The sequence below is a fragment of the Momordica charantia genome (genome assembly GCF_013281855.1).
Source record: "Momordica charantia cultivar OHB3-1 chromosome 6 unlocalized genomic scaffold, Mcharantia_2.0 BLBB01000006.1, whole genome shotgun sequence".
Lineage (NCBI taxonomy): Eukaryota > Viridiplantae > Streptophyta > Magnoliopsida > Cucurbitales > Cucurbitaceae > Momordica > Momordica charantia.
In genome coordinates this window covers 7,652,699-7,790,310 of record NW_028275164.1, presented here as the reverse complement: position 1 = coordinate 7,790,310, position 137,612 = coordinate 7,652,699, and the positions used below count along the sequence as shown (strand labels likewise).

Sequence of the window (137,612 nt, the reverse complement as noted above, 5' to 3'; positions counted from 1 at the left end):
TTCCATATGCCCCAACAGGTAACAGCCGCCAAATTTAATTCATTTCGTTCTAGATGATCCGAGAGAAACCTCCAATACTCCAAAAAACTATGGTTGACTTGTGTAGGGAAGTAAGGCAGAGAAGGGAAAAGGATCCTCCAAATCTGGCATGCACGTTTGCAATGGAAAAGAGCATGAGTAGAGGTCTCCCGCCTTGCGCCACAATGAGTACAGCAGGTAACACATCGATTCCTCTTGAATGTAGATTTTGGGCTGTAAGAATGTGTTCATGTGCTGCTCTCCGAATCAAGATCTTTATTTTTGTAGGAACATTAAGCTTCCAAATAGAGTTTCATTACGCCCCCTGCAATCCGTGCTAGTAGAAGTTTTGTTACATTTTAGATGCAGCTTTGTACCCATTACGAATACTATAGTTTCCTCTCTTATCATAGTGTCAAAGCCACGAATCTTGTAGGTTGTCACAAAAGAAATGTGAAATCAATGTAGCATCCCAATTTTCGTCTGGAGCAATCAAATTTGCCACTGTGATATCCAAAGCTCCATTGTTGACCGATAAATGTTTGAAAGTAGGGGATCTTGTAAGCCATGGATCAGATAACACCTTAATTAATTGAAGATCCATTTCCCACACGTAATCTTAAACCTTTCACTAGAAGATCTCGTCCCCACAGAAAGCCTCTCCAAAAATAGGAGGAATTGGTAGATTTTGTGGCTTGAAGAAGAGTAGTGTCCTTAAATACTTAGATTTCAAAACCTTAGAAGCTAAAAGGTTTGGGTATCGGAGGATATTAATCAAAACTTAATTATATATTTTTATTGATAATTGATCAATTTGGACGGAGAATTCGAACTCATGATCTTTTAATAGGTATCAATCAAAATAGGTATCTCAATCAGTTGAGTTATATTCAGGTAAGCAACAATTAACAATGACTCTAAATAAGTAATTACCAAAATTATTTCTCGGTTACAATTAACCATTTAGGGTTGCTTTTCTAAAGTTTGATTAAATTATAGTTATAATGTTTTTTTTTTCAATATGATCGGTAGGAGTGGGAATTCGAATTTAAAAGCTTTTGTCGGACATAAAGTATCTTAACCCACTCAGATCAACTTGATCAATGTTATTTAATTTGTTTTATTTTAGCTATTACATTTTTGTAAATATCTTCTTTTTAGTACAACGCGTAGGAATGAGAAATCGAACTCACAACCTCTTGGTTGTAAATATCTTAAATCTGAATCTATCTTAAAATTTAATTAACTAATTAAATAGTGCTATATAAAAATCTGTGCGGTACTATTTTGACTTTCAATTTTAATTTATGCTAGTGTGTAATATCAATTTTATATTTTCCAAAGCAAGTATAGCTCAACGGTAATTGACATATATATCAAACTAAACTAAGAGGTTGCGAGTTCGATCCATCATCTCCACATATACTACAAAAATATCAATTTTATAATTTCATTTAATTAGATAATTAACATTGAAGACTAAATAAATAGTTAAATGAATGTTATATTCACTAAAAAAGAAAAGGAAAAAAAAACATAGTATAGATACTAGAATTGTAAAGGTCCCTTTTTTTTTTGATAATAGAATTGTAAAGTTAGAAGTTATTTATAACGGTTTCATTCTTGTTTCCAATTTGAAAAAAAAAAAAGAATAAAAATAAGAATTTTGTAACTATTTCTAACTATTTCTATTTTTTATTATTCATTTTTAAGAAATGTTCTTTTTTTTTTTTGAAATCATTTTTAAGAAATGTTCTAAAGCATATACAAATTTTGGAAACGATAAGATCTGGTTTATGGTTTTTTCTTCCAAAATTTTAAAAATATAAATAAAAGTATTAATTATTCTATATTTTTTACTCCTAAGATGAATAATAAATATAAAAAATTAAAGTATACAGAAAATAATTTTGAATATTACATTTTTAAGAAATTAGTTTAGTATGCAATTTTTTTTTAATTTAAGATTTTAGAAAATATGATAGAACTATAAATTTTGGTCAATCATAAACGATGTCAAAATTATATTTTATTAAATTTGGGGACGATTATAAATAATCTGTAAATTAAAATAATGACAAGTATCTTTCATGGGCTCTTTACTGCTTTAGGTTGGATAATCCATTGAATGATATTTTGGTTTGAAATCCAAATTACCATAACACTATTATGATGAATAATAAATATAAAAAATTAAAATATATAGACAATAATTTTGAATATTACATTTTTAAGAAATTAGTGTAGTATGCATTTTTTTGGTAGACACCGTATTTGGTCCGGCTCGCTTTCGTTTAAAAAAAATTATTACCTTTTTCTTTTTTACCGTTATTTAAGTGTATTTAAAGAGGGCTGCAATGGAGAGGAGGGGAAGATGCCAGAGAGGAGAAAAAAATCAAATCATTCACTTCTTTTTTTTTTACCATCATCTTCTTTTCTTCTTCACCTACACGGTGACCTCTGACCACGATCAACTCCGATCAACTCTGGCAGTGACGCAAATTAATTCCGACGAACCCGTTCGGATATACACCTCATCGACCCGCAACATTCCGGAACCTCTGTTTAAAACTACCTAGGTGAGAAGGTGAGTTCGGGATAGAAAAAAAGGAAACTTTTTAGCTTTAAACAGAATATTTCTTTAAGAGAAGAAGATAACGTTTTTTCAAAACTATATTATGGAGAATGCAAGTGTTTTTTATTAAATAATAATAATAAGAAAACGTTGTTTTCAGAAGAGAATTATTTTTTATAAAGGTTTTTATTAAAAACGACAAAGATTTTTTAAAAAGAAAGAAAATAAAAGATTTTGAAAATTTAAATTTTTATTTAAAATAGTAAGATTTGTTTCTTTCCTTCATTTTTTTTAAGATTTTGTTTTACATCTTAAATAATAATTTTTAAAAAGTAAGTAGAGATTTGTTATTTAGTTGGTAAAAAGTGAATAAGATTTTTTTAAAAAAAAATATATTTGATTTTAAATAGAAGATTCTTTTTTTAAAACGAATTTCAAATCCCTAAAATAATTTTTTTTAATTTTCATTAATATTTTTGTCTTTTTTTAAAATACAAATTTTGAAGATAAACTTTGTTGTTTAAAAAGACATTTGTACGGTATAGTGGCAAAAGCATTGGGTATTGAAATAACAAGCCGAAGTCTTCATGTGTACCTCAAAATGATTTTTTTTACTTTATTTCATTTTTTTCATTGTTTTTACCAAATAATCATTTTAAATAAAAGTTTTTTTTATTCTTTCTAAATAAAGGATTTTCATTTAATTTTTTTAAACAAAATTTAAAAATAAAAAGTTTGAATTATAAAAGAATTTAAAGTTCATAGGTGATGACGCATTGGCAAGGCACTTGGTTATTAATACTCATAGCTCAAGTTTGAATCGGGCCTCAAATTAAATTTTATTTCATTTTTTTAATCATTTTTTAAATAATTATTTTGGAAGCTCGAAATTGGGACTTTCCAATATTCTCGGGGATAATTTGTTTTTTAATGGTCTTTGCGCCACTCATGCTTGGTTCATATTTTGCGAAATATGAACCAATAAATTTGGGACATTTAAAATCAAACACAAAACTATTTTTTCTTTTTTGACCAAATATAATAGGATAATTTTCGACAAAATATGGTACCGTTTTCGAACGGGTGTCGTAGGGTGCTAACACCCCCTATGCTCAACCAACTCTAGAACCAAAATTCTGTTTTCGTATACTAAGTTTTTTTAAATAGGTGATCAATCACACCTTGTAGATGATTGGTGGCGATTCCAAACCCTAATCTCATCAGGGGATGACGTCAGCCGCTCCACGTCGCAATGACGTTGCGACATTTTTAATTTAAAATTTTAGAGGATATTGTAAACAACCACTGCCAAAATTATATTTTGGGGCCGATTATAAATTATTCCTAAATTAAAATAGTGACAAGTGTTTTTCATAGGTTCTTTGGATTTGATTTAATTAGTCGAAATGGACCATAAAAAATTAGGTTCATAATCAATTTAATTCACAAATCTATGGATGATATTTTGGTCTGAAATCCAAATTACCATATAACTATTATGGTGAATTGATATTCAAATTTGCACAAGTCTAAATCAACTCAAAGAACTGGGTTGAGTCCAAAATCACCCAAGTCCAATACCCACTACTTTGATCTAGCATAACTCTTAGATACTTACCCTAGAGGAACTCAAATGAGAATTGCTTGATTTCTCAAATGAACACAACAACAACTATTTATAATTGTTCAAAACAAGTAGCATCTCACAATGTAATGTTTTTACATATGTAACTTAACACATCCAAAGTTACAAATATGTAACTTTGTAAGCTTAACAAAATGAAGAAAAAAAAATTTCATTTAAATAGATAACTAAATTTAATAAAAAAATTCATTTAAATAGATAACTAAGTTTAATAAGTAAAGAAATAGAAGAGACGATCATATCTTGATTTCTTAAAAAATTCAGGATCGTCTTTGAAGAGAAAACCAACCGCTGAAACTCGAACCGACAAAGAAAAAGAAGAAAACTGGGTCAACAACCACTATCCAATACAGTATTCTACTATTTAATTTGTAATATATTATAGTATTTGTTTTTTCCTTAAATGATCAAAGGCGGCGAACCACAAAGACAACCATGCCTTGATTTTTTAAAAAATCAGGGTTGTCTCTAAGAGAAAACCAACTGCCATTTTTCCTTTAATTTTATTTAATGCAGTATTATTTTAAAAATAATCTTAAATAAAAACGTTATAAAAAAAATCCAGCAAAATCATGTTACTTTATTGTTATTTTTTTAATAATAAGTCCAAAATAAAGTTTGGGGTTTTTGGTTGAAAATTTCAATATATTTTTTTCTATTAAAAAAAAGTGGTACGGAAATTTTATTGACCATACAATTACATTAACCATCAAAGAAAATTAGAAAAATAATACACAAAACAAAAAGAACACGGTTTTTTTCTTCTAAAAAATATCTTTCATTTTTTCCTCTATTTTTATAATTTCTCATCTATTATGATGTACATGCATTTCCATGTTGTCAAAAATCGACTTTTTTTAATAATGTTTTTATATAAACTTATTTTAAAAATAATGCTGCATTAAATAAAATTAAAGGAAAAAAAAAAGCTTCTTTTTTGAAACTTATTCCAAAAATATTACTTTGGAAAATTTCCACCACTTGATCGTCTTGAGACGCCATGCTATTTTCAGCAATTGGTCATCTCTAAGAGACGACCATAATGACATGACACTTTATTAGCGCTATGTCGGATTTTTTTTTTTAAATCAAGACATGATCCCATATGTTGGAACGTATTTGTGGCTATTTCTTCAAAACACAGATACAACAACGTTGATTTTTAGAAAAAAAATAAAATATTAGTATATATTATATATTAAATAACTATCACTTAATTAAAGTCTAGTTCTGGCGCAACGATTATGTCTACAAGATATCTAGAGTTTGAGCGATGCATTCCTCAAAATTTTACTAATTTTTTTTAATGTTGATCAATTTATTATTATTGAAACTATAATAATTATATATATAATATGTGTATATATATAATATAAATACTATAATATAATTTTACTATATGTATATATATATATATATATATATATATATATTACATATACATACCTACATAGTTTATTAAAAATAATATATATAAAATATAAAATAAATAATAATATATAAAATGTAATATTTATCAGCCTTGAGGACGCATTCTTCAAAATTTTACTACCAACTATAATAATATATATATATATATATATATATATATATATATTTATAATGTATTGTCTTAAATAATAATAATGTATTGGTTATGAAATGTAATTAAAAAAATAATAATAATAAGTAAAAAGGAAAAAAAAAAGATATTTTTTAGGCTCCAACCTGCAAAGAAAAGGGTGAAAACTGGGTCAAAATTTTACTACTTTTTTTTAATGTTAATCCATTTATTATTATTATTGAAAACTATAATAATTATATAATATATATATATAATATAAAAATAAAAATAATATAATTTTAGTACATACATACATAGTTTGTTAAAAAATAATATAATAATATAATATATAAAATGTAATATTTATCATCAATAATAATAATAATAATATATTGGTTATCAAATGTAATTAAAAATAATAATAACAAGTAAAAAGAAAGAAAAATGATCTTTTTAAGGCTCAACCTGCAAAGGAAAGGAAGAAAAGTGGGTCAACAAACACTACCGTTAACTCAATACATCGTTCTACTATTTAATATATAATATATTATAGTATTTATTTTTTCTTAAAAAGTCGACGTTGTTATGGTCGATCTCTTGAGGAAACGACGGTGGACCACAAATGGAGACGATCATGTCTTGATTTTCTTAAAAAATCAGGATCGTCTTTTAAGAGAAGACCAACCGGTGAAAATGGTTCGGTAGACAACAAAAGAGACGATCATGTTTGGATTTTTTTAACAAAATAAAAGAACACGTTTTTTTTAATCTTATTTTTCCCTCCCTTTTTTAATTTCTCATCTATTATGATGTAGATGCATTTCCGTGCTGTCAAAATCATGATACTTTATTATTATTTTTTTAATAATATGTCCAAAATCAAGTTTTGGGTTTCCTGTTGAAAATTTCGATATGACAATTCTTTAACAAAAGTATTTTTTTTTTCTATTAAAGAAAAGTGGTACGGAAATTATATTGACCATACAATTATATTCCTTTCTCGTGAACACATTTCCAAAAATACCCTTCTCGCATGTTTCTATCCTTTGGAAACTTTCACGTCCCACTCTTTCATTAAAAAAGATATCAATAAAATTGGGAATAGATCCGATGCAAGTTTTAAAATTTTAAGTATTGATGTCGATGGAAATGTCGAGGTCTTAATTTCATTATATATATCGATAGAAATATCGATAATATGCCGATGTCTATAGATATTTCTGAAAAACCTATAAAAATTAAAAAAAATCGTGAAAACTATTAAAATTCATAAATGAGTATTTCACCATTTTTCAATAAGTTTAAAATAACTGATATTAATATTACATCTATATTAGTAAGATTTTGTTGACACATTTTATATTTTATCGATTTTTCTTTTTGTATTATTATGAAAATGTCGATGTTGAAACAGAAATTTCGGCCAATTACTAAATGCCACGTCACAATTTAAGATTATATTTCGGACCGATAGTAAAATTACACGTATCCTAAATTAATTTTAAATCAGTAAATCAAATTGTGTCACGTGTCTCTTTTATAGTTGTCCGATGAAATCAATTAATTGGATCAAAACTCATGATGAGACTGGGCCCAAGCCCATGACCCATATAAGACCCACAAATACTCTATAAGTAGGGAGGGTCACATCTCATTTGGAAAAAAAAAAGCCAAGAGGAAGAAGAATTGGAAGAGATATAGATGAATTGGAGATTCAGAGCACTCAGAAGCGTCTACAATCCTTCGAAGTCAAGTGAAGCATCTAAAGCCAACAAGATTTGAAAAATTCGAGATTTGAAGAGTACGAGACTTCAAGAACATTGAATATTCTTTCCCAGCAACAATACCTGAAGACTCCATCAAACTGCAAAATCTTCATCAAACTGACTGAAGAACTTCAACAAGCAACGCAAAGTCGAAACACTTCACAATCTGTAAAGCCGGAGAACTTCACAAGTTACAAAGTCGAAGAACTTCAACAAACTGCAAAGTCAAAGCACTTCACAAGCTGCAAAGTCGAAACACTTCACAAGCTACAAAACCAAAGAACTTCAACAAGCTGCAAAGTCGAAGTACTTCACAAGCTGCAAAGTCGAAACACTTCACAAGCTGCAAAGTCAAAGAACTTCACCAGCGCAAAGCCGAAGACTTCACAAAGTCTTCATCAAGCTACAAGCTAAAGAACTTCATCAACAAGTCAAAGTCTTCAAACAAACTCAAAGCCGAAGACTTCAAAGATCCTTCGTCAAGCGAGAAGCGGAAGACATCAACCATTCAATAACAAGCTCACGAGCCATTGAATTAAAATTTACATTTGAGAGAATTAATCAGAGGATTATACATTAGAGATTGTAACACCCACATAAATACAAATACAAGTTCATTAATTCGAGTTTTCTCTTATTGAATTTCTCGTCGAACAGTCGATTTATCCCTCATGCTAATATCGAATCCATGAATATTTAATACCATGATGTAGACAAGATGAAATATATGAGGTATTATATATTATAGATAATTGAATATTTGAATATAAAATATCTCGTTTGAAGCTAACTTAAACATAATCCAATGGTTAAGTCATCAAATATTAACCTAATCTAAGATTCAAATTCTCATGCCCTATAATTTTTAATGTTGTATTGTAAAAGAAATATCTAGATCAAATATGAATTCCACTATAAAAATTCGATAGAAGTAAGTTTTGGTCCAATTTATGATAATAAAAAAATAAAGATTTACAAGATCGAGATCATCATTATGGACTCATTTGGTAACGTTCCTGTTTCTTGTTTCTGTTGCTTTATTTTTAACGAAGAAAAATGAATTGCATGGCTCAAACATCCATGAATTCAAGTATGATAAAACAATATTTTTTTATTTATGTTTTGGAACAAATTGGAAATAGGAACCAGGAAAAAGAAACTTGTTTTGGTTGTTCCCAAAATTTCTATATTATTGTGAGAATGTTAAAAAATAAGGAAAAACAAAAAACAAAGTTAGTTGCAAAATGTTTAGATTTAAATTGAAAACAAGAAACAAGAAATGAGAACATTACCAAACAGACCTTATATATACATAAATATTATGAGTGGTCCAAAGAGAATGCCCATAACATTACATATGTGCATATATAGCCTAACATATAGCATGTGATCCATAGTTAAAAATAATAAAACAAATTAAAATTCATAGTTTTTTTTTATTTTGTTTTAAAATATGATTTTTTTTAAACTAGTATATTGAATATCAACCAAATTTCAATCAAGTCAATTAAAATTTTATAGTTAGGCTTGTCGTTTCTATTATTTTATGCCTAATATGATTATCGTGTTTGCAACCCATCCTAAAAATAAATTATTAATTTAGTCCTACGACTAACTTTTGATTTAGTCCTAATGGTTTAGTTCAATTTTAATCTAACACATATAGTTCTAAAATTTTAAATTTTGTTCTTATGGTCTCGTTCTTTATCGCTACACGTTATTACCATATTAAATACATGACAATGAACTAATTTGTTCTACTTGGCTGACTATGTTGGAAAATTGTACTAAAGTTCAGGATTACATTAAAAATATAGGAAAAATGATAATTAGTTTCGAGACCAAAGTAGCAAACTGAACAGAAACCCTGAACTAACTGTGATTAACTATAAAATGAGATGAGCAATTATAAACCAAGAATAATAATACATACCAATAGCTCGCTCATGTATAATTAACATGTACTACTCCTTCATTCGAAATCGAAGATTCAATCCCTATAACCCCAAATTATCGTATAAAAAAAGAATAAATCATACATAAAAAAATTCATTAATCACCAAACATATCATCCATAATTACATCTTAATTAGGGTGGATTTGAGCCCTAATTTTGGCTAAGGATGTGACGTTTAATTTAACACGTAATGTGTAATAATGTAACATATTTGACCATCCTTTGACTAAAAAAGTTTTTTTGTGAGCCGCCAACCACTGGATTCCCGCCCCTTGGTTTAATCCATACATATTTTCCCACGTGCGAAACGAATGTAAAATAAATCTTCAATAAAAAAAAAAAAAATAGCTACCTAGCCGCCTACTTTGATAGCCTAAACAACCAAAAAGAAAAAAAAAAACGCGTTTTACTTTTATTATCAATCTATTTAAAAAAATGATATTTACTTTTATAATGATTAATTATAAGTTTCCTTGATTTAGTTTCAGTACTTAAAAAAAAATTTCATGTTAATTTTAACATTATGTGTCGGATTTATTTGGACATGTTTAAGTGTTTGATGATGCAATTTCAGATAAATAAAGCCAATGAAAAATATTCATTTAAATATAAAAATTGAAGATGAGAAATCTATTAAAAACTTTTATTTTAAAGTACGGAAAGTAAATAGATATTCATATTCTCGTGACCATTATATAATTCTTATGGAACCATTTCTTCTAACGTATTTGTAATATATTATACTAAACAAGCAAATTTTGATCCAATTTCCTTAAAAGTGTAAGCATAGCATGTTGTAGAGCCAGATTTCTCAGCATAAAAAGCAGGTAAAAAGACAGACTTGTTTTCTTGTAATAGAAGAGCTTTTGTGTCAATTTGATACCTAAAATTACATCTTTGTGAGGTGAAGATTCGAACTTTCAACTTTTTGGCTAAAAGGAGGGATCGAAACAGTTACTAATATATGCAACCTGAACACTATTTAGTTGGTCAAATATTCAAGGCTCCTTTGATAACGTTTATATTTCTAGTTTTTCGTACAAAATCAAGTTTATTGTTTTTTTACTCCCGTTTCAAATTTGTTCCAAAACATAAATAAAATTACTGTTTTATCATTTTTTAATCTATGGGTTGGGGTATGCAATTGATTCTATCTTTCGAGAAAAAACAGAATCAAGAAACGTGAATGTTATCAAGTGAGTCCTGATTAGTATCTCGTAACACATGAGATCGTAAGTTTGAATCTCTTTTACCTGCGGTCGAAATTGACCGTTAAAAGGAAAAAAGAAAAAGTAAAATTCACCCCACCTAACACAGAGGACTGCCTCTAGAATCTAAATTTTCCATTATAAAAAGGAGCCCAACACTAGAGCCAATGTGCCATCCCTCGCCCATCAACTTTTTTCTCTGTTCTTCCTTTTTACTCATTGTTTACAATTCTTTCTCCCATTTCCCTCTTTTTTTTTTAGATGGGAATATTTGCAGAGCCATTTCTTGGACCCTTTCTGGTCATCTTCTTTGTTTTGATCTCTGCGTTTGGAGCTTTGTCTGAGGGCTCCAAAATCAGACACCATCGATGGGAGGTTGAGTACATGTTTTGGTCCCCGGACTGCGTTGAAAACGTCGTTATGGGAATCAACCACCAGTTCCCCGGCCCGACGATCAGAGCCAATGCAGGCGACACCGTCGTTGTCGAGCTTACCAACAAGCTCCACACCGAGGGCGTCGTCATTCACTGGCATGGGATACTTCAGCACGGAACTCCGTGGGCTGATGGCACTGCTTCCATCTCGCAATGCGCCATCAACCCCGGCGAAACCTTCGTCTACCGATTCGTAGTTGACAAGGTGAGATTGGGGCCGTACTTTCTTTTTTCTTGTTTCTTTTTCTGTCGTCAGAAGGATAAGTTTCGACTCTCGTGCAGGCGGGAACGTTCTTCTATCATGGCCATTTAGGAATGCAAAGATCTGCAGGACTATATGGATCTCTAATAGTAGATCCAGCAGAAGGAGAGAAAGAGCCATTCCATTATGATGAAGAGATTAACTTATTGCTTAGTGACTGGTGGCATCAGAGCGTTCATAGACAAGAGGTCGGCCTCAGTTCCATCCCGTTTCGTTGGATCGGCGAACCCCAGGTAAAAGATAAAATATCAACCGACATGTCGAAATCGAACAAATCCGATGCATTTTTATCTGCAACATGGGTGCATATTCTATATTGATATTTCTATATTTCATACAAATATATTTTTGTTCCTTTCATAATTTTTTATCCGCAACATGCTTGCATATCGTATATTGATATTTCAGTAAAGGTGAGATCTCGATATTTTTTTCTATTAATATCAATTATTTTAAATCATTAATCTGCACTGCTGAACTCATCACTGTTTGAAATGATATTTCTTTTTCCTTCTTTCCACATGAAAGAAAAGTTAGATTTTTCAATGTTCAAAAGTGTATTGCTTTACACAAGTGTACACAAATATTCTCTCTTCTCTCTCTCTCTGGGTTTCTTCCTTGAATTATGGTGCCTTTTTTTAACTTTTGCTTGACATTTCAATGTGACAATATCATTTGCTTCTAATTATTATTATTATTATTTAAACATGAGTATCTAAGGATGGTTAAAATTTTAGAATTTAACCGTTTGGAAGACAATATCTTAGGAGAAATTTATAACATTTAAACATAATTTAGTGAAAGATATTAATTAATTTTTTTTAAGTCGAACACCTAATCACATCCAATCAATCTACATATATTCTGTCAATTTTTTTTAGTTCAATATCTCTGTGGAATAGAGATTTGAACCTTAGATTTTTTTAATCAAGGATAATGTTTTAATTATTTAGATTTACAGTATCTTGTCATATATTTATATTAAGAGAAAGTATATGTTTTATTTGATCACGGCGGACAGAATAAAACATATTGAAAAATACCTACCAGCCTCTCTAAATTTCTTCCTTGCTTGAAATATGGTTTTTCTTATTTATTATTGTGTAAGTTTTTTATTTTTTTTTTATTTTTGTGATGTAAAAGTTCAAGGTGAGAATGTGGTGGGTAGGACCATATGCAAAAGATGCTCTCTTTTCAAAATTATATATATATATATATATATATTTTTTTTTTTTGAGAAAAATATATTTTTTATTATTATAAAGTACATGTCCAAACAAAGCTGTCATGATGTGTTTGGACAAAATATTATAGTATTCAATAAATCATATATATCTATCTTCAACCCCACGTTTCTTTATCCATTGTATTTCACGATGAAATTTAGCTGTACTCTACTTTATTATTATATTATTATTATTTTAATTTTGAGTTAAAACTTTTTGTTAAAAAATATACGGTTCAAATTGCTTTATTAATTATTATTACTTTTTACTTAAACTAATCTTTAACCAAGTGGGAACTAGTCAAGTTTTGTTCCTTTTTAATTTATTTGAAAAGTTCAAAATGTTTCGATAACTTTATCATTATTTTGATGCCAAAGCGAATATAGTTCAGTGATATATATCTTCAACAAAGGGGTGTGAGTTCGATCCCCCACACCCGCATGTTAAACTAAAAAAATCATTATTTTGATAAATCTATAAGTTAAATACATATAATTATGAGTTGAATAAACTTAAACTTTGATTTCTTCTCACATATACGACTTTAGCATTTACTTTAAAAGGCCTATTATAGATGGCTTAAATTTACCATTAATGTCTAGTTCATCAACCTAAAGTGTGTAACAGCACATACGAGAGTAGATTTGGACCCACGACCTTATGGTCGGGATACATGTCTTAATCAGTTGTGAGCAGGTTGAAAATAACGGAGTCGATTTTGGAAGTTTAATTATTTATTTATTATATTTTGTTTTACAGAGCTTGCTGATAAATGGGAGAGGTCAATTCAATTGTTCAATTGCAGCCAAATATAACAACACATTGCAGCAATGTGCGTTGAAAGGGAGTGAACAATGTGCACCATTTATCCTCCGTGTCCTTCCCAATAAGATCTACCGTATTAGAATTGCCAGCACCACAGCATTGGCTTCTCTCAACTTCGCCATTGGGGTACTTTTTTTCTTTCTTTCTTTTTTTTTACCACTTTATTGCTCTTTAAATCATGACAAAAAAAAAAAAAGGAAAAAGAAATTCAACCTAAGAAATTATTAATTAGTAATGATGTCTTGAAGACTATTTTAATAACTTTTCCGTCGGACTCTGAAAGCTCAAAAAAGTGGGATAGTTAAAGATTTGAAGTGAAAGATGGGATGATGTCGTTTAGATAAGTTATGGTGAATATAATATCCCACCATCTTTTAAAGTGGGAAAGGTACAATCCATTTGATATATACTCGTGCCATTAAAGGAAAAAACACCAAAAATAAAGGGGATGGGGCAAAAATCTATCAAAGAAAAAACCTTGTCTTGCACTATTTTTTAGTAAATTGACAACTTTATACCACTCCATATTTTGTACTTGAACATATATATTTATAGTGGTAAAATGACGACATTTATCTAGCTCTAAAATTAATTGTTAATCTTTATTTAATAAAATTAAACTACATCTAAAAGTAGAAATTGTTCCTTAATTATAAATTAAACTGCATTTTCTTTTACGGAATTAAACTGCATTTAAAAGTAGAAGTTTCCTCTCTGACATTTAATTCACCGCATGATATTTAATTTGAAACCACTCCATTCAATTTGAAATAAATAATTATAATTTTTTAAAATTATATGGACTAAACTAAAATTTTAAAATCATAACTTTGTAATTTAATTTTTTTTTACTAAAGGAGTATAGTTAAGCAGTACTTTGACGTTCCAAAACTTTCTTATTTTTTTTCTTTCCGATTATTATTTAAATATACATCAATTTTCTCACGTGCTTAATTTTTTTCCTTCAGAATCACAAACTGTTGGTGGTGGAAGCCGACGGAAACTACGTTCAACCATTTCTGACCAACGACATAGACATTTACTCCGGCGAGGCCTACTCCGTCCTCATAAACACCGACCAAAACCCATCGGAAAATTACTGGGTCTCCGTCGGCGTCCGCGGCCGCCAGCCAAACACGCCGCCGGGCCTCACCCTCCTCAACTACGGCCCTAACTCCATCTCCAAATTACCCTCCTCTGCGCCGCCGCCCACCCCCCGGTGGGACGATTTCGCCCGGAGCAAGAATTTCACCACCCGAATCACCGCCGCCATGGGATCCCCGAGGCCGCCGGCGACGTTCCACCGCCGCATCGTCCTCCTCAACACCCAGAACCGAATCAACGGCGCAGTCAAGTGGGCCATCAACAACGTCTCCCTGACTCTCCCGCCGACGCCGTACCTCGGCTCCATAAAATTCCGGCTAAACGCCGCCTTCGACCAGAAACCCCCGCCGGAAACATTCCCACAGGACTACGACATCCACCGCCCGCCGCCGAACCCGAACACCACCACCAGCAGCGGCGTTTACCGGCTAGATCTGGGGTCGACGGTGGACGTGATCCTCCAAAACTCGAACGCGCTGAACGAAAAGGTGAGCGAGATCCACCCGTGGCATCTGCACGGCCACGATTTCTGGGTGTTGGGGTACGGAGAGGGGAAATTCTCCGGCGGCGCCGATGAGAAGAAATTGAATCTGAAGAACCCGCCGCTGCGGAACACGGCGGTGATTTTCCCGTACGGGTGGACGGCGCTGAGATTCGTGGCGGACAATCCCGGAGTTTGGGCGTTCCATTGCCACATCGAGCCGCATCTCCATATGGGGATGGGGGTGGTGTTCGCCGAAGGGGTTCATAAGGTCGGCAACGTTCCGAAGCAGGTTCTGACTTGTGGCCTCACTGGAAAGACGCTGATGAAGGACGAACCCTAAACGAACCCCTGAAAAACCCTAAACAAACCCCTGAAAAACCCTTATGAACCCCTAAAAAACCAGGGACTTGGTTAGCTAGCAGTGCGATGCAGATCGGTGGGAATTAAAATATTTTTTTATATAAAATGTGAGTAGAGATTGACCTTTTAGGTCATACATTAGTGTCTTGACTAGTTAATTGAGTTATGTTCTAAGGCCTAAGGGGCCGTTATAATTGTATCGTTTATGTGTAATTTTCTTCTCATATGTTTGAGTTAAATGTTAAAATGATGAAATTTGTAATGGATAGTTAAGGATCCATTTGATAATCATTTTTTTTATTTTTAGTTTTTAGTTTTTTAAAAATTGATAACCAATTCAATTTTCTATTTTTTTTTACTTTTTAAAAATCATTTTTAAATTTTATGTAAATTAAAAAAAGAGAGTAGTTTTAAAAACAGGTTTTTATTTTTCAAAATCTATTTTTTTTTCTAATACTCAACTCTTTTTTTCTTTCTCATATTTATCTCTAAAAAATTTATTTCTCACTCTAATTTTTTTCTTTCTAAATTTCTCTCAACAAAATTTATTTTTCTCTTTCTAAAATTTTCATACTCTGCTCTCCAAATTTTCTTGTAGTTTTATTTTTTATTTTTCTCGACCAATTTCATTTCTGTCTCTAAAAATTTAATTTTTTTTAAACTTTTTTCTCTCTAAAAATTTCGCCTTTTATAACTTTTCTTTATATTTATAATCTATTTTTCCTCTAAAAATTATATCTTATTTTTTCGTTCAATTTTCTTTCACGGTAACTTTTATTTACCTTATGTATTTATTTATTTTCTTTAAAAATTATATTTTGAATCTTGTTTTTATCTCTGAATTTGTTTTCACTATAATTTTTCTTTCTTTATATTTTCTTTTCTTCTTTATATATCTTTTCCTCTCGATTTTACTTTTTGTTTTTCCTAAAATTTTTCTCTTTTTGACATTGACTTTTCTTTCACTATTTTTTTCTAAATCTTTTTATTTTTCTCTCTAAAATTTATCTTCCAAAAATTTATTTACATCACTCTAAATTTGTATTTTCATGTCTGACAAAGATTTTCGCATGGTCGGGCCCCAAAAATAGCAAATGCATGTCTCGACCCTGTCCCCGATTTCATTTTTTAAATAATTGATATATATTTATTACACTTTTTTTATACTTACATTCTAAAAATAATTAAAAACAATTATTAAACAGATAATTTTTCTCGAGAACATCTCTTGGACCGAAGAATGAGGTGGAGACGGGGACTAAAAATTTTCACGAGCACGAGAACGTACAGGGGAGAGCATCCTCACTTGCACCCACACCATTGTCATCTCCACCATAAGTAGAATTTTCTCTCTAATATGGTTACTAAATATATTTGGTTTTCTGTTTTTTAAAAACAAAAAACAAAAAACGGTTATCAAACATATATTGGGCCCGTTTGCTAATCATTTTAGTCTTTGGTTTTTGATTTTTCTTGTTTTTAGTTTTTGATTTTTGGCCATATATGTTTGATAACCATTTTTTGTTTTTTTTTTAAAAACAGAAACCAAAACATATTTGGTAATCATTGTTTTGAATTATTTTAGAATTGAAGTATAAAAAAAGTGTAATAAATATATTAATTATTTAAAAAATGGAATCGGGGACAGGGTCGGGACATGCATTTCCTATTTTTGAGACCCGACCATGCGGAAATCTTTGTTATCCCCTAATGCAGAGACATGAAATTACAAGTTTAGAAAGATGTAAAGATAAATTTTAGAGAGATAAATAAAAAGATTAAGAAAAAAATAGTGAAAGAAAAGTTAAAGACAAAAAGAGAAAATTATAGATAAAAAGATAAAGTCGAGAGAAAAAGATATGTTAAAGAAAAAAAAAAAATTATAAAGAAAGAGAAAAATTACATGGAAACAATTTAAAGATAATAACAAGATTCCAAATATAATTTTTAGAGAAAATAAATAAATACAAAAATAAATAAAAGTTACAGTGAAAGAAAATTGAATGAGAAAATAAAATATAATTTTCAGAGGAAAAAAATAGATTACGAATACAAAGAAAAGCTATAAAAGATGAAATTTTAGAGAGAAAAAGTTAGGAAAAATATTAAATTTTAGAAAGAGAAATGAAACTAGTCTGTTAGAAAAAAAAAATACAGAAAAATTTGTAGGGAGACAAACAATAATAAATATTCAAAATATGAAAATTTTAGAGAGAAAAAATAAAGTTTGTAGAGAGAAATTTAGAAATAAAAATTTTAGAGTTGAGAAATAAATTCTTTAGAGATAAATATGAGAAAGAAAAAAAAAATTGAGTATGAGACCAAAAATCATATTTTGAAAAACCAAAACCTGTTTTTGAAAACTACTTTTTTTTTTTGTTTTTGAAATCTACACAGAATTTCAAAATAGTTTTTGAAAAACAGAAAACAGAAAATTAAATTGATTATCAAACAACTTGTTTTTTAAAAACTAAAAACCAAAAACCAAAAACAAAAAACGAAATGGTTATCAAACGTCCCTATGGTTTTTGTTTTTTAAAAACAGAAAATCAAAAAGCAAAAATAGAAATAGTTATCAAACGGCCCTAAATATTTGCTATATTTACAAATACAACATCAATTTTTTGGTTTTGTAAATATGACCAAATATTTGAAATATGTTTTCAATGCTTATCAAATCAAGTATATCAACATTTATATAAAGTATATCGTTGGTATATTAGCATTCATATAAGTTATATCGTTGGTATATCAATAAAGTATATCAGTGTTACGGATTCCTTCGATAATATAACAAAATCAATTATATTGATGGTATATCGACATTAAAAATAGTTATAGAAAACATGAATTTAGGTTATAAAAATAGACATTTCATCTAAAATCAGTAAATAACACAATACGATTAAGAAAATCGGACACAATAAAGAGAAGTAATATATCAATTATATAATTGGTATATCAATATTCCTATAAGGTATATCAACGCTTATAATCAAGTATATCAATATTATATTAAATCACGTACATCGATTTTGCTATTTTTTGCAAAATAAAAAATAGTTTGCTACTTTTACAAATTACTATTATATTATTATTACCTTATTATTATTATATTATTATTATTATTATTATTTATATTATTTATTATTTATTTATTTATTTATTTTTCAACTTCTGCAAGTGCCCCTCAATGCCTAATGTCCATCCTCAAAATATTTTCTGAAAATTTGACTAACTACAATAATTTGTGGTGCACGACCAAATTGTTATCCTTAATTTTTTTCACAATTCGAAGTTTAATTTTTACTCAATTTTTTTTTTAAAATTTTTATTGAATTTTATTGTTTAGGATCAAATCTTTCAACAAATATTTTTAAACACGTCTAGAGAGCAATCATTATTTACAAAAAAAAAAAAAAAAAAATTTAGGAAGAGAAACTCGAAATAAATGAATTTGTATTTGTTTTAGTGTATGAATGTTATAATATAATCCATGACGTTTTTCTCTCCAAGAGAAGTTTAGTCCGGCATAAAAATGTTTAATTTTTTAGCTTCTAGCTTGTGAAGAGACGATCTGGTTCTAAATGATTATGATTACCTCTCTATGGGCCTTATATAGGTTTTTTTCTCGGGTGTATTTGGGCTCACATGGGTTAGTTGGAGCCCAATCACCACATGATTATAGACATCTTTTAAAATTGGGATTATTACATTGATAGGCTATTTAGACACTATAATTAAATGATATAAAATTTACATTTTTGTCATCAAACAATTCCATTTAAGATGATACCCATCACTCAATTTACTAATATATCATTTTGTATCTCACCTCAATATTAATTAATTTTTAAAATCCAATATTGGTTACTTGGAGGTTACATTTTAAATCTCTTAAATTTTGCCTAATTAGATTTTCCAAAAGTAAAAAATACCAAATCCCCAAAATCCTAGATTATTGAAAAAAATTCGAAAACCTCTTCTGTCCGACTTTTCTTCTTCCTCTATTGTTCTGTTTCCATCCATTCCTTCATCCCCGGTCGCCGTCTGCGTTCCTTCATTTCCGACCGCCGCCTCCATTCTTCTTCGTTGCCGGAATAGTCCGTCTAGCTTTTCCTTCGTCTCCGGTCGCTCGTCCATTGTTTCCATCCATTTATCCCGAGGTTTCTTTTTTGTCACCGACCGCCCCGCGACCATTCAAGCCTTCCGTTATCCCCGACCATTGTCTAGTCGCCGACCGAAGGTTTGTAGGTTATTTGCTTTGTTGGTTAATTGTAGAGGGATATAGTCGTATATACTTTATAGCTAAATATAGGTTATATCTCCATACAAGTGTATGTTTATAATGGCTATAGTTTATATCATCATTGTTAAGTGTATATTGCTTAAGTTTATAATCGGATATAGTTTATATTTTCATATAAATGAAAAGGTAGCTGGATATAGTTTATGCATATAAGTGTATGTTATAATGGCTATATTATTGAAATTTGGGCAAAAATTGTAATGAAATGAAAAAATATTTTAATAAAATTTCATTATTTAGTAGAATATATTAAGGAGTAAATTTTGGGAATTATGAGAATAATTGAATGTTTTGTAATAAATTTCATTCTTTAATAGAAAATATGTAGAGTAAATTGGGGAATTATGAGAATGATTGATTTAGGCTCCACAATAATTTAATGTTTACAAAATCAAATTTGGAATATTAATCTTTTATATTTAAATAAAGATTAATTATAATAAATATAAATGTGATAAATAAGGACAAATTTGGTATTTGGAAAAAGTTTTAAATCAAAAAATCTAAAACTGTAAATTTGTAAACATTAGATATTTGTGAAAATAAATTTCTAAAATAGCTCATCGAAGACATTAACATTTTAAAATTTCATTAACTAAGATAAAGGCAAGACTTTAGTGTCAAAGTAAGCCTTGTAATTGACATATATCCCCAATTGGTAGAGGTTGGGCGATCTCCCACACCCACATATTGTAAAAAAAAAGAAAAAAAATAAACTTTATTTTATAGATTTATTTTATTTTATTTTAAATTTATTTTTTTTAAAGCAAACGTTCATTTATAGTTAGCTAATATGGCTAACTATTTCGAACAAGAAGATAAAATCAATCCTATTGAGATCAAATCAGTTTTAAAATCCTTTGGTTTTTCAGTTTTTCTCAACACTCCCAAACAATCATTTATTTCCTCATTAGTAACTTCAATTAGTCAGAATATTGTAAGAAAATAGTCTTAATAACTTTCATAATAATTTCATTTTTTCATTTTCTTTTTTTTAGAATTAAACTTAGAAACAATTCATTTTTTTTTTTGTTATATAGTTTTTGTAAATATTTTTCAAAATCTAGACCAAATCTTTTTATATAAAAAAAATGTAGTTTTTTAAAAACTGTGTTTTATTTTTGAAATTTGATGATTTAAAAAACGGTGAAAACGAAATGAAACTGACACATAAGGAAATAACCAAATCGAGGAGATTTAAAAATAAAAAGAAAACAAGAGACATTTTCAAATAATTTAAAATTAATTTCAAAGGTAATTTTGTAAAAGCATATAAAAAAAACTAAACAAAATTCATACTAAGTTTCAACTTTCACGTGACCAACCAAACGACACATCACATGCAAATATTATACCAAACTAATTACTAAAAAAACACACACAATGAAATTTGAAAAAAAAAAAGAAAGTAGAGTGGCCTATTTGCAAATTCAAATTGTTGGGGTCCCCCATGACAATAATTAATTAATTCAAAACGATCACGGATTAGCCAAAAATCATTGGATCCAAGAAGAGTTACCTAATTAATCACGGGTTCTTAAGAAACATTATGGATTTAGTTCATAATCAAACACATTAAAAAAAAAAGAAAAACATTGAATGTAGTTTTGGATTTCAGCAGAAAATAATACAAACGTGATTAAAAAAAAAGTGTTGATTTTACACCATTAATTAAATGTTTTAAGTTTTTGTGTTAGAGTAACTATCAAATTGAGCTTCATATCTCTCCATATTAATATGATATTATCTAAATTTAAGCTTTGCACTAAATTTGATGTTTCTCCCTGCAAACATTTGTAAATAATCAATAATCGAGTTCCGAGGACAACTTCTCTTTACGTTTGTTGCTTTCAGTTATCATCACTATAGTTTCGAGAATATTGGGGCTTTAATCTCAAAAACATTCCCACTAATTCACAAATAAGAAACTATCTCATTTCCTTGTTTATTATATAGCTATAATGGTAAAAATGAGCTTAACTCAATTGGTTAAGACAGCTTTAATAACCAAGTTACCCGCCTCGTCAGCTCGAGTAAACAGTGAAATTTTGTTTGTTTGTTTTTTTTCCCCTACTTTTAACTTGCCATGTACCTAGCAGAAGCCAACACGTGGGCAGATTTCTCAATTCAAAGCTACAAACCATTCCTATGCTTGTCCAACAAAACACTGTCACAAGTCACCAACATTTTCTCCTTTTTCCTTTTTCCTTTTTCTTTTCTTGTTTCTTTGAAGCTGTTTATAAGATCAATAATACTTTCCTTTTTTTACAAAAGAAAACCATCTTCACATGACCAAAATCATCTCTTTGGTAAGTGCAAAGAATCTCTCTCTCTCTTCTCTCTTCCCCTGCAAGTTCAGTAAAAGTGACAGAACAGCCCACTTCACACCAAACCAACAATACCCATCTTCTCTTTTTCCCTGTCTCTCTCTCTATCTCCATGGAATGAATTCAAGTTACAGCTCTCTCTCTCTTTTCTGCAATTTGCTTCTCCTTCAAGCTTTTTCTGCAACTTCAACCATAGACCAAGACAGGGCAGATTGCTCCGACCAACTCATCGGCCTCGCCCCTTGCCTGCCTTATGTCAGCGGCGATGCAGAAACGCCTACCATCGACTGCTGCAATGGACTGAAGCAGGTGGTGCAGAAGAGCAAGAAGTGCCTCTGTGTCCTCATCAAGGACAAGGATGACCCAAATCTTGGCCTCAAAATCAATGGCACCCTCGCTTTGGGCCTCCCCGCTGCCTGTCATGCCCCTGCCAACATCACTGAGTGCATCTGTAAGCAAACAAACCCATGCTTTTTACTGTATGTTTCGGTTGGGCATTTTGTCAAACACCTTGAGGGCTCCTGTATGTGCACAAATCCCATGGCTTTGCTTTGTACATTTCAATTGGGAATTTGTAAAAACTTCTCGAGTGCATCTGTATGCACACCAATTCCATGGTTTTTGGCTCCATTTTTCAGTTGGGCATTTTCTGAAACATATCGACTGCATCTATATGTAAACAAACCCCATGCTTTTTTCGCTATATTATCCAGTTGGGCATTTTGTCAAACACCTTGAGTTCTTGTGTATGTGCACAAATCCCATGGTCGTGCTCTGTACATTTCAATTGGGCATTTTGTTAACACATCTCGAGTGCATCTATATGTAAACCAATCCCCCGGTTTCTTCTTCGTTCGTTCTCAGTTGGGCATTTTGTCAACACATTGTGGGCTTCGTATCTAATCTTGTGTTTGCTTTTGATCTGGGTTTCAGCTCTGTTGCACTTGCCTCCAACTCTACAGAAGCAAAGATTTTCAAAGAGTCTAATCATACCAGCGGACCAAGCAGTGCCCCAGGTGCAAAAGGTACGGCCTAATTCATATTTCCACGTAACAGCAACACAAAAATTCATACGCTTTTTGGGTTCTGATTTGAATGATGGGGATTCGATTCTTTGTTTGTTGGGTGATTTTGATTTTCAGTTCCTGGGAATTCGTCCAGTGCCAATGACAAAAGTGACGGTGGAATTGGGAGGAAATCGATCGGAGGAATAGGGATGGTTTTGGAGATTCTGCTTGGGTTCTTCATTTTATTGCATCTAAATCTGATGTTTATCCACCCAAATCCCTAATTTCTTCTCTCTCTTTCTAAATTCCTATTTATGTTCTGCCATTTTTCCAGCATTATTCGAACAGTTTAAGCCGAATTTGAAGCTATTTATTTTCTTACCAGTTGAGCAGAGCTTCAACAATAGTGAAAATTTGATATCAATCATGTCACAAATATCTATCATTACATATAATAATGACAAGAGAATATAATTGGCAAAAGAATAAGAACACAAATACAGGAAAAAAAATCTATGAACCCAGTAGAGATTTTTTTAATTTGGTTTTAATGATGGGGATTCTTTACTTGTTGGATGATTTTGATTTTCAGTTAGGGAATTCGTCCAGTGCCAATGAGAAAAGTGAATATAATTGGCAAAAGAATAAGAACACAAATACAGGAAAAAAATCTATGATTATATATAATATTCAACAACCATGTAACAAATTCAATTCAAGAATGTATATATTTGAAGAGAGGATGAGTAGATGAAGTGTCATCATTTCACCCATCACCAAATATTATGAAGTTTTACAATAGCAAAAATTACATGGATAATCATTTGCATCTTTTGGTTCCATTCATTCCTCAGCAAAATATATGTCTGTCTCCTTGACTTGCGAAGATAGGATTCAACATCAAAGTCGAAATAGTCTTCATTGCTTTCCTCCAATTGTGGTACCCATCCTTCCACATTTTCATAATTATTTGCAATCTCAACCTTAGCTATGGGGTCTTCTTCAGCAGTCTGAACATTAGCTATGAGGCCTTCTTCAACAATCTGAACATTTGTCATGAGATCTTCTTCAACAATTTGAACATTAGCTATAGGGTCTTTTTCAACAATCTGATGATTATTTGGTTCCAATAAACGTACCTGAGGTGAAGGCTCTGATGCAAGTAATTGTTGCTCCGATTGAACAGCAAATGGAGATTGAGATTCTGATATTAGTATTTGTTGTTCTGGTTGGGCAAGGCATGAAGATGAAGGTTCTGATGCTGATAAAGTTTTCTCTCTATTGAGCAACAAATGGAGATGAAGACTCTAATGCGAGTAACTGTTGTTTCGACTGAGTAACAAATGGAGATTGAAACTCTGATATTAGTATTTGTTGTTCTGGTTGGACAAGACATGAAGATGAAGCTCTAATTCTGATAAAGTCTGCTCTAACTGAACAACAAATGGAGATGAAGGCTCTGATGCAAATAACTGTTGCTCCGACTGAACAACAAATGGAGATTGAGATTCTGATATTAGTATTGGTTGTTCTGGCTGGGCAAGGCATGAAGATGAAGGCTCTGGTGCTGATAATGGTTGCTCCGACTGAACACAACAAATGATATGAGATTCTGGTATTAGTATTTGTTGCTCTGACTGAACAAAAAATGGATAATAATGAGGCCTGATGCTAGGAGTTGTTGCTCCAACGTCTGAGCATCGCTTGAAGATGACGGCTCCGATGGTGATAATAGCGATTGCAATTGAGCAATGAAAGAAGTTGGAAGCTCTGATAGTGGTAGTTGCTCCTCCTTTGACCATCAAATGAAGATGAAGATTCTGGTACTGATAATAGTTGTTCCAACTGAGCAAATAAAGAACGTTGAGACTCTGATGCTGGTAATTGTTGCCCCCATGGTACAACTGACGAAGATGGGGGTTGTGGTGCTAGTGATTCTTGCTCAAGCTCATTGAATTCCTCTTGGTCCCTTTCTTTTTCGGTCTATCATTCTTTTTAATCCGGCAAAGAAATGTCACTACTGCCTTCGTTAGGCACATACGCTTCGTCCAAACTAACTCTTTCATAATCCACTCACCATGGTGTTCTAATCCACCATTCTCATACGGAAGCGTTTTGGAGAAACCAATAAGACCACCCGTGACGGAAGATAAAACAGGGAGTCTCAGAATTCTCACCGCTCCAAGTACCGCCATTGGTACCAACTCGACGGCTGATGCGAGAGGAGTCTTGTTTGGTAGGCCACTTCCTCTTGAGCTGGGTGAAGAAGTAGAGATCTTGGCCATCGACTCCTCCAAATAGGTCGAAAACTTGCCATGGCTCATGGTTGCCATAGAGGTCGAAATCTTTGACAGCTTCTAAACAATAGGGGTGGCCATGTACTTTGTTGTAAAGATAATCAACCAACAGAGCTTCGTGACTCGGATTGAATTCAACACCTCTTATGCCAAAAGGACACTTCTTATCCATTTCCATATCCATAAAAATTGAATGCAAATCTTCTTCTCTGTCGCTGCCAATGGAATTTTTATAATTAGTCATTAACTTTTTTCTAATTAAATTATAGATATAGTCCTTTTAATCCATTTTTTTTATCTCTACAATTACATTTAATGTTTTATTTTCGTTACAATGCTTCATCTAGATTTTCTTTTAGAACTCTTAATTTACCATCAATCTCTATTATTGGTTTAAAAAATGAAATTTCCATTATATGCCTAAGCTAGGTTTATTGTTAACGTTTCAAAAGTTACCGTTAATCCTCGAATCTTTTTGATTGGTTAAAAAATCGAAGCTGCTCAATTTAGGTTTAATCTTAATTTTTAAAACTTTCAATTTTATCACAATTTTTTTAAAGTATTGAAAAATTGAAATTCCTATTGACATGCATAATTTATGTCTATGGCAAACATTTTAAATAAATAAATACAAAAGATAAGTTTGAAAGTCTATTATTTACCTTTCGGATAATGAGTAGGAACTAGTCATGTTGCAATAGAAATAATCGCAAGGTAATTTGTTAATGCCAATCAATCCTGAAACGAAAATCTGTAATTAGTAAAATAATTAAAAAATCTATTACTGAAAAGAAAAAGCAAAAAAAAAAAAAAAGATTCTACAAGAAATGCATCTACAGTACGTGTGAAGACTGAAGAGTGCAAAGGTAAGAGACTTTCAAACTTACCTTTGAGCAAAGCCTATAGAAATAAACATCAAATCTCAGTCTAATATCTAATAAATAAATATTCGAGATCCCATACAAAATTTACATAAATTATTATAACAAAATAATTAATAAATAACTTTACTAAATTATTTTACCGACTAATACCATGAAGATAGATATTCTTAACATTAAATTCTTTTACTCACTAATTTGTTTCGAATTCTCTTTCTTATTTAAATGCGTAAAGTTCAAAACTTTAATTATAATTTTGAAGTTACATATATTTCGTATTTTGATTCAAATATTTAAAAGATCAATTTCAGATCATTAATTTAGGTTAATTAGGGAAGCTTTTGTTAAAATGCTTAATTTAGATTTAATTAATTTTTAAAAATTTCAATTTTATCACAATTTTTTTAGGTGGAAAATTGAAATTTCCATTAACATGCTTGATTTATGTCTATACCGAACCTTTTAAATAAATAAATACAAGGGATAAGTTTGAAGGTCTATTATTATTTACCTCTCAGATAATAAGCGAAAACTATTTATGTTGCAATAGAAGTAATTGCAAGGTAAATTTGTTAAGGCCAATCAATCCTAAAACAGAAGTGTGTAATAATAAAATAATTAAAAATCTACTACAGAAAAAAAAAAATGAGGCATTTCGGATCATTAATTAAAAAAAACTTTCAAAAACTGTTTTCGAAACCTAGTGCATCATTATTAACTTTTTTATATATATTTATTTGAAAACATACATAAAAATATAAATGAATCCCAAACCAAACCACGTCTGGTCATCATGGGTTTAAACTCATTTATTCTAAATTCTTTTTGAATTTTTTTGACGTCTTTAAACCAATTAGCCAACCATGATGATTAAATTGAAATCAAAGTTGAAAGGAAAGAATGAAGAAATCGAAAATGTGAGAATATTGTTTTCTCTTAAAATTTGCAGAGAACGTACCAATAAACTACGAGTCAACCAAGTGCTTCAACTTCTTTAAATTTCGTTTTATCTTATTATGCAACTCGATTCAATTTATAGCTTAAATAGTTTGAATTTATTATTGATCTTTCAAAATTTTCATTCTATCTTTTAAATTCAAATTTTAAATTACATTATCATTTTAATTATCTTTTCAAAATATAATTGATGTCATTTTGAATGACTCGACTTTTTATAACTAGACTATCTAGGGACGTTACTGGAATGCTTTTGATATTTAAAAATTTTTGAGTAAAGGTTATAAAAAATAACATCAAGAATCCGTACTATAATGTTAGAGAATAATTATTAAAAAAAAAAAATTATTCAAGATTCCCATACAAAAATTACATAAATTATTATGACAAAATAAATAACTTTTACCGACTAATACCATGAAGATAGATATTCTCATTTTTTAAATTCTTTTATAAACTAATTGTTTTGAATTTTCTTTCCTTATTTAAAGGCGTAATTTTAAAAATTTCAATTATAATTTTGAAGTTATTATATTTCTTATTTTAATTCTAAAATTTTAAAATATCAATTTAGGGTTTAAAGGACTACGGCTTATATATATTGTTTATAAAAAAACCCTAACCCTAAATTTTTTTACAGTGGATTTACGAGACATGATATAGTTGTAAAAATATTTTTAGAAAATTTAATAATTTTTTCTTTTGAATAAAAATTTCTCGTAGGAATTTAACGTCCATCTAAATAAAGATTCTATGTGAAAAAATAACATCTAATGTAAAATTTTCTACAAATAATAAATAGATGGAGAATAATTCCTCAGAATCTCCGCCGATTAATTTTGTAGAAAATTATTGGATTGATTTTGAAGATGAGCCATTTTGGATCATTAAATTTAAAATTGTTTTCTAAACCAGTGCATTATGCCCTTTTTTTTAATAAATTTATTTTCAAAACATATATAAAAATATAAATGAATCACGCACCAAATACAAAGGTCTAAAATTTTCATATAGTCTAACTTCAACCTTACAGACATATTTAAGTAAATGGACAAATATGGGGTTTGAATCTATTTCCTCTAAATCTTTTTTTTTTTTTGGTCCTTTCAGACCAATAGGTCAATCCATAGTGGTTAAGTTGGAATGTAAAATGAAAAGAAACGATCAAGAAATTGAAACGTGAGAGTATGTGTTATTTGGCAGTTTTAAAGAACGTACCAGTGAACAGCGAATCAACCAAGCACTTCAACTCCTCAAACTTTCTTTATTTTTCTTATGCAACTCAATCCAATTTATAGCTTAAATAATTTTGGTTTATTATAATCTTTTCAGGATTTTATTATATCTTTTAAATTCAAATTTCAAGTAACATTATTATCATTTTATCTTTTAAGAATATTATGATGTTATTTTTTATAATAACTCGACTTTTTACCCTTAGACTATTTAGAGACGTTACGGGATGTGTATGATATTTAAAATTTTTTGAGTAAAGGCTATAAATAAAAAACAACAATATCTCGAAGTATAATGTAGAAATTAGTTAGAAAACAAAATTTATTTGAGATCCCATACAAAATTTTACATAAATTATTATAATAAAATAAGTAAATTTCCATTATTCTTTTACCGTCTATCTTTATTTGTCAAATTCTTGTACTAACTAATTTGTTTTGAATTTTCTATTATTAATTAAACGCGTAATTTTCAAAACTTTAATTATAAATTTTAAAATATCAATTTTGAAAATCTTAAAGACTGCTGCTTATGTTTTTAAAAACCCCTAAATCTTCAGTCGAACAAAAAAAATACCCTCAAAACCTAAATTTTTTATGTGAATTTACGAGACAGGGTTGTGATTTTAATTTGAAATTAAAAACTAAAAATTAAAAAATTTATTATTTCATAAATTATAAATATTTGTAGAAAATTTTATTTTTTCCTAGAAATTTTCTGTAGGGTTTAACATCCATCTACTAGGTATATTACTCTCTTCAATTCAATTCACTGCTTACCAATATCATCAACATTATATTAAAAATGTAAGGTCCACTCCTATCATTTATCGTGTAAACAAAATGGAGTCACTACAAAATTTAAGACTTTTCGTTGCTGAAGCCTAAATTTCGTCGCTAATGTGTTTCGGTGACGAAACACGATGCATCGTAGTTTCGTCGTCGATTCTGTGTCGCTGAAGTGTTTTAGCGACAAAAACGAAGAAAATGTCGCCCTAGCAACGCTTTTATTTCGTTGCTATCAAGGCGACGAAATGGATTTTCGTCACTCTTGCGACTAAATACATTTCATCGTTTTTTATGGTAGGCGACGAAATGCTGAAATTCGTCACTTTTTTATTATTAATTTGTATTAATAATATATTATTTCATTCTTTATTTGTTTCCTAATTTACAATCCTAAATTTCCAAGATTTCCGTACAATTACATTTTAATGTTCTTGATTTTCCATCCGAAATTTCATGAATATACATCATTTTTCCATATAACTAAATTATAATAACATAATTTGACCTTAAACTTGTTGCTAAAAATTTAAAAATATAGCAAATATCATTGAATAACAAATATCATTCGTAACATGGCAAGTGCTAAAAATAAAACTCATTTTAAAATCAGGGTACAAAAGAAAAATAACGTCCAAGCGTCTAACTAAATTCACACAAATAACCTCTCCAACGTCCAAGCTTCCACCATTCTTGCAGTATCAATCATGCACAAAGAATTGTATCAATTATTTTTGTAGTATAAATATGAAAGTAGATTCTACACGAATAAATAAAATCAAACCAATAAACTAACTAACATCCATGTCACAAACCCACCCCTTTTGTCACAATACCAAACACATGAAATCATAACTCAATGTCACAAACACATCCAATGTCACAATACCAAACATATAAACTCATAACACCACTAACTCATATCTTCCTCCCCTAAAAATCACACCATATTAACAATTGAATTTAGAACACTTATTAAATCTTATCCCCCTCCCCAACAAACACCAATGTCACAACTCATTCTCATACCCCCAACCACCAACCATACCCCCCCAAACCAATGTCACTAATGTCACAAACTCATGACATACTCCAAAGGTAAAATATATTCAAACAAAATCAGTACTCAATACATACGTATCATATCATACTCCAGACAAATATAATCCAGAAGACATACTCTCAAAACATACGTAAAGTTTTAACACTTGAGCACATAGCCAGAATACCAAGAAACTAATTTCACGACATACCAAACTATTCGATGAATTCCTCCCCTCGAAAGAAGCATTTGTTGCATTTCGAGAAGTTTCCTATTAAACTCATGTCTTTGGGCCTCCAATGCTTTCTATATTTGTTCTGGGTGGCCCTTTGTTGGTCTTCGTCGCCTTTCGTTGAGCTGTCAATTCTTCTCATGCTTCTGAAGACGAGACTCTAATGACTCCACATATTCATCAGAGTATTTTGATGATGATCCTGATTTCTGGTGGGCTTCGGTCCATATCTCATTCCTATTATATAGTTCGATCTTTTCCCAATGATAGTCTTCATTATTTCTTCGTATGTTTTATTGTCTCCTTGAGAAGCATGATACGCTTTTAAGGTAATCATTTCTTCCTGAAAAAAAAAATAAAGGTGTCGTTAAGAACGTTGAGCTATATATATCTTACATCAATACTTTACGTATTACAATATTAAATGAATACTTACATATGCATTCCTCGCTTCCTCGTTAATCCAACCTCTTTCCTCCCAGTAATGCCTATTGAAGAATATATGAATGAGACTTAAATATGTCTCATCTTTTTTCGCTATTTAAAGAGATTGTTAAGTTGTAGTAAGAATAATAAGAACCTAAAATCTAAAGTCGCAATACAATTCAAATAAATTATTGGGTTCATACCGAATCTTCTCGATGACATTGAAATGGTTTTGTCCACCTTGATGTATGAACCTCAATTTACTACGTGCCACCTTATTTTTTGCAGATTTTTCCTACAAAATTACATGTTTAGTTAAGAAACGATACTTATAAAATGATAACAAAGAATTAAGATCATATATTAGTTACCTTCCATGTCGGAGATTCTCATCTATCACATAATATGTTCCAGTCTTCTTGTTTAATGTCTTTATATGGCTTTTGGCGAGCACGTGTTGGATCACGTACTTTTTGTAATGTCGATGTAGTTTCGCTCGATAATCCTTGAATCGAGTTCCAATCTCGTATAAAATATATCTATGCACACGTGACTGAGATATATCGACAACAAACATCTCCTACAAAACGTAGTCAGTAAAACCAGTTAACAACATATTCGATTATTAGTAGCCAACAAATACAACATAAGAAAATGTTCACCAGCAATATCTGAATGATTTTATTAGTCCTAGGACCGTTATCTATTTTTCTTTGCACACTTCACATCAATATGGTTGCGTGCCAGATAACCTATTTCAGTAGTAAATGAAGCTGACCCAGGTCCAACCGGTCTCCCCTATTGCTCGTCCATTCGAGGTTGATTTTCCCAACACGATTTACGACTCGTAACAAGAATTCGCCACGAGTTTCCCCCGAGCTCGTATGATTCCAACAATGGTATCCTCACTTTCGCTATCTGATGACATTATGTTATAAAATAAGAAAAGAGAACACAAGTTGTTAGGATTAGTCCGAAATAAAAATTATAAACTGACAAAACATATAATATACCATATTGAATTACTCATCAATATCATAGTCATCGATTTCATCCGACGATGTTGTTTCATCATATTCATCATCGTCCTCGTCCTCTATTTCGTCTTGTACTTCATCAAAATTTAATACTATCTCAATTGTACCAGTATTGTCGGATACTATACTTGGATTTATGTCTGATATATGAAATGTTTGTGTCTCGAGATCCACTTCATCCACTACACATTGATGATATTGGCTTCGACTAAATCAATCTCTTTAATCTACTTCAGGCACATCGCATAAATGTTTGTGTTGAATTCTTTGAGCTACTTTCCATCCATTACTTAATTGGAGATCATCAAACATAAATACTTGTTGTGCTTGAGAAACAAGTATAAATGGATTATCCTTTTACCATAAGTGACGTGTGTTATGCTTGTAAAGTTATTATTTTGGCGAACGTGATTCTCTTAGGATTTGCCAATCGCACCTATATAGAATAACTCATTTGTCTTTAATGTAGTTCAATTCAATCACTTCCTTAATAATACCATAGAAGTCAGATCTCTTATTATCATCTCCACCAAATACACACACTCCACTATTTTGAGTGGTGCAACGACCATCCCTCTCGTTTGTGTTGAACCGAACCCATTAGTAACACACCCTTGATATGAATTTACTCGACGGTCCAGGCCAAAGACAAGTGCATACAACTCATTCACAACTTCGTTTGATCCCGGAAATAAGATCTCTTGAAGCCTTGTGAGATTACCACTACGTCCATGTTGAAGCTCCATTTCGTGCTCTCTACCCAATGATTGAACAATGAATAGATGTTTGAAGTATGAATAATTTTCTAAATATTAAACAAAAAAAAAACATACTATTTCCATTCATCGATGCTTCGCAATTGGTTAAGACATACCAGTGGGCTTTTGTAACTCATGATGCGATAGTTGTGTCATTTTTGAACTATCGGTTGGACGTGCATATTGTGAAAACACAGACAAATATCCTTTGGTTGTTTCGTTCAAGTTTCGCAGATCATCATTCTGAACTGGTTTATTGAAATTTGTTTCAATTGCACTTAAGGTACATCAAGCAGAACGTTAATGATTCATTTGCAATGAATGCTTGTGCTATAGATCTTTCAGGGCGCACTTATTCCTTACGTATTGTTTTAATGTCATCAATCTTCTATGAGCATGTGTTATTATGACTACTATTTATTGAAAACTAGACATGAAGTCACTAAACATATCATACCTCTTTATTGGATACATCCAACTATAACCAACAGGTCCAAAAGTTTCACCCATTTATTCCCGACTTGTTGAAATTTTAGCTCTTTACGAATGTTTAACCTCATTAAATCTCTATGTGATTTATCAGTGTCCTTTGTTTTCCTTTTGACGTTTAATAATGTGTCCATGACATTATCACATATATTTTTCTCAATATGCATAACATCCAGTATGTGTCGAATCTTAAGATTCAACCAATATGGTAACTCAAAAAATATGATTTTCTTCACCCAATTTACTTTATCGTGCAATCACTCGAAAGTTCCGACCACTGCAGACATCATACATCTCAAAGTCGGTACTCTACAACTCAGTCAACTCATCTATCAATGGTTATAAGTAAATATCTATCTCCTTCCTAAAGCCTACAAAAGTGATATTGGGTAGGTAACTGCCCACTAAGCATCTCTCTCGTATAACATACAGTCCTAATGACTTCATTCAAACAATCCTTGAAAGGCCAGAGATAGGTGCCTTAACCACTGAACTATGCTCGATTTGGCTCAATTAATTTCTTTTGAGAATAATGTTGGTTGAAGATATTGATTTTACATTAGTGGGCTTAGTGGGAGAATGTAAGCCACATTTTCAACTTTTTTTTTTATTGTTTATATTAATTATTTATTATAAAACTCTTTTTGAAATTTGAATGAGTTTAGTGGGGGTTATAGGTATCTTTCTTTTTAAACTCCATAATAAGGCTATCTATTTCTTCTTAACAGGAAAAAGAACATACAATACTTTTTATTGGCACAGAAAGAGTATTATGGTCGTCTCTAGTCTATTAGGCACGGATTAAAGTATTGGATATATTTGTACGAATTGCGTCTAATCTACAAATTCGTAAAGTTCCTTAGAATCAAATTTACTGCCCTCAATCAACCACTACAACCCGCACATGAATTTATTAATTGATGGATCGATCCTTCTAGTATTAAATCTAAAGATAAATCTTCCATCATTAATACATTTAAAAAAAAAAAAAAAACCAAGACCCACGAGAAAACGGATGAAAAAGGTGTACCAATCCAACATTATTTTCTTTGTCAAATAGGATTTTGTATTGGTGGTTCCATGTATGTTTAAGTAGTAATTCTACTTTTGGGGATTAGTATATTGATAGACTATTTAAATACTATAATTACATAAAAGGATTTGAAGCTATAAAATTTATACTTTTGTCATGAAAGAACCCATTTGAGAGAGTACCCATCACCCAATTTACTAGTATATCTTTTTGTATCTACACCTCAATATTAATTAATTTTAAAATCCAAAATTGGATACCTGATAGGTTACATTTTAAATCCGTTAAATTTTGCCTAATTAGACTTTCCAAAAGTAAAAAATACCAAATCCCAAAATACTAACCAAATCTCCAAAATAGTTATGTTTCCGTTCATTCCTTCGTCTCCGACCACCGTCTACATTCCTTCATCTCCAGCTGCTGTCTCTGTTCTTCTTCGTCATCGGAACAGTCTGTCTAGCTGTCTCCGGCTGCCCATCCATTGTTTACGTTCGTTTATCACAAGATTTTTTTTTGTCCCCGGTTGCCCGTTGACCATTCGGGCCCTCCATTATCCCGACCATTGTCTAGTCGCCAACCGAAAGGTTTGTAGGTTATTTCTTTATTTGTTAATTGTAGAGAGATATAACCGTATATACTTTATAACCAAATATAAATTATATTAATATATAAGTGTATATTATAATGACTATAGTTTATATCACCATTATTAAGTGTATGTTGCTTAAGTTTATAGCCGAATATAGTTTATATTTCATATAAATGAAAAGGTAGCCAGATATATAGTTTATATCTCCATATAAATAAATATATATGTATATGTATATTATCCATATAAGTGTATGTTATAATGACTATAGTACTGAAATTGGCAAAAAAAAAATTGGAACGAAATGAAAAAATATTTTGTAATAAATTTCATTATCTACTAGAATATATTAAAAAGTAAATTTGGGGCTATGAGAATAATTGAATATTTGTAATAAATTTCATTCTTGAGTAAAATATGTTAAAGAGTAAATGAGAAGATTATGAAAATGATTCATTTAGGTCCCACAATAATTTAATGTTTACAAAATCAAATTTGAAACATTAATCTTTTGTATTTAAATAAATTAATGATATAAATATAAATACCATAAGGACAAATTTGATATTTGAAAAAAGTTTTAAATCCAAAAATCTAATACCGTAAAATTTATAAACATGGGACAAAGACATTATCTCTTCTTATTATTATGACAAATAACACTATCCTTGCAAACTTTTATAAATCATACTTTTCATGGAATGGGTACTTGTGACGTGCTATACGTGTCTAAAACTAATTGGTAAAAAATTTGCAAATCTATTATCGATAGGAGAATCTAAAATTGTCTTAAAATATCGGTAAAGTGATATTTTGAAAACTTTACAAACTCAACAAAATTTTTAATCAATTATACATTCACATATTTCGATTATTATTATTAAGTAGAATCATTACTAAAATAAACAGAAAAGCAGAAGGAAAAAAAAGGCTCATTTTTCATCATTTGAGGAAGAGGGCAATTGGCAAAGGTCGGAGGAAAGAGAGAAATAAAAATTTGAGTTTGTTTTTTCCCCTCAACCGAAAATATACATGATTTTACCACATAACTTTAAAACTAATATACAATTATTAAAAAAAAAAAAAGAGAAATTAAAAACGCTTACTATAGGAAAGGAAAATTATCAGCCGTCACCAAATTAAAGCATTTCAAAAGGGGTTAAATAAATAAAAATGCTTATATTTTTAAACGACAAAACGAACTTTAAAAAAATAATAATAATAAATCAAACGCGCCCAACAAAAGGAGAAAAAAAAAAAAAAATCAGCTCCAACCAAGCAAGATCAAATCTAAGGACTAATTACAAAAAAAAAATTAATGATAATAATAATAACAAGAAGATGAAGAGACGAGTAAAGCAGTTGGTAGAATTACATTAGCACAAATTCATGTCGTGGCAGCAGAAAAGTAGAGTTTTGAGTTACAAATACCAAAGCATTTGGTATTTTACAATTTACAAACACTAATTTTGTCATTTTAGATTTTAGTATTTCCCAATTCACTATAGAGTGAAAACAACACTTTTACTTTACCTTCCCGAATACCATACCATTACCTGCTGTAATTTTGTAGCATCACCTTGGCTTCTATGTGCAATTTGTGTCATAGCTAGCAAGTCCCAACAATTCTGGTCCTTCCATTCTAGGGTTGTTCTCAAAGCTGCACCAATAAACAAGAATAACAACATATAATGAATGGCCTGAAGCAATTTGGACTTGGAGGAAATTACTAAGGTGGCCTTGTCAAAACCACGAGAATCGAAATTCTTGTCCATCACAGACCTCAAAGAAAAGAGTAAACAAGAATATTAACAAAGCTACAACGGAATGTGCGCATGGACTCGATCAAAGGTTTAGTCTTAATTATTCAGCCTTCCATCACAGATTCAAAAGTCTCCAACTCTTATTACTTCCAATCATATGAGTGGTAGGCCTAATAGTGAGATTTATGCCAATCCAACCAACCCATTAGAAGCTCGAGAGTGGAGAGCTGAACGGTTAGAGGAGTGGGTTGTGTGAGAGAAGGGTAGTAGAACAGTAATAAGAGCAGTGGGTCATGGTTATCTGTTGTGTGGTTAGGCATAGGGTAGTTCGGAGGAACAGTGATTAGTTAGAGGATGTCTCAGAAAGATGGTGCTGGTGGGGTAAGCTTTTTCTACTTTGGGTTCAGGCATCAAATTTCTTTGTAAGAACCAAGAGAGGCCTCTTGAAGTGTCCCTTACTACATCCATTTTCATTTTCTTAGCTTCATTGGGTGAGGAAGGATCTATCTCTAATGGCGCCATTAATTTCAGACAATAAGTTTTATCCAAGCACAGAAATACAAGGAGCGAAATAAGGTCACGTATTATGTTGAAAACACAAAGTAAAAGTTTTATTCTCCCTTCCCTTAAGTTGGTGTAGGCAAGAGCTATTTGCGCTTAAATGCAGTTAAAAATATGGGATAGAAAGGGAATAGAAATGGGGGGAGGGAGAAGCAACTCGAAGAATAAGAAAGAAATTAAGAAGCCTACTTGCTTAAAGGTATGTGCTCAAATGGTCCATTGGTTGGTATTGTTCCACACAAGTCATTATTTGAGACGTCCCTGAAACAAAGGAGACACAAGCCATCATAAATCAACCATATGACAAGGCACAAATTTGAACCATGGAAGTATATCATTTAAATGGCTACTACTACAAAACGGTTGTAAATATACAAATACTTACACAACTTTAAGGCTTGTAATTCCAGTAAGTTCTCTTGGGACTGGTCCATTTAATCGGTTGTCATTGAGCCGTCTGCAAAACAAAATAGAAATTCAGAAAAAAGGTTTTACAAAAAGAAGGGATCACTGGGGAAAGCATTCATTCAGATTACTTCCTCTTCAGAAACAGAAAATTAATAGCCAGTGGTTTCATATTGCAATCATCAACTACCAAGCTGAAGCAGAAAAAGTTTGTTCTCTAAATCATGGATAGAAGGAAACTTTTTATTTATAATATTGTAGAGTTAATTATAAGAACAAGACTTTCCTTTAAATCATGAACTTGCCATCAACTATCAAAACTGTTCGTACATACAAGTTGGAGTTAGAAAGAAAATTAGAACTTCTAAACCAACACAACCAAGCGAAACAAGAATGAGTAATGTAAAATGGAACTCACAAGAACACAAGAGATTTCAATTCCCCAATGAAAGTGGAATTCTTCCAGTGATGTTGTTGTTATACAAGTCCAAACTGATGAGGCTCTTCAAGTTTCCAAGCTCATCTGGAATGGTTCCATGGATGCTGTTTTTATAAAGCTCCCTACATAGTTAGTGGCAGCAGAGTACAAAAAACCACAATGAGTACAAAATCAGAATAAGTATAGAAACCCACGCACATAAAGTCATAAACATTTAACACATCAACTAGATTTTCATACCAACGCTTTTTTTAACACAAGGACTATTGAAGGAAGTGGAGAGTTTCAAAATACAAGTTGTGCATTCGTGATAGGCCTCCCCTCAGATACACTTACTCGAGAAGATATAAGAAAGGGTGTGTAGTAACAGAATTGGGGGCGAAAAATTTTATGTGGTAGTGCGTGTGGGGGGTTGTTGAAAATAGTTGTGTATGGTTGTAAATACCACGTATAAGAGTTAGGAGAACTCGGAAGCAGTTTGGGAGAGATAGAGGAGCTGTTTGGTTCCCCTAGGTCGTATTGTACTTAATTTCAGCTAGTTGAATAATCTACTAGTTCGAATCCTACTAGTTTTACCATGGATTTGAATTTTTTTTTCAAGAAACTTTTTCCAGGAAGAATTTAAACAACTCCTATACGACTGTTAACAAATTATTTAATTCGAAGAACATAGGTAGTAATCACATTATACAACCAAAAATCTGCATCCAATCAGTGACCAAGGAAAAGATAAATATTGTGATTAAAGAACATACAAATATTGCAGATGCTCGAGCCTTCCAAGTTCAGGAACCAGATGTCCGGACAAGTTTGAATTGCCTAAGTCCCTGCAAAATAAATCAATCGTTTGATCAGCTGCCAACATCAAACCAAAACAACACAGGCTTGTAGACTAGTAAGGAGAGATGTCCTAAATAAGACTCCAAGACCACACTGGATGGCACCTAATCCTTTACAATCAAGCGTCCATCAAACAAATAGCCAGACGAGTGGATTCGCACTTCCGTCTACAAATTATCGTTCGTCTTTAAGCAGCAGAGTTAAATTGACGTTGTCCTCATAGACTAATAATAAAATACAACGATCAACCAAATTCACAACATAATCGATGATACTAGTTCAGAAGAGAAGATAATAAGAACGAAATAATCCTCACAAATCGCGTCACAAAAGAGACGGTACCGACCAAAAGCATAACAAAATTTCTGGTATTCTAAATAAAGAAGATAAAGAAAACCATTACAAAAACTAATCAAATAGTGAACACAAAGGAACAGAGAGCGTACACTCGGGTAACGCGGTTGTCCTGGTTACATGTGATGTGGAACCAAGTACAGGGATTAACAAGAGTAGGATCCCAACTCTGGAGCACGTTATCAGGATCGGACAAGCTCCGGCGGAGAGTGTAGAGCGCGTCCCCTTCGGAGTTGGCGTGCGCTACCTGAAGAACAGAACTTAGGGCTACCAAAAGCAGAAAGAAGAAGCTCGAAATCCAGAACCAAGTCGCCACCATGGCTAAGCCTGACACTGGATCGGCTCGGAAAATCCTCTTCCCGGCGGCGAAAAACCCTTCAATTTCGTAAATTGGTTGAAAAATTTGTGTGGTTTTTGAGAATTTGGATCGAAAGGAAAGCAGAGAGAGAGAGAGAGAACGGAAACGAGGGAAGTTCGGGTTCAGGCTTGGGAATGACAACGTAAAGAAAACGTGAGTGAGTTTCTTGAGATTCTCCTTTTTTTCTTTATACTCCTTTTTTTCCCTTTTTTCCTCATTAATATTTATTATTATCTATTTACTTCCAACTTTTGTACATTTTAATCAAATAGGTCTATTTTAATCCATGTACTTTTAAAAATTACAATTTCAGTCTCTTTATTTTCATTTTTATTTCATTTATTTCCATCGTAATTTTTAAGAGTGTAATTTATCAATTTGAATGCACATGCTAGGGTGAGAGATTCGAATCCATAACATTTTAATCAAATACAAGTGTCAATTACCATTAAGCTAAACTTATGTTGGCTCCATATTATTTTGTTTCATTTCAAGAATGATACCGAAGTAGCTTAATTAAAAATGTTGTACACTTTATAGTAACCCTTAGTGGTTTATTTTTTAATGCAATGTTGTTTTTTTATCAAAAAAAAAAATGTACACTTTATAGGTAAAATTAAATTTCATAAATATTAGAGAGAAAATGGAAAAATAATGTAAAATTCAATAATTAATTAATATGTTCAGTCATTTAGCAAAAATAACATATCATTTAATAGGCAAAAATAATGTCTCTGTAACATTTATGGACACCCAAACCTGGTCAGAGTATTAAATAAATTAATTTGTTGGATACAATTATGATTATTCAATTAATTTAAATAAAATAAATTCTCTTCCCTTCTAGATATCTAGAAATATATTTGTATAAATTAAAAGTGAGATTTTAAGCATGATTTAATATATATGATAAAAAAATGTTACAATTTTTTTAAACATAGTATAAATGTAACCTTTTCTTGTCTTTTATTATTACCTTTTGAATTTGAGTTTTGGATTATTATATTTTTGTTAAAATTCAAATTTTTGTCAGACTTAAAAATATATATATTTGAGTTATGTTATTTACTTAAATATAAAATAAATAAATAAATATGGAGAGTTGAAAAATAAAAAGTGTAAATAGGAAAGGACAAAAGCACTAGCTTTTGGAATTTGTAAAGTCAAGAGATTTAAAGTATTTTGTCATTTGGTAATTATTTTAATTGTCCCATCTTTCTCTCTCTCTCTCCCATTCGGGTCAAAAAGTAAATAATATAAAAATCCATTCAAATACCAATAATTTAATGCAAAATTGTAGTGGTTTCTCCGCTAATCCAAAACACAAATGGGAATATTCTTATCTTGAAATTGTTTCCTTTTTTACGTTTTTATTTCTTTTTTTTAAATATATTTAGATCCTTATTTTTTTTGTTTTGTTTTCCTTAGTGTGCTTTTATCAAGTTCTTTAGTAACTTTTTTTTTTTTGAAATTAAGTCTATGAATATGATATACTTCTCCGTTTTGTTATATATTTGTTAAGAACATTTTTTAAATTATCAACTTGAATCGTGAAGTTGTGAGTTCGAATCCTCACACCCACCTGTAAGTAGATTTTCAAAACTTAGACATAGTTTTAAAAACTAAAAATAAAAAAAATAGATAGTTTTAAGAAAGGTGGATGACGTACCTAAGAAATGGTAAGAAAATAAACATAATTTTTAAAAACAAATAACAAAAAACAAATGGTTACCATAGAACCAGAGTTGATGTATTTTAAAAATTATAAATTTGCAAAGTGGAAGAATTGTGTGGTCATATTTACAAAATGTTCTAATCATGTCTTTTAAGAAAGTTGAAATAAAAAATTAAAAAATATATATTTTGAAAACTAAACCTTTAAATTTGCAAGATTTATAAAATATGTGGATAATTTTCTATTTAATAATCAACTTATGAAATACGAAATTATTATATATTAAAATTTTATCTATAAGTTCGTGGTGTGGAAGAAATAACCATTTAAAATAAAATATGTCACTTCATAAAAAAGAGAAAAAAAAACAATCTACAATAATTAAAAAAAAAAACTAAAACATGTTTTAATAAATTTGTTTCTAAAAAGGCTTTTTAAAATAATAGTAAACAAAATTGAAACATCCACGGAAAAACGAGGGAAGAAAGAAAGGAAGATAATGGTAAAATAAGACATGGCATAAATTGTTATTTCAAGAAAACTATAGGAATAAAATAGATATTTTGATATCTTTAAGGACCAAAATAAAATAGACATAAAAGTTTTTTATTTTAATTTGTAATTATCCAATCTAGCTCTAATCCTATCGATCTGAAATAATTCTATTACGTTTAATTGTCAAAGTAACTTATAGGATATATAACCCTTATATAGTAAATCATAACTCGAACTCATTCCATATAAATATTTATATTTAAACTCGCGTTTTTATTGGTCACTGAGCCAATATATATGATTGAAATTGATGTAAAAGTTAAATGATAAAGTGTATAGTTTTTTATTAATAATTTTTAAAAAATCAAGCTAGTCACCCTAAGCATAGCTCAATGAGTTAAGGCATTTAAGATTGTGAGTTCGAATTCTCCCACTCACGTGTTGTACTAAAAATAATGTTCAACTAAATGATAATTTGAAGGTTAAAATACTGTTTTGATCTCTGTGTACTTTTAACTTTTCAAAATGTTCGTTTTGGTCCATGTACTTTTAAAAACTGACCATTTTAGTCTCTTAATCTTTTTAATTTCCTTTATTCTATCACGATTTCAACACAACACTGCACTTAATATATTTTTGAAATATGACCATGACTTTATATTAAATGATCTCTACTATGTGTAGAATTTGTGTTAAAAATTTTGCAATTAGATACCAAAATGATCATTTTTAAAAATACAAAGACTAAAATATTATTTTAACTCATCCCTAAAATTAGCGCAGTAGTAAGAAGTCGGGGGTGATTTCTAATAATTAACCGTGCACGAATCACGGTAGTTGTTCTACTCAAAAAGAGTCTCGTTTATGGAGATCTATTCGGGGAGATTTGATTCATTCCGAATTAACATAAGCCAAACGATATCGAAATTGAAAGCGATGTGGCAAACGTAATGAAAGGATAGGTTCAATCAATTTGACCAACTCCACCAGCCCAACAATTTTGACTTTATTGTTTTATCTCTGACGCTCTCTCTTTTTGTTGATTGAAATATTCCAATTTGGACTTTTGGTCTTTGCTTCTTTCCAATTTATGATATTCTAACTTCCCCACACCCACTTTCTCACCTTTTTCTTGGGTCGAATTTACATTTATATCCTCGCCTTATTTTAATTAATTCAATGGCCGAAATTTAAACTCTCTGATGTTTCGTCGAAGACATACGTCTTCACTAGTTGAGTTAACAATATAACTATGAACTAACTATAGTTCATAAGTGTATAAAAAAATTTTAATTTAAGTAAAACTCGATATATAAGATATCTATTTTTCATTTTTAAGATTGATGGTTCGTTCTTCCACCTCTACATAATTAAAATAAATATAATAAAAATGCAGTTTAGGAGGAGTAAATTGTAATAGTAAAATTTTAATTTCATGTAATTATTTATTGAATTTGAACGACCTATGAAGTTTGTTTATAGTTCATTTATTGAGTAATTCAACTGATGACGAATAGTATTAATTTCATAATACACATTCGATAATAAAGTTTACACCAAATATATATCTAATTAATGATCCTTAATTATTTAAGATTTTCTCAAACACTTGGTCTTAAATCTTTTTGGAGTCTTTGACTTTACCTTTACTATATTAGAAATTCTTAATTAATTAATTCATTAAAAAGAATTCTCAAAATATGTCAATAGGAAGTTTACGTGTTAATAAACTTTTGTTTTGTTAGTATTTTGTTGATTGGTGGATCGAATTTGAGTGATGGGAAAGTTGAATTTCAAATGTCAAATAGCATTAAAATAAATAATTCAATGATATATCAACTTCTTTTTAACAAAATTTAACCTTTTTTCCCACAATGACCTAATTAAGTTTTTTAATACATTAAAGACCAATTTGACAGAGCTATAAGCTACCTATGTATAGATTTCAATGGGTCTTATTTTAGTGTTATTTTTTAAAAATAACAATAAAATGAAGTCACTTAAATTTTCTTTCCTAATGGCAATAATACTTAATTCAATTCTCAAAACTATGGGCTAAGAACGTAACTCTTGAAAATAATAAAATTATACGATCTATTTACTAATCGGTTTAAAAACACATTCAGTTATGTATTTTATTAAAATAATAATTTAGTCCCTAAACTTTAATCTGTAACGTTTTAGTCCTTATACTTTCACTAAAGTAACAATTTAGTCCCCTAAACTTTAATTTGTAACGATTTAGTCCCTGTAGTTTAAAAATTGTAACAATTTAGTCCCTATAGTAAAAGAATTTTTTAAAATTAAGTGTCAAATTTTATCATATAACAATTTAATCTTTCTAGTTATAAACATATTTGGTCTCTCTTTAGTTTATCTAATTAAGAAACTTAATAAAAAAGTTTCATGATAAGGACTAAATCATTACCAACTTTAAATTATAAGGATTAAATTGTTACTAATATGAAAGTACATAAACTAAATTGTTACAAACTAAAGTTTAGGAACTAAATTATTATTTTAGCCAAAGTAGAGAGACCAAAAACTTTTTAACCTTATTAAATTTCATCACATTTAGTATATATATACCAGAAATAAACAAACACAAACATGTAATTTAAGTTTCACACATTAAAGAAATTTATTCTCATTTCACACAGCAAATCGATCGAGCTATAAATCGACATCTTATAATCTTCATCAATAAAACAAAAATTCAAATATCGTAATCAAAAATACTTTTATTCCACTGTTTCGAACAATACAAACTTAAAAATTTATAACAAATCAAGAAGCTCAAAAACTTCAACACAGTCCTATCCGTATCCCTAAACCCTAAACCCTAGCTAATTACCGACATAATCGGCTTTAATAATCCTTTTTATTTTCATCAACTTTGGCAACTCAAAACTATAGTTAGGATTCTAAACCTAGCCCTAATCAACATATAATCAAGATTAACCCTAAATCTTAGAAGAAGGAAATAAAATTAGCAATAATGGTGAATAGCAAGAGGGGGAGAGAAAATAGTGGTTGTAATATAGATGGAGAGAGGTTGGACATTTTGGGGAGATTTGGTGGTGAATTATTATTTGGAGGAGATTCTTCAACAAAAACAGCAAGTTTCATTCCTTGATAGCAAAAGCCTCTCCCACTTAGAAAGTAGTATGGCTTTGCTTGTGTTAGATTGAACACATCTCTGCCTCCCCTTGTGATGTTGAAAATGAAATCCTTCTCGTTGCAACTCTCGTAGCTCGTCTCGTTCACTTCCAGCACGTTGTAGATATGCTTATCGAACCCAAAATCTGAAAAGACCCAGAAATAAAAAAGGTAAAAAAAAAGAAAAACGTCATATAAGTATATGATTTCATCACGTTAGGATCGAGAAACGCGATCTTTTATCTTTACCAAAATAAACTATATGAAGTATATTGATCTTTAAAAATTATATGCCTAGCTACATATTTGAGAGCCAAATGATGATTTTTTTTTATTGACTTCAAAGTTCAAATCTTTGAACTGTATATACGCTGTTTATAGAAATATTGGAGTTCAATGGTTGCGTAATATTATATATTCAAAATGGGAAATGATTTGATTAGGTAAAAGGAATTGACCTTACAAATGGGAAACCTAAATATTTGACTTCTCTAACCCTAATTTTATATGAAAAATGACCAATTCCACCCCCTAGGCCTTGCTAGTCTTTATATATACAATCTTTGAACAGTGAGAGAGATGTGACCTATATAAAAATTGAGAGAGAAAGATTTGACCCGTATTGTGATCAGAGTACGTAGAAGATCGAAATATGTAACATCCATCTTAAAGAAAGGTAATACGTGTCTTATTCACTAAGCTATGTTCGGATTGTCCATATGAGAGGGGTAAGAACAAATTTGATCCGTTTCAGAGAGAGTAAAGAAACTAAAAAACTTACAAAGCCAATCACCAACGTAGAAGTGCTCGTGAATCGACCAATCAGTGAAGTTAACATTAGGCGCCCAAGTGTATTTTCCTCCTCCAACCCTATGGAGCATCGGATCTCTACCCTCAACTCCACACAACAACCACCCGAGCGCCACCATTGCCACCGCCTCTGCCATGACGATCCCAAACATATCTCTTCAGCTACTTGAATTTGAAAGGTGATCAAGCAGATCAAGGGAAGATGGGTGTGGAGGAAACCCTAAAAATGAAGAATAAAAAAGGACCAAAATTTTATTCTGAAACTAACAACCAAAATCTCATGCATTTTCATGCAATTGAGGGCTGAAACCATATTTGCATGAAGACGTTGTACAAAAAATCAGTTGAATGTTATTTGGAATGACTAAATTTTCCACAATGTTAATTTCTCCCCCTCCCTTTTTTACTGCCTCATCATGTAAAAAATAAAAAATAGAAATCAAACAAAATTAATTTCATAAAATTTAAATTTAAATTTAAATTTGAATAAGTAGTGAAATTAATATGTGAGTCAAAACTACGATATGAAATTTTTTCCAGAATCACAACAAATAAAACACAAAAATATATCGTAAAAATGTCCTAACTTTAGCTACAAAATTAAGTTGGTGAAAGAACTCTACGAGCTCAACATACCACATAGTACTCGAAATTAGATTTTTAATTAAACAAACAAAAAAAAATTCCAACATAATTTACCGATAATCAAAATACTAATAAAAAGTCTTGTTCAACGGTGAAAAAAAAAAGTAGAAATTATCCCCTATTGACCTAAATATATATAACTCAACTAATTTAGCTGGTCAAGAGACATTATTTTTTCCTGAAATTTTAACCTAAATATTCTTAATTTTGCATTTTTGGCTATTTTGAAAGGGGTTTTATAAACCGAATTTATATTAAGATTACCTATTATGCCCTTTTGCTCATTGGTTTTATAAACCTAAATCTTCTTAAAACGTGGCATGGTAAATTTATGCCAATTGCGTATAAATCTAATAAAGTAAATTTATGCCACTAGAGTCATGGGTCATGGTTGTAAATTCCTTTTAAATTAGTGGCACTATTGTAAATACTTACTAAATTTATGCCAATTGCGTATAAATATAATAAAGTAAATATTAGGAATATACTCTAAAAGGAAAATATTTACAATTATAGTATGTGAAAATATTTTTCAAATATATTTATTGATGTATTTTTATTCTTTTTTCTTTTATTTTAGGATTTTTATTTTTGTCCATAAGATTTTTTTTTTCATTTCTTCTCATTCACATTTTATTTGAACTCACCAGCCATAGGTAAGCTATGTCTTTCTATTATTTTTTTTTAATTATTTTTTCATTCACATTTTCATCTCCTAATGCCGAAATTTGATTTTCACTTTAGGATTTCTTCTTTCAAATTTCACTTAATAGAACTCCAAGCTAAAAGAGAAATTTGGTTATTTTATTTGTTGTAATAAAGTATAATTTGAACAGTTTTTTTTTTCTTTCTTAAAAAATTCATGTTACTAAAAATCCCTCCTATCCCAAAATCTTGGCACATTTTTTCTTTCATCCCATTAATCGTTTTAGTATACTAAATTACATAAAACAAATAAAATAAGTATGTAATTATAGAAATAACATTAATTGTTATTAAAAAAATGTTACTTTTTGTTTTTATAAATATATGCTTTTTCAAATATGTATTTATAAAAATATTCGTTACTTTTTGGCCCATGTTCTCCCTTTCTTTCACTGTTTGTTTTTTCAAAGCTTTCACGACATGATCTCGACGTCCTCTATTCAAGGACAAGAATTTTGGAGTCGTCACCAATCATTTTGAGGATGTAGTTCGGAAGTCTTTTGTGTGTAAGATAAAGATAAAGAAAAGTAGGGTTACCCTACAACACCAAATCAAAATTTTATCTTCTAAATCCGTTTGTTGAATCTTTTGGAGCAGTTATTCATGTATTTAAGGCTTTTTGAAATATTAAATTCCAAAAAAGAATACTGCTGAATCCATTTGTGGCTTTTTAAAAATTTGTGAGTGACTTTTAAAATTCATTTTTAATTTATTTTATTGTCTTGAATTAATGAAATTCAACAAAAATCATAATAAGAACACTACTTTTTCTCTCGGTAATGAAGACTGACGAGAACACTACTCATATTTTTTTCATTTTTTATTAACAAATTGGTTTATTGAAATTTTGTAATTAAATTTGGTGAGTAAATTCATGTATTTATAAGATTTTCACAAAAAGCAACACTGCACAACCTCTACAAATAAAGTATTTGTTTTTTTTTTCAATTTATTTTCTAACTTAGAAAGATAATTATGGAATTAAAACAAAACACATCAGGTTAGTTTCTCCATATTGTCTGTAATTTTGAAAACTAGAAAGAATCGAAATTCAAATTAATAATATGGACGAACGACACACTAGCCAAACATATTGTAAAATTAATAGAAAAACCAAATACAAATCAATACTAATAATAAATGAAACTAATATTATAGAGAATCGAGTTACAATGCATAACAAAATCAAATACAAACAATAATGTAAAATAGAATTTAATAATCTCCCTTATTTAATATTGAAAATAATGGCATGCATTTCACCGATTTGAAAGGAGAGTAATAAACCTGTAAAGAAAATTCAAAACTTCTAATGAATGTTGAGTTCAACTGGAATTGAATTAGAAGAGTGACAATACACCAATTGAGAAAAGAAAATTTAGTTAAAAGGAAACCTGGAGAGATCTCTTATCTATCTGTTTTTGTGTGCTCTTTCCTCCCCATATTTCCTCTTGTATTTTTGTATGATCTTCATCTGTCCTCTCTTTGTTCCTCCCCCACAAAATTAAATCAATCCTCTCTTATAAGAGAAAATTTGAAGAGAAAGAACGGAAGATCAGTACTCCTTCAACCCTCTTGACGAGGATAAGGAATAAAGTTCGGAGAGAATTTTGAGGAAGAAATAAAGAATGCGAAAAAAAGGAAAATGTGACCCACTGAGATATGGTTGGGAGAGAGGGAGAAGTTACGTAGAATTAGGAGATATGAGAGAAAAAAGGGGAGGAGAGACCGTTAGTGAATATGAGAAATATAGAGAAATTTAGGGAAGGTATTCTATATATTTTTTAAATTAATTTCCATCTTCCCTTTCTTTCTAAATTCATAACTTGAAATTTAAAATTATGTTTTTTTTTTTAATTTTTATTATCTTTATATTTTTATTTATTTTTATAACAAATATCAAATAAAATAAAAAATGACCGCATCAGTGAGTTTAAAAGAAAAGGTTACGTTTCAAATTTTGACCGTGTAAGTTTATAATTTATATCAATTTTGTAAAATTTAAATTTAATGTTATATCATAAATACATATTTTTTGCTACTTATTCTCTCATAAATTTAAAGGTCAATGTGTCATTTAACTATGCATTACAGCGTATCTAATCGTAATATTTTTTTAGAAACGGTATAGTATTGCCAATATTAAAAAAAAAGAAATAGCCCAAACCAACACATTCGGTCCAATTGTAAATAGGCCCATTAATTTACTGGGCCCACACCATCAGCGTGAAGCCCACCACATCATTTGCAAAATAATTATTAAAAGAAAGAAAATAATACAATATTAGAATTTAAATTTGGTTTAAGGCCGAAGAAATAATTTATCAATATTTCATGAGCGGAATTAGATAATGACTGTAATTAAATATTTAAATTTTGATTTACATAAATTTATTAAACTTCCATCAGTTACTTGACAGATAAAAAATGTAAGAGGATTATTATTGTAATTATTTTACAAAATTTACTTACTAAAATATTGAATTTACAGTTGTCCCATCACATAGGGTTGTTCTAGGCATTTTATAATGCAATTTGTTCCGTGTAAGTTTGGAAAAGTTTTTCAAACATATTTGACTTTATAATAAATATCTTTTGTATTTTTGTTAATAGGGTTTTTCTAAAACAAAATCTTTGACTTTCATTACATTCTATAATTATTATTGGTAAAACAGTATTAGTTATAATTAAATTAAACCATCAAATTTATATTTTTGTGATAAATGCCTAATGTAAAACATCAATGATTGGTGGTAGTTTTTTCTTTAATTGTTATAAACCTTTTTAACTTTCTCGTATTAGTTCGGTTTCATATATATCTTTTGATTAAAACATTTAAGCGTGTAATGTTAAATATTTTTTTATAAAACAAATTGTGGGTATAGAAGTTTGAATTTTTTAGATGTCGATTACCGCTATACTATGCTCGTGTTAGCTGCCAACAAGTTAAATCATTAACGAAATATTGGTGAACTAAAATAATACATAATAAACCCTTCTTTTTATGTTGCACATGATTTGATTAGATGTTGATAATAGATCCAAACTATATACAATTGCATTTATTGATATGCTAAGTATACGTCAATTTATACAACGTAAAATTTTGTTTTATTATTTTGTAATTAATACTAAAGTGTTATAGGTCCAATCTCACGTGAAAAATAATACATCATGATCAACTGATGAAAATATATCTTCGACTAAACGAGTGACCTGCTATCGAGGTTTAATAATATCACCCAAGAAAATCTGAGAAAATTATAAACTCAACATCGGCCAATAAGATAGCTGTAAATTCTAATAATAATTATTTGAGTTACTCTTTATAATTATTTTGTTATTAACTATACATTAATTTATTCGAAATTTAAATTCTATATGTTTTGGTCCACATTTCAGCCTCTACATTTTCAAATATTCTATTTAGTCCTAAACACTATTCTTAAAAATATGTTACAAATCTTTTTCATTGATACATTTCTTTTAAATTATTTAACTGAAATGTAACATAGATATGTTTTTTGTAATCATAATTATGATATGAGAACATATATATCATATTATATAAAATACTTGGATTTCAAAATATATTTATTTTTTTAGTTTAATAAGTATGGTACGTAGTTTTTGGATCTATAGATTTTAAATATTTAGGTCTCACTGATGACGATTTTGTTTTTTGATTTTTGATTTTTGAAAATTATGTTGGTAAATACTACCTTCACCTTTATATTTCTTTGTATTGCATCTATTTAAAAAATTTTTAATATAAGTTAAATTTTAAAATCTAAAAAATATTAAAAATATTTTTGTTTTTGAAATTTAGCTCAGAGTTGAAGTGGTGTGTCTTAAAAAAAGTTAAAAATACTTGGAAAAATGCTGGTGAGCGAGAACTAACATAATTTTAAAAAATGAAAAACTAAAAAGAAAACGGTTATTCAAGAGAGTTATAATAACTCTTTTCATAATTTTTTATTTTAAAAAATTATACGTTTTCACTAGCGTATAATTTGTTTTTTTTTACAATTTTGATGTTTAAAAATATATAAGTGGTTTTTATGAATTTTAACACTATAAAATTAATAATAAAATCGTTATTAAATGGAACGTTTGATTTTGCCCACAATTATATGCATAAACTTAGAATATGGTGAAAAAAATGTGAAAAACAAAGTAATCACATATCTCATGTACATATCCAAAGTTAATAATTACAAGAAACGACAAATAACAAAAAGTTTCTCTACATGTAACTATCAACTTATCTAATTAATTAATGACCAAAAAAAAAACTTTACTTTACATTATGTAACTATTAGCCAATCAAATTTGTCGATGCAAACTAACTCAGACACTCAATATCATTTCAAAGATCGATGTTCAATCCATAGCTGCACAATTGTTAATTTAAGAAAAAATAATGATAAATCCTAACCTTTTAATACGCAAGATTCGAAGTGTCATTTTTATTTATGTTTTTATTGTTTAAAAAATATTGTTGGAGATTATTTCTCACTAACCACATGTCGATATACAACATGTCCAACAGTGATGAATCAACGTAATGACTCATACATGAGAGGAGTTATTGCTCGAACCTCTGTGAAGGTCGAGTCGAACTACTAGAATCAGTCGTGACTCATGTTCCATACCTTCCTCAGCCGCCTTACTTATTTTTTTCTCTATCTCTGTCTAACTTTTTTATAAATTATCAATAATTAATATATATTATTTTTAGTACAACATGTTGGGAAGAGGATTCAAACTCGGTTGGAAGCATATGTCAATTACCGTTATACGGAGATCTCTATACAATAATGAAAAAACATTAGTTTTATGATACTTTTATATAGATATGAATGACAATTTTATTAATCAAAATTTAGCTATACTAGTTCACTTAAAACTAGTTAAAGCAAATTAAAATCGATAAGCATGTTTAATCCATTATATATTTAATTGTTTTAGTTATTTTTACATAAATCCGATAGATTTATTTTAATTAATAAATTTATTGTCTAGTCATAAAATTAATGGAAGAAATGTCAAGTTAACTTTTTTTTTTTTTTTTTTGAGGAAAATGTCAAGTTAACTTTTCTTTACAATAAACAACTAATAACTCCCTGATATATAATATTTTTAACTATTTTTCAAAAAAAAAATGGTAAAAACATTATTCTTTAAAGTATAAAATTAATTTGCACAAAATACAAGCTACGTGGCACATTTTCAAGTGGGAGAAACATTTCACATCTTTCAAAAGAAAACAACAACAACAACATAATAATAATATATAGTTATTTTAGAATAAGATACTCAAGAAAATTGGACTGTTTCACAAGCCAGTGGACCAAACTTCCATGCATTTTAACTTTTTTTTTTATGTATTTAAAATTTTCTATTTTCAAATATACCCACATTTCTTTTCTAATAATAAAATTATCAACGTTAACAAATAGTGCAGTGCAAATAAAGTTCCACATTGATTAGGAAATGTAGTGATATGTGGTACATGAGGGAGGACAATTATCTCCGTTATATTAGATCTTTTGGATGAACTTGTCTTTAACAAGTTCAAATGATAAGAATTTATGAATATTGATTTTCTTTGGCTAACACAAAAACAATATTAATGATGATAACAAGGAAGATCAACACGTCAAAAATATATTTTCCTTGTTGTTATTGTTGTGTTGAATACATATAAAATTTATGAAGATAAAAAACATTTTTTGTGTTTGAAGTTTTGGATTAAGTATCTATTTAATCTCGATGTTTAAAAAAGATAATTTAGTCTTTGAAATTTGGAAAATAGTTATAAATAGTCCTTCGACTCATTTGACCACTTACGAAAAAGTGACTTGGCAATTATTTGTTGATTAGACTATGATTTTTTATTATTATTATTATTATTATTTTGGTTTGGACTATGAGGTGACATTTCTTTCCCATTCCACCTCATTTTTCCTTCTTTTATCTTTCTCCCTCCCTCGTTAACCTTTGCCCATGCATGTGCGGTGGTCCTTCTCTCCCTCATTACTGCGGGTTGTTGCCATCTGACACCCAGCATTGCCTCAGCTGCCAACTTCTAGACCTTCGTTCTAGTCAAATTTGGAATAAAGGGGAGCCTCCTCCATTCGATTTGGAACGAAGAGGCTCTCCCTTGTCCCAGATCACACCTTTTCATGGAATGGTGAAGAGAGAAGCTCCTTTCGTTCTAGCTAGTATGGAACCTCTCATGCTAGCATAAAAGATAGCACGCGAGTCAATTATGGGTGGAGTCAGCGGCGAGATAGAAGGAAGACAATAACATCAGCATCGACGAAGGTTGTCCGAGAAGGTAGGATGATAGTGGAAGAAGGAAAGAGGAGGAAGATGAGAAAATTTCTGATGCTACTGGAGAATGTATATTTTTTTAATTCACTGCTACTTATCACGTAATTAGCACCATATTAAAAATGACGTGCGTCCACCGACAATATTAAAGAATCATTTATAAAGTCAAAATCATATCGTGAACAAAGACTACAAATTTTTCGATGAATAGGGAAGAAATGCCACCTCACAATCCAAATCAACAAAAAGAATATAAAATTAATATATTTTACCATGTAAATATAGTCTAATCAACAAATAAACTATCATTTTATTTTTATTAGTTAAACTAACAGTCAAATGAGTTTAGGGGCTATTTAGAATCATTTTATAAATCTCGTAGATTAAAATGTCTCTTTTGACACTCTATGGATGACCCAACTCAAATTAACCTCAAGATCAAAAGTATATTTTACCATAAAATTAAAAAATAATATATACATTCGTCTCTAATGTGTATGTTATTTTTAAATTTTTACTTTCTTTTATAACTTTCCATTTTAGTTTTTCTGATTCAAATTTCCAATTTTTAATCGATGATATATGTCTTAACCAATTAAGTTATCTTATATATTTACATTGAGTTTTTATTATCAAGATTTAATTAATCTAACGTTTAGTGACATTAATTAAAGGCGGATTTATGATAAGAGAAAGAACTATAGGTTAAAATAAGTAAAAAGCCCTTGTAGATGCCAAAATGAAAAGTACTTTTAAGCTATGGAGATGCTTCATTTGAGGACCTCTTGTAATCCCATAAACAAAATTATTCTCATTCTCTTATGTTTTAAAGACACATCTTTTCACTTCACACTTTATATTCACCTTAAGTGACATTACTATTCTCATTACTCTCTTTTTTTCTTCAATTAAATTCTAATATTCTATCTCCCTCTTTTCTTTTTCTTTTCTTCTAAAATACAATATATAGGATTGAGATTCGATTGAAAGATTCGCCATGTGTGAAATCCTATTCGAGGAGTCAAAGATTTGCTGGAAACTCAAACTTTCTGATCACACATAGATATCTTAACCCGCTGAGTAATATCCAGATGATTTTTTTTTTTTACATTGTATTGAAAGAATGATGTTTAAATCACGGCCTTGTACTTTAGGATATTTGTGGATTTAACTCGCTGGTTTTTAAAATTGAATTATTACACACAATTATGTATTCCAAGAATAGATGTGCTTATAAAACATTTTCATTAATTATCTCTATAAGATTTGCGTAAAAATCTTATTAAACTTGCTCTCATTAGTCGGGTTATGAAATTTTTAATATGGTAAGTTATAAAATACCTCATCCGATCTTCCTTACTAATACAAAATTTAACTTTAATAATAAAACGTACATCTTTGGCTCGTAACATGATGATGATGATGTAAGCACGATCATATACTTATTGCCCTTCGGATTTTATATTTACTGTACTAAACAAAGCTTTAACATTATTTGATTAATTAAATGACATACTTAGAATAAAACATACATAGTAACATGGGTACACATAATTGGTCTCCAAAAAGAAACATGGATATATACAATTAATTAAATTAAATTAATTGGGGAAAGAAAGAGAATATTCCAAAAAAAAAGTAGTAATAATAAAATGGAAGAAAAATGTAAATTTTAATTTAGTTAAATAATAAAATTCCATAAGGATAATTCCATGAGAAATAAATAAACAAATAAATGCCACCCCCCAAATGGTGGGACACTGTGTCTTTAGAAGCGGACGAGGAGACGCCGGCCCCACAACTTCCCCATTTGTCTTAAATTCTCTATTTCTTTAATTAAAAAAAACGCTCTTTAATTAGTTTATTCCATTATTCATATATTTAAATTCCCGACTTTAAATTTTGTGTCTGTTTAGTCTCTAAATTTTCAAATTTTTCATTTATTTTTTGTCGATTTTGAATCAATACTTGTATTTAACTTTTGTGGTGGTTTGTATAAATCAACTAGTTAAGAGATGTTCTATATTGATAAAAAATCGAAAGTTTGAATTTTTGCTCCCATATGTTGTTGAATTAAAAATAAATTTTGTCGTTTGCTATCAATTAACATCGTGTTAACTAAACGACAACTCGCCAATTCAAATTTAGGTGGGTGAATAAGACATCAACTGGTTTATTTAAGATCCAACGTACAATCTCTCACCTCATATTTATTGTATTAAAAAAAAGACAAGAAAATAAAGTCAAGCAAACATGTCGTCAATTGTACTAATGACGTAGCGACCTCGTTAATACATCTTAAATTGAAATTTTATTTTTTAAACGATTTATCTTTTAATGGACTCCCTAAAAGAGTAAAAAAGTAAAAATTTGTCATTTTTATGAATATCACAAGACTCGTTTTAGATCATAGTTTGTCGAGACACTGACAACTTAAAATCGCAAATTCTAACATTCATCTTTTTAGTTATCGCAAGTTCTAACCTTCCTCTTTTAAGGAAATTAAATAGAAGTATAATTCAAAATTTAAGGTAAATATGTGAACTTTTTTGAAATGGAGAAATAATTGAGAGTTTAAATTCAGAATTTAAAGGACTAAATTCATAAGTTTTGACGTTTTTTTTGTCATCTCAAGTTGTTAATCTTCCTTCTCACTTCCAATTGCTGTGAAAGACGCAGAGGTTTTACCTGTATAAATGGAAGCGAAACGCTTTCTCTTTCTCTCTCTCTCTCTCCTCAGGAATTTGTGGGGTTTTAGCCAATTTTGCTTAGTCCCCACCATCGCCATTTTTCCCCAATACCCTCTTCTCTCTCACCTTTCACATTCACCAAGGGACCGACTCATCTTTTTATCTCACATGAAATGAAACCCTCCCCAAACTTTTTCTTATTGGATTAGATTATATGATCCTTTCCCTTTCTCTCTCTAAAACTTTGCCTTCTGGGTTTCTTCCTTCCGGGATTGACTTCTCTTCCTTTCTGGGCTGAGAACCCAAATTTTCTCTCTCCCCCCTTTCCCCTTCTTCTTCGTTTTCTTCTTATTTTTGTTCTTCTTCAGGTTGGTTTTTGTTCATTTTCTTGATTACCCCTTTTTGATTGAGTAATTTGATGATTCTTCTGCTGTGGTGATTTGTTGCTCTGATGGGTTGGCTCTGTGAGTTGGGTTTGGTTTGTAGATCTGAATCTGTTTGATTATTCTGATGAATTTTGATTCTGTGTGTGTGTTTTTAGATCGATTGTGTTGTTCTTACTTTTGAAGTCCTCTGTTTGTTTTCAGGTTGGTGATGAGATTTGGGTCTTGATTTATGGATTCAGATGTCGTATTTATTGCTCTACTTTTGAGTTTTGACTCTGAATTTAGTTTCTCAACTCAGTTGATGTTCTTGAACTTGATCTGGACAGGACAGATTGAAGAAAAGCTTTAAGAACTTGAACTTGCCTTTTTTTCCCCTGCTTGATCTATCTTGTTTGGTTTAATTTTGCAAGTAATAAGGAAATTTAGAGGGAAAAAAATGAATTCCCATGGTGGTTGGTTTGATTGAGGAGTTGAGGAGAAGACTTTTTCTTTTCTTTCTTTCTTTTCTGGTAGTTTGAGGGAATTTTGGAAGAGAGACGTCTTTTGGTGTTCTTAAGTTTATGTATTAATTCGCAGTTTCGATCTTTTCGATTTGGAATAAATACGTTTTAGTGACTGATTTCGAGTCTGACGTCGGGTTTTTTGCCTTGAAATTTATGCATACAGGTGAGGAAGCACTGTGAATTTAGTGATTTCAGTAGCATCGCTGGTACCAGGCTGTAAGGCAGCAGCAGATCAAGGTTCGTTTTTCGGTTTAAATCTGTTTGTTCAATCTCACCCGAGATTCGTCGTCTGAGTTTGGCGAATATCTGCTGATCCTTTTGGGGGAATGATGATGATGTTCAATGAGATGGGATTTTGTGACGATATGGATTTCCTTTGCGCTCCAATTGTGGAAGGAGATGCCATAGCTCCACCAACCGATCCCGATGCTGCGATGGAAGACGATTATTCTGATGAAGAGATCGATGCCGATGAACTCGAGAGGAGGATGTGGAGGTACAAGATGCGTCTCAAACGCCTCAAAGAGCAGAGCAAGGGTAAGGAAGGGATCGATATCGCGAAGCAACGACAGTCTCAAGAACAGGCCAGGAGGAAGAAGATGTCAAGAGCACAGGACGGAATCTTGAAGTACATGTTGAAGATGATGGAAGTTTGTAAAGCTCAAGGCTTTGTATATGGAATAATTCCAGAGAAGGGAAAACCAGTAACCGGAGCATCGGATAATCTTCGAGAATGGTGGAAGGACAAGGTCAGATTCGATCGAAATGGACCAGCTGCCATAGCCAAGTACCAAGCGGACAACGCAATTCCAGGAAGAAACGACGGTTGTAATTCGATCGGTCCAACCCCTCACACCTTGCAGGAACTTCAGGACACCACGCTAGGATCTCTTTTATCAGCTCTGATGCAGCACTGTGACCCTCCTCAAAGAAGGTTTCCATTGGAGAAAGGCGTTCCTCCGCCGTGGTGGCCTACCGGAGTTGAGGAATGGTGGCCTCAGCTTGGCTTGCCGAAGGAGCAAGGTCCTCCACCTTACAAGAAGCCTCATGACCTGAAGAAGGCGTGGAAAGTCGGCGTTTTGACTGCAGTCATCAAGCATATGTCCCCTGATATAGCCAAGATCCGCAAGCTTGTGAGGCAGTCGAAGTGTCTGCAGGACAAGATGACTGCCAAGGAGAGTGCTACTTGGCTTGCTATTATCAACCAGGAGGAGGTCTTGGCTAGGGAGCTTTATCCCGACTCTTGCCCGCCTTTGTCGTCCGGTGGGGGAAGTGGATCGATGGTCATTAACGACTGCAGCGAGTACGACGTAGACGGTGCTGAAGAGGAACCGAACTTTGATGTTCAAGATCGTAAACCCGATAACATCAGCTCATTCAACTTGGGAATGGAGAGGATGAGAGACCGGGTGCAGATTCGACAACCACCTTATCCAATCAAAGGGGAGGCTCCCACAAACTTGGATTTTATGCGAAAGAGGAAACCGACCAGCGATCTGAATATGATGATGGATCAGAAGATCTATACTTGCGAGTTCCTCCAGTGTCCTTATAGCGAACTCCGTCTCGGGTTTAATGACCGGAATTCCCGAGACAATCATCAGTTGACCTGCCCATATAGAACTTCTTCAGAGTTCAGTGGTTCAAACTTTCATGTCAATGAAGTAAAACCAGTTATCTTCCCTCAATCGTTCGCCCCGCCCAAGCCAGCTCCAGCTCCGGTCAGCTCAGTTCCATCTTCCTTCGACTTGTCCAGCTTAGGAGTTCCAGAAGATGGGCAAAAGCTGATCAGTGAGCTCATGTCGATCTACGACACCAACGTGCAGGGCAACAAGAACAACGTAAACACCGTTAACGCTGCCATCGCAGAGAATCAAAACCTTCCTCAGTTGAAGATCCAACCTCAACAAGACGAATACTTCCGCAATCAAGGTATAATGATGGAAGGAAACTTCTTCGAAGGATCAAACGTTTCGAGCAGCCATCCGATGTTCCCAAGAGACGAAGGCCAATTTGACCGGTTCAAGCCAATGAATACGCCTTTCGAAAACAACCACCACCAGCACAACCACAACCACAACAACAACAACAACTTCCACTTGATGTTCGGCTCTCCATTCGATTTATCAACCTTTGACTACAAAGAAGAAGTGCCTGGCGCAGCAGCCATCGATACACTATCGAAACAGCAGGACATTCCGTTATGGTATCAGTAAAAGCTGCTCTCACTCCGACGCTCTGTCGACGTACTCCTTACGCCAAAAGCAGCAGCAGCAGCTAGCCAGCTCTTTTTACAGTTTGAATCTCTATTCTCTCTCTCTTATGGGGTTTGCCTTTTCTTTTACTAGGAACAAGTTGAAGTTTCCTTTTGGGATTTACCTAACTTGGTGAAACTGTGTTGTCTGAAGAATCAAAAAAAAAAAAAAAAGTTTGGTGTTACATCCTTTTTATTCTCACAAATGGATGGACAATGTATGTCGTTAGCTTTGTAGAATATCTTTTCAAGGTCATCTTGTAATGTAAGTCTAAGTTTCTCCAATAGACTGATAAATAAGTGGAGAGGATCCTTCCTATGAACTTCTACTTCTACTTCGCTCTGTTTGTTGATTATATGATATGATATCCAAATGGTTGTCTATATGAATAACTTTTTTGCAACTTCTTTCTCTCTTTCATTTTCATTTGAGTGATTGCAGAAGAGTTGGTTGGAGGGTTCAATCCATGTTGGCTTGGTTGGCTTATCAAACCCGACAGCTAAGCAAGCGCTCGTCTGATAACGATCTTTAGTCTTTGTCGTGTTGTTCATTGAGAAGTTAGACTTGTTTACTTGCACGTTGTGTCGTTGTCCACCTTTCATACGCGTTCTTCATATCCTAGCCGAAATCTAAAAGTTATAAAGTAAAAGAAGAAAAGAACATTGTACCATTCATTTGACAGTTCAGTTTTAGATAACTACTTACAAGCTATATACTTACAAGCTTAAATTTTTTAAAGTTGTGTCTAATAAGTGCTTAAACTTTATAAATACCTAATTCTTGGAACTTCATTTTGTGTTTAATAGGTCCATAAACTTTAAAATTATCTAAGATCTATAAACTTTTAATCTTGTGTCCAATAAATCACTGAAAGTTTGACATTTTTTCAAAATCACCTGATTCAGATTATCTCATTCTCTCCAACTCTCCCGCCACCGCCACAGCCACACACACACTAGAAAAAGCATTTCTTAAACAAAACCATGTTCGTAGCAAGCAAACAAGGGTCGGTGAAAACAAAATCGAGATGAAAGCGTGACGGGGGATGAATGCAATGCAAGCTGGGGTATATTGAAGGCTTATCTGTTGTTAGGGGTTGGGAAAGAGACAAGACAAGTTGCAGAGAAGCATTAGAGATGGTTAATAATTGTGAGATCCCTTTGGTTTGTTGTCTGTTTGGTAATGGTGGCCTTCCCCTGTGGGGACTCCTTCCAACTTCAATCCCCTCTCTTCCATCCTTCCATGTCGGCTATGCTCTGTTTCTCCATATCACTCTTTCTCCTCTAGTTTCCATTGTCGTTTTCGGTTAAATTACGTTTTTAGCCTTTGCATTCGAATGATATTTAGGTGCTTACGTGTAAATGGACATCCCTCATTAGAAAAATTAATAACTATGAGAGATAAAAAGGACAATATATAGGAAAAAATTGGCGGTTTATTGTTTTTTAAATAAAAATTTCTCTGTTTTTGCATTTTCCTTTCTTATTTGTCAACAATTTAATAATAGATTAGTTCAAGATAAATTTAAGATAGGTACTGAGGTCAGCACCTAAGTCAAGAGATAATGCACAAGGGAAGAAAGGGAAAAAAAGGTAAATAACTGTCAAATTTTTAATGATGGTAAGTAGGACGTACCTACTTGTAACCACCTAAATAATAAATATTATTATGTTTTATTGTTGGTTTTGTTTGATGGTTATGGTTTTTTAGAGTTTCGTCATTGTTTCTATCCTTTGATTAAATATTATTGAGCGTTCTTGGCTATTGAAAGCGGAGTTGAGAAGGAAAAGAGGAAGCTAGTCATTTGGTACCATAGTTTTTGTTGTAAATTCAAAATAAAAGTTCTATGACTTTCTTTTAATTTGCTCTTCACAATTTTTAGAATCGGAAGGTTTTGTGTATTAAAAGTTCAAAAGTCAACAAAAATCTAACTTGATAATCGATGGGCACTATTGTATACCTCAATTAAGTAAGAGGTGATTCAGTTATCTATTCATTCGTATGTTTTTTTCTTTTTAATTTAATTGGTATGCATTTATTAGAACAAAATAGTTTTCAATGTCAAATAGTCAATCTTTAATTCGTTAAAAATATAGAGATTAAATTGTTTTCAATGGTAAAGTATGTTAAAAATATAAATACAAGTATTAAATTGTTCCAAAATTCCCAAGTGTAATGCCAATTAAGGGCTCCTCCTATGTGATAATAATTTGATTTTGATTCTTTAATTTTAAAAACATTTAAAAAAAATCTCACAAAATTCAGAGAGGAAAGAAAAGGGTAGTTCAAGTTTTAAAAATAGAAAAATTAAAAGTGGAAATTATTATCACATAGGGTATTAGGGTTTTGTAATTATAGTATTATTGGAGAGTCAAACTAATTATTTTATTATTTTTAAATATATTTGGATAGCTCTACTTTTACTTTGGATTCATTTTGGTCGTTGTACCTCCAAAACGTCTATTTTGATCTCTATAATTTCAACTAGTTTTTCTACTTTCAAAACGTTTATTTTAGTCACTCTATTTTTTTAAAATGACGATTTTGGTCACTTCATTTTTTCAATCTCACTTCCCTACATCATAATTTTAGTTGTCTGTGACATTACATCTAATAAATTTCTTAAAATGCCGCCGTAATTTTGTATTAAAAGATTTGTATTTTGATAATAGAAAATACATTGAAATTTTGCAAAATGGTGAAAGTGAAGAAAATAATATTTAAATCTTTTTATTTTAGTGGAGAAAAAAGTCCAAAATGAATGGGGTTTTGTGTTTGTTTGGTAGAAATATGTGATTGGAATTGGAATTGGCATTGGAGTTGGAGACAGCAACTTCAAGCTTCTGGTAATAATGGACACTCACTCCAACCCAAAAACTTTGGACACAACATAATGCTGTGGGCCCCACCCCCACCCCTCACCTACACTCTTCTTCTTCTTTCTTTCTTTCTTTTTTCAAGAACATATCATATATGTATGTATCTATATATATATATATCAATTCATTTAGACATTTGACATTCATTACCGTTTCAAATGTTGATGATTCGATCTCTTTTTGTAATGGTTGAACTCATAAAGAAAGAAAAACAATATTCTATTTTGATTCGGGTATTTTCAACGTTTATATGGTTGGAGGTATTTGTTATTTTTGTTTATTTCGATTGTTGTAGTTTCAAGATATTTATTTTTGTTATTATACTTTTAACAAAGCAACTATTTTGGTTTCTGTTTTCAAAATACTAACATGTTCTACCTACGATGAAAACTCTTTAATATAAAATTATGATAATATTTTAAAAGTTTTATTGAGCGTCCTATTGTGCATAAATTTTGATTAGAAAGTGAGATTAAGAAAATACCAAAGCAATCAATTTTGAAAGTACAAGCATAAAAATGAACGTTTTGAAAAATCGGGAATTAAAATGGAGAAAATTTCATTGGTTAATATCAATAAAGAAGGTTACTAATGTTTTGTTTATTGCTTTTCTTCAATTCCTCTTACTTTTAAGTCTTGATTTTAATATTTTATTTTAGTTACAGTTTTATATTAAAAAAGTTATTTTAATTATTTTATATTTAATTTGTTTTTATTAATTATTTAATATATATTTAAATATTTTTTGGTTCAATAAACTAAGGAGATTCAAACATTCGACTTTAGGTAAGTAATAAATTAATTAATATGTGTGAGTAAATTAAATTTAAACCGTTAAAAAAATGTTTAGACCAAACTAAACTCAGTTTAAAACGTTTAAAAAAAACGTTTAAATTAAAATAAATTAAGTTTAAACCGTTTAGAAGAAGGTTTAAATCACACTTAAAATAAAGATAAGAACTTCATTTTTTATAGCCTCTAATATAATTCATAAACTATGATCTAAATTTGTACTTTTTTTTATTCTACAAAACCAATAATAGTTTTCTATAATTAAGTAATTGTATAGAGTTAAGTTGAATTTATTAACAACTGTTTTAATTAATTATTTTATACTAAAATTAAAATTAATTCTTATATGTAAAGTTAATTCTTTCTATAGGCTTATTTTTGTAGGCTTATTTTTGGTGGCTACAATAAAATAGAGATCTTTTGAAATTCATTCTCTTTCATTTCATTACCGTATACCAAAATAGTTGTTTTTCTACTATTTCATTATAAGTAAAGTAGGAAATTCGAATTTACGATCCATAACAGGTATAAATATATCTTTCTTTTAGGAGACGTTTTTTTTCGATTCTAACCTCTAAGATTATGGTGATGGAATTTTTATGAATTAGGTTTGTACTTCATAATTTTCGTTCTTTTAATTCGATTTTTTTCCCTTAAGAAGACCATAGTAAATAATTCAATTGAATTGAAACCATGTAAAGAAATTAAAAAAAAAAAACCCATTTGATTTACTATGGATTATAGTCGAGATGTTAATGAGACAAACTATTTCTAAAGCCTTTTTTTTTCAAAAATAAAAAATTGCACCCCATAATTTTAAAAATGTTTTTTTAAAGAAAAAATGATAATTTTTTTTTTTTCAAATGCTATATTTACATCTAAACTTTCCTACTAATTTCATTTGGATTTCTAAACTTTTGAATATTTTATTTTACTCTATTCTATTAATTTTGAGAGGTCTAAAATATGTTATGAAATCTAACTGTTTGTCTTCTTAAATGTGACATATTTGTTCATCAAATAAATAAACAAAAAGATATTTATATATATTTTCCATTAAATAATAGATGTATAAAAGAATTAAAAGGCATATCTAAAAGTAATTTTTTATGCAAACTTCCAAGACCAAAACAGAATTTTGTAAGTTTAGAGGCAAAAATAAAATAAACACAAAATTTCATAAATTTCCACATATTATCTGAAAATAAAAATCTAAGAAATGAACCAAAAAAAAAAAGGAAAGAAGCAAGCATTAACTAAAACATAGCAAAACAATGCATTTCAATGATATCAATTTAAATCCTAATGAATCAACTTTAAAAAGAAAAGAAAAAAAGGTAAAGCACATGGAATTATTTCAAAACATAAATTAAAAAAGCTAAATCTTTATAGAAAAGTAATTAAAAAAGCAAATCCAAACAAATCAATTTTTAAGATTTTGTGTAGAAAAAGCAGATTTTGCTTTTTTGGACTAAAAAAAAAGGTATAGTCAAATTTGCACTATCAACAGTTAACTCAACTAGAATATTTAGTTCCACTTAAACCCAAAAATTTAAAAAAAAAAAAACGTTTATTTATTTTATTATTTCATAAAATTAATAATAATAAAAATCTAAAAGTGTTCTAATTCATTGAACTTCCAATTAGGGCATGGTTCATTTAATGAAGTTATTAATTTTAATATTCAAAATGTTCCCTCATCATCCTACAATAAAATGCATTTTGTTTTTTTTATTTATTTACTGGGGTTTTTATTTTTAAGTTATTTTAGTTTGTTTAATTTTTTTAAGTTAAAATCTTGCATTGGTTTTTCTAATATTTCAAATTTTTGGCATAAAAAAAATAAAATTATTAATATAATATGATTATTTGCTTGTCAACTCTAGATGGGTTTTCAAAGTTGTTCATAAAGCTCTTAAAAAAAGTATTTTCTTTTTATGCATATTTTAATTTCTCTTTCTCTCTCTAAACATGTTGATATGACTTTTTTTTTTTTTTGCTTAATGAATACATGTATGTTCTCTTTATTAATTATATAATTATTTTTTCTACTCCTTCCTCAAAAAAATAAAAAAAAATTTTATTCTCTCTCCTTCCAATAGTGGGATTCCACGATTTTCTTAAGAGAGAGGGAGAAGCCTAATTAATAAATTTTTGGATAATAATGTTTGAATACTTTTAATAAATCTTTAAACTAATATTAATATCTTACTTTGAGAAGTAAATATAGGAAAGCTAAGATAATTAGACACATGATTTGTATAGGGTAAAGTTTTGCTCAATGAAGATATATATTTTTATTTTAGATTAAATATTAAAATCAAGAAAAAATTATGGACCTGCAATATTGCTTGTTTGATAACATTCTTATTTATTGTTTCTCGTTTATTAAAAAATTTTTAAATTGTGTAGAAATTTTGAAAACAATAAAATCAAGTTTATTGTCTCTTGTTTTTTGTTTCTAGTTTTTTTTTAAAAATGATATAAAACCATTATTTTATTATTATTGACTCACAAAATGCAATAAAGATAAAAAAAATAAATATTTACTTTTAAAAAATTTATATAAAAGATTTACTTTTTATTTAAAATTTTAGAGAATTAAAAACAAGAAACGTCAACCAAACATATTTGTGTATCTATTTTCAATAAAACAAAAAATAAAAAACAAGTATCAAATGCAGAATTTAAAAAAAACAATGAGATAAAAAGTATTTACAAAATTAAGTTAGGAAAATTGCAGCCAGGAGCTACGATTTTAAATAAAATGCATCCACGATTGAGAGGAAAATCACGGTCGTTGGACACGATTTAATGGAAGTCCATCCATGTGATGTGCAGGTCACAGGCGAAAATGCATGCGATTTCCCATCCCTTTTCAAATTATTTACTTTAAAGATTTTTTAATAATGTATTCTTTTAAAAAAAATAATAATAGTGGTAAAATTAAATTGTGTTGGTATGCCTTTCTATTTTGGTTATTTTATTTTTATTGTTCTATAAATTTTAAGTATTTTTTTTTTCAATTTCATGTTTCTATTATATATTAATCTTTTTTATCTAATAATTAGATCGATATATTTTTACTTATAATTTTTCTTATTTTTATAAATATATATATATTTTTTTATTATTATGGATGTGGATGTATGGACTGTGTATCTATAATTTTATTTATATATTTAAAATAGTCAAAACATAATAAAATAAATAATACTTTGATGGTAAAATAATAAAAAACAACGTAGATATAAATATATAAAGAAAATATTTTAAGAAACCGAGTACATTATACACATTAGGTGATAATATCTTTTTATAAATTAGACTGCTTTTTCTACAAAATATATTTATTGTTGTTAGATGTGTATGTATGTGAATTTATATTTTTAATTATATATTTAAATTGATTAAAATATTAATAAAATAATATTTTATTTGTAAAATATAAATATATAAATATTTTGAGAAAGTCGTGTATATTGTACGCGACTTCCATAAATAGAATATATGAAGTGTCGGCATCTAAATCGTATCTATTGTACGAGATTTTTGACTTAGACCAATATCTAATCTATTTTTATCAATAGTTTGAATGTCTAACTTAATTTTATAATTTTTTATTTAACCTACGTTTATTTTGTTATTACTTTTGAATCTACATTATTTTTTATAATTTGTTTTTAAAATTACATTGTTCTTAAAATTACCTTTATCAAGTGCATTTTTATTTTATTTATCAAAGATAGGAAAAAAAAAAGTACACGCCATACAATGCCTTAAAATTTTGTTTTATTTACACCTTGTTATTACTCGAGAGAAAACTCAAGAAAACAATGGGTTAGGAGAACATCCGAGCGATTGCCTAAACGTAAAAAGGATAAGTATTTGTGTTTTAACAATTTCAAATATTGAGAAAAGTTCGTGTTGATGCAAATTTCCGCTGAGCTCCACAGGTCGTTTACGAACTAATCGAAGCGAGCTGTCGAGGTCCCATCTTAAGTAACAATGTGACCTGCACATGGGTCAAACACTCCAATGTCCAAGTTAGAGTGAGTTCGAACTGTGATAAGTCGTTCTCGAATAGAATTGTGTACTTGATATATGAGATAGAGTATCCCTTTTTATAGGCAGGTAGGGGAGACAAGACCGTTTGGCCCCCAGATCGGTGGAGATGGATTATTCTTCTCAACTCGGTATGACGTCAGGTTGGCGGATACAGATGGTTTGTTTTATCCCTTCTGGTGATTCTGGACTGAGTTGGAGCGTACACTTGTCTAGCTTCTCAATTTTAAAACCAACCATTCTTCTGAAGAATAAACATTTCATAATTATTATTATAAATTAATAGATAATTTCCACGTGAAATCAAATAAATCTAAACTTTGTGGGAATATAATATTTTTATTAGACGAACAAATGGATTCCTATTTTATTTTGCAAGAAGTAGGATACACAAAATATATTCGAGTAGCCTAGCTAGGATGCCCATACCAGAGGCGAGCCATGCTTTTTATTCCTTTTTGTCCCACGTTCTCTTTTTATCTATGTTGTGCAAAATGCGTCAATAACCACGGTTTATTTATCAAACAATACTAATCATTAATTCAAATAATCCATCAAGTAATATTAACACTAAATCAAGTAGATAAGAGAAGACAAAACGACACCAAAATTTAATGTGGTTCGACCAATGTGGTCTACATTGTGCAAAGTGAGAACAAAACTTTTATTAGCTTCAATATCCAAGAACAACACAAACAGAAGATGAGAGAAAAAACATATTCATGCTCCAAGCAGAACAACCTACGAAGAAGATGAAAACAATGGACAAAATACAAGAAGAAATAAATAAACTCTTCTGTAGATTTTTCCACTCTCGATTGCTGTAGTAAAGAAGAGTAACAAAATTTTGCATTTTTTCTCAATCTCACGGCAGAAGAATGGCTCCAAATTATGGTTGCACAAGTAGCTACATAATTGGACTTCAACAAGAACTAACGGCCCAACCCAACTTCTTTAATTTAATAACCTATGAGATATGCTTGAGTCACAACACAACAACATATTTTCTTTATTCTTATTTTTTGTTTTATAATTTAAGTAAAATTTTTTTAACAATGATATTTTTCTTCAAAAAAACATAATTTAATGGACAAAAACAAATCTATTTAATGTCTAAATTATATGAATATTAGTAAGGGCATTTTTTGGAACATTAGATAAATTTAAACATTGCCAAGAATAAATCGTGAAAAAACATATATAGCTATCCAAATATTTTCAGATATCCTTATAAATTTTCTTCTAAAAAAATACTTTCTAAATATGTCAGACATCTAAAAATCCCGAAAATCCTATCTATTTATAATTTAGCACTCAATAGATAAATTGAGTTGATTTTATTCCTTTACGAAGTACAAAAACTCGCGTTGAATAAACTTTTAAAAGTTTTTTAATTCCTCATTATATCTCCATTGACCTCTAAGCTAAAGTAGGTGAATTCATACGAGTAGATTTGTCATTTTCTATTGATATCTACAGATTGGATCAAAAATCATTCATGAATAAAGTATTCAATCTCATGAATGAATTAGACTTTCGAGCATAGGGTTCACTAAAATCTAGCTATTGAGCCAAACAACCTAGAGATTGATTGAAATTAGAAAAGAAAAAAATGATCCAAACAAAGAAAAATTGAATTGCATTACTAGGAATTTTTTTAAGCGTATTTAAAATTAAAAAACAAAAAAAAAAGTCAAAAAAAGGCTGCTGAATTTTGAAGTATGGAGAAAGAAAGTTGAATAAATGTAGCTGCCTAATAATTAACTTGAATACAAGATAATCATCTTTTTAGTTGAACTTAAAAACAAAATCTTTTTTAGTTGATTATTCTTAACTCAATTATTTAGGGTTTGACCATAGCTTTAAGGACAATTATTATTATACAAGGAAAAAATATTAAGTTGATCTTAGAAAGATAAAAATAAAATAGGAAAAATGTAAACCCACTAATCATTTTTTTTTTTTTTTTGAGAAGAACCCACTAATCAATTATTGACTCATAATAGTAATTAGTTCATTTTCAATTTTTGCAATAATTGTCATAGTTAATGAGTGACGTAATTAAATCTGGATTCATATTCAAACTAAAATCATCATTAGTTTACATTAGGTTTAAATTTTTAGGTAGAATTTTATTTTTTACCCCTAAAAATTAAACTTAAAACTTTCAGTTACGTCAGTTAATTTAAACCCCAAATTTGAATAAGTTTTACAAATTAAACCCTACACTTAGAATTAAGTGGTGCATTATTAATACCATCAATTAGTTAAGTTTTAATTTTTTTTTTTGTTAAAATTTGTGCCTGGCTACAAATGGTTGGATATAATGTCTAATTGTTGGATGCTTTTAATTAATACGATATGAATTTTAATTGGTTGCCAAGTTTGAGTGTTTTTTATTGGTTCGATGTTGTGTCTTGATTTGAGTAATATCATGATTTAGTATTGGACAGGTATGATATGATTTCGAGTGTTCTATTAGTTGAGTTTTGTACCATTTATTGATTTGGCTCGTGAGGTGTTAATTGCAACGTTTATTAAATTTCAGAGTTTAAATTAATAAAATTGAAAGTTTAGTATTAAAATTGACTCCACACCTTAAGTTTGGGGGTAAAAGTTGAAATGTTGCCAAATTTTTATTATATTTGTATCGACACTTGAATTATTATTATTTTTTTAAGAATAGTTGACACTTGAATTATTATTTCTAATTATTGAATATTTGGGTTAAATATATTTTTTTATCACTTGATGTTTGAATCTTTTTTCTTAATTTTTTAAAAGTTTTAATCTCATTCCTTATGTATTGATTTTATTTTTTAAATAATTTTATGAAGTTGTCAATTGCAAGTCTATTAACATTTTAATTGGTCAACTTTATATAACAATTTGAGTAATTTTAGGCCAAGTAAGTTACTAAGATAGGAAACGAATTTTTTTTTTCTTTTTGTGAAACAAATGAATGCCTTGTTTTACTTTATGGGTAAATACTATATTTTGTCTAACCCAATTAATATTATATTATATCTGCCATTGAAAAATGCATGGAAGAATGATGGTAGTGGTAATCAAAAAAGAAAAAAAAATGATAGTAGTGGGCTTGGCCCAAAAATATCAGGTATGAAACTCAAGGCCCAATACATTGGGCATGGGCAAGTTAGTTGGGCCCATTCCTTAAGTTTATTAGGCTTGCTTCATTGATATATACACACACAGATGCTTTTTGTAAAATTGATATATTTAATGATTTTATTTAGAATTTTTTTAGTACACATGTGGGGATGATATTCGAATTGCTTTTATACGGTTAGATACAAAATTATCATCTTTTGATCGAAATGGGTGTCTTAACTAATTGAGTTATGCTCTCTATCTAGTATTTTGGTAATATAGATCATCCAAATTGAAATAGTATAAGGTTTGGTGAGTCAATGAGGAACCATTTCTACAAGTGAAGGGAATTTTAACCTCAAAAGTTTCTCTTTTTTAAGCTCAACAGGCATGGAGATCAAACCATAAACCATCAAAATATTTAATAGATATTTAAAATTTTTGTTGTAATTAAAAAGATTTAAATATAATCTCTTTTAGCCCCTACATTTAAGTTTTTTCTAATAAAAAGATTTATGATAAAATCAATTCAACTATGATTATTTAAGTAATAAGATTTTAATGTTTTGCCATCACTTATCTAAATTGAAATTTTTTTTAAAGAAATAATTAGAAATAACTCAATTGATTAAAATGTATATTCGGGGAAAAAAGACACGCCACCCACACATTTTGATATATATAAAAAATTTATAGATGATCGAATTTAAATTAATTTTGTAAACATTTTGTCTTTTTTTATAAATATTTTTGTAAACCAGGTGAGGCATGTTTAAATAATTAAAAAAAAGATAATAATATAAATAAATAAAAGAAAGAGAAGCCCTAGGTTTCTACCCGTTTGATCTTCCACTCTCCACTCTCACGTGCTCCAACTTCCTCTTCACGGCGGTGCCCGGCTCACCTCTCTTTTAGCATCTCAGCGCCGCCGCCGCCGCCGCCAAAACGTAGCAGTTTGCACTGATTTTCTACTCTCCTCCATTGTCACTGGTATTCGTCCAATCTCGATTCATTTCTTTCTTCTCTCTTGAACAATTCAAATTAGGACTTGTCTAGGAGTTGTTTTGATTTACAGAACAACCTCAGCATATCTAAATTTTTAGGTTATAGTTGGTTTTGATGAGTTCTTAGATTAAAATTATGGCAGTGAAGAAGACGGTCAGCTTTTTGTGAAAATTGAAGTTCTCTCCCTCAGATTAACCAATCACCAACTTTACTTTGAATTTACTGGAAATAAATAACATTCTATACTATTTGTATTGCAGGTACGTAGTTTAGCTTGTGAATTGCATGGTATTTGGTGTTTGATTCTGTAGCCCGGCGAAATGGATGAAATTGGCAATGGTGCGGTGGAGTCCATGGAAAAGCTTAATGGCCTCCGTATCACCTCTTTAGATGACGAAGATATTGATGATACGGAAGAGTTGCAAGATGACTTTGATACCGATGACGATGATGAGGATGAAGAAACTGAAGAGTCGGTAGTTTTAGGATTTGTTGAGAAGCCAAAAAATTCCTGGTCTCTTCTTCCTCAGTTATTTCCAAGCAAGGCTGGAGGAGTACCGGTGTGTAATCACAGTCCATATCATTCGAATTTTTTTCTTTGATATTATTTGTTGATTAATTTTCTGCTTGAGCTTCAGTGTTGCTTGTGAGAATCGAAAATTTAGTTCTAAAAAGATTGAATTGCACTAAGTTGGATAATTTTTGTTTGTCTTGGATTGTTATTACGAGTAAAGTGAATTAAGAGTCTTTGATTGTATAAATAATTGGCACCGCAGGCTTGGTTGGATCCAGTGAATTTGCCGTCTGGAAGGTCTTGCGTTTGTGATATATGTGGAGAGCCTCTGCAGTTTTTGCTTCAGGTATTTGTTCTAACGATATTTGGTCTCATTTTTCCTAATTGTTTTCTTTTGCTTTCTCCATCTTGTGCATCTCTCTCTCCATTCCCTGTACAATTAGGTCTCATTTAATATTCATTTTGTTTTTAGTTTTATGTTTTTTAAAATTTATCTTATGAATGATACTTCTACCGTTGTGTTTCTCAATTGTGTTGAAAATGTTTTAATAATCTGAGCCAAAATTTAAAAGCCAATAAAGTAGTTTTAAAAAACTTGTTTTTATTTTTTGAAATTTGGGCTAAGAATTTGAATATGTGTGTAAGAATGATGAAAAATATTCTAAGAAATTGAAAGGACGTAGGCATAATTTTTTTAAAACGAAATCCTTATCAAACGGTACCTTAGTAATTCGAGAAGGAAGAAAGATTTTGTAAACTGATAGAGTCCAATGGCCAATCAATACATATGGTAGAAACATAGCAAAATTACTTCCAAATTGCAACATGTTAAGGAGTTAGGTAGTGCCTTTTGTTTATTGTTTTAGGTGTGAACTCTGTTTCTATTTGTTGTTTTTTTTTTGTTTCATTGCAGACTATTATTGATGTTTCTACATGGAAGTTTAGCTTATGACGGTTTTTTCCTGTTCATTGAATTATTAGATTTATGCTCCTATTGTCGAGAAGGACTCAACATTTCATCGAACAATATTTATTTTTATGTGTCCATCAATGACTTGTCTTCTACGAGATCAACACGAGCAATGGAAATGCAAGTCTGAGAAGTCATCTCGTAGGTATTACTAGCTGGTTTTATGATGAGTGCCATCGTTTTACTTGTTTATTATTCTACGTTTTTCAGTTTCTTTAGTAACAATGTAATTGTTTTGGAAGTGTGAAGGTTTTCCGTGGCCAATTATCTCGTAGTAATCCCTTTTACTCGAGTGAACCTCCAAGACATGATGGGACTGACAAACCTTCGGAATCTGGAGGTAGTTTTGATTTATTCTTCATAAAATTATTTTAATACATTTATGTTCTTTAAGATTTCACTGATTTATTAAATGTGTCTAACGTATGTGGTATTGTCTTAGCTGCACGCTGTAACTGGTGTGGTACTTGGAAAGGAGACAAAGTCTGTAGCAAGTGTAGAACAGTACGTTATTGCTCTGAGAAACATCAGGTATCATATTTTCAGGGTTGCTGTGAGTTCAATTTTCTTGTATTCCCAATTTTCTGCACGTCAAATCGAAAATAACTTCCAAATTCTGATCCTCAAGACTGTATTCTATATCTTCAGGCTACTCATTGGCGTACTGGGCATAAAACAGATTGCCAACGGTTGTGCATGTCTTCTCAGTTAAGTTCTGGAACGACTAACAGTCAGCACGAAGCATATATTGAGAAAGGTTTGTGAACAAAAAGCTTTCTCACTTAATGGGAATGAGATGATTTGCATTTTTTATTTTACTTTATGGGATTTGTTCTTTCCCTGGATGTCAAATTTTCGTGCATTCCTTACTTAGCTTGAACTTCATAATATTTTTTTTTGTGCAGAATATCTGAAAGGTTAATGCCTCTGAGATAAATGTACTTTGTACGAATGGATAAAATATGTGCTATGTAGTTTATATTAGATCTGGTAGATACTCTAGGATCAATTTCTTTGCCTAAGATTTGTATGGGAAGTAGCTCTTAAAATTTATCTGAGAATTATTTGCTTTTGTTGACAGTTTCAAGCAAGCATCTTTGGCCTGAATTTGAGATCATACATGAACATGAGAGTGAGTTCAACATGGAAATATCCCAGGATAATTCGTATGCAAATTCTTTGGTTCGTAGTGATAGGGTGGATGACTCAATACAGTCCTTGTTGGACAATTTTGAGGTATTGGTCTTCATGGCATCCTTTGAAAAGTTTCGTATTCAGTTTTTCTCCTTTTTTTGCATTGCCTGTTTGTCGCATTCTCTAACTTATCTTTATGAAAGTTTGGTTTTTCACAAAAAAGGAACCATTTGTATTGTTGCTAAATCTAAGGACATTTTTGGTAAACAGGGAGATGATGATAGAAAGTCTTGGGCCTCATTCCAAGATCGCTTATCAAAGGCTCCTGAACAAGTGTTGAGGTAATATTTAATACTTCCAACTGAAGTTTTATTAAGTAAGTTGAGCTTGGGCATGCACCATCCTTTATTTTAGAAGAAGAAATCTCAAGACTTTATTATTTTAAATTGATCAGTTGCTTGATATTATGTAAATTAGGAATGGATTGGACTTTCTTCTACCTTAGATGCTGAAGCCTACAAACCAGTGGGCTAAATAAAATTTAAATCTTAGTATCATGTTAAACTTTTAGCCTATTCATAAAAAGCTAGCATGCTTGGCAGGAACTGCAACCAAATGAAAATAACAATAAATTTTAGAATCTATCCTGAGATCTTTTGTACCTTTTTTTATATAAATCTTTTTAACGTTTTAATCTCTTGATGAAACTTCATTGTATTATTCTTCCCTACAGATTTAGTGCTCTGTGGTATTCCATTAAATGCTCATATAATCTTAACCCATCATTTATGTTATAAATTTCTCCAGTTTCGCGTCTATCTGAATTAAAATAGAAGGGAGTTCTTTGATTTTACATCATTTGGGTACACAAATAACAATTTAAAAGATTGTATGATTTTTCATCCAGTTACTATATGTTCAAAATGTGCAGAAATTGTTGGTAATAGCTAGAGATCTGATTGCAAAATATTCAGAGTAGAAAAGTACTAAATTGATCATAATTTGTGTGCTAAACTGATGGCATGGTAGTAACGGATGCAGGATGATCAAGCTGTGCAGTTGCCTTATTTTTGCAGTTGCATTTTGATCTTGCCTCATGTAGTCTTCATCTATCAGTCAATGAGGTTGATTATGTTATTAATTTTTATTGATGAAAAAACACAACCACAGGTATTGTAGAGACGTTGGCTCTAAACCTTTGTGGCCAATGTCAAGTGGTCGGCCCTCCAAAGCAGATATTCCAAAATGCAGTTACTGCAGCGGACCCATGTGTTATGAATTTCAGGTATTTGCATCTTTATAGGCGACTTGTTTGGTGTTCGGTTAAAGAGATCTGAACTTTAAAAGTTGCTTTGCTCCCCTATATCCAAGGGCAATTGCGCCCACCCCAAGATTCTGTATGTTCTTTGTATTAAGCTCACCAGGAGGTTTTGAAATTGAGACCTATGAGCCAGTATGACCAAGAGACCTCAAGCCGACCTCAAGCCCTTGCCGACTAGGCTGCCCTTAGGGATCCTATACTTTAAAAGTATTTAATATGTCTCTGAACTTTCAATTTTGTGTCTCGACATGTTAAGCCTTTTTTAAAATGCTCAAATTATTAGACATGAAGTTGAAAGTTCTAGAGCCTATACAACATGTTTAAAGTTCAAGGTCTTATTAGACACAAAATTGAAATTTTAGCCTATTAGACCGTTTTTAATGTTTAAAGATCTATTAACACCATCTGCAAGTTTAAGAACTAAACTTATAATTTAAAGAACATCCTGCACCTCTCTTTTTTTTGTTCACGTTTGGATTTTTGCTCTGGGTGACAACAGATCTTGCCTCAATTGCTTTATTATTTCGGAGTAAAGAATGATGTGGACTCGCTCGACTGGGCGACGATAGTTGTGTATACCTGTGAAGCCTCCTGTGAGTCAACTGTAGCTTACAAGGAGGAGTTTGCTTGGGTTCAGCTCTCTGCCCCATCTGCTGTGCACTAGTAATATATTAATTTTTGTTAGTTTCGTTCTTCAGCCTTTCTATTTATATACCAAATGAGTTTCCTTTTTGGTTATTTTTTTAGGTAATTCAGAATGTTCAACTAGAGAAATCAAAATTTTTATGTCTTCTCTTTGTTTTCTGACCTTTCTTTTAAAATCAATTATACACTTGTAAAATTGTAAAAGGAGATTTCAGAAACCTCTTCCAGTTAGTTGAAAAGTAGTCATAGTTTTGAAGGAGGGAAAAGCGAGTCTTTATGGAGTTAAACTAAAAGGTATGTCAAACATTAGGTACTTGTGCGAAATCGTACCTAATTCTCTTTGCGGGGAGATCGTCTTTCCAGAGGAACCATGCTTGTTAAGTCCATAATTTCCTCCGACATGTTTGTCCACTGTCGAGAGGAAGAACTATTTCTCGTGTATTAGACAAGATTCTATCCAATATTACTAATGTCTTAACTAATTGGAGCGATTGAATTCCTCATCTTGTGCTGCATCCAACCCAATCCTCTTGTAGAGCATGATCCGAGAAATCTTTAGCCATTTTAATATGTTGGGAGGTGGGCGAGTATGGGTCATATAATATTTTGATTTGATTTGAGTTTAATTTTCAACCTTCATTTTAGAGTTATGAAGGCTTTTATTTAATAAGGATGTCATGTGCTTGAATTTACCAATACGAAACAACCATATATAATATTGTAAGTGTTCAATCTTGTTTCTAGCCTACAATTCTTTATTGTTTTAGCGTATGGAAATTTATCATATAGATGACGTTGAAAAATGACCAAAGAGACTAGGATGAATTGAGAGAGAATGAGTTCAAATCGTCCACAATGGTCACGTGCCTCGTGAATTAATTTTTATGTAATTTTTGACACAAAATGTTGTAAGGTCAGACAGTTATCTTGCGAGATTAGTCAAGATATGCGTAAATTGGTATGAATATTCACGAATATCAAAGAAAAAATTTGGAAAATGACACAAAGATAGAGACAAAATTAGAAAAGAAAGAGTAAGTTTTCCATTTGGTCACAACATAGAAAGTATAAAGAACAATAAAGAAGAAGATGAAAAAGTGAGGAAGAACATCGTAAGGGAATCTAGAAATATTAGAGAAAAGACATAAAAATTTGAGTGCAAAAACTTGTACCCACTTTCATCCAAATTAGTAAGGGATTTTTTGTCTCTTCATAAGGATGGGTGTGTGTGTCACTTTCTTTGGGCATCTTTGCATTAAAAGCATTGCATTCAATTCCATCCTTGTGTCTTACCTAGCCCCAATGGCATCTTCGTAATTCTCTATTGATCTTTTGGGTTGAATTTATTACACTCCGTCATGTTCGTGTCGATTTTGTTCCTATGTTTTTAGGAAGTTTTAGGGTTAAATTATAAATTTAGTTTTTGAACTAGTTTTTATTTTCAGTCCAACTATAGGAATAGAGAGAATATGAACAGGTGGTAAGTGAAGAAATTCTTTTCGACAGTGGATGCTGGCGAATCAGAGTTAAATCTCTCTTTTTGGAGTCGAAGTTGTAACTTATACTGTTTGAAAGGTGTTCCAACCCTTCTGGCTATGGATAGTAATAAATAGAATCATTCTTTCTTTAAGGTTACAGCAAGCAAGACTATTACTTTGTAGATGGCGAATAATTTAATTTAGTGGTGAATGTGAGAGTCATTGCGTAAGAGTCGTGTGTGTTTAATAAATTCTTGAATTTTTAAAAGTGTCTAATAGGTCACTAAACTTTTATGGTTGTATTTGCTGTTTGATACTTTCAACTTTTAATTTTGTATATGATATATTATTGATCTTTCAATCTCGTATTTAATAGATTCCTGAATATTTTTTTTAAAAAAATCTAAATAGATTGAGGATCTTTAAACACAAAATTAAAATTCAAAGACGTCTATGATATTTTTTTAAAAAAAGTTGAAGGATCTATTAGAAATCACGGGTTAGACATCATCTAAATTACAAATCTCTCGAATCTGAAGACTTCTTGAAGAAATAATGACATCAAAATAATAATTATCCATAAAGCATAATTTCATTCTTGAATTATTACCTTATAACAAATCAGATCTTAAATTTTCATTTTTTTTAATAAATTACAATTAGTGTAATATTTATTGTTAGTTTTTTTACTTTTAAAAATTATAAATAAAGAATTTTAATTTTAAATACTATTTTGGTATTATCAGAATGTCTATTTTAGTCTCTTTAGTTTAAACTTTGGTTCATTTAGTTCGTATACTTTTCAGATACTTGTTCTAGTCCTGTACATTTAAAAAGGGCTTATTTTTGTCTGTTTATTTTTATTTGATCTCTTTTTTTTCAATCACGATTTCTTTACTCACTAAATTTTTTAAAATATAGTTTTAAAGATTTTCATACGTATAAATTTTGTACTACAATTTTTAGAACAAAGATCAAGATAGTCACTTTTTAAAAGTACAGTGACTAAAACTACGTTCTAAAAAAATTTGGACTAAAATAAATAAAATATTTTTTTAAATAAATAAATTGAAAGTAAAGACCTTTTAAAAGTAACCCACAATGAACTAAAGACATTTTAACCATAGTATTTACAAAGCTGTTTTCAATGGAAACGCAAATGCCAATTCTTAATTAATATTACTCAAGCGATTTTTTGTCTCTTTTTAATTGGATGCAAACATTTGAAGTATCATGATGTTCTTTAATTAATGATATATATATATATATATATATATATATATATATATATTTTAATTAAAGTCAACTTTGTCATTCTTTTTTTTTGATTAAAATTTGCAAATATTTATATGGGTGCACATAGTTGATATGTACTAGGGAAAGAACTATATAAATACATTCAGATTTATACGTCGAACTTTGAATATACCAATATGAGTTTAGCTCAGTAGTAATTCATATTTGTTTTTTTTTTTTACCGAAATGATAATTCATACCTATTTTTGATTAAGAAATCATGAATTCAATTCCCGAAAACTTAATTTTAGCTAAAAAGAAAAAAACTTAGTTTTTGCTATATACTTCTTTTTTTTTTCTGTCCATAAAATTTTCTAATATTATTTAATAGAAATTTTTTGTCTCCTATTTTTTAATTAGGTTAAATAACAATTTAGTCTCTGACCTATGTACTTTTAATGGACAACAATTTAGTTCCTAAATTAAGTTTAAAAACAGTAACAATTTAGTTCTTCACCAGGTAAAAAATTTAATCAAAATTAAATATCGATATAACTATTTAGTCTGTGTAATTTATAGACCTATTTGGTCCCTAATAAATTTATTGATCTACATATATAAGAAAATTAACAAAAATTTTCACACAAAACATGGACTAAAGTATATGGACTAAATCATTGTAAACTACAGTTTTTAACAAATTAGTATAGGGAGTAAATTCACCTAAATTAACAAATTAAAGTTGAGGGACAAAATTGTAACTTTCATGAAAGTATATGGACTAAAAGTATTTTTTAACCAAATTTATGGGTGCGTGACTCTCAATTTGAGCAACGTCCATTTTTTAGTACAACACATATGGTGGTGGGGGATCGAACTCACAACCTCTTGGTTCAAGGAAATATATGCCAATTACCACTAAACTATACTCGCTTTCGCTTGAGCAACATCCCTTTAAGCTCGAAAAACCGTTGCAATTAATTTTAATAAAATTAAATCATATTATTATAACTCAAATTTAATCGCGATAATTTTATAAGTTATAAGAGTATAACTATAACAAAAAGTTAGATGGTAATGGGTGTATAAATTTGACAATTAATGTTCTTCATTCAATTCCAACATAACTATAACTACCGTAGACAACTGCTCTGATTAGCATCAATCATATAAATGGAACAACACCGATTCTCCAACAACTAGGAACAAAACATACCTTAATTAATTGATTAATAATAATCTTTCAATACTTAATTTAAAAGGATGGATAAGGTACTTAGTATCATCTTAAAGGTCATTATTGATTTAAAAAAATACTTAATTTTTAGCTTCGTGAAATATAGGAGATGTAATTGTAAGAATAAGAAATTCTACGGTTTAGAGTATAATTACCTCAAGTAATAAAGACATCGATTGATTTGAAAAGTAAAAGTGATTTTCTTTTCTCTTTTTTGGTATTTTGCCTAGAATTCAATTGATGCAAACATTTTCAGTACAACAGTAGTGAGAATCTAAATTCGCGACAGCGAGAAGATGGAGACGGAGAAAGAAGGCAATCCCATCATCTTCATCCTTGATGAGGTGAATGCATTGGGATCTGAAAGAGCGGGTACTATTCAAACATGCCAACCGATTCAGAAAAATCAACTCTCAAGTCAAAGTCAAGGAATCAAACTTCAAACCCTTCACTTCATTTCATTCATTCATTCATCCTCTCTCTCTCTCTCTATCTCTCTCAATAAAAAAAGAAAGCTGATTAGTTGGCAGCACTACCTACCAGCTTCCCACTCCCCTACTGCTACTCTAATTCCCCCTCTGATCTCCATTTTCACTCCCTATTCCCAATTTTTCACCATTTTCCCTCTGCACCCACTTCCATTTTTGGCCTTCTCCGCCCTCTATTTCACTTTTCCACTTCTTTTGGAATGTGGGTTCTTACGTTTTCCTGCTCTGCTTTCAGTTTCTCTCGATTCCCATTATGCTCCCTCCTCCCCAATTCTCGGGATCTGACCCCTGAGGAATTTGGCCACTGATTTCACCTCTTCCCCTTCCACCCCTTTTGCCCATTTTGCTCACTGCTGTAAATTCTTGCTCTTGGATTCCCAATTCTTGTTCTCTGTACATCACTCTTTGAACCCACAAATTAAGGTTCAAAGTTGGAGCTAGCTCGGACTTGTATTGGCTCTGTCTTGTTTCACTTACGTTTCCCATTGGAGATTTTGGGTTTTGGGCTCTTTGGTTGGCTTGAGGAGCAATGCAGGTAACCTGTTTGATAGTTTTCCTGTTGTTCTTGTTTGTGAATGTTTTGGGACAGTCTGATTTTGATGCACTTTTGGAGGTCAAGAAAGGCATTGTTAAGGACCCTTCTGGCAGCTTGATTCATGGGAATCTCTCTCCCTGGATTCTAATGGCTGCCCCAGTAATTGGTTTGGAGTTGTTTGTGTCAATGGCCGTGTCACTTCTCTTGTTCTTGATAATGCTGGTCTAGTCGGTGAGTTTAGTTTTGCTGCCATTGGTGGTCTTTCTATGCTTCATAACTTGTCACTTTCAGACAACCAGTTCACTGGGACTATAGTGAAACTTGGTTTGTTCAAGTCACTTGAATTCTTGGATCTATCTCGCAACAAGTTTCGCGGTTCGGTACCCGAGTTGTTGTTCGGTTTAAGTAACTTGGCGTTCCTTGATCTCTCTTCAAACCAATTTGATGGGGCTTTCCCTTCTGGTTTTAGTAAGCTGGAGAAGTTGGAGTATGTTGACTTGCGGGGTAATGGCTTTTCGGGGGATATCACACGGCTTTTGTCTCAAATGGGTAGTGTTGTACATGTTGACTTGAGTAGTAATCAGTTTACCGGTTCGATGGACGCGGGAGTTGGGAATCCGTCTTTCATCTCGTCAGTTCAATATCTCAATATTAGTTATAATCTCTTGACTGGAGTGCTCTTTCCTCATGATGGGATGCCATATTGATAGCTTGGAGGTTTTTGATGCCAGTAACAATCAGTTTGTTGGCACCATACCTTCCTTCAATTTTGTGGTCTCCCTACGGATACTTCGACTTGGAAGCAACAAGTTATCGGGGTCGCTTCCAGGAGGTCTCTTTACGTGAGAGCTCGATGCTGTTGACTGAACTGGATCTTAGCCTTAACCAGCTTCAAGGTACCTATTCACATGATACATTGTCTTTTGAAGGAATGTTATATGCTCTCTTTTGACCATTTAAATTTTAAATGCATATTGATTTGTTAATATCTTGACTGTTTAAAATTTGAACTTCTTAAGAAATTTGACATTGTTATTCATTGTAGCATTTATGCTTCAATAGAAGAATTGAAGATGCCTTCAAGGAAGAAAAAAATGGCAATAGTAGAAGTTTGGTTCTTTATACATTAGTTAAGCCTAAACCCGCATGGTCGGTGAAATGAGCAATATTGAGTTAAAAAGACGAGTGCATCTTCTTTTTACATTTCGAAATCGAGAGAGAAAAAAAAACAAACAAATACAATGAAGAAACAACTGTTTTCTATTCCAATCATGTTGAAGTTATGGGTTACAATTTTTCAATGGCCCTGTATCTTTTGCCTTCTAATGTGTTTCTTTACTCATTTAGTTATTCCATGACTGTTAGAAGGAACTATTCCATCTAATGAATCTAGTAGTCGTTCCCTGTTCGATTTTTCAAACGAGTCTTACTGTTCTATAGTAGCAGATGAATATGGTTTTGTCTGATCATAAACCGTAAAAGCATCTCAAATTCTGGTTCCTCCGATTATCTATCTTCTTAACTTCTAACGACTTAATTCCATGGCAGGTCCAATGGGAGTATTACTTCAACAACTCTGAAGAAGCTTAATATATCTTCAAACAAATTGACGGGTCCTTGCCTGCTAATGTTGGGCATTGTGCTGTCATAGATCTCAGTAATAATACGCTGTCGGGTAATCTGTCTCGGATTCAGAGTTGGGGAAATTATGTGGAAGTTATTCAGTTGAGTTCAAATTCGTTGACTGGAACAATGCCAAAAAATCTTCTCAATTCTTGAGGCTAACTTCATTGAAAGTCTCCAACAACTTATTGGAGGGTGTTCTTCCGACCGTGTTGGGTACATATCCCGAACTTGAGGTTATTGATTTAAGCCATAACCGACTTAACGGTCCCGTTCTTCTTCCCTTTTTCACTCATTGAAGTTGACTTATCTTAATCTTGCGGGCAACAATTTCACCAGTTCGATACCACTCTCTGATGGTATAGATTCAACTTCAAGTTCTTCTTTACAAAATTCGAGCCTGACATCTCTCGATCTGTCACATAACTCATTGACCGGTCACTTACCTTCAGAGTTGAGTAAGTTCCAAAGCTTGGTGTATCTCAATCTATCCCGAAATTATTTCGACGGTGTCATCCCGAATAACCTTCCAAATAGTTTGAATGGGTTTGACGTGTCGTTTAATAATCTTTCGGGTGAAGTTCCTGGGAACTTGAGGAGGTTTTCGGAGTCGGCATTCCATCCTGGAAATTCCTTACTGATTTTTCCTTCTTCCTCATCAACTCCACCAAAAGACTTCCCTGGTCTATCTTCTACCATGAACCGGTCTCGTATGAAACCGGTCGTTAGAATCGTCCTCATTGCAGGCCTGATTGTAGTTGCTGCATTGGTAGTTATTTTTTGCATTATGTTATATTACAGGGCTCAAAAGTTGGATCGAACGACAACTTCAACCAATGATGGAAAGGAAGGTGCCTTGGAAGAAGCTTCTTCTGTTATTCATCAATCCGAAACCGATAAAAAGAAGAATGCATCAATGCCTTCTTCTGGTTTTCGTCAAGATCTTCTGCCATCTCACCGGGGGGAGGGTCATGTTGGTGGCGACATGTGGTCAGTTCAGACAAGGCTAGAGATATTGGCTATCATGAACCAATAGGAAAAGGGGAAGGGATGTCCTCTCCCATGTCTCTTATGTCATCTTCAAATCCATCACCTTCGAAAAGCCGGCAACATCCCGATAATCCCCGGACACTCAAAGTTCACTCTCCGGATAAACTGGCTGGGGATCTACATCTTTTTGATGGCTCCTTGGCGTTCACAGCGGAAGAACTTTCACGTGCTCCTGCAGAAATTGTAGGGAAAAGTTGCCACGGGACGTTGTATAAGGCAACGCTCGACTCTGGACATGTATTGGCTGTCAAATGGCTGAGGGAGGGAATGGCAAAAGGAAAAAAGGAATTTGCAAGAGAGGTGAAGAAACTCGGGAGTATTAAACACCCGAATTTAGTTTCCGTAAACGGATACTATTGGGGCCCGAGGGATCACGAGAAGCTTGTTATATCAACTTTTATAAATGCACAGTCTTTGGCTTTCTATCTTCAAGGTAAGATCGAATCAATCCGCCTTTACCTCGATGAAACACTGAGTAAATATTAGAAAGTTAGAAACTTATTGCTTATGATTGAATGACCGTTTTTCGTTTTTCTGCAGAGAGAGGAGAGAGGAGGAGTCTTACCATTATCTCTACCGGACCGTCTTAAAGTTGCTTTGGACATAGCTCGATGTCTAAACTACTTCCATAACGAGAAGGCAATCCCGCATGGCAACCTGAAATCCTCAAACATTTTGTTAGAAACTTCGACTATGAATGCACGACTTACAGATTACAGTCTCCACCGCATACTAACCCCGGCTGGCACAGCAGAGCAAGTTTTGAATGCAGGTGCTTTAGGCTATCGGCCACCCGAATTCGCAAGCTCAAGCAAGCCATGTCCATCCCTGAAGAGTGATGTCTATGCTTTGGAGTCATCTTGTTGGAGCTCCTAACAGGAAGAAGTTCAGGGGAAATAGTTTGTGGGATCCGGGAGTTGTTGATCTAACAGACTGGGTGAGGTTCTTAGCCCGAGAAAACCGTTTCGACGAGTGCATTGACAGGATGATTCTCGACATCGACAGTGACGAGCAGCTGCCTAAACAACTCGAAGATATGCTTCAGATGGCTCTAAGATGCACTCTACCAGCAGCTGAGAGACCTGACATGAAAACTGTCTATGAAGATCTTTCAGTGATTGTGCAGTAGAATTGGTACAGAAGCTCTAACATCAAGTTTTTTTATTGCTAACACCATTGTTTTCAATTATCAATAAGCAGTCATTTTTGTCGATTTTTGTCGATTGCGCGTGTTTTCAAGTCGATCCGCGATGTATTTGTTCTATAAACTAGTACATAATCCCATAATTCATTAGCTGGAGTTTGTATTTACAGTTCATGAAGGAATTGGAATTTGGTTTAGGCTATTTGGTGCTCTTAAAGCTCTCAATGATTAAGTTGTTGTATTGTTAGTAAAGAAATTTTTTAAAGAAATATAGGATTTAGTTTGAGAAATGTGATTGGATGCAGATTATTATAATATGAAATATTGGATTTGTAGTTTAGAAATAAAATATTAGAATATTAAGTAATTGTGAAAATAGACGAGATCATATATTTTACGTTCAATATCAAAGACGTCAAAAGCGAGCTAAAAAAGAGTTGAAAATTAAAAAGAAAAACAAAAATTACGAAACTAGGAACTGACTATTTACTATTTAGAATAAAGAAAAAAATTTAAATCATGGAAAAGAATTGAATTAATTATTTTAATACAACATGTGGCAATTTAAACTGTTAGAGAAAGATGCCTAAACTAGATGAGTTATACTAATTGACGAATTTAAATTGAATTTAAACCTTGAATCTCAGTCCCACAATTAAATCAAATTAATTGTTTGTCAAAGTTTCTGAATTTATGACTTTAATCTTATTTGTTAGACTAGACTTAACTAGAAAAACGAATTGAAAATGGAATAAAACTTGAGATTTATATTTTGATGTCATGTTATGATAAAAATAAAGGAAAAAGAAAAGTCAAAAGGGAAAAAAAAATTGTTAAACATAAACTCTTTCAAAAATATATTATATAATTAAATAAACTCCAAAGGAAATAAAAAGAAATAGTGTTGACAAGAAGGAACATGAACAAAAGACGAGTCAAGCCAATAAAACAACTTGGGACCTCCACTTCCTCAAAATAAACCTTCCCTATTCATACAAATGGAGGCACTTTGAAAAAATTAGCAATCTTTTTTATTAAACTACAAAATAGTGTCCATTTGCCAGAGATGTAGTTTTCTTTTTTTAGTTCAATATACGCGGGAGAGGGGAGTCGAACATACGATCTTTTGATCAATAATATATGTGTTAACCAGTTGAGTTAGGTTCGAGTCGGTATTCAATATATAGTTGACATTGAATAATAAAATAATAGCATAGGATCATGACGTTGTAAAAACAATATAATGGTTTGTCAATTTTTTAATAAAAACCACTATAAATTAACTACCTGAATTAAAGTCAGGTCCATAATAAGATATCATCACACGACCTTTCATACTTCACCCCATTAAAGAAGAAACTTACTCAATAATGTATATATGCACTTCATATATAATATCTTTCATAATTCAATTTCACAGAGAAGATTGGACAGTTTCTCCTATTATATTAGGTCAGATGGCTTCACTCTCTTTAATCAACGAGTGACTAAGTGCTTTCGTTCCTTTGGTCTATTGATCATCGATATCTTGCCTTGCCTTTATTAGTGCTTGAATTAGTTCATTGAAACCTGTATTGTTCTAGAGATAGGCCACTTTTTAGCAAGTCTAAAAAACTCTCGCGAGAGGAGAAGTAATGTGAATGATCTCGAGTACGGTTATAAGTACTTACTGAACTTGCTACATCTACCACTAATACATTTACAACTTAGGCGTCATTGAGTTGCAAGAAATACAAACAAAGTCCTAAATTAGTTAGGGAAGAGAGTGATCTGTGGTATATAGATTATCACTCATCTAACCGTAAACAGTTGAAATTAATCTCAAAATTCAAGTGCATTTTGAAGTAAAACTTGATGAGGGTGGATGGTATGGTAAAATGATGTATAAGTGTGGAACAAATAATATATAGAGCCAATGGTGAGAAAAACAAACAAGAAATGACAAAATAAATAAAATAAAAGGGCATTTGTTTGTTGATTGATTCAAATGAAAGCTAAAGTGAAAGCTGAGCAGCTGAAGAAACCCACATCCCAAAGCAATGTATAGAAGATTTTCAGATTTTATGCCATTTTTCTTCACATCCTTCAAATATGGTTGCCATAAGCTGGATTTTCAATCCTATGGAATTAAAAAATAATATAAAAATAAATTATAAATGAAGAAAAAACATATTTAAATGTTACATTCTTAATTTCTTTTTTATATATAATAAAGTCTTCATTGTCACCAAATATTAAGGATGGTATTACATGAAAATACTTCCCATTTAAAAAACTAAAAAAAAAAAATAACGATAAAACAATCTCATAGAGTGTTCACGTAGAATATTAAATTAATTACCTTGTTAAGCACTTGGTCTGATCAATTATCTATAGCAACGATCTATTTCAAATGAAGTTACTATCAACCATGTCATACGCTAGAATTATAATTTATTAACAGGAGTTTGTATTTACTGTTCATGAAGGAATTAGAATTTGATTTAGGCTATTTTCTTAAATCTCTCAATAATTAAGATGTTGTATTGTTGGATTTTTTTAAATGATGTATTTTAAAAAGAAAGACATAAATAATGTAGTTTGAAGAATATTGGAAGGGAAATGACATCTATTGTATTTGTTTTTTTATTTTGATCCACATCTAACATATTTTTTTCAATAGTTTAGATGTCTAGCTTAATTTTATAATTTTTTTTAAATTACATTTATTTTGTTATTACTTTTAAATCTGCATTATTTTGTAATTTGTTCTTAAAATTATATTATTCTTAAAACTATCTTGTATTTTCAAGTAGATTTTTTTTTTTTTTGAAAAAGACATAAGATGTAGTTTGAGAAATGTGATTGGATGCGAGATTATTATACAAATGGAAAATACTGTACGTAGGTTTGTACTTTAGAATATATATACTTTAGAAGATATATATATATATATATATATATATATATATATATATATATATAAAAGATTATTCTACATAATGAAAATATTGTTGGTAAATTTGTATTTTAAGAAATATATATAAACACATGTGTATATATATATATCTATATATATGTATTAAAATATTTGTCCAAACATATTTTCACGAAATTGAAAATTAGCTTTCGCTTTCAAGATAAATACAAATATATGGCAAAGACTAGACCAAAGCCAAACTGAAAAACCGATTAATTAGAATAAATAAATAAATAATAAATAAAAAGTGAATGTAAATAGAAAAAGTTTGAATTAAATACAAACCTTGAATCTAAACCTCGCAATCAAATCAAATTAATTGTTGCCAGAATTTTTAATTTATGACTTTCTTCTCATTTATTAGGCTAGACTTAACAAGAAAGAGAAATAAACTGAAAATGAAAACTTGACCAATAAAATATCATCGATACCGTTGATTTATATCTGTTCATGTAATATTACGATAAAAATAAATGAAAAGAAAAGTCAAAAAGAAAAAATAATCGTTAAACTATTTCAAAGAACAATTAATAAAATCCAAAGAAGCATGTTAGGGTATTGGCACAGTGACAAGAGGCTTGGGTGTTGATATCCAAGATCTAGGTTCGAGTCCTCCGTATCTAAAAGTAAAAAATAAATAAAATAAAATAAAATCCAAAGGAAGAAATACAGAGAAATGGTCTTGACGTTTGACAAGAAGGAACATGAACAAAGGACAAGTTATAAGCCAATAAACCTTCCATTTTCACACAAATGGAAGCACTTTGAAAAATTGGCAAATTTTTTACTAAACTACAAAACACTGCCCATTTTCCAAAGCATGTGGGAGGGGAAAATATAGTTTATAATATTTCTTTTAATTTTATTTCCAATGTTTTAAAAGTCTTAATTTTGTCCCTACATTAAAAAAAGTTTAGTAGACTGAATAAATACTTAAATGATGTGATCGAAATTGAATAATAGAACAGTCTCGCGATAACTAAAAGATAATATTTTATAAAAAAATTATTGTTTATAATAAGAATATTAGTTTTTACAACTCTTGAGTTGTCCAATGAATCCGTTGATTCGGAATCGCGGGATAGAGAGACAGATGCCGAATTGATTTCTTACCTATGTCACAAGATTTTTGTTAGTATCATCTATAATGATAATAATAGATAAATCAAAAACTTTCAATTGAATTTATTCTTTCAATTGGTATTTTACTTATCCATCCGCGTATCTTTCAAAAATAGAAACTTAGGGAAGTGCTTTATAAACATATGGATAAAAATAACGTATTTCATTTAGCCTCGTCATGCCTACTATCACTAGTTATTTCGGTTTTTTACTAGCAGTTTTAACTATAACCTCAGCTTTATTTATCGGTCTGAACAAGATACGACTTATTTGATTGAAATAAATTGAATGCACAATTCAAAAAAAGAAACATTTCTGTGGTATTCCATATATTCTATATATTGTAGAGTTCTTTACCTTGTCAATTCAATTCCAATTCTCGAAATTGGATAATAGAACAGTCTCGCGATAACTAAAAGATAATATTTTATATGAGTTGTCGTTTGTTTTTATGTATAACCAATTTAAGTCTAACTATTTGAATTAAAATCACTCTGAATAAAGTATTATCACAACACATTTCATATCTCACATCTCACTCTGTTGAAAGAATAAACCTACCCAATCAAGTATTACACCAGCACTGCATAACTCATATTATTATTTCACAAATAATATTTCAATGGTTCCAACATGCACCCTTCTCCCTATAATATTAGGCGAGATACCTCTACTCTCTTCAATTTAGCGGGTGATTGAATGATTTTCGATCTTTGATCTATTGATCGTCGATGTCTTGTACTACCTCATTTCTTAATTAGTTTAGAAGTTCTGGAAAGAGGGAAAATAATGTTAGTGGTCTCGAATATATTTGTTCACTATCAAGATATGAGCTTCAATGACAATTTAAAATTGTCATTAACTGGATTTGTGACGGTTTGTAACTATCATAGATTATGGCATCAAAGAAAGGGAGAACGTACGTACATGACAGTTTTTGAAAAATTGTCATCGATGCATTCGCAAAACATGCGCACTACTAGGTTTACAACTAGCAGCCACATCAGTTTCCATCACTTATTTTAACGTAAAATTATTCGAGACATTTAAAATAATTTTAGAGATAAGTAAAACTTTTTACATGATGGGGGTAAAGCTGAAGTATGTTCAAGAACAATTTAACCTAACTAATGTAAAACTTTTAAAACTTGTGAATTGTAAAATGATGTATGAGTGAGAACCAAACATGAAATGACAAAAAAGGGCATTTGGGTGCTGATTGATTCAAATGAAAGCTATAAAGTGGAAGAAGTTGAGCAGCTGAAGAAATCCACATCCCCAAGCAATACATACATAGAAGATTTGAAGATTTTGTGCCATTTTTTTTTTCTATTTCTTCCTTTTTTTAATAAATAAAAATTAGAATGGTATGACCTCAACACCCCTACCTAGATTCAATAATATGATAAAACAATATTTTTAGTTATGTTTTGAATAAAATTAAAAACGGGAACCAGAAAACAACTTGTTTTCGTTATTTCCAAAATTTCTATACAAAATATTTAGATTTTCAAATACTTAAAGGTTTCTTAATAAAATTAGAAACGATAAATAAGAAATATGAAAATTACCAATCAAGTCTTTTAAGGTACTTTTATCTATGATGATATCACTTCATTAATTAATATAGAGAATTAGAATGTAAATAGGGTTATAAATAGAGATTATCTATTTCTAATATATTAAAATATTAATAAGGTTTATCATGTGAATTACATGGAAAATGTGACAAGAATTTTCAACCATTCATCTCACCAAAATATATACTTTTTTTTCTTTAATGGATGGGTTTGAAGAAATTGTCATTTTGGTCTGTTTACACTTCATCTGAAGAAGTCATATATGAATAATTTGGGTAATTACCAACTCCTCCCTCCCTCCTCATTTTTCATTTTAATATTATCCAAAATGAGACCTTCAAGAACAAGTTTGTTGGGGGCACCTTTGGGAATTTTTCCAATCTAGTGTTTATTGTTTAAAAGATTTCAATTTAATCCTTTATATCATAATACTTTTCAATTTAGTCTCTCATTATGGGAGAATGTTAAAATTGGTAGATGAAAAATCGGCATAATACGTAGTAAATTAACGAAAATTTTGAAGATAGAAAATGTTATCTAAGAGAAGGAACTCAAAATTTCTACTAATTTAGTAAAAATATAGAGAGAATCAGAAATTTCCATTTTTATCTGACATTTTTTTCTCTCTAAAATTATGCGAATTTACAGAGTATCAAGGCATGTAAGTTTAATGCCAATTTTAACATTAACTAACGTTGAAGAATTAAATTGAAAAATGTTAAAACATAATCAGTTGAAAACGTCTAAAACATTATGGACTATTGAAAAAATGTCCAAACACGAAGGACTAAAACATATATCTAGTCTATCGATCTACTTTAGATCTATGTTTTCTTACAGTAAAAAGTCAAAATATAATTTTGGATTCCTAAAATTTATCCTTATTTTCAATTTAATCACTAAAAATTATTGTCAATTCTTCAAATTTCGATAAGCTAATCGATCTAAATTAAAATCTTTCAAAGAAATAGTAGCCTTACATTTTTATTTTTATACATATAACATTTATGATCTTGAATGATCAAAATTTTCTAGCAAGATTTTCTTTAATAATCTTCCAACTTATTTTTTCTTCTTTGATTATTAAATACGCTTTAACCCAATCCATTTTTTTAATTTTGTGCAAGTATAATAATGTCTATATCATTAACTCCATTTCAAGAATTATTAGTTATACCTGGAATTTAAATTTTAATTAATAATAAAGATTGAAATTTAAATTTATTAAAAGTTAAGAAATTAAAATAGAAGCTAGGGACTAAATTAGAAAAAACTTAAGGTTTAAAAGGGTACTTTTACTTCAAAAAAACCAAACATACGTGATACTGAAAAAAAAACATTATTTTTTTTAAATGCAAATAAAACACAAAATATGAGCTCATATTTAGAGAGACCTTGTTTGGCTCCATTTATTTTACATTTTAAAAAACGGAGTTGCATTCTATGTTTTTATTGTTTTTTAATGTGTTTGGTAGATTAAAAAATTATTCAAAGTGTTTAATAATATATATTTGTAAAGTATTGTTAGTTACAATATGAAATAATATTAATTAATTTATTAAAATATATGTTTTAGATTCTGTAGAATTATCATTTTACAATATTATATAATTTGTAATATATCATATTTTACATTTTTTTTAATTTTAATAAAAATGAAATAAGTTTATAACATGAAATAGTATATTTATCAAAATAAGAACACCAAAAAATATGAAAAGAATTTATGAATTTGCACTGCAAATAAAAATGTTGTTTTCGAAATTCCCACCATTTGAATTACCAAAGCAATTTTAGAATAAATATGTTATATTAATTGAATCTATTTGATTATTTAGAGAACTTGAGGACAAGAAATAAATATGTCCCATAGTTTTTGGGTTAAAAAACTATTTTGATCCATGTACTTTCAACGGTGGACTTTCAAAATGTTCACTTTAGTTCCTTGTACTTTCAACTTTGGTTCATTTTAGTTTTTGTGCATTTGTTTAATTTCGTCCTTATATTTTAAAAGTAACCATTTTGTCCCTATTTGTTGATTTTTTTTAATAAAGAAATATGTTGAGTTTATTGCCGTGTTGAAACTATGATAAGAAAAAAAAAATAAAATTAAGAAACCAAAATCATCACTTTTTTAAAATGTACATAGATTAAAACGAACTAAAATTAAAAATACAAAGATCAAAATAAACATTTTGAAAATAAAAAAACTAAAATCAAAATAGTATTATTTTGACTGAGGCTAAGGCGCTTCAGGGATAGGGAAGTTGTTGTTTTTTTTTTTTAAATCTAAAGTCTTTTTAAGTCTCCTCCCGAACTAAGGCTATAATTCCAAATCTAGAATGTTCAACAATTCCGCGTTCCTATTTGGAACGAAGGTTTATCCCTTCCCACGTGTGAGGAAAGATCCTCTCTCTCTCTCTCCTCTTTCTCTTTGATGAAAACAAAGATATGAGAGAGAAAGACCGTGTCTGCCAACTCAACTCCACGGCCTGCCAAAAATTATATACAATTTTTTTAATTGGTTTTTTATGAAAAAATTAATATATCTTTATTCTTCTTCCAATTGTCTCTAATACATAAATTACCGTTTTTTTATGTTTTAAAAATACAGATCATATTTTTTATTTTTAAATAAAATAAATAGATATCTTAATCGATATGTTATTATTCTTTTTAATATACATTAAAGTTTACGTTTATTAGTTTGGAATAGCATATTTGGAATTTGGTAAATTATATTATGAGATGAGCTTAATGTTTTAATTACTTTTTTTCTTTTCTTTTTTCTCCTTTTTGATATACTTAATTAACTAATGGAGTTATAATGGGAAGGTTTAGTTATAACGATTTGGTAACTTTGTGTGGATTATTGCTCAAATTCAAATGTTGGAGATGCTATTGTTATAACTCCTATAAATCATAAACGATTTCAATAAATTTTCTAGAAAAGTTATATGTTTAACCCAAAAAGTAATGATAAAATTAAAATTATAACGCAGTGTTCCTAAAATTTAAGGAGTTTTAATTATATACTTCAACTTTCGAATTTGATTTTAATAAATTGTTATCATTAAATCTCACTTAATATACATGACCATATCAATTTTGTTTAAATACGGTAAGTTTTAAATTGACAGAATTAATGAAAAATATTTTACTTGACACAAGATTGAAAGATAAGGAGTCTGTAAAGAAATGTTTTAAGGTGGAGTAAAGGTTAAATTACAATTTTAGTCTATAAATTTTGAGAGTTGTGTCTATTAGATGTTGAACTTCTAAATTTCAATTTTGTGTATAATATGTCCTTAAACATTAAAAAGTTTGTAATTTAACTTTCAATTTTGTGCCATCCACGAACTTTAAAAATTTGACCTAAGACTAAAAGTTCTACCTAACAGACAACAAGTGGGGTAGGAGATTCGAACTTATGACCTTTTTTTATCGTAGATAGGTGTCAATTAACGTATAGTAACATTTCTATTTCCGCGTTTTGAGAAATAAAATTTTTTATAACTACCGACCTGAGTTTAACTCGACATTTAAACATCTTGCTCTGTTTGATTAGTATTAAATAATTACTGGGTATGTTCATATTTGTTTATTAAAAATAATAAACAATAACACAACTACAAAACCTAAATAAACAAGAAACCATGTTATCAATAAATCAACGAGATTAGTATAAATTTAATATTTTCTTGAGATAATAATAAAGAGAGAGATAAAAACCGACGGACAAAAAAGGCGCGTGAGAGAGAGTACCTTATTTGACGTGTTCGGCGACTGCGGCGCGTGCGCAAAATCTCTGACACCCAGTCATGAACTGTACCTCACATTTTCTTTCATTTTCTCTCTCTTTTTTTATTTTAAAAATTATTTTCTATATTTCCTCTTTTATATATAAATTCTCCTCCTCCTCCTTCTCCCACCTTCTTCTTCATCCATTTCTCTGCTCTTTTTCTCCCACTCCCATGGCGGAACGCGTCCATCCCGCCGATTCCCCCCGTCCGAGCACTTCCTCCGCCGCCTCCGACGTCGCCACCAAGCCTCAGCCTCTCTCTCCCGCCGCCGAGAAGCCGCCTCCGACTCCTGGAACCTACGTCATCCAGATCCCCAAGGACCAGATATACCGCGTTCCGCCACCCGAAAATGCTCGCCGCTTCGAGCAGTACACTCGCCGCAAGCACCGCCGCAGCCGCTGCTGCTGCTGCCTCTACTGGCTTCTCGCGATCTTCCTTATTCTCATCGTTCTCCTCGGAATCGCTGTTGCGGTTTTCTACTTCGTCGTGCGCCCTAAATCGCCTAATTACTCGATCGACGCCATCGCGATTAGAGGAATCAACTCGTCCGCGGCCGCCTCGATCTCTCCGGAGTTCGATGTCTCCGTCCGAGCGGATAATCCGAACAAGAAGATCGGAATCTACTACGAATCAGGTAGCTCCGTCCAAATCTATTTCTCCGATGTGAAGCTATCCGACGGCGTTTTGCCTGCCTTCTTCCAGCCGCCGAAGAACGTCACTGTGTTCGGATCGACGTTGAGCGGAACCGGCGTAAATCTGTCGACGAAAGCGAACGAGGCGCTGATCGATTCGCAGAGGCGGCAATCGGTGCCGTTGAAGGTGGAGATTCGAGCACCGATCAAACTGAAAATAGGATCGGTGAAGACGTGGAAGATCAGAGTGAAGGTAGTATGCGACGTGACGGTGGATCGGCTGACGGCGGCGGCGAAGATCGTTTCGAAGAACTGCGATTACAGTGTGAAGCTATGGTAGAAGGAAGTGAGATTGAGTTTCTTCTTCTTCCTCTTTTTCTTTTTTCCTTAATTTTAATTTAAATTTTAGAAATGTTACTGTAAACTTTGTAATGAATATACACATGATTTTGATTTTTTTTTCCTTAATAAAGTTTCCTTAAAAGAACGAAATTATAAAATTGGATTTATTTTAAATTGATGGATTAATAAAGAGGGCAAATGGTAAGAATTTGGAATTAGGGCTGAAAACGTGGAAGCATGTTTTTATTTTTATTCCGCGTACGCGTGATCTTGGGGAATGTGGATTTTGTTTCAAATGCATTTTGGATAAAAATAAATAATTGGAGAAAAATTAAAATTAAAATTAAAATTAAAAATGATTGGAACATTGCGAGAATATGGATATTACTCTTACGAGAATATGGATATTCATTACCACGTCAAACATTATTTTAAAATAATGTGGGTTCATCACTAATAAAAAATTATTTATTAAAAACGATATTAATTTTTTTAGTACAGCAACCTCATGGTTAGAGGTATATGTCAATTACTGCTGAGCTGCTTGCTTTCGCAAAGGGCAATTAATATTAAAAAATTGAAGAAGTTATTAGATGTTTTAACCATCAAAATCATATTAGTTTTTTTTCCAATAAAAAAACCTCAAAATGGTTTATCTTCCAACTATCGGTATAAGTCATACATTATACTCTAAACTTATGAAATCGTCGTAACTTGTTCAAAATGGTTTAAAACATCTCTAAAGTATAATGATCGTTAAAAGAAAAAAAATTGAAACCACCGTAAAACTATGACATTTGTGCAAATATATTTTTAAACTTATGAAATTGTTACAATAAAATTTTTCGACATTTACTTTTTTTTTTATATCCTATCCGGACCAACTAAGTAATTCCTATGATAGATGGTTATTATGAGGTTTGAACTAATTCTCTCTTAATTAACTTAATCCCTTTCGACCAATAGAACACACATGATGATTAAAAATTTTCGATATTTACTAGTTGGAGTTAATTTATAACCATAGGATTTAATGTAACAACTTTAACTTTATAATGGTAATTAAGAAAGTTAAAAGAGTGATAGTAACAAACAAACTTATAGATCATTGTTCCTTCAAATAATAATAAAAAAAAAACCTATCTTATAGGGTTTTTGTGCAATTTTTCCTAAACTTTATTATTATCTTTATCCTTTCATCAAACTTTACTAGATATTTCTATTGTTAGTAAGAAGTAGGAGAAATTCAAATTGAGAATTAATTCATAATTTTTTTAGTACACTTTAATTTATGATTATACCTCAAAAGGATTGGACGAATTAATTTATTTTTTGTATAACATTACTAAAATAAAAGGTAACAATTAACCTGAACATATAACTCATCTAGTTAACGTATATATTCTCGATTATCACATGCCTTGATATTACTAAACCAAAAAAAAATGAAATAAAATAACAACCAAAATCACATTAATAAAACTCATTAATCTCATGTTTCTTTATTGATTTATAAACCAAAGTTATAAAAAAAAAATAATAATGTCTTTAATAACAAAAGAACAAATTGAGTGGAAGAGAGAGACCTTGAAATTGTCATTGGAGCTTGTGGGGTTGCCAATTGCATGCAAATAAAATGAAACAGTTGCCAATTTGGAAAATTCACAAGTTTTGGGTAATGAATTTAAAACCCTAAAGTCTTTTTTCTTTTTTTTTTTTTTTGGGATAATTTGGACTTTTTCAAATTGAGGTCACAAATACTCTTACTTTTCTAGAGTTTATATTATATAAATTCTAACTCTAGTTTGGAAAATGTCTCCATCTAACCCTAAACTCACCATACATTGGTTTGAAATAATCTTCATCAAACTTATTTATGGTTACTAAAGATTTTAGTCCCAAAAAAATGGAAAAAAAATTAAGATAAATAAAAATTTCTCGTCAATGTTATCCTTTTAGTAATGGTTTGAATTAAACGAGTGGGAGCCAAAATGAAATGAGTGGTATTTTTATTATAAATTTTACGTCAAATTATAAATTTAATATAACCCTTTAATTTTGAGCCAAATTTCAATTAAGATCTCTACCTGAACTTTGAAAAATGTTTATATTTTGTTTATGTTAATATCGAACATTGACATGGCATGTCTAATAAATAAATATTGGTTGATTTGGTGTGACATGACAGTCTGCTTGTCACTATATAGATATTTTATATGTCGTATAATTTTATTGAAGGATTAAAATGAATTATTTTTTTATGATATTTTAAATATGCCTTTTTACACCATAATCATGAAATTACATACTATGTTTTTATTAAATTCTTTCTATAATAAATGTTAACATTAATATACATGCTATTGGTTAAATTTCCATAAGACTTGCAAGCTAGATGCCAATCAAATTATAATTATTCTTTTTTCATGAATTTTTAGTAATATAATAATATGATGTTGATTTTATTTAGGTAATTTAATCTATAAGAAAAAATTGTTACATCACTTAGATTTTATCTAAACTAATCTAATCAAGGCATCAAATAAGAAAAATGGTTGAATTTTTCCCAAAGTATATTTAGTCAGCTGAGAATAAGTCAAAATGAGATCACTAAGAAGAAATTTATTGAGTTTTTAGGTTAAATCTTTTTTCTAGATAAAGTGTCAAATTGTTAAGACATGTTTGGTATTCAACTTTGATTTGATTTATCTGTTTTTCCAAATAAATATAATTTAATGTCTACCAAATAATTAACATGTCAAATAATCGACAAGATCGATCATTTTTTTAGTATTTATGGGCTTGTTTGATAATGTTTGTGTTTCTCGTTTCCTCTATTTTAATAAATAAAAATATAATTGTATGCTTCTTGTTTCTTGTTTTTTCTTCTTGTATTGAAAAAATAAACATAAACATGTTACCATTTCTCCGTTCTCTAAAATGAGAAACGAGAAATAGAAATGTTATACTATATATTTTTTTTTTTACATAAATACAACAAATGCGGGAATGGAGGATCGAATCCCGACCTTTATAGGAAAGAAACGAGATGCATAAACAATAAACAACTGAGCTAATTTTATGTTTCTTTTTTTAGTTGAAATAGAAATATAAACAATTTGAATTTTAAATCCTTCTTATGTATGAAAATTTTGAAAATATGAAATTATCACAACCTCAAATTATAAATTAACATTATTGTCATTGATATTTAAGATTTTCTATAATTTGTATTTTTCGTTACTAATATTGACATTAAGAAGATACATTATATGAAAAAATGACTCCCTCAAATCCATATTCCATCTTTTTGCCTTTTATTTGTTTATATATTTATTTGTCAATTTCACATGAACTTTTGGAGAGAGAGAGAGAGAGAGAGAGAGAGAGAGAGAGAGAGAGAGAGAGAGAGAGAGAGAGAGAGAGAGAGAGAGAGAGAGAGAGAGAGAGAGAGAGAGAGAGAGAGAGAGAGAGAGAGAGCAATTTCACCATGTAAATTTCAAAAGTTGGTAATTGGTATCCCCATTAAAAATAATAATAATAATAATAATAATAATATAATAATAATAATAATAAGTAAAAAATCTGACCCTTTCTGCAATTAAAATGATTGCATAATTTTTATTATTGGGAAAAATATCCTTCCCGTCGATTTCTAGTTTAATTTTCAATTGTTCACTATTTTTTAATATTCTATTTTACCTCTAAATTTTGAATTTAATTTTTATTTGGTCTCTAAGATTGAAAAAATATTACATTTTTATTCTTTAATTTTGGACTTAGAGCATAGTTTCTATTTACATTTTTATTTTTGAATTTTGAGTTAATATTAATTTATAATATTATATGCTTACGGGATAAAAATATTTATTTTATATTATTTTCATATAGGTGATGCGGCGAAAAAAACAAATCTCTCTCTCCTACGGCCATCCCGTCCCACCGACCAATTAGAGCTCTTTCTTTTTTTTTTTCTTTTTCTTTTTTCTGACAAAAAATTGATCTTTGAAATACAATTACTACAATTAATATTTACTCACAAAATTTTAATAAAAGGAGTCGTTTAGAGCTTAGAATGCAAATAACTTTGAATTTCATATTTTCTCTATTCCACTACCACTATTAATATTTGCTTGCACAATTTTAATTATTTCTACATGAAAAAATAAGTCTTGTAGAAAGTAGAATGCAAATGACTTTACCACTAATAATATTTATTCCTTACATAATTTTAATTATTTCTGCGTGGAAAAAAAAAGTCAGGTAGAAATTAAAATGCAAATGACTTTGTATACTATTTTATGTGCTATATATATATTTTAGATTCTCTATGGAAAACAATCTTTTATTTCATACTTAGTAGAAAAGGTTAATAAAATATATTAATAATTTAAAAAATCGATATAAGAGGATCAAAAAAATTATTTCCCATTTTTCAACATCTTTGAGGAAAAACTTTTTCCAAATCTCTAATCCCATTTTTCTTAATATCCTCGAACTCGAGCCAATTTACGTATATCTAGACTAATCTACATTTTGTTGGGAAGAAACTCGTGAAATATTAAATCCGAATAATTTTAACTCATTCTCTTTGAGTCATTTACTTTTTTTTTACTAGCCCGAAATAACGAGGTCAACCTCTATGATAGTTATCTCAATCTCATCTTATAAATGGAGATTCTCCACTCTAATCGGGGCGGGAACCGGGGACTGGAAATGTTTTGCTAACCCTAATTAAGATTTGAGTTACCTTCAAAGAAAAAAATATAAGTGATGGAAAAGATGTGATATCCTATTAATCATACATGGAAAAGATTCTTAAATGTGACAAAATAGCAACAAAGGCAAACAAGAAACTGACCTTTAAACCCACTTGATGCATATAATACAGGATTCAGAAGTCAGTCTTGAAATTTCCCACAAGATAAAAAATAAGTATCTGCAGGACAATATAAGATGAGATAAATCCTTCAAAGTACAATAATTTTCCTATGCAAATTGTCTCCAATGGAACCTCCATGTCCATGGTGGTCGTGGTCATGGTCGTGAAAAACGAGAGTCAGAATACCTACCACGCACAACACCGAACCTACTAGAAGTTTGTCGTATCGTTCAACCCAGTGAAACTTGAGCTGGCTGGCGCCGTAGAATGACAGAGCTACCAACGAAGTCATCACAGTTATTGTGCTGCAAATCCAAAATCAGAGTCAACCTAGTATCGATGGAATGAATCTCAGATTTAAAATTGCCTTTTGAATGTGTATGGTATGCATGATCATGAATGGTTTTTTAAGCCCTGAGTTCTTAGGTTAATAACTAATTAGAACTCGAAGCGGAACAGAAATCATTCAAACTAAGCAATCAATTCCTTGGAATGTTAAGAAATAAATCAAGTGCGCTCCTTCACAAACATTATAACATTGATATGTCCAACTTAAATGCAACGCGTAATTAAATAGTAGAGGGAATTGATTCAAGTGATGGTAACCACCTACCTAGGATATAGTTTTTTTTTTTTCTAAAATTCTAAAAATATTCAGTAGGAGAGGGCAACCACATTTGCTTCGAGGAAAAGGAGTATATTCCATAGCAGTGGTCTTGGAGTTCTTCTTTGAACAACTATTTTCATGGACATCTTTTTCGACCGGACCGAGAGACGGATGAATTTGACTACAACAAAAATGGGGTGTGGGGATTTGAGAAAATGAGTCATATGCCTTAATCGTTGAGCTATACTCATGTTGACATGATTTATTTCTCCTCATAAGCACTATACAATGGATTAACATCTGCCCAGATACTAGGGATAGTAATTTTCGATCTTAGACTCCTCTCGAATCTTCTTTGCCAACAATTTTTTTACCATTTGGCGTCCCCCTCCCCACAATATGCATCCTCCCCATTCATTTCATAAACTATGAAGTTAAAAATTTCAAAGACAAATATAGATTCTTTGCTTGGCTTCTAGCTATTGGCAGGATCAAACCAACGATTTCATTGAAAGATGCTCTATGGGACTTGGTCTAGTGGTATGTGTAATGTAAGCAAAGTTCTGATATCTCTTATAGTTTTGTCCATTCTATTAAGAGATTTGGAGAGAATTTCCGGAGACCACATGTTTCTCATTCGCTTCTCTCCCTAGAGGAACCAAGATTGGATTGAGGAAGTTTTTTTGTGTCCACCTTTTTAATGCTTCTCTTTTGGCCAAAGTCAATAAACTAGTCTCTTTATAAATTATATGTGTGTCTATATATATATATATTTTGTCTTTTTTTTTTTTTTGGTAGCCCCCTTGGCCGACTTAGGGATGGTATTTTTAGGCAGTTTTCATTTTCTTCTATCCATTTTTCTTTATAAAAGTTGGTTTCCTTCTCCAAAAGAAGAAAAAAATTGCATAATGTACAACAGACAAGAAAGTTTTGCGCCCAAAGAATTGATACCTGAACAGCAGCACTATGATGGCAAGCACCATCATGGAAGATGAATTTCCAACAGCAAGAAATACTGGAAGAGTGGTTGCACAGGGAGACAACGCGGGTACAAGGACAAGACCAGCAACGGCCATTTTCTCCATTGGTTGGTTGTGGGTGTGACTGTGACTACCTCTTCCAGTCATAAACAACAAAACATAACAACCTCCAAGAATGATAAGCAAAAGTGAGGCCAGCTTATGCACAGTTTCTTCACCGGCAATGGTATTAGCCATTGTGATTGCTGTTATTCCAAGAAGTGAAGTAGATATGACATGCAAAATTGCTCCAAAGGCAGCTGCAAAAACAAATATGCAGCTAAACATAAGATTTCCAATTGCAAGCATTCTGAGACTAAAAAATACACAAAACATCCCTTCCCTAAGTTTTGTAAGATAACAAAATACATGAACATTTCAGGCTTCTATATTATTTTAATTTAAAAAAAATGCACATCTTTTGAGCATTGTAGTCTATAATCCCATTTCAAAAAAACCAAATAAACAATTGATCAAACTAGCTCAGTAGAGGCCAAACCGAACTAACTACTATTACGTTCATGCCCTAAATAAAATATTAAATTTGATCATAATGAGATCTGGAGTCCAGTTGAGTACAAATCAAAATCAGCAAAAATGACATATACAAAATGAATCATTCTGATATATGAGATAAAAAGTGATGATAAAGACCAACTACGATACATAGTTCGTCGTCAGATCTAACAATTAGTTGATAGTTAGGTAAATCCTCCTGCAGCTACCAATTGTCAAAAAAAACGCGCAAAAAACTAAAGCGAAATCTTCGGAAATTATACACAGCGTTGCCACATTTACACCGGACATGGTTGAGAGAAAAACAACAATTTAACAGCATTTTGATAAATCAAGTCCTGCTTCTGCATCAGTAATCTTCCTAATTCCCATACTACCAACCACCATCACAGGAGCTACTCAAGCAACAATCAAACATATTTCCGAGAAACTCACGAGAAAATAAAATCACAAGGATAGTGAAACGAAAGCGAAAATATAAGATCTAAGAAGTGTGACCGATTACAGAAAACATACTGACGAGGAGAGTCCTGGAGAGAGTCCATTTCTGGACGCGGCCGACGACGGAGAAAGGGAGCCAGTGAGTAGGAATGAAGGAATGCAGAAGCGACACCGTCGCAATTCCTCCGATTGTGGACAGATCTTCTGCAGTAAAACCTTCCATTTACCTCCAAAACGAACCAAATCCCTCGCCAGACGACGTAAAAATCGCGTATTTCGCTACTCCGGTAGAATTTCAACTCGCCGGAATGGAATCGGAGACAGATCTAGTACTGAAATTGAAAGATTTCTGCATCGGAACCAATCCGGAGCAATAACTTTGATACCAGAGCTTTCATCGGTTTGCTTTGGTTCTGTGCTTTTAAATGTTTTTCTTTAATCTTTACTAATAATTTCTCTATTTAATTTTTTTAAATATAATTGTTTATAATTTTGCCAAAAAAAAAAACCTTATTTATAAGGATCTTTTTTATGAGAATTATATTTTATTTGTCTAAAAAATTATTTGTTAGTTTTTTATTTTAAAAAACACTTGTAAAGTATTATACAAGTTTTAAAAAATAAAAATTGACTATTAGAAAATGATATCGGTTTTTAAACTTTCGTCTTCTTAAATTACTAGTAATTTAACACGAGCATTGCACGTGGTATCTTAATTTTATCGCATGATATATTAACGTTAATTTTAGTTATAAAAAGTTATGAATCAATCAATTACTACAATAATTTTTATTTATAACAAAATAAATTATCTATCAATATTAAGTGATTTTTCTGATATATTTTGATAATTATTTATTATTTTCAAAATTTAGTAACACTTATTAAAATAAATAGCTTGGAATAAATTAATTTACATATATTTACAACAACCTCGTGGTTAGATAAACATGCATTAACCGTTGATAAGCTATGCTTTTGTTGGCCTTAAAAATGTTGTTATTGTGTGTCTAACAATAATATTCGTAGAAAGTATATCATAAAATAAAATGATAGGATAGTTATTTATTCTTCATGTATATGAGAAAATCAAAAATTAATACTGTCGTATTTAAATAAAACAGAAACCTAAGAATTTTTAAATATGTAAAAATATTTAAAATAAAAAATAATGATATTAAAATCAACTACAAAATAGTCTAAACTTAAAAATAGCAATATTGATGAACAAAATCAAGACGATTATCCTATATTTTCGTAAAATATAGAACTGACAAATGCTTGCAAGAGACACACAATGATAACTATTGCTAAAGAACGCTACTCTACAACATAAAAAAGAATATTGAAAATGTTAATATTCTATCACTAAATCTAGAAACCATGATGACTAATGAGAAAAAAAATATGTATAAAAAAATAGAAGAAATTAGTATGAAAATAAAGAGGGTGAGTTCTATGGTCAGAAAAGTTACAAAAATCTTTGAGATTCTAAGACTTCATATCCCACCATTCAACCTAATTAAATGTAAAAAAATATAATTTTAAAATTAATTTATATAAATAAAGGCAAAACTTTTGATATACTGAATCTTTCATGTTTTGTTTGTCTTTAATCCACACAATTTAAATTTTGTTCCCAAAAAAAAATTTTCAATATTTTAAATAAAAAATAATGATATTAAAATTAACGACAAAATAGTCCCAACTTAAAAATAGCAATATTGAAGAACAAAATCAAGATAATTATCCTATATTTTCATAAAATATATTTACTTCTTACCGATGTTTGAGATCAAACTGACAAATGTTTGCAAGATACACACAATGATCAACAATTTCTAAACAACGTGGCTCCACAATATTAAAAGAAATATTGAAAATGTTAGTATTCTATCACTAAATCTAGAAACCACGATGAACTAAAGATAAAAAAATATGTATAAAAAAATAGAGCATATTAGTGTGAAAATGAGGAGGAATAGAACAACTTTTATAGTCACAAGGAGTAAAAAAGTTACAAAAACCTTTGAGATTCTAACATTTTTCATATTCCACCATTCAACCTAATTAAATGTAAAAATTTTAATTTTAAAATTAATTTATATAAATAAAGGCAAAACTTTTGATATTCTTAACCTTTCATGTTTCATTCATTTAATCACATTTAAATTTTGTTCCTTACAAAATTTTCAATATTTAAAATAAAAATAAAAATATTAAAATTAACTACAAAATAGTCTGAACTTAAAAATAGCAATATTGAAGAACAAAATCAAGGCGATTATCCTATATTTTCATAAAATATATTTACTTCTTACCGATGTTTGAGATCAAACTAACAAATACTTGCAAGAGACACACAATGATCAACTATTGCTAAACAATGTCGCTCTACAATATAAAAAGAATATTGAAAATGTTAGTATTCTATCACTAAATCTAGAAACCACGATGAACTAAAAGAAAAAAAATATTTATAAAAAAATAGAACAAATTAGTTTGAAAATGAGGAGGAAGAGAACCACTTTTACAGTGGCAGGGAGTAGAAAAGTTACAAAAAAAAAAACCTTTGAGATTCTAACGGTTTTCATATTCTACCATTCAACCTAATTAAATGTAAAAAAAAATGTAATTTTAAAATTAATTTATATAAATAAAGGCAAAACTTGTGATATTCTTATCCTTTCATGTTTTGTTCATATTTAATCCACTTTGTGGTGTATTTAAATTTTGTTTTCTAAAAAAAAATTTAATATTTAAAATAAAAAAATAATGATATTAAAATTAACTACAAAATAGTCCGAATTTAAAAATAGCAATATTGAAGAACAAAATCAAGGCGATTATCCTATATTTTCATAAAATATATTTACTTCTTATGTTTGAGATCAAACTGACAAATGCTTGCAAGAGACAGATCAACTATTGCTAAACAACGCTACTCTACGACATAAAAAGAATATTTAAAATGTTAGTATTTTATCACGAAATCTAGAAACTACGATGAACTAAAGAGAAAAAATTATGTATAAAGAAATAGAACAAATTAGTGTGAAAATGAGGAGGAAGAGAATCACTTTAATAGTCGCACGAACTTGAGATTCCAACACTTCATGCTCCACCATTCAACCTAATTAAAAGTAAAAAAATGTAATTTTAAAATTAAAGACAAAATTTTTTATATTCTTAGCTTTTCAAGTTAACGAGAGAAGAAAATTATAATTAAATAAGGGATAGATAAATGAGAAAAGATAGGAGAGTATCATATAAAAAAGAAGAGCCATGGATGAGAGAGACATAAATTGAAGAGAAAGATAATTTGTATATTACAAAAGAAGCGAGGGTTAATATTGTCCAAAAAAAATGTTTCTTCCACATCCGTATTTTTTAATATATTATAGATAGATATAGATATAGAGGTTAGAAAATTAATAAAATTATTAATCAACATGTATTAATATTAGATGCAGAAAAATAAAATTGTTGACTCTTTGTTTTTAAAATTGGGCTTGAATTTTAAAATTAAATTATGAATGAGAAGATTGTTATTAAACAAGTATGATTACAATTTATTAATTCATGAGTTTTAAATTAATATTCACATTTTCTTCCAATACCTTTTCTTATCACAGTAATTGTCAAATCTATATCTTGCATGGAAAAAATTAACTAATATATACCGTTCACATAAATATTTACAAGTTTATATTTTACAATTATTTTCTTCTTTTTAAATATACTTCCTTTCTTAATTTCCCCTAATTTAATTTTATTATTATATAATTTTCAAACAAATTTTTAAATTTATATAAATAATTAAATATAGCCCAATGGCATGTATTCACAAGTTTAAATCAATTTTAAATTTTATATAATTTTTTCAACTCTTTTGGAAAGGATAAACTCTATGGTATAGTAGATTGTAGATCTAATTTCATTTTTTTAATTATAAGTAATTGAACCTTTGTAACTTTTAAAATGCCAATCATATTCCAACATTTTGAAGTTTTGAATGCTTATTTGGGTTTTTTTTCCTCATCGTACCCTCTTAATAAAAGATAACTTTTTTATAATTGAATGAAATCATACGGTTTTTACTTTTTTTATTACAAAAATCTCTTTTGGTTCATGGCCTTATCTGCCTTGAATTAAGGGCACTTGTTCCGATAAATATGATCTCATTTGATAATGTTTTCATTTATTGGTTCTTGTTTACTCTTTTTCAAAATAAATAAAAACATATACATAACTTATAAATATTAATCATGCATCATACAAGTCAAAATGATGAAGTATTATTTTAATTTGCTTAGAAAAAAAGCTGAAGATAAGAAAGAAAAAAACTTGATTTGGTTGTGTTGTATATAAAATTCCTACCTTCTAAAAAAATCAAAAACAAAAACAACTACGTAACGTTCTAATAACAAAAATTAAAAAAACGAGAAACTAAAATTAAAAAAAAGAGGAACAAGTACATTACTAAAACACACAACTTAAATTATGCCCTTAAGAATCTAATGCTTAAAGATGTTGTATTTCTTCTAACACTTCTTAAAAAGACTCCAATACTTAAAGTTAATTCTTCTTCAAACAAGTGTTCAGCCGAAACCATCACAAAAAGAAATCTCCAGATTTCAACTGCATCTGCATGAAGAGATTGTGTTTTAAAGTGATTTAAAACTACTCTTACATCTAGTTAAGCCGAGATTCGAGCGACGAACCAATTGAAGAAGCAGAATTAATCAATACTAAAATAAACATTTGGTGACAACATGCTTCTAATTGACATAGGTAATTGGAACATCAAAATAATGATATCAAAGTTCTCTGGAATAAGATCTCATACATAAAAAAGTTTATAATGAAACCATTTGATCAATAATAACATGCCTCACAAGCAAAAACGTCACTACATCCAACCCAAAATCAAGTGGATTAAAAAGAAACTCAAAACAAAAATCTATGATCTGAGAGGAAGTTGCAACCTAACTTTCTCCAGGAATGCTCTTGATGATATCCGAATCACCTGAAAGCCATTCAAATTCCACAATCAAAACGTTACGCAAGGGAGGTCGTCCAAAAACAGAAACTTGATCAGAGAAAAGTGTACCTGGATCGATAATGCTGAGGCAGCATACTCTGTAGTATTTGCCACAAGCAGTCCCAAGGTCTACATTGCCTGAAAACATAAAAATAAAAATCAGTTTACAAGTCTTTCAGAATTAAGAAAATCAGCTTTAGATCAAAAACAAAAGATGCCACACAAGAAAAGCGATAAACAGTCAAAAAAAATGAACACATTAGTGATATGTGGCAGCAAATGCTCATGTTAAACAGGAAAAGACCATTAAGAAATCTAACAATTCTAGCTTGATATCATATCTGCAATCAGGATGAAAACAATTTGAACTTTTCATTCAGAATACAACATGTAAGTAGATGGATACATGCTCTTATATTGAGTGCCAAAGAAATTGAAATGTAGTACGAAAAATAAAGGGTCAGTCCAGTTCATTATTAAACAGAACAGGAACTTACTTCCATTGTAATGGTGAACTCCAACCTTTGCCAACATCGCATAATACTCGATCTCGGACTTTCGGAGTGGAGGGCAGTTGTTGGCAATGATAATCAGCTTACCTGCAAACATAAAAACAGATATAAACTCAAATGTAAACACTCAGGTATAGAAACATGGATAACAAATAAGATGCTACGGATCTCATCCCTGCTGGAAGCAAATACAGAAACATAGTAATTTGAAATAATGCTAGTGACCCAAATCGAGATCAATTCCGAGGCCAAGAATAACCCCAATCTCAATTAACATGAAAGATTATTTTGCCAAACCGAAGAATCTCGTCAATGGGTTGAATGTTGTAGGCAACAAGTTTACGATCGAAAAACATAAAATTAATTATTTGTGACTTGGGACCAGATTTTGATCTACGGTTTCAGTAATTTCAGTCAAAACCAACCCTCGCTAAGATACAACTAATCAACTAAATAATCAACCGAAAATTAGTAAAGGAAAAACCACCTAATGAGCTGATTAAACAACGAATAAACTCCCATCCATCGAGACAAGTCCAGAGATCGGATCAGATGAAAAAACTTCAACAACAGATTTACCTTTAGAGTTCCTCAAGGTCTTCAGGACGGTTTTGTATCCCAATGTATATTTCCCACTCTTCATGACGAGAGCGAGCCTGTTGTTGATGCTCTCATGGGTCTTCTTCTGTTAAAATCATCACAACAAGAAAAATGTCAGCCCTCGCCAAGAATTAGCAAACGCAAAACGAAAATCGAAGGAAAAATCTGAATCGCCGGTTCGCTATTCCTCCTTAATCAGAACCAAATGAGATTCAATAGAAACTAGTCCCAACACTAAGCCGCAGAGGAGGAAAGTGAGGGTAGAAGGAGAGAAACTTACGGTCTTCTTGGCGGCCACCATTGTTGAGGAGATGAGAAAGCTGCAGCTCGCCGACGAGAATGGTTAAAGAACACTAGAAACCCTAATTTCAAAGAATATATAGAGAGAGAAACGGCCAGTGGTTTAGGGTAAGTCTTTGGGTTATCGGGTCGGGCAATTCCTTTTTTTTAATATATATTTTTTATAATATAAAATAAAAACAAAAACTTTTTTGTTTTTATTTTTGGTTAAGTGTGAGAATAATGTGATTTAAAAAATAAATTACAAAAATAAGGTAGATTTTAAAGTAATAACAAAATAAATATAATTTAAGTAAAATTATAAAATTAAGTTATACATGCATATAACAAATGTGATTTTGGTGCCAACATGAAAAAGACGAGAGGATATTATACGCAATTTTGATGAAAATCCCGTCCAATGCGCGTAATTTCTATTTATAGAAGTTGCTTATATTGTACGCAATTTTCATATCTGTTTATGGGAGTAACGTACATGTTTGCGATTTCCATTTAAAATATTTATATATTTATTTATGTAGTTTTTTTTATATATATGAAGTATATACTCACCAACAACATGTTTTTTTTTCGATAAATCTCAATCTATATAAGTACAAATATATCTTTATGATAATTTATTAACAAAAATAAGTGAAGTCGTGTATAAATCCATTTAAAATATTCACACATTTATATTGGTGGTTTCTTATTTTTTATTTTTTATTTCCTATATAGTTTCTTTTTATTTTACATATAAAATATAATTTATTTTATTATAAGTAAAAAGTATATATTTACCTTGACATATTTTTTTTCAATAAATCTCAGATTATATACATCATTGCAATAATGTATATAAAAAATCACCTATATATAGTATATAAAAAATCACCTATATATAATGGTAATGTAAAAATTGAAAATGAGAATACTTAAAATTGTTGGCAAACAATTAGACTAAAGAGACAACAAATCTATTTTTGGATCATAAGAGTAGATTGATAGTTGTATGGAGAAGAAAATTAATTTAAATAATCCTAATTGAAAATGATATATTTTTATAATAGAAAATTTGAAATGCTGGATAATGATTTTATTTTAAAGAATGCTAAATGAAATTGAGAAATTTTTATAATAAAGATTATATTTTTATAGCAAAGAGTCTACGTCTAACATGTGAATAACAAATTTATATGTACGATAACTTTATATATCCTGTAGAAATTGTAGCCAATGCATGCAATTTCCAACCTTAACATGTATCTTCTAATATCATGTTGAAATCGTAGTCAACGATTGCGATTTCGTACCAAACTCATGGCCAATGACTGCGTTTTTACTAAAATCACATATGTCGGTTGCGTTTTATCTCAAATCGCAGTTAATGGTTATGATTTAACTTTCCTATTTTTTGAAATAGTTTCCGACCTATATTATTTATCTTATTGTTTTTTAAAAATAGTATTATTTATATTTAAAAAATATTTTTAGGAGTTTTCAATCCATTTAGATATCAAATATTATTCGACGAAGATTCAATTAATATAATAATTTACCGCTCAATAATTGAATATTTAATTTTGCTTTATACCTTTTCATAGTTAAAATTAATTGGGTATAAAAAAAATTAACATTAATCAAATGTTCGCTTATTAATTTAAATTTTTGTTTTTTCCATAATAATATATTTATTAACTTTGTGTGAACAATATTCATCATTCATTTGAGTTTATTTATAATAATATTTCAATCTATTTAATCATTAACTCAAAACGAACATAGTTCAACGATAACTGACATATATCTTCAATAAAAAAGGTTGTGAGTTTGATCCAACATCCACATATTGTACTAAAAAAATTATTTAACGATTAATGAAATTGAAAGTTTAGTATTGAAATTAACTTGTTAGTATCAACAAATATATATATATATATATATATATATATATATATATATATTCTCCACAAATTTTTGTCAATACAAAGGCAATTAATTATTTAAGCCAAATTTTTTATTTTAAGCTTGGACCTTATTTGTCAACGTCTTCTATTTTTATAATTTAAGTTAAAACATACAAAATTCAACTAATAAAACTGTGATCAAATACAACTATGAAAACATATAAAGATGGTTGCAAAATACATAAGTGAAAGTGTGCTCAAACTAATCAATAAAAATAAAAAATTGTCAAGCATGACCAAAATAATCAAATACCACAAAATTTGATTTTGTGGAAATTTTAATTAAAAGTATATGATTCTAAGAGAACTATAGAGAAGAGTGGCTTTGATGAAATAATATTATTGTCATGAGTGGTTCAGATCGGATGCCAAAGCGAGCATATGTCAGCGGTGATTGGCATGTACCTCAAATCAAAAGGTTGCGAGTTCAATCATCCACACCACATATTGTATTAAAAAAAGAAAAGAAAAAACGTATATTTTTGGTGTCAATATTTGTTTTCTATTATTTTTCTACAACCATCTTAATAATTTGTGTATACACAAATATATTACCATAAGCTATTAAAAAGGTTTATTTACTTTGTCAAAACGTGCATAGCTCAGCGGTAATTAGTAGTGAGTTTGATCCTCACTCTCACGTGTTGTACTAAAAAAAATAGTAGTTTATTAACTTCAGTGAATGAGTTTTCGTACGGTGCCCATCTGAAAAACCATATAAATATCATTTTACAGACTTCGTAACAACTCTTTTTAAACAAGCATATATATTTCGTAATCCAACTCTAAGAAGTCAGAAATCATTGAGATACCAATTTTCTAATATATTATTGCAAATTTGGGGATCACTTTAGGATGGAAGTGTTGAATTCGAGTAAATAGGTAAAATAATTATTAATTTGTAATCGGTAACTAAAACATTATCAAAATAAATTACGTTGGAGAGGAGATCGAAAATGCAACCGTCACATGTCACATTATCTGAACAATACATTTAGGAGTATTCCAAGGTAGGAGCCGTCAACATATAGAGGTCGAAGAGCGAAAGTCAATTGCATATGGGGTGTCGATCTCCAATGCACCACTACGAATCTGAATATGTTACACCATCTTTAAAGCAGCCAACGACTTTGGTAATTAAGGTAGGTAAACGTCGCCATAATCTTTGTTGATTCTCGTGATCCAAAGAGGAACTCACAAAGGAGTTAATGACTTTTCCATTTTGTGACTGCCAATAATTGCATAGGGTAAGATCTATTCAAGGTATGTGTAAATCTTGATTGCAAACACATATACTTCATACTTGAGTATCAGAGTGCTCACCATCTGTGTGGTAGGTTTCATTGTTCTGGAGAAAATTCATTCAATCATTTAAGTGAATATTATGTACTCAAATAAACTGCAACAATAATTTTTTAGAAAATAAAAGAAAAGCGAACTTATTATTTCACACCAACAAATAAGTTATCCTAGAAAAAATCATGACTATTCTTGATGTGAGGAGTTTAGGATGACAAGATAAATTTTAGTACATTTTAAATTGATAAACAAGGTAACGACCAATAACATGAAACACAAAACGTACCATAAAATTATTTATATTAATTAAAATATCAACTCTCTTTAATAAATCAAACAGCTTAAATAACAATAAAACTATTTTAAGAAGTATTATGGATGGATGATACCTTCTCCATACATATGAGACTCTCATATTCAAAATCTCTTATTAGTAGATCAATCTATTCGTACAATTTAATAATCATACATATGTTATATACTAAGACTAGCATTAGGGGTGTTCAAAAAATTTGACAACCCGACAAACTCAACCCAAACCAACCTAAGGATTGGGTTTGGTCTCGGGTTTAACCTTTCAAAAATTCGATCAACTTAACCCAACCCGAATTTATGCATATATGTGTATTATATATATATATATATATATATACATATCTTCAATGTGAAAACCGTCCATTTAGTTTTAATTATAGTATTTCATTTAAGATTTTCATATTATCTTTTTCTATTTTATATCTTAATCTCATCCGTCAATTTAGTTTTAATCTTAACTCCCCGTTGCCGCGATAATTTAAAAAAAAAAACACACAACCCGACAATCCAACCCAACCCAACCCGAAAATATTTGGTTTGGTTGACCATCCAATTCAAACCTAACGGTTCCTATATATGACGAACCCGAAAATTCTGAACACCCATGACTCGCACCAACTTTATTATTTTCTCATGGGAACAAAAGTTAGATGCATTGCGTCGTAAATATAAAGTGACATCCGTTGAGAATTGAAAACAAAATAAAAAAAAAGAAATGAGTGAATAACAAATAGGCCAAAAGCCCATTATCTTTATTGTTTTAGGTTTCAGCCAATTTTTGGAGTATTTTGGCAGCAATTTGTGGCGGTGGCTCGGGCATTGGCAAAGGCTTTGTGGCATATCAAGATAGACATTATTGGGGTATTTGTATCTTGATTATTGTGAGTTTTTCATTCCTGTTCCTAAGTATTAATAGTGTTAAAATACTTAGAAGCTAGGGGACTTTTGTTGGGACCTTTAGGAGATATTTTTTAGGAGAATTTTGTATTCCAATCGTGAAATAATTATTTTTGAATTACCCACATCTGAGTGGAAGATTGGACGTAGCCCTTAGTGGTGAACTAGTATAATTTTTCTGTGTCGTTTTCTTGTTCTTTACTGCTTTTCTTCCTATTTTCATATTATTGGTTGTGTTGGATATTTTATGTGGAAGGGGAAATTATTCAGGGTATTCAATTTCCCAACAAGTTGTATCAGAGCTGTAAGGTTGCAGCACATGGGTAACATATATCAAGCACACCATTATTATGAAGGGGTTCTGAAGTTCAATCGGGAGAATTTCAGTTTTTGGAAAATGCAGGTAAAAGATCTTCTTACGTGCAAGAAGATACACAAGACTTTAGGGGAGAGACCAACAAGGATGATTGATAAGGATTGGAATGAGATGGATGAGCAGGCCGTTGCGAATATCAGAATGTCATTATCGATGAATGTTTGTAGTCTAGTGGCGAAAGAGACTACAGTGAAAGAATTGTTGAAGGCCTTGCAAGACGTGTATGAAAAACCTTATGGACGAAGTATTTTAATATCCACATGGATGAGGTAACCTCGGTGAATTCCCATATTAATGAACTCACTGATATCTTGAACAAATTAGAAAGGATGGGTGTCAAGATTGAGGAGGAGGTGAAAGCTACGAGGCTGTTGACGTCTTTGCCTGACAGTTGGGAGACGATGAAGACCGCGATGTCGAATTCGCTAGGGAAAATAGCTTGAAATTTACAGCTATTTGTGATGCCGCCTTATCTGAGGAAGCCCGGAGAAAATTAGGGAAAATGTCTGCATCTACTTCAGGGGCAGAAAACGAGGTTGAATAAGCTTTTGTAGCTCGTAACAAAATGAAGACAAAGATGAATTACAATGGGAAGTAACAACGGAGATATAGCAAGGATAGTGAGAGTTCCAGTGAAGAAGTGAAGTGTTTTTACTGCCACAAGAAGGGACACGTCAAACGTTTTTGCAGGAAGTTTGAAGAAGATTTTGAGAAAGTGAACAATACTACAAATGTTGTAACAAAAGAAGAACGGATTGAAGAGTTTCTGACTTGTGTTCAGATGAACATATATGTAGATCAGTGGGTAGTAGACACTACAACATCTGATATGAACCAAGATGCATTAGCCTTGCCGCCAGGACCAATCACTCGTTCAAGGGCCAAAAAGTTACAGCTAGCATTTGATTCTCACATCCAAGCATTAGTGAGCTCCACTAATGGACATCAAGAGGATAAAGATGGGACAAAACTTTATTCATGGTGCCAAATGAATATACGAGACGAAGATGAAGCCAAATGAAGACACGAGAATAAGATGACGGAACTTTACAAAGTTATTATTTATTTATTTTATTATTATTTTAATGATTATCTATCTCATTTTTAGGCCTTTTATATTTTTAGCACAATGATGTGGGCATTTAATTTATCAATTTTTAGGTGTTTTTTTTAATTTAACTATATCACATTTAATTGGGGGTAGTATAGTCTTTTAACTTCCTTTGAGATTAGAGATTTAATCTTGTGAACAGAACGATCAATTGGCTCAGAATGAATTTGGAGTGTTTTATCGTGATGACTAAGGGTTCATCAACTTTGCAATTCTTGATCTAGGTTGCAAACACGGAACATTCAAGCTAGGTTTGATCAACCTTCTTGTGGAGTGTTCGACCTTGAGTAGGGAACCAGTTCTCCTTACCTCTTGGTCTTCGATCATCAAGATAATCCTCGTATAATCTTCCCTTGGGATTGTGCTATTTGACCTGGGGTTTTTGAAATTGACAGTTAGGGTCCTCCTTAGGTGGAAGGGTTTTTATCTGCAATTTTCTACGGCAGCAGCGCACGTTGCTTAGTTTAGTGATTGGCCCTTGAACGAGTGATTGGTCCTGGCGGCAAGGCTAATGCATCTTGGTTCATATCAATCTTCCTTCAGAGGTCGTTGGGTTCGATCGAGAAAGGAAGTGATAGAGACCACTTAGATCGAGTGGGAGCACATGATTGTGTCTATAACGTTTGGGAGACAAGACCACGTAAGATTGCTTAGTCTCGAGGCAATCGCAGACAGAGATTGGGTAGGGCCGAGCAGTGTGCATCAGTTTGTCGATAGAGGAGTCAGAATTAGTCTAAAGAATGCTGTCTATACTGCTGGTCTACTAGGGCGAGAAAGACACTGTTGATGCAGTGGGAGGCGAAATTGTTATTTTGTCTCCAAATGGGAGATTGTTGAGAATTGGAAAAAAAAAAAAAAGAAAGGAGTGAATAGTAAATGGGCCAAAAGTCCGTTATCTTTATTGTTTTAGGTTTCACACACTTCCATTTATATATATATAACTTTACTAATGGCAGTGGTGTATGGCCGTGGAACACAAGGAAGAGCCGTCAATTTGTTTTGTACCAGCCAAGGGGTCTTTGAGCAGCTAATTTTTTGAGTATTTTGGCAGTAATTTGTGTCGGCGGCTCAGGCATTGACAGAGACTTTGGGACAGGTCAAGATCAACATTATTGGGGTATTTGTATCTTGATTATTGTGAGTTTTTCATTCATGTTCCTAAGTATTAATAGTGTTAAAATATTTAGAAGCTAGAGGCTTTTGTTGGGACCTCTTAAGGTTATTTTTAGGAGAGTTTTGTATTCCAATCCTGAAACAATTATGAGTGAATTGCCCACATTTGAGTGAAAGACTATACGTCGTCCTAATGGTGAACCAGTATAATTTTGCTGTGTTGTTTTCTTGTTCATTACTACTTTTCTTCCTATTTGCATATTCTTGGTTGTGTTGGATATTTTATGTGGAAGGAAAAATTATTCAGGGTCAATTTCCCAACAACATCCATCATACAGGCGTGAAGGTACAAAAACTAAGTTGCTCAATCTAAGTTGCTCAATCGTGTTTTCAGCTTTATGATTTCTATAATCGAGTCGTCTCTATGATCAAATTGAATATTTTTTTTTTCAATTCAGATCAAATTGAATATTTGCCCCATCATAAATCACATGTTTTCTCTAGTTGCCCATGCTTAAACCCCATGGTCATAATATCACATTTCCCCTTATTGACTATTGCCCACACCTCATATTTACAAGTATTTTTTTGCACGAACTCGTTTGATAGTTGCATCATAAATGCTAAAGTCGAATGGTACATTTCAAACTTAAGTATTGTAATTTTTCAATACAAGTCAATATCATGTATTGATCAATCCAACTATGCTGATCTCAACTTCAGTAATTATTATTTATATAAATATGTGCATGCGTATCAGAACTTTCGAGTGTTAATTGATGCATCTTAACTCTACGCGAGTCATCACATTTGTTAATAATTTTAGTATTGTCTCGATATTAAAGTATTAGTATTATTAGGAACAAAATTACTATGATTTTTCGGTACACGATGATATTGTTATAAATAAACTTTATATAATTATAATTTATAATAACCAAGGAGAGCCACCAACTAGAACATAGTTTAACTAGTTAATACATTTATCTTCGAATTTTTTTGAAAATAAAAAATAGCCAACACGAAAATAACTAAAAAATTAAGCAGTTAAGATGTTTGACTCATTTCGAGAGATTCAATCCCTCGTTCTTACATTTGTTGTACTAAAAAAATCGAAGGATATATTTTTTTGAAATAAAGGACAATTAGAGGGGTATTTTGGCAAAAGAAATATAATTTCTCCTTGGAATTTTCTAGACGGGAAAGGATCGATAAAGAAAAGCAGGGAAATTTACGGAAAAAGCCCGTAAATGACACTGTCCAACGTACGGGAATAACGATGCTCACGTGGCACGAATCATAACACGCCACGTCATCAAACACATACATAAACATACGCGCTGCCACATGGAATCAAAATCTCACGTTGTCAGATCAGTGAATGAAACTCCGGACTCTCTCGACCTCACTTCTTCCCCTCCGACGCTTTCTAGGGTTTCGTTCTTCTTCAAGTGGTGTGTAAAACCATGGCCGAGGTCATGAACATGACCGCCGCCGCCGCCGCCGACGAGTCTTTGGACCGCCGTCGCGAGCGGCAAGAGAAATCATCCGAGGAGCAACCTCCTTCATCGCCACCGCAGCAGCCGGTTGCCGCTCCTCCTCCCTCCAGAAGGCGGGATAGAGACGAGAGAGATAGGAAAGACGACCGAGACGCTGATCGCCCTCCGAACCGACGGGGGGACAATTATGATCGTAACCGCTCTCCGCCTTCGCTGCCGCCGAGGGAGAGAGATAGAGACAGAGATAGGGATTATAAACGTCGTAGCAGTCTTAGTCCGCCACCGCCTTACAGGGATCGCAGACACTCGCCTCCTAGACGGTCTCCGCCGCCTCCTTATAAACGTTCCAGGAGGGATGATGGTGGGTACGAAGGAAGAAAGGGAAGCCCTAGAGGAGGTTTCGGGCCTGGCGATAGGAGGTGAGTTGATAGGAAACTGTTTTGATTTGTCGAGCTTATTTGTAGTTGTGGAGATTTGGAGCTGAATTATATGCAGTTGATATTGTTGAATGCTTGAAATGACAAATGACATTCGGATTCTATAGTCGATTCTCATATAAATGGAAGCATCTTCGTGTAACTCCCGGGCTGTGGGGTTTTAATTCTATCATAACTAGGTCTTCAAACTTGGCATTGCCACAAAAGACTCGCTATGGTCGTGATGTTCAAACCACGAATTGCCACAGGAAACCATTTTAGTTTAAACTCAAAAAAGTACCCTACCCATGAGATGAAATGCGTTGTGCACTCAACCTTCAAGATAAAATTTTAGGCAATACGGAGAAATGAAACCCCATTCTAGACAATTTTCTATGAAACTATTTATCCCAGATTGGTATCTTTTTTCGTTTTGGTTGTTATACCAAGTTGTAGTAGGTCTTATATTTTTACTTAATGGTCTCAACAAGAAGAGCTGTTACTTCATGGGTTCCATAGTTTCTGAAGGCCTCTTCACCCTCTTTTCACCTCCTTCCCCCTCCTCCAAGTTGTGTGGAGCCTAACCTTTGACTTAAGGGGGCTTGGTTGTACTTTCTGTTACAATGAACGCCTCAGCCTTATTTGTATGTTTGCTCCTTAGTTATGATGATGATCATCTTCTATTGTGCTACAGAAATAACAGCCTAGGGGCTGGGGTAGAGGGAAGTCCCGCCCAAAGGAAAATTACACAATCAAGGCTTTCCAATCATTAATAATCGTGAGGATGCTATAATTAGAAACAAATTTTTTGTGGTTTGAGTATCACCCAGTGCTCCTGGTATTTTTAATGTTACTTATGTATTGATTTGGCTCTGTTTATTTATCTTTCTGAACATTTGGTTGCGTTTTCTTACTCGGAGTTTTGTATAAAAGGTTTTTTCTTAAAAATATTGTTTCTCGTATTATGACCGGGAGTGATTGTATTTCTATTTTAGGTTCTGTCCAATAATGCTAATTAGAGACTGTCATTTGAGTACTTTTTATGTTTTATTTATCTTTCTATTATCTCTTGTCCCAAGGTTTGGTTATGATTATGGTGGTGGATATGAGCGTGATATGCGTGGCAGGCCTGGATATGTTGATGATAGATCTCTTGGCCGGTACATGGGTCGTTCCTCCGGTGGCTATCAAGGTCGTGCTTCTGTTAACTAATAAAATATCAACTCAGCCATTTCATATAGATTTATATGAACTTAGTCTATTATGATTTTTGGCGGTTGGTATAGAATATGAAATACTTGACTAGCATATGAGGCCAATGGGAAATTTTGAGAATTTTACCTTATACTTTGTTGAAAAATATTGTGGCATGATGATTTTTGGTTTAGAAAATGAGATATTGTTGTGACCACCTACTTAGTACTTAATGTCATACGAGTTACGTTAACATCCAAATGTAGTAGGGTTAGGAGGTTTTCCTATGAGTTAGTCGAGGTGCGAGCAAGCGGGCGTGGACACTCGGATATCAAAAGAAAAGGAAAAAAAGAAAGAGGTTGTTGTGTTTGTGCCCATGTCTTTTTGGTCAATGTCAGCCATTTTATTGAGGGGAGTTCTCATTTTCTTTTGTGGCGTCAGGTCAGGATTACGTCAGACTTAGGATTAAAGATAAATTATTAAATGCTTTTGTCCTTTCCCCTATTGTCACAATGTGTGATATCTTTCTTCTGCCCCCTTAGATGAATCACGTTGAGAGCAATTAGTATACTTGTAGAATAACTTGTTTAAACACTTTCGTGGAATGATTCTTGAGTCTTGTTGCTCCATCCCTTTGTTTGTAAGCCTAAATGTATATAATGGACCTGTATTATATTTTGAAGTATAAAGTTCAGCATAAACTTTAAAATTCACATTTTGACACCTTTAGCATAGGCTACTATGTGGCTTTTGAGTTAGATCTAAAACATGTTCTTGTTCCCATGCTTCCAATTTTGCATTCATTGTATGGACAATATTACCCGTTTCTCTTTTTCAGTGTCCTAACAATTGTAGAAATCTTTCCAGAAAAATTTGTCCTCTTTGGTAGTAAACATTTTAATTATACTATCATATATTGAATCGACACTCATATTTGGATGGCCTATGTTATGGATATGGTATCCCGTTCCATCTTCTTACTTTCTTTAAAGCTTAATTCTTCAGATTGGGATTCTAGTCGTGGTGGTCATGGTGATGCACTCAATGCAGGAGCTGGCCAAAGGTTAGTATTTAGTCATACCCTACTTGTGGAAACTATTACATAATTAATAGTCTTCTGATATCTCTCTTAATAATGCAAATCGCTCTATCCTTATAATTGAGATGTGCAGCTTTTGGTTTCATTATTGGGTTCTCACCCCTATTTATGCAATTGTTCTTTTTGTTTCTCCCTTATTTATGCAACTGTTCTTTTTGTTTCTCCCTTATTTTGGCTTTACTTTTGTATTTTCGGTTTCTATGGTTTTTGGAATTTTTTTCCTTCCTTGTTATCCTTGATTGGCTAATTTTGTTGCTAAAATATTAGTTTCAGTTTGAACATGCATGAGATATCATGTGCAAATCAAGGCTAAGCTAGTGGGGTAGGTCTGAAATAAGACTATAATAAGAACTATTATTGCAAATGTGGATTGTTAATGGCATGAAAACATAAAGTCTAAAATTCTGAATTGCAATTGATAGTGGTCCTGCTCTTGGAAAGGGAAAGTACGGGGTTTCCTTCTGCAGCTGTGTGGTGGGAAGAATACAATTTCCCCATGCCCTTTCTAACTGAGTTGTTTCCAAGTCAAATATATCTGACGTTTGGAAGAAACGTAAGTTGCAAAAATTCAGATTGTGCTGTAAGGACCATCTTTTCTTTCGCAATTGCATCGATTTGAGGTTTTGATAAGGCAGAAAGTACTCGGTTACTGTCCTTTCTCTTCCGTGATGGATGGTTATGGTCGACTATTTTTGTCTTTGTATGTGCTTTTAAAGCACTTTGTCCTTTAATGTTCGTGGTTCCTTTCAAAGTTGAAGTTAAGGTTTGTGACTAATGTTATGATACTAGTTTTTGGGAGATTTGATCAAGGAGGAGTTGGAGGATCTTTCAAGAATTGGCCGGAAACTTCTCTGGTATTGGGATAGAACATTCTTTTACTTAAAAAAACAATAAACTCTCAACGAAGCTGTTAGGAGTTCCCAAAAAAGCAACCCAATTGGTATACTTACATTTGGTTGCAAGGACAATTGCAAAAAGCTCTAGATAATGCTCTCCAATAAGATGCTTGATTTTGTGCTAGATTGAACCATTTCGAACCATTTTTTTGGGACAAGAAACTATTTCATTAATTCTATGAAATATGAAAGGAGGTTCAAATCTCCCTACCTCAATTTCTTGTAATTCTATGAAATATGAAAATATACAAAAGGGGATGACACCCCAAACCAAAGGAGCTACAAAAAAGCTTTCCAATTGGTTAATAGAGAGACGAAACTATAGTGATGAAAGATGGAGGAGCATTCGCACCAAGGTACCACTGGTCCACTAATGACACTATAGACTAAAAAATGTTTAGAGATCGCTCTTTTCCTTGGAAGATCTGATGGTTGTTCTCTAACCAAATCAACCACAACAAAGCCCTAACAAAGTTCATCTAGAGGATTTTAGCCTCATTGGTAAAAGGGTGTCTAGTGAGAGTAGATGATAAAAGAGCGGGAGATCCGCCGGTAATGCCAAAGACCAGTCGAAAGAAGATAGAAGGGTGTGCCATAGAGTGGATGAAAAGTTGGAAGAGGCAAAAACATGACCCTGTGATTCTGCATGCTGTTTACATAGAACACACCAGTGAGGAGAGAGGCACATCAAAGGCAGCATCCTTTGGAGCTTGTCGTGGGTGTTTATAGCTAGCAAACTGGCCTCCCAAAGAAAAAACTTGATCTTCTTAGGGTATTGGTCTTTCCAAATTGATTTATAGAGCAGAGCATCAGCTTGGGGAATTTGCCGTATCGCGGATGAGGGAGCGGGTAGTGAAGATTCCCGATGGTTCCAATCTCCATATAAGTCTGTCACTATATTGATTTAGATGATAGGAAGACAAATGGTGGAGAAACGGTACCAGCTCAGTGATTTCCGCCCCTTTGAGGTTCCTTCTAAATTGGATGTCCCAAGAATTTGTTATTGTCGACTAACACTTCTTTAGAGAAGTGTTTTTGCTGGAGTGTAAGGCAAAAAGGAGAGGGTAGGCAACAGCCAAGGATACATTTCAAACCATTTTTTCTCATCCAGTGTGCTGCCCTCTTGAATATTGTTTGATCTCTTTCATGCTGAAGTCCCAGATGATAGGTTTAGCAGTGGCATTGATCCATATAGAGCCGGGTTTAGTATGTTTGATTGCTTCTTTTGGAGTGCTCTAGTTAGGGGTTTATAGTTTTGCATTAATGTTTCTGAAACTGTTATTGAAATTGTGATTGCATGATTTGTAAAGGATAATTTTCTTGGGCACACTAATATTAAGATTTTTTTTGGGTTGATTTCTCATCACCTTTATTTTATTGCGCTCTTTCTAATTACAGTGTAAAAGTTCCTATAAAAATGTTATTTTGTACATTGAAATAGTAATTTTAAAAGATCTATGATTTTTGGAGGAAATACAATTTCATTCTTTTTTAAAAAATATAGGTCATCCATGAGAACAGGCTTCAAGGAAAGTAAGAAAAAAACCAGTTACGCAAAATATCTTTACTGAATTGACGTGCTAAAAAATCTTTGATTTCATTCATCAATGAAATTTCTATTCCCTCTCGAAAAAAGTGGGAGAAAAAAACTGAAGAATGCGTGTACTGAAAGAAAGTTTCTGAACAAGTGATAAGATTTTCCCTTTTTTGTTGTTGTTGTTGTTGATGATGAGTACAATATGTGTGGGGTGGGGGTTCGAATTCACGACCTTTTGGTCAGAGGTAGATGCCTTAACCAGTTGAGTTATGCTTAGGTTGACTCCCTTTTTGGTTATTACTTTTTCTTTAATCAGTTCCAATAAGAGCATGTTCTGTAATCTTCATTAGCCTTTGGTTTGGGGGATGTCCTCTGATCTTCTCTGCTTCCTTATGTACATCTTGTGATAGGAATGACCCTTAGGATAATAAAGTGATATTATTAGAGTATTGAGGGTAGCTTAGTAATTAGATAGGAAAGTTGTTAGGGAGTGTTGTTATAAATAGAATGGGGGTGTAAGGATGAATGTATCCAATTAGTGAGTATGGTTTAGGCTTGAGTAAGAATACTCAAGGGAAGAGGGGAGGGTCCCAAGTACCTCGAATTACTTGGTAGGTCTTGTAGTTTCTATATCTAATTATATTTCAATATATTTCTTGTACGAGTTCTAACATCTTGTTGTTGATATTAATGGCGCGTTTGATTCTTACTAAGAAGGGTGGCAAATATCAGATTCCTTTGAACTTAGAACCATACAAGATGTATTGAAATTGAACTATATAACATCATGGAATAAAGTGTCAAATGCTTGATATTACTTCATCTTTAGCTTTACTATCGATGAAATCCTCTGATAATTTGTGATTTCAGAGAAGGCTTGATGACATACAAGCAATTTATTCAGGAGCTTGAAGATGATATACTGCCAGCTGAAGCTGAGCGCAGGTATGTTCTAAGTTTTCTTTTGATTTAAATATTTAATTGTATGAGTTTGATTCTTTTCTGGTTTTGAGGAACAACTTTTGCTCTCCTTTCAGATATCAAGAATACAAGTCAGAGTATATTTCAACTCAGAAACAAGCCTTTTTTGATTCTCATAAAGATGAAGAATGGTACTTCCTGCCTTCTACATCTGTATTTCCTTTTCATTTGCTATTTTCTCTCATGCTATTTCCCCTAATTAATCTCTTTTTTCTATGTAGGTTGAGAGACAAATATCATCCTACCAACCTAGTTACTGTCATCGAAAGGTGTTTTTTCTGATCATCTTCCCCAAAAGATGGAGTACTAGTAGTTGTGGTTAATTCCTTCACATTTTTATTACCCTTAACTTAGTGGACGTAAAACTGGTTTTTTTGTTTTTTTAATAACTTCTCATTTTTGTCGATTCTAATATTTTGTTGGTGTTACATTGAAACAGAATTTTAATGCTTGTACTCCTTGTTTGGATTGCAAGTTTGGCTTTTCTGTAAAAATTCATTATGTTTTTCTTCTAATATTTTGTTGGTGTGTTAAGGAGGAATGAACTTGCACAAAGAACTGCAAAGGAGTTTTTGCTTGATCTGCAAAGTGGAACACTAGAATTGTAAGATTGGACTTTTCACAATTATGTTTAGATTCATAACATGTTGACTTCAGGAAATTTCAACTGCGATGGTAAACCAATGCTGTTCTATTTGATGATGCAGAGGTCCTGGCATCAGTGCAGCAGCTACAAATAAATCAGGGCAGACTAGTGAACCAAATTCAGACGATGAAGCAGACACTGATGGCAAACGGAGGAGGCATGGCAGAGGACCTGCAAAAGAAATGGATCTTATTTCTGCTGCTCCTAAGGCCCACCCTGTTAGTTCTGAACCAAGACGAATCCAAATTGATATTGAACAAGCTCAAGCTCTCGTGCGTAAACTTGATGCTGAAAAAGGAATAGAAGAAAATATTTTATGTGGCTCTGACAGTGACAAACTAGGTCGGGATAAGGCACATGGTGGCTCTTCAGGCCCAGTTATAATCATTCGGGGGTTAACAACTGTCAAAGGCTTGGAGGGTGTTGAGCTACTGGACACGCTTCTCACATATCTTTGGCGCATCCACGGCTTGGATTACTATGGAATGGTTGAGACTAGAGAAGCTAAGGGCCTTCGTCATGTAAGAGAAGAGGGAAAGAGTTCTAACGTGGGCGGTGGTGCAGATGAGTGGGAGAAGAAACTTGATCTGCATTGGCAAGAGAGATTGAGTGGTCAAGATCCAGTGGAAGCAATGACTGCCAAGGATAAAATAGAGGCTTCTGCTCTTGAAGCTTTTGATCCATTTGTTCGTAAGATAAGAGATGAAAAATATGGGTGGAAGTATGGTTGTGGAGCCAAGGGTTGCACTAAGCTGTTTCATGCCCCTGAGTTTGTACATAAACATCTTAATTTGAAGCACCCAGAGCTTGTGATGGAGCTGACTTCAAAAGTGCGTGAAGAGCTGTATTACCAAAATTACATGAAGTAAGTGAGATTTCTGATAGCAGTTCTCCCTCAATATTGATGGAAAGCATCCTTGACTAATACCTTAATCGTTCACAGTGATACAGATGCTCCTGGTGGGACACCTGTAATGCAACAATCACTTCCGGTATGTTTATTATCTATGCATTGTCTGTGATAACGTACTAAATACCAATTCTTAGTGAATAATTTCATTTGTTAGATCAGTAGTTTCCAAATGTCTTTCATCACCACAGAACTACCCCCCTTAAAAAAAGGAACAAGAAAAAAATAAAACCATTGCGCACAGAAACATACGTAAAGGACAGAATGATCTTAGGTAAGGTTTCCCCAAGTTAGATGTGGGCCATTCCCTATTTTTTGAATATTGTCATCAAGCCCATTAGAACTATTGGGTTGGTGTTGTGTTATCCCAACCATTGAGAATGACATAGTATTAGAACTTATTTTTCATTTCATTCTGTTGGTGGTATTGGTGCTCTCGTTCATCATATACCCTTCTAACAGGTCATTATTCATTTATGAGGACCTGAGGTGTATTCTTCCTACAGGTTTATTATGCCCAGTATGTAGAGTGGAGTGGCTCTCATTTCGTTTCGATAATGTTAATATGTGTGCGAGTGAATTTAAGTGTTCTACTAGGAATATAATATACTTTTCCAGAGTCGGTTCTGATCGGTTTTTGGTAGATGCTAGAGGAAGACTGGTGTTGCGGCTGTGTGACTGAAATGCAGAAATGTGAGTGGGAGAATCAGAGAGACAGAAGAAAGGAAGAATAGGGAGAGAGATGAAAGAAGAAATAGAAATGAAACAGATAACTAAAAGAGAAAGAGAGAAAAGAGGAGAAAGAAAAAAAACGAGAGAGGGAAAGTGGAGGAAAAAAGGGAGGGGCGGAGAAGTTGAAAGAGAATATTAAATAGAAAAAGAAAAAAAGAAATATGGATATCAAACAGCCAAAAATAGAAGAAAAGAAAATAAATTCACGTGAATCATGAGAATGATGGGCGTGGATTCTTGTAGCTTTTTTTTTTTAATAATTAACAAATTGGTCGTTTTATTTGATATTGGATAAGCTGACTGATCGACCGACCAGTTGGTTTTTCAAAGAAAAATCAACTCCGATCGATTCTTCTTAAAAATCGATCGACCAACGTCAATTTTGGTTTGCCATATGGGTTTTTATGCTGCTCTAGTGCATGTTTTTTCGGAATGTCAGTTTTGGTCCCTGTGCTTTTAAAGAAGGGACTATTTTGGTCCCTATACGCTGTACTTTTAAATTTCATTTTTATTTAATTTCTTTCCCTCAATATTTAGCATGACACTTCATCCCACTAAATTTCTTGAAATGTAGTCATAAATTTGTATTAAATAGATTTTCATTGTGTATAAAATTTTAGTTAAGATTTTGCAAATAGGGATCAAAATGGGGTCATTTTTTAAATATACGGGAACCAAAAGAGACATTTTGAATGTATAAGGGTTAAAATGAACCAGTTAAAAGTATAGGGACCAAAATAGATGTTTTGAAATGTTTTGAGAGTACAAGGATCAAAATGATGAACCAAAGACAAAAGTAAGGGTTTAAAATAGTATTTAAACTTTTCTTTTATTATTGCTAGAGTCAGCATTATGTTTTCTAAATTTAATCCATTAAGAGGCTATTATCTAATGCAGAAGGACAAGCCGCAGAGACGTAGGATGAATTTAGAGGGTCGGCTGAAGGATGATAGAGGTAATCGTAGGGACCGTGATAATTGGGCTAATGGGGGTGACAGGTTTGATAGATCTGAGAACCCACAATCAAGTGATTTCCAATCAACAAATGATGGTACCGATAGCGGAAACCTTGACGATCCCATGTTCGATACTTTTGGTGGACAAGGAAGACATGTTGCTCCTTTTGCCTCTGAGATGCCACCACCGGTGCTTATGCCAGTTCCTGGTGCTGGGTACGTTGACTTAACTGCTTATCTTTTTTGTACCCTTCGCCTTCCTGGTGACCTTACATGTTATGTTTTATCTCAGTCCATTAGGACCATTTGTTCCTGCTCCACCTGAAGTTGCAATGCGAATGTTGCGGGAACAAGGAGGTCCACCTCCTTTTGAGGGTGGTGGTAGAAATGGGAGGTCAGGGCCCCAATTAGGTGGGTCTGCTCCAATTCTTGCCCTATCTCAAGGTTTTCGACAGGATCCTCGTCGGATACGGAGGTACATCACTTGCACAGATTGAACTAGTGTATTATATTTATTTGCAGGATCATCCTGCAGTTTGAGAAGGTATTTTGGTGTGTTGTATAACTAATAGCAAGTATCATGCAGTTATCAAGACCTAGATGCGCCCGAGGACGAAGTTACTGTAATAGATTATAGAAGCTTGTAGATATATTTGGCACCGGCAAAGATAAAGAGGTCCACCCGTGTTTCTAAGGAGGGGGATGCAACTCCAGGACTGGTACGAAATCAATCAGACTGGCTGCTGTTAGAAATTCTTCTTGTCACTGAAGAGGTTTGCTTTGTTTCACCCCATAGTATGAACTGAACTATGAGTTGATCATATTCTTGCTGTGGGCAAGTACAAATACCTTCATGGGAATTGTGCATTTATCAATCTCTTTTTGCCTGCTCACTGTGTTGTTAGTGAAGAATGAATTCGAATTCAACTCGAAGTGAAGGCGAGAGATGTAACCGTATTGTACGGGACACAGACGACCAAACAGTTTCCCATCTTTCAAATTGTTGAACTTAAATTCTTCTGCAGTTAGGAGTGTGCATCCCCTTTTTTCTTTTCTTTTATTGTTATAGTCGATTTTGGATCAAGCAAGAAGTATTAATAAGTATTTGTGGATATTAAACCTTGTTTTTATGAACTTTTTTTCTAACAGTAAAGATTGTAATGTTATGTTAGGATGTTCTATTTTTATATTCAGAGAAATATCCAATTCCCAGGCGACTGAAAAGTTGTTCTATTATTATACTTCTCTATGTTCTATTTTTATAAAGTTGTTTCAGATTCTGTGTTTAAATTTTGCTTTTGACCTGTTTGACACTGAGTAACGAAAACTATGTGAAGAAAGAATTCAGAAGTTATCAACTCAATTGGTCTTGTTAAAATAATTTACTGTGATGTCAAGTCATCTTGTTACCTAAAAAATTAACTAATTCACCAAACGATATAATTAAATTTTTATTTTAGGTCAAAATACTATTTTTGGATTTATAACTTTTGTTCATTTTGGTTATTGTACTCCGTAGGTTTAATTTTAGTTTCTATGCTTGTCAATTTGAACATGATTTAACTAGTTTAGGTGATTTTTTTCAATCAAACGTCATGGGTTCAAATTTTCAACCCCACTTTGGAAAGTACAGGGCTTATAGAGATCATCGTATTTTAACACATTTATTTTGATCTTTAATAGATCAAAGATAAATTTTAAATATGATACATTTTTCTCCCAGCTCTCTTTCTCATTTCTTTCGTCTCTCCCCCCTTTTTGATTCCAATTTTCCATTTCTTTGTCTCTCTCTCAGTTATATTTGCATCTCGCACTTTGGCACGATTTTGTACTTTCAAAAGAAATTGAGTTAGTTTTTCGGTGTCGGTTTTGTGCTAAAACGGACACCGACCAATGTGCTCCCCTACTACTACTCATGCATCTAAATTTATTTTAGTATTTTATTTATTTGTTTATGTACAATTCAATTCTTTAAACTAGTTAAACTAATGGATACATGTATGCATACTTGCATAAATTTTCACGTGAAGAAAAGTAGGGATGGTGGGGGGAAGAATTGTTTGATATAATATCATCTTAAGTTATATAAAAATTTGTAGTTTTCCTAACCATGTTGATTTTTCTCCTTTGTTCTTTGTATGTCCAAGAATATGTAGTTTACCCGACAATAGGCTAGCAGGCCGAGGAACCACAATGAATAATAATTGAATATTCATGTTTTTCTTCGATATTGTGGTTATTGATTTAAACTATCAATAAGTATTAAAAGTAGGTGGACGAAGCAAACATGAATATAAAAGTATAGTGACAAAATGTAACCCTACATTTGTTTTTATTTTGGCATACAGAGAGTGAAGAAAAGATGGCTAAAATCTCTTGCATTGGTGTATATTCTAAAGAAGATACAACTTCAGATAGAAAAGGGAGAAAAAATTAAATGATACTCAAGTTATTGTAGAACGAAGTTAGATGGTGAGATGGTCTAATTTCAATACAATATTTAAAAAAAAAAAAGTTTTCTTAGAGTACCTGAGTGAAAGAACATATTTTACTTAGTAAGCTGTATTGGCAATAAAGATTGTTTTATGAGATTTTTTCAGGCATCAATCTAATCTTTCATCTTGGCTTTTAATTAAATCATAATGATTCTGCATCTACAGTTTAACATAAGAGCGAGAAAAAAGATCACTCTAAACAAATAGATATTACCTCAACAAAGAAATGATAAGATAACACAGTAATTGGAGTCTTATTATCACATTTGAGCAGACATATCAATGACCCTTATATACAATACATGGGGGGAAAACCTTTTGTTAGCGACTCGGGCAGGTGAGTATCATATTCTTTGGATTCACACTGTGGCGATCTCTGTTTTTATCCTTCCTTCGCCGAAAGCTCATAATCGGTTGCGCTGAAAGTGAGGCAGTCAGAAGTCAAGCAGCTTCAATAGCAGCAACCAAATGCCGTCGAGAATAATGGCGAGATGAGAAGATAACAAGCATAATTAATGGAGCTATTCTATTGCTGAGGCATCCATACTATGGTCCCTGGCTGACCCTCCTAGATTACTCTTAGGACCACTGGATGCTTGAATCTAGTGTTACATGTACATCTACAGAGGAAAATGTGGCTAGCCTAGACTAAAAAGAAAAAAGAAGGAAAAAAACAAACATTCTCGAATACCGACAGATTTAACAATCATTTTAGCCATCACCAATGGCATGTTTCAGAATATAGGATGTAAAACGTGTCGGTGTCTATGGGGTCCTTACTTCCTTTGCTTCTTTGGAAGAGGTTCTGACTGAATTTCAGCCTGCCAAATAAGTATTGATCTAATAAGAACAAACAAAAGGCACAGTTCATACATTCAACAACAAGAAGGTCAGAGTCGTTTCTTAAGGATATTGAACAACATTCTTGTAATCTCCTTCTCACTTGCTGGGTTTGAAAACTAGTTCTTCTTCAATTCAAATTTCTTTCTTTCTTTTCTTTTTTTCTGTTTTTCAATAGGATTAGGATATTTGAAGGGAAGTGGGGAAATAAAAAAATGAAAATGCATGGTTAATAAAGTGAGGAAATACGTGAGCAATAAGGAATCATAAACCATACTATTTCCTTGACTTGGTGATTTCGAAGACATAGAAATTAAAGGTTGTTTTTCCATGATTTGATATTTGCAAAACACTCCCCACAACTTTACATACAACTGAAGAAATTTTTAAGCTAGTCTAGCAATAAGAATAAAGGTAGACCGGTGCAGAGAATTTGGAAGCATGCCCATGTGACAGTTATTAACTTTTAGTGGTAAGATCCCCAAGCCAACTTTTAAGACACTTTTGAAAAGTGAAGTTGCCAAGAAGGTTAACAAGCACTTGTTTAGCTACTATGTATTGTTCACAATATTCTATCTGCCTTGTTTTGTAATCCTAGTAACCTAATTAATTTCTCTTTTTTTCTTATTATAAAAATCGTACGGGTGTATGTACACATCCCTACGAAGTCTGCACTACAAATTTAATTTTGCAAATATAGTTACCATAAGTTGGCTGAGTGGTCATTGGAACTAATGAAAAAAGTTAAGGTTTTAGAGGGAATGAGTTCAACTCATAGTGGCCACCTACCTAAGATTTAATATCCTCCACATTTCCTTGGCAGCTAAATGTTGTAGAATCAATAAATTATCACATGAGATTAGTCAAGGTGCACATAAGCTAGACTAAAAACTCACAGATATTTAAAAGGAAAAGGTTTTGTAATGGTGCTCTACTCGTAAAATGTCACAAAAATTCAAATACGATACAACTCCCCAATCCCAAAGTTCATGCATATTAGGACCATATCAAACAAACTAACGTTTCATAAGTTCACTATATGGACCAAGAATTTTCACTTGTTTTTTTCTAGACTTCCGAAGCACCAAATAAATGATCTCAAACTATTTCAAATAAAATACTTACAAGATAGCTGGAATCAGAAAAAAACAGTGGTCTTAGTAATCTGAAATATTAGCAACCAAAAGAAAAGGAAAAGAAAAAAGAAGTTTATGCCAAAAATACTCACAGGATTTGAAAGCTGCTCACGGATGTAGGCCATTGACCTCAGCATAGCACCCAAAGTATCCCTAGAGACCTGAAATTTAACCTCAGACTCTCCAGAAGTTGTTTCAGTATCTTGAAGCTGAGATAGAAATATTTTCAGAACATGTATGTATTAGTAAAATAATAGTGAGCATATCATACAGAGAGTCACCAGAACTCTTAAGAGTCGTGAAAACGCTCTCAAATCATGAATAAAGGAATTATGTTTTATCATACAGTGCTAAAATATGTATCTATTGCTAATATTTAACAAGGACCACTGAGTGTTTCCATTAGTAGAACCTAACAGCCATATGAAACATAAAATCAGGTAAATTTAAAAAAATTAGACACATTCCATATCGTACCTTCAAGTTGATGACAGCAACCTTGTTAGCTGGTGTTGAGAGCTGTTCGCTGATGTAAGCCATAGACCTCAACATTGGCTCCAGCGAAACCCTTGATAGCTGAAACTTAACCTCAGATTCTGCAGATGGACTTCTACTGTAGTCTTGCAGCTACAAAAGGTAACAAAGAAGCTTGTTATAATAGGCAGGACACTGGACTTAAAATAAGTTTTGAATCGGGATAGTGGAACCATCACATCAATGCTAGGTCAAACAAAAAAAGATCAAAACAGCCAACCTAAAGATCACAGTCTAGGATGTCTGAGTAAAGAAAATCATATGTTGCTTTAAGTACCTTCAGGTTGATAACAGCAACTCTATTCCCCGTGGTTGAATTTTTATTCTCCATCACCCAAGTCATTGATTTCAGATAAGGAAGAACAGCCTATACCGAAGAACAACATTAGTAACTTTTACCAGTGTTCACAGTTCTGAGCCAAGAAATAAGCAAAACTAAATAAACAAACCATGTGGTCAGGAGGATTATCATCTCGGTGAAGGGTCACTGGAGCTATATGTGGGTAATTCAAATCACCAATGGATTGAACAGAAGCACCGGCATCGTTGAGATTAAATCGTCTCATAACTTCGTCCTGACGAGGCCACAACAGTGGGGTTGTATCTGAAGCTGAAGCCGAGGTTTTCCTCTCATCGTAGCCAGCCCCACTGACCTGAGAGCTAGGAGGTGCAACTTTTGCTACATTCTTTTTGGCAATAGCTACTTTTTTTGCAGCTTCTTTAAGTGCAGTTATTGCAACATTACATGTTTCGACAGCAGTCGCCCCTTCCTCTGCATACCTGATCGCTTCTCGGCATAAATTATTGAACCTTGACAATAAAGATTCCTGGCCATGTAACTCAATAGCACGTTCGTCTAATCCAGGCCCACTCCTCGCATTCCTTGTCCATCTTTTCAAGATGTAATGAGGTGGCAAGGTAAGTACATTAGTTACCGTGAAGACGGTTAATACATGTCTGCAAAGAATGCCTGAATACTCGAACATTTGACAACTACAATTAGCTCTCATGTCTGGATAATTTAATGTGACAACATATGCCTTCTGATCGTCCTCAAACTTAGCCACCCTAAAAGTGCTAAGAGCTGCATCACCTTCAATTCGATTTGCAGTATAGACAAAAGTTTCAACAAGCTCCTCCTGAAATTTTGCAAAAATTTTTCTAGTATAAAGATTTGCTGCCTGTTTCTCCATAGGAGATGGTGTCCTCAATACAGGTGTAGTGCACATTGTATCAAAGTCTGCTTCTACTTCCTTTTCAAACCAATTTTCTAAAGCTCTTTCATACTGCCTAAAGAACAATGGTAATGTGGTCTGCTGGTTCACATATCCATCCAAAAAGGAATTATCATATCCTTGATTGGGAGATATAACAGCAAAAAATGAATCACGGACATACACGGGAACCCATTGAGCACGTGCATTATATAATGATTGGAGCCAATCATTTCTTCCTAAGTTATATTTTTCAATGATACAGTTCCAAGCTGACTCAAATTCCTCAATAGTTTCAGTCAAATTGATACAATTGTAAAGTTCAACTTGAAAATTTGGATGTGTGAGACATACATGGGCTAACTTCTGCTGGCCTTCTCTTAAGACATGCCATTTGCTAATGCAGTGTCTGGCTTGTGGAAAAACTTGAGCAACAGCTACATGTATGGCTCTGTCCTGATCAGTGGTTATTGAAACAGGCTGACGATCATTCATCGCTGTTAGAAATGTTTTGAACAGCCAAACAAAAGAAGCCTCGGATTCATCAAGAAGTAAAGCACATCCAAACAAAATCGTCTGACCATGATGGTTCACTCCAGTGAATGGAGCAAACGGAACTCTGAACTGGTTAACTCTGTACATCGTGTCCAATGTAACTGCATCACCAAAATTACTGTAAGCTGCTCGCGACCTTGCATCTGCCCAAAACACATTAGCCATACGATTATCTTCATCAAGCTGTATTGCGTAAAAAAATCCAGGATTCTCAGATTGCATTTTCTTAAAATACTCCAGCATATTCTGAGCATCCCTCCCCAGTGTCCTCTTTCGGCCAGCATTCCTGATGCCATAATTTATAGTTGAAGCATTATTGATTGACCGATTTGCTTCTGCTTGAGATGCACTTCTAACTCCACAATTTTTCTCTGCGGGTATACGGTTGTCATCCATTAATACAGACATGACACCACTGGGGACACCTGCTGAACCTGCGTAAGCAGTTTCAGTCATGGTCTTTGCAGCACCAGCAAAATGCCTACGCGGCCGTAGATAATGCACCTTATTAGAATTGCCTGTAGAATGACTATGCTCCTTTACAAACTTTGTGACAACCCATTTATCCTGATCTTTAAACTCTATCCTAAGCATTGCATCACAACTATCAGCGGACTTTCTTTTTGAACATTCTCTACCACATACAAAATCTCTAGCAATGATAGTACCATCAGATTTTGCACGACTGAGCTGGCCAAGTTTTGAACTAAAACCATAGCGTCGGGCATACTCGTCATAGAAGGTCTTTGCATCGCCTTCAGATTCAAATTCCATGCCCACATATGGTTCGATGATTCCATCTTCATCATGTAGTGTAGAGTCTTCGCCAGTGTTAATTTCACCTTCATGAGGATCAACATCACTGTCATCTACAACTGCAGGATGAGTCATACCATCAACCTCAACCACTTCATCCATCAAATCCACTGTGTAAAGCCAAGTTATTTATCCAATATGAAACCCAACATAAAAGGGGAAAGTCCATTCATTTTTGCTGCCAATGCAATTTAGATGCAATCTGCAACAGATTATCAACCACAAAATATCATTGAGTTGTAATCCATGGAAGCTCACAATTTATACAAAAAGAAAAAGGTCAATTATAAATCATAAATGGAGTCAACTTTTTTTTTTTTTTCCTTTTTTTTAGTGTGTACTTTCACCACGAAGAGATAACTTATGGAAAGTTAGAAAGGAATCCAACACAATACCTGAATGAAAACAAAAACCAAACAAGATATGACAACTTTTGCAGAATCTCTATTTGTCCCAAAACCCAAAATAAACACTCCCTAAATATTTAGTAACTGAAATTCTATGCTAGAAATTCTATTCCAAAACTCTATATCTGCAACTTCTTCAAATTTGGCCATTCTTCTCTAAGTTTTCTGAAAGATAGCGAAGTAGCCAAACATTCCAAAAAGTAATTACTGCCTTTGATCCTTTCTTGGGTTTTTGATTTCGAAGTCGCAAAGAACGTTCATTCTCTGTTGATTGGCCCGTGTCTCGCGTCAAAAGCAGGTCTTCTTTGGTGTAATGGAGTCAAAGCTTTGTTGTCTGATATTTGGTTCGAGAGAAATCAAAGGCTTTTCAAGGGGAAATGTCGAGATCCGGTTGAAGTTTTCCTACTAGCAAAGTTTAAGGCTTCTCAATGGTATGCTCTTTCTAATGTTTTTGTAAATTACTCTCCGAGTATGATTTGTTCTAATTGGGAGGTTTTTATAACTCCCCCTTAGCTTTTGTTCTTTTCACTTAGTTTGTTGTTCTATTTTCCATTTTGTTTATTTTCTCACTCCTTCGGGGGTTTGTATCATTGAACAATTTTCTGTTCCTTTTCATTAAATCAATGAAAAGTTCGTTTCTTGTTAAAAAAAAAAAATTTACTGCCTTTGATCCAATGTAATTGCAAAAATCTCCACCAACGTACTACCAGAGTCCATAAGTTAACTGATAACCAATCTAAAAGCATTTGGCGTAAAAATGTTCCACAAGTTAGACAAAAAGAACAGTTAAGTGAGTGGAGAAGCAAGAGATCAAAATCTTTGCTTCCCTCCTTGCAAATATCACATCATTGAGGTTATACATGAGAGACATGTAGAAGGATATCTCCTTCGAGTGGAAGTCATTGGAATCAATCTATCAACGTACAACCAGCTACCAAAAAACTTAACCTTGGCACTCTACAGTCCAATCACCAATTGCCTTGACAGTGAAAGGCCCAGCATCAAAATTAGTATGATCAGAATGGGAGACCAACCCACAAACTGATACAATCTTCCTAAAGCAATAAACATAAGAAGAAATTATTGATTACAGTACAATACATATAAAACCACTGATTTAAACATCTACCTCACTTTATCAATGTATCACACAGCCTCAATTCCCACATATTTAACATAAAAATTCCATGGCAGTCAAATTAAAAGGAAACAAACTATTGAACTAAGAAATAGCCACCCCATCTCATCAAGAAACGAATTTAAGTAATTGAACAAAAAAAATGTTGCAAGTGATTACAAGGACAAAAAGGAAAAAGACACATTTACAACAAAAAGCATAAAGCTTTTCATAGTTAAGAAACTCAATACACCGAGACTACAAAACCCGAATCCCATTTTACACGTATATCTCATTAAGCAGCAAAAAACAGCGCAATTACAGACTACAACCGAATGAAACCAAAGCCCTACAGCAGAGAGAGAATTAAACCCTAGAAAATGAGAGAGACGAAGAGGCAACAAGATGAAAGTACAGAGGGGATCATGGAATCGGACGGACCTGATTCTTCACAGTTTTTGGCCGGCCGGCGAGTGGCGACGGCTGCAGTGACGGTGGCCGTGGAGAGGAGAGGGAAAAAAGATGAGAGAGAGAGAGATAGAGAGAGAGAGAGAGGGATCGAGCACGTTTAGAGAGTAATCCGATGCGCCGTCATGTATTCTAATCCGGTGACAGTCGAATGAGAAGACGCCACGTGTGACATCTCTGTGGAGATTTTGTAGGTTTGGAATTGTGTTGGTCATTTTCGGCGAGTGCTACAGTGGCATAATCGTCTACGCTGCTCCATACGATCCACCAAAATATTGAATTTAATTTAAACATATGGGAGAAAAACTATTTTCAAATTTTTTTTATCGAAGTCATTTTTCAAAAATGTTTCTTTTAAAATAAAATGTTTTCTTTTGGACCGTTTGTATTTTTAGTTTTGTGCCAAGTTAGTTTTTAAATTTTGAAAATTTTCAATTATATCCCAAAATTTAATTTATGTTTTTTAATCAACTTGCACTAAAAATAACAAGGTACAATCATTCATTATTACATCTCATGATTATATTCATCAGTTATGAGAGAAATTAAAAACAAATGAAGCTCGGTAGAGGACGAGTAAACCGCTTCGAAAGAAGAGCAGTCGAGATGCAATTTAGTGGTTTATCAATTATATTCTCTAAAAGACATTCGATTATCCACGTACCTTCTTTAAATCTTAACATTGTACCAATTTAAGTCTATCGATAATAACAAAGATTTCAGGTGAGGTGAGAGAGATTTGTACGAAATTGGGTAATATTTCATGGTTTACCGTTTGCCCAAGCTATCACTACAAATAACTCTAGTTTTGATACCAAGCACGTTCCATTTTCATACAACATCAACATTAATCTTAACTCAAATTTTTTTAAATGGGGTTCTACCCGATACTACTTTGTAGATCTACAAGTCAATTAGTAGTGTCAATATTAATAGTTAATCTATATATATATATATATATATATATATGTCAGTATCTGGATCAACTTAGGCGCTCCTCGACTAATCTCACAAGACAATCATCTGATCCTACAACATTTGGTGTCGGAAAACACAATAGTTAATCTATATTATTAACATTATTAATAGAATATTTATGAGACATCGATTTTGGTTAAATTTACCTGACTTGACACAGAGGTGAATCTTTTTAACCCCAATTAAATTAAGGGAGAGTTCAATTTTTAACTTAGGTGGGTAGGTTAGATTTTAACCTTGATTTTTCATCTATTTAAACCTTAAATGCTTAAACAAATGGGGTAATTGATGGCCTCAATTAATTGTTCTTTTACTTTTTACTTTTTAAGATTTATGACTAACTATTGGT

At 31.5% G+C, this 137,612-nt stretch overlaps 8 protein-coding genes, 1 non-coding gene and 3 pseudogenes across 15 annotated transcripts; 7 read left to right on the top strand and 5 right to left on the bottom strand.

Annotated features, from left to right (window-relative positions):
* The first annotated feature begins 10,872 nt into the window (after positions 1–10,872).
* On the top strand, positions 10,873–15,713 carry LOC148210625 (L-ascorbate oxidase-like). Its single transcript, XM_088126103.1, has 4 exons — positions 10,873–11,351; positions 11,429–11,641; positions 13,394–13,585; positions 14,428–15,713. The coding sequence occupies exons 1-4, from the start codon at positions 10,974–10,976 to the stop codon at positions 15,385–15,387; spliced, it is 1,743 nt and encodes a 580-aa protein (XP_087982229.1). The 5' UTR covers positions 10,873–10,973; the 3' UTR covers positions 15,388–15,713.
* Positions 15,714–22,160: 6,447 nt separating this feature from the next.
* LOC111024071 (non-specific lipid transfer protein GPI-anchored 14-like) lies at positions 22,161–23,474 on the top strand (annotated as a pseudogene). Its single transcript, XR_015791736.1, has 3 exons — positions 22,161–22,494; positions 22,977–23,068; positions 23,186–23,474. The product of XR_015791736.1 is annotated as a non-specific lipid transfer protein GPI-anchored 14-like (transcript).
* Positions 23,475–36,160: 12,686 nt separating this feature from the next.
* Positions 36,161–39,648, bottom strand: LOC148210624 (leucine-rich repeat protein 1-like; annotated as a pseudogene). Its single transcript, XR_015791962.1, has 6 exons — positions 39,267–39,648; positions 38,736–38,807; positions 37,960–38,102; positions 37,522–37,593; positions 37,326–37,397; positions 36,161–36,472 (listed from the first exon to the last, which is right to left on the bottom strand). The product of XR_015791962.1 is annotated as a leucine-rich repeat protein 1-like (transcript).
* A 4,783-nt stretch (positions 39,649–44,431) lies between these two features.
* LOC111024085 (uncharacterized) lies at positions 44,432–48,598 on the bottom strand. 2 transcript variants are annotated; one of them, XR_015791832.1, is made up of 3 exons: positions 48,416–48,598; positions 45,643–45,891; positions 44,432–45,007 (listed from the first exon to the last, which is right to left on the bottom strand). It is a non-coding gene; the product is annotated as an uncharacterized LOC111024085 (transcript). The 2 variants fall into 2 exon arrangements; XR_015791833.1 differs by lacking the exons at positions 44,432–45,007; positions 45,643–45,891 and adding an exon at positions 48,140–48,308.
* Positions 48,599–56,100: 7,502 nt separating this feature from the next.
* LOC111024073 (protein ETHYLENE INSENSITIVE 3) lies at positions 56,101–59,577 on the top strand. Its single transcript, XM_022301656.2, has 2 exons — positions 56,101–56,418; positions 57,103–59,577. Exon 2 carries the CDS (start codon positions 57,266–57,268, stop codon positions 59,153–59,155), a length of 1,890 nt encoding a protein of 629 aa, XP_022157348.1. The 5' UTR covers positions 56,101–56,418; positions 57,103–57,265; the 3' UTR covers positions 59,156–59,577.
* Positions 59,578–70,866: 11,289 nt separating this feature from the next.
* On the top strand, positions 70,867–75,789 carry LOC148210623 (uncharacterized). The gene is made up of 11 exons (XM_088126182.1): positions 70,867–71,031; positions 71,307–71,606; positions 71,823–71,906; positions 72,542–72,675; positions 72,773–72,870; positions 72,973–73,061; positions 73,179–73,287; positions 73,612–73,766; positions 73,935–74,005; positions 74,835–74,949; positions 75,485–75,789. The coding sequence occupies exons 2-11, from the start codon at positions 71,367–71,369 to the stop codon at positions 75,647–75,649; spliced, it is 1,260 nt and encodes a 419-aa protein (XP_087982308.1). The 5' UTR covers positions 70,867–71,031; positions 71,307–71,366; the 3' UTR covers positions 75,650–75,789.
* A 4,195-nt stretch (positions 75,790–79,984) lies between these two features.
* On the top strand, positions 79,985–84,500 carry LOC148210622 (putative inactive receptor kinase At5g10020; annotated as a pseudogene).
* A 9,496-nt stretch (positions 84,501–93,996) lies between these two features.
* On the top strand, positions 93,997–94,973 carry LOC148210621 (NDR1/HIN1-like protein 13). The gene has a single exon (XM_088125403.1). It carries the CDS (start codon positions 94,057–94,059, stop codon positions 94,855–94,857), a length of 801 nt encoding a protein of 266 aa, XP_087981529.1. The 5' UTR covers positions 93,997–94,056; the 3' UTR covers positions 94,858–94,973.
* A 4,657-nt stretch (positions 94,974–99,630) lies between these two features.
* LOC111024088 (Fe(3+) dicitrate transport system permease) lies at positions 99,631–102,752 on the bottom strand. 2 transcript variants are annotated; one of them, XM_088125402.1, is made up of 4 exons: positions 102,400–102,751; positions 101,300–101,627; positions 99,932–100,046; positions 99,631–99,798 (listed from the first exon to the last, which is right to left on the bottom strand). In XM_088125402.1, exons 1-4 carry the CDS (start codon positions 102,545–102,547, stop codon positions 99,754–99,756), a joined length of 636 nt encoding a protein of 211 aa, XP_087981528.1. In that variant the 5' UTR covers positions 102,548–102,751; the 3' UTR covers positions 99,631–99,753. The 2 variants fall into 2 exon arrangements, with proteins under 2 accessions (XP_087981528.1, XP_087981527.1); XM_088125401.1 differs by having other exon boundaries at positions 99,631–100,046; positions 102,400–102,752.
* A 4,357-nt stretch (positions 102,753–107,109) lies between these two features.
* On the bottom strand, positions 107,110–108,901 carry LOC111024087 (large ribosomal subunit protein eL30). The gene is made up of 5 exons (XM_022301674.2): positions 108,761–108,901; positions 108,460–108,565; positions 107,866–107,967; positions 107,438–107,506; positions 107,110–107,353 (listed from the first exon to the last, which is right to left on the bottom strand). The coding sequence occupies exons 1-5, from the start codon at positions 108,779–108,781 to the stop codon at positions 107,313–107,315; spliced, it is 339 nt and encodes a 112-aa protein (XP_022157366.2). The 5' UTR covers positions 108,782–108,901; the 3' UTR covers positions 107,110–107,312.
* An 8,302-nt stretch (positions 108,902–117,203) lies between these two features.
* On the top strand, positions 117,204–127,944 carry SE (C2H2 zinc-finger protein SERRATE (SE)). 2 transcript variants are annotated; one of them, XR_002603267.2, is made up of 13 exons: positions 117,204–117,755; positions 118,832–118,944; positions 119,952–120,009; positions 123,349–123,423; positions 123,516–123,590; positions 123,681–123,728; positions 123,995–124,063; positions 124,167–124,970; positions 125,049–125,097; positions 126,645–126,919; positions 126,996–127,178; positions 127,290–127,476; positions 127,609–127,944. XR_002603267.2 is itself a non-coding variant. In XM_022301650.2 (12 exons), the coding sequence occupies exons 1-12, from the start codon at positions 117,304–117,306 to the stop codon at positions 127,348–127,350; spliced, it is 2,262 nt and encodes a 753-aa protein (XP_022157342.2). In that variant the 5' UTR covers positions 117,204–117,303; the 3' UTR covers positions 127,351–127,944. The 2 variants fall into 2 exon arrangements, 1 of the variants encoding a protein (XP_022157342.2); XM_022301650.2 differs by having other exon boundaries at positions 127,290–127,944.
* Positions 127,945–129,388: 1,444 nt separating this feature from the next.
* Positions 129,389–136,416, bottom strand: FRS3 (FAR1-related sequence 3). 2 transcript variants are annotated; one of them, XM_022301660.2, is made up of 7 exons: positions 136,259–136,391; positions 135,649–135,755; positions 132,158–134,495; positions 131,986–132,075; positions 131,652–131,801; positions 131,267–131,383; positions 129,389–130,019 (listed from the first exon to the last, which is right to left on the bottom strand). In XM_022301660.2, exons 3-7 carry the CDS (start codon positions 134,393–134,395, stop codon positions 129,975–129,977), a joined length of 2,640 nt encoding a protein of 879 aa, XP_022157352.2. In that variant the 5' UTR covers positions 134,396–134,495; positions 135,649–135,755; positions 136,259–136,391; the 3' UTR covers positions 129,389–129,974. The 2 variants fall into 2 exon arrangements, with proteins under 2 accessions (XP_022157352.2, XP_022157351.2); XM_022301659.2 differs by lacking the exon at positions 135,649–135,755 and having other exon boundaries at positions 136,259–136,416.
* Positions 136,417–137,612: the final 1,196 nt, after the last annotated feature.

Coding starts and splice junctions, on each gene's coding strand:
- LOC111024087 (XM_022301674.2), bottom strand. CDS start 108,781: ATGGTGGCCGCCAAGAAGACC. Junction 108,566..108,760: donor TGGTGGCCGCCAAGAAGACC/GTAAGTTTCTCT, acceptor TGATTTTAACAG/AAGAAGACCCATGAGAGCAT. Junction 107,354..107,437: donor CCTCAGCATTATCGATCCAG/GTACACTTTTCT, acceptor AATGGCTTTCAG/GTGATTCGGATATCATCAAG.
- LOC148210621 (XM_088125403.1), top strand. CDS start 94,057: ATGGCGGAACGCGTCCATCCCGCCGATTCCCCCCGTCCGAGCACTTCC.
- LOC111024088 (XM_088125401.1), bottom strand. CDS start 102,547: ATGGAAGGTTTTACTGCAGAAGATCTGTCCACAATCGGAGGAATTGCG. Junction 101,628..102,399: donor CTCCAGGACTCTCCTCGTCA/GTATGTTTTCTG, acceptor TTGTTTTTGCAG/CTGCCTTTGGAGCAATTTTG. Junction 100,047..101,299: donor ATCATAGTGCTGCTGTTCAG/GTATCAATTCTT, acceptor TTGGATTTGCAG/CACAATAACTGTGATGACTT.
- FRS3 (XM_022301659.2), bottom strand. CDS start 134,395: ATGGATGAAGTGGTTGAGGTTGATGGTATGACTCATCCTGCAGTTGTA. Junction 132,076..132,157: donor ATAATCCTCCTGACCACATG/GTTTGTTTATTT, acceptor TCTTCGGTATAG/GCTGTTCTTCCTTATCTGAA. Junction 131,802..131,985: donor TTGCTGTTATCAACCTGAAG/GTACTTAAAGCA, acceptor TACCTTTTGTAG/CTGCAAGACTACAGTAGAAG.
- LOC148210625 (XM_088126103.1), top strand. CDS start 10,974: ATGGGAATATTTGCAGAGCCATTTCTTGGACCCTTTCTGGTCATCTTC. Junction 11,352..11,428: donor ACCGATTCGTAGTTGACAAG/GTGAGATTGGGG, acceptor ACTCTCGTGCAG/GCGGGAACGTTCTTCTATCA. Junction 13,586..14,427: donor CTCTCAACTTCGCCATTGGG/GTACTTTTTTTC, acceptor TTTTTCCTTCAG/AATCACAAACTGTTGGTGGT.
- LOC111024073 (XM_022301656.2), top strand. CDS start 57,266: ATGATGATGATGTTCAATGAGATGGGATTTTGTGACGATATGGATTTC.
- SE (XM_022301650.2), top strand. CDS start 117,304: ATGGCCGAGGTCATGAACATGACCGCCGCCGCCGCCGCCGACGAGTCT. Junction 117,756..118,831: donor TTCGGGCCTGGCGATAGGAG/GTGAGTTGATAG, acceptor TCTTGTCCCAAG/GTTTGGTTATGATTATGGTG. Junction 125,098..126,644: donor TAATGCAACAATCACTTCCG/GTATGTTTATTA, acceptor TATCTAATGCAG/AAGGACAAGCCGCAGAGACG.
- LOC148210623 (XM_088126182.1), top strand. CDS start 71,367: ATGGATGAAATTGGCAATGGTGCGGTGGAGTCCATGGAAAAGCTTAAT. Junction 71,907..72,541: donor CTCTGCAGTTTTTGCTTCAG/GTATTTGTTCTA, acceptor TTGAATTATTAG/ATTTATGCTCCTATTGTCGA. Junction 72,871..72,972: donor CAAACCTTCGGAATCTGGAG/GTAGTTTTGATT, acceptor GTATTGTCTTAG/CTGCACGCTGTAACTGGTGT.